The sequence below is a fragment of the Melozone crissalis genome, unplaced genomic scaffold (genome assembly GCF_028551555.1).
Source record: "Melozone crissalis strain CALT ecotype California unplaced genomic scaffold, PUWL_Pcris_2 ptg000231l_1, whole genome shotgun sequence".
NCBI lineage: Eukaryota > Metazoa > Chordata > Aves > Passeriformes > Passerellidae > Melozone > Melozone crissalis.
In genome coordinates this window covers 1,729,049-1,863,885 of record NW_026535993.1, presented here as the reverse complement: position 1 = coordinate 1,863,885, position 134,837 = coordinate 1,729,049, and the positions used below count along the sequence as shown (strand labels likewise).

The following is a 134,837-nucleotide window of genomic DNA, read 5'->3' as shown; positions in this document are numbered from 1 at the left end:
TTACCTGGCAAGGCCCCACACTCTTCTCCCAGATCCCCCAATTTTACCTCTGGCCTCTCCATCCCCAGAATCAGCAGCCGCTCCGATCCCATTACCACCTCCGATTAACACTCCTATGGTTATTACTCCTACCCTAACCTCAACTCTCTTACCTGCTCCAAACACTACTCTCCCACCTCCCTCTAATCCAGTTATTTCTCCAGTCTCCCCCTCAGCCTCTTCAACTGTTTCTCCAGCCCCACCTCCAGTGTCCCTTTCTACAGGTTCAGTCTCTTTCCCCCTACCTACTGCTATAGCGTTACTCCCTCCTAACTGGGAGGTGAGCACCTCCATCTCTAACCCAGTTAGTATAAGTCAACTAGCCCCACTCCTCCTGTTTCTTCCCACAGGGGTAACCTCACGGAGGGACCTTACTGTAACACAAGATCTAAAACATCTAAAGTGGAGAAGCTTTTTCCTCTTAGAGAATTCCCCTTGAGTGGGATACGTGGGGGACTTGGGTTTGTGGATGCCCCACTAACAGCCACTGAAATTCGAGGCTTTGAAAAGGAGTTAAGGAACTTAGTGGAGGATCTGGTAGGTATATCGAACCAAGAAGACCATTTTCTAGGCCCCAACATTTACACCTGGGGGGAGCTGAACTTCTTTTTTAAAATTTTGTTCAGCGCTGAAGAAGTGAGGATGATTAGGGCTGCAGGAATGCAGATCTGGGAGTGAGAAAATCATTCAGGAGATCCCAGTGACCAAAAATTACCCTTACAGGACCCTGAGTGGGACCCTAATGAAGAGGAAGATAGAAGGAACATGGAAGAGTATAGGTCCCTGATGGTTAGAGGAATAAAGAAATCAGTTCCCTGAAGTAATAACACAAAACTAGCTTTTGATAACATGCAAGAAAAGGATGAAACCCCAGCTACTTGGCTTAACAGATTAAAGAGGAACTTCCAATTATAATCCAATATAGATCCTGATAGCTCTTAAGGCTAAGTACTTCTAAAAGTGCAATTTGGTACAAAATCATGGCTGGACATACGGAGAAAGTTAGAGAAAATGGATGACTGGCAGGAGAAGGGAATAAATGAACTGTTAAAGGAAGCTTTAAGGATATATTTAAGGAGAGAAGAAGAGAAAACTAAAGCTAAAGCTAGAATAATTGTAGATGTAGTCAGGGAAAGTCTAGGGGTAACCAGAGATCAGCGGGGACAACCATTGAGAATCAGTGAAAATGGACGAAAGTCCTCCTTTGAAACACCCAAAGATAAACCTATACTACCTCCATGGGTGGATACAAACAAGAGACCAGGGGCACCACTGAGTGACAGGAAATGTTATTACTGTGGAGAGATAGGACACATAAGAAGGGATTGCAATAAACTCTCTTTGGATGAGACAATGGTAAAAGAACAAGAAGCTCTTGAGAGACTCCTGAGGGATGACAACAAGGGGTGTCAGGGGGACCCAATGTACCATCAAGAAGAGCCTCTGGTAAACTTTGAAGTTGGTCCCCAAAGTGAGGAATTTGAAATTTTAGTTGATACCGGAGCAGATAGATCAAGTATAATGGAATTACCCGCAGGAGCGATGACTGGGAGAAAGGTCTGTGAGGTGATGGGAGCAGAGGGAAAACCATTTAGAGCCTCCATAGCTGAAAACGTAGAAATTAAAGGAAACGGAAGGCAGTGTGTGGCTGACTTGATCTATTTACCTAATCTAGAAAGTAATTTACTACAAAGGGACCTACAAGTCTCATTAGGAGTGGGGATTATCCCAAAGGATGGGAGAATGATAGTCCAGATCATGAAATTGACATCAGGAGATACAGAGCAAATAAACCCAGAGGTTTGGGCAGGAGAAGGAAAGAGGGGCTATCTAGACATCCCACCAATAAGAATTGAAATGCAAAAAGGAATTCCTCCCGTTCAAGTAAAGCAATACCGAAGGTCTATTGAGGGAAAAAAGGGACTGGCCCCTGTGATTGAGCAGCAGAGGAAGGTATCCTGGAGCCGTGTATGTCTCCCCACAACACCCCTATTTTAGCAATCAAGAAGGCAGATGGAAAATACCAATTGGTTCAAGACTTTAGGAAAAAAAATAAGAGAACTATAACCAGGCATCCAGTGGTCCCAAATCCCTACACCCTCTTGAGTCAGATCCCAAGGGAGCATGCCTCGTTTACTATTATAGATTTAAAAGATGCATTTTGGGCATGTCCTCTTGCTGAGGAATGTAGGGATTGATTCGTGTTTGAGTGGGAACATCCAGAGAAGAGGAGGAAACAACAATTAAGGTGGACGTGCCTACCCCAAGGATTTACCGAGTCCCCAGATCTCTCCGGGCAGGCCTTAGAAGGGCTTTTAGAACAATTCACCCCAGAGAGTAAAGTACAAATTCTACAATATGTAGATGACTTATTAGTATCTGGAGAGGAACAGAATAATGTCAGGGCAACAAGTATACGCCTTTTAAATTTCCTAAGAGCAAAGGGTTTAAAAGTATCTCAGAATAAATTGCCATTTGTGGAAGCGGAAGTTACTTATCTGGGACACATAATTGGGAAAGGATATAAGAAATTAAGTCCTGAAAGAATTTCAGGCATACTATCCATACCAGCACCAAAAACTAAGAGAGATGTCAGAAAACTATTAGGCTTATTTGGGTACTGTAAGTTATGGTTAGACCAATATACCCAAAGTGTAAAATTTTTATATGACAGATTAGTAAACCCTAACCCAATAGAATGGAGAATTGAGGATGATGAAAAACTAAATAATTTGAAAGATAAACAATCCTCAGCACCTGTCCTAAGTTTGCCCAATCTGGAAAAAGAATTTGACCTATTTGTAAATACCGAAAAAGGAATTGCATATGGGGTGGTAGCCAAAGGTGGGGAGGGTGTAAGAAACCAATAGCTTACATCTCCAAACTGCTAGACCAAGTAGCTAGGAGGTGGCCCACCTGTATTCAAGCAGTTGCTGCAGCAACCACCTTAATTGAAGAGACTCAAAAACTGACCCTGCGATGTAAAATAAGAATCCATATACCACATGATCTAAAAACAATTTTAAGGCCAAAGAGCCCAGAAGTGGCTTACTGACTCCAGAGTATTAAAGTATGAAAAAATCTTAATAGATGCTGATAACCTAGAGCTGGAAACCTCTAAAACTCTAAATCCAGTGCAGTTTCTCTCTGGAGAGCCATTATTAGAACTAGAGCATAACTGCTTGGAACTAGTGGACTTTCAGACAAAAGTTAGGGAAGATCTAGAAAAGATACCACTACCTTATGGAATAAAATTATTTATTGATGGTTCTTCGAGAGTAGCGGAGGGAAAAAGGATGTCTGGATATGCAATAATTGAAACTACAGAAAAGGAAGTCATGAGATTTACCAAGAAGGGCAAACTGCCTTCTAATTGGTCAGCTCAGTGTTGTGAAATCTATGCCTTAAAGAAAGGGACTTGACTTATTGGAAGGGGGCCAAGGAACAATTTACACTGACTCATGGTACGCCTTTGGAATCGTTCATACATTTGGAAAGATTTGGGAGGAACGTGGGTATCTGAACTCCAAAGGAAAAAACTTAGTGCACACAGAACTGATAAGATCAATATTAGAATCTCTACCTAAACCTGCAGAGATCGCAGTGGTACATGTTAAAAGACATCAGAAAGGGGATACCATCAAGGAAAAAGGGAATCAGTTAGCTGACCAAGTGGCTAAGGAGGCAGCATTAGACCCAGGGGAGTCAGTGAAATTACTCAGGTTAAACAAAGTGTTAGGCGCAGAAAGGAAAGGAAAACTAGTATTCAGTGAGAAAGAACTAAAAGCAATAAAAGAATTAAAAATGCATCGGGGGAACCAAGGAGAGTGGTTGACACCAGATGGGCATAAATTTTTAAATAAAGCCCTAGCCCAGAAAATGTTAGCAGAGATACATGAATTAACCCATTGGGGGAGTCCAAGGGTTATGTGATCACTATTTAAGAGAAAACTTATGTATCGGAATACATGAGTTAGCAAAAGCAGTAACTGAGGGATGCTTAATTTGCCAAAAACTAAATAAAAAAGTGTGAGGAAGACCATACGAGGGGGAAGAGAATTAGCCCAAAGACCATTCCAAAACATTCAAACAGACTTTACTGAAATGCCCCCTGTACAGAGTTGCAAACACTTATTGGTAATAGTTGCCCACCTCAGTCATTGGGTAGAAGCCTTTCCAACTAGAATAGAGACCGGAAAAGCGGAAATAGTAGCCAAGATTATCTTAGAATTCTAACATCAATCCCTGATACGGGTTGGTGAACAATATTGATTCAGATAGGGGACCATACTTTATCGCACAAGTATTACATAAAATAATTGAGGCTTTAGGAATAAAATGGAGATTACATACCCCATGGCATCCCCAGAGCTCTGGGAGGGTAGAAAGAATGAATATAATCCTCACAAATATATTAACAAAATTATTTGCAGAAGCGTAGATGAACTGGCTCACATGTCTACCCCTTGCCCTTTTAAGGATCAGGACAGGACCCTGATCAGATATTGGGGTTCCGCCCTATGAAATGATGTTTGGACTCCCATTTTTAATGACTCCATATAGTAGTAGGGACTATTTAGAAGGGGAAACAGCTACCTGAAAGTAAATAGAAACCATTGGAAAGACCCTAGAGAGTCTGAGAAAAAGAGGATATCTTCCCCAAACTTCCCCCCTTGATACAGATGTGCACCAAATAAGTCCGGGAGATTGGGTACTAATGAAGTCATGGAGCAATACGCCATTAACTCCAAAATTTGAAGGATCCTTCCAGGTATTACTCATGACGCACACTGCAGGAAGGACATGAGAAAGAGGCTGGACTCACATCACTCCAGTCAAAGGACCGGGACAACCCCCCCAAACAGCAGACTGGATCCAACAGCACCAGCTACAGACCCTTCCACGTGGGTTGCAATCCCGAACTCGGACAATCTCAAAGTCACCTTTAGAAAGAGACCAAAGGTTGCTTAGAAAGACTGATAAAAGTACAAGAGACTAATATATTAAAATTGTTGTACTTTTTATTCAAGTCATTATTATTTATTGTATTTGTTGTTGACTTATGAATGTAGAATTTTTAGTTTGTGTTGGAGCCTTCGTTTGTTCTGGAGTATATTATGATATTATTAGATTAGAGATTAGTGTGAACATTTTGTTAACTGTTTGGTGTAAAGATTTCATATATTATCTTGAATATAGAGAATGGGTTCCTCCATCTCTTTTAAACTGTTCAAGGTTACAAGCTGAGGAGTTATAAGAATTAAATGTTAGTATGTGTCGTGGTTTGACCGGAAATGGGACATCTGGGATATGTTGTTTTGCTGTGGTTACCAATGGGTAGTTGGAATTTAAGATGAGCACCTGGTTTGACCAATACAGCATTTGGATCTGCCTCTTGAGACTACGAACCCAAGGGGTTAAAAGCAGGGCTCTTGTCCTTCAGAGTCCTCTTGGGATTTCCGGCGTGAAGGTGCTGCGTCTCCCTCCCCCGGCCCAGTTGCTGGCTGGGCTGGGGGAGGGGAAAGCCACGTGGCCCATCTACGGTAGGCCCGGGTTCGGAGGAAGGGTGGCGGACCCTTGAGCGACCTGTTTATTCCCCCCCCTCCCCCCCCCTTTTGGAGATAGAGAGAATGCAGCCCGTGCTTGAACTGAACTGTTACCTTGAAACTTGATATCATGTGCTGGCAGGCAGCATGGCTGGGAGGAGAAAGGGGGGGGCAGCGGGCAGTCCGGTCGCCTGGGAGAGCTGAAAGCCTCACAGAACATTGCCTTTCCTAGGAAAGGAATAGGAGTGGAAGATGAAGGAAGAAACCAGGCCAGTAAGGGGGGTCTGGCAAAGGGAGAAGAGAGATGTTGAAGGAATGGAGGAAGATGGAGTGGCAGTTTTTGCTGGACTCTTTTTTGTTGTATATCCATGGACTCTTTCCTGGTGATGCAGAGGCTGTATTGCAGGGGGAAGCGGAGGCTCGGCGTCAAGAGAGTTTGGTTTTGAGACCCCTCGGCCCCAGGGAGTATAGAAGACATGGGGGGGACAAAGGTCCCAGGGATGTGACTGTGCTCTGCTTGGAACGAGACGAGGCATTCTTAAAAGGCCCTGAAGGCAGGCCCCTGCCCCATCCCATGCCTGGTGGTGAGAGCACCTTGGCATGGAAAGGAGATGTCACGAGATAGCAAGACTCCGGGCGGATTGCTGATTGTGACAAGAAGTCCGTGGCACAAGGAAGGACTCCGTCTATCCCTTATGAGCTGAAGATTTGATTTTTCCTAAAGGGTGGTGCCAGACCGAGTGTGGATAATTTTTTGGAAATGTAAATGTGTTTGGGAATTTGGTGGGAGGAGGATAAGGAAGTGTTTCTGTGTAGTTTTCATTCTCTTTGTGTGTGTAGTTTAGTAATTGTGTGTGTAGTCTAGTAATTGTGTGTGTAGTTCAGTTAATAAACTTCTCTTTATGTTTAAGTTGGACCCTGCTTTGCTTATTTCCTGGCCACATCTCACAGCAGATATCAGGTAAAAGGTATATTTATGGGGGCTCTGGCTTTGCCAGGCCTAAACCATAATAGTATGATAGTTAAGTTCAAAAGGTTATATCACCAATAGAGTTCTAATAATCTATTTTTCTCCAAGGAAAACCCTGGGGGTTTCAAACCTACTGTCCTACAGAACATTCCTCGGGAGCTATTAAAATGATAGGAAGGGGGAGGAAAGAGAAGGGAGAAAGTTCCCCAATCCTAAGAGGCAAGGCCGGGTGAGATCATGGCAATGGTTCATACTGGACTCCTAGGAGGACTGGTGTTATTCCTGTTTATGGAAAGTATAGGGAGTAAGGAAAATCCATGTACTATCACCCCTACATGATGGGGGGAACCTTGGGTCACTGATAAGGGTTCACACCAATGTAAATCCTTATTTTTTAACTACCCCCAGTTATTTACCTGTCAAGAGGATGGGAAAGTCTATTGGATTGCGAGAAGCACTGCCTCATTGAGGCAACGCCTACTTGGAGAATGCCCTGTAGGAAAAACTTGGTTTTGTTTTGAGCATGAAAGTAATCAGGAAGGACTGAAAGATCCAATAAAGGAAAGACAATTAACAGTAACCACCAAAAAGGATGAAATAGAAATGCCCTTAGGGAAGAACCTATTCCTAGACCTAGTTGAAAGAATTAGTAAGGAACTAAATCTAACCAACTGCTGGATCTGTGGGAGTACTAAAATGACAGAAATTTGGCCATGGGAGGGAATTAGTTTAGGACCATTAGAAATTCTAAGGTGGGAACAATCAGGACAGAAACCTCACATTTTAGGACAAAGAAGGAAAGAACAATGGGAATTAAAATCTAAAGTAATTGGGGAAGAATGCATAATAAGGGCAGGGAAGAGATATAATAGCCCAGTGGGAAAGATGGCAAGCAAGAGGTATCTAAAGATTGAAGACTTAAATGCTAGATGGATTCCCCAAGAGCCAAATCAATAATGGTCCACTGGGAAAAAGGAAAAGGGGTGCATTTATCCTGAAGGCTATAGGCTGCACAAATGTGCAGAAAAAGGGGTAAACCCCTTTTGGGGAATAAGACAAATATGTAAATATTGAGAATACCCTTGGGAAGTCCGAGACATCTTTTGGAAAGCCCCCGATCATCTATTTTGGATTTGTGGCAACACAGCCTATACTATTCTTCCAGGAGACTGGATGGGAAGCTGCACTATAGGTGTCTTCAAACCTGCTTTCTTTCTATTGCCAAAGGAATCAGGGTCAAGTTTAGGGGTTCCATTGTATGACAATTTGAGAAAGACTAACTGGAAAAAGAGGAATATAATTGACCTGGGGGGAAAACAAACCTGGGAGGGAACAATCTGGACAGCAGAAGAGATAATTAACACATATGGACCTGCAACTTGGGCCCAGGATGGATCCTGGGGATATCGTACTCCAATTTACATGCTCAGTAGGATCATTCGACTCCAGGCAGTACTAGAAGTAGTGCCCAACAGAACATCACTTGTCCTTGACCATATTAATTACCAATTGGCCCAAACTAGAACTGTCATCTACCAAATTCGACTTGCTGTTGATTACTTAGTAGCCGATGAAAGAGGAATATGTGTAAAATTTAATTCATCAGAGTGCTGCGTGAAAATCGATGATAGAAGTGAGGTAATAAGAAACATCTCAACAGAAATACGAAAAATAGCATATGTGGGAAATCAGGAGTGGACTCCCCTAATAGGCACCAGTTGGTGGGATGATTTTTGGTCTTTTAAAGGGAAATGGTGGAAGAAAGTAATCTTTATAGTAGTGGCAGCATTAATAAGTTTAATAGTTTTACCTTTCCTACTCCCATGTTTAATTAAGTTTATATCATGTACAATTCAGGCTAGTACACAGTTTTCAGAAACAATTGCTCAAGCCAAAACCAAAATAATGATGATTGAAAGTCAAGAAGGAGAACATAAAACAGCTAAAAGAGTTTATGATCAGTATCAGAAGTTAAGGAAGTTTTATATCCACGAAACAGAAATTACATATTGATGTGGGCTTAAACTGAATTAAAAAGAAAGAGGGGGCATACTGTGTGGAATGAAAATCCTGGAGATGAGAGGTCTTTTTCAGAGTAGTAATTGGTAGTTGATGTTAATGAAGTTGATAAGGTCTTAATTTGAAGTGTTTGGTCTGTTGTTAAACATTGAATGTTAGAGTTCTAGGACTTGCCTTTAGTTGCTGTTGTTAAATGTTGCTATTTTACCCTGTATATGTATATCTCCTCGTCATACTCTCTATTTGCACCCCGTGTAGTCTGTTGTGAAACACTGAATGTTAGAATTCTAAGACTTGCCTTTAGTTGCCTGTGGAGAGCCTGGTTCAAACATGGCTTAAAGAAAGAGGCCATGAAGGTATACAGCTGATGGAAAACTAAAAGGCAGCTGTAAAGCAGCAGTTCCCAGGCTTGATTCTGTAAATAATTAGGTTCTCAAGCACATTTTTATAAACAACAAGATTCTCAGACAGTCTTCTCATAACAGGTAAACATTCTGTCCTTGGCTGCTCTGGGAACAGATAGCTGCTCTGGGAACAGATATGAAGGTTTTGAGAACTTGTTATATCACGGTGAGAACACTGGTCTTGGTTTCAATAAACAAACCACAGGTATTGTAAACAAAAGGAGGGGTTAGATTTTTCTCTGTAGGCTATCGTGAGCTCGAATTTTGCAATATGCATGAAGTTAATTAACACTGTTATAAAAGGTGGCTGATTTGATCAATAAATCGGAGTTGGTGCTCATCAATCGGATGGTCGTCTCCCTTCACTTCAATAGTTGCTGCTGTTAGATGTTACTATTTTACCTTGTATTTGTATCTCTCCCCGTCATACTCTTTATTTGTACCCCTTTCCCTCTCACCCCGGATTTGTATCCATTCCCATCGGGAACCACTTCCCCTGCTCCCTGCTTCCAGGAGGATGTGCACCCGGACTGAATTCAAATGAGAGGCTGTGGGAACTATATGAACCCTCTCAAAACAACAAACCAGCGCATAAACTTTGACTTTAACCCACCAGAACCACACTAAGTCACCCACTCTAGACCAGAGCCGGATTCCATCCTGTCACCATAATTTTGATAGTACCCAGCTTGAAAGATACCCCTGGACTACGAGCCAACATCACCTTCCTAAGGACTCTCGTGAGGACAGAAGCCCCAACTGTGCAGAAAGACAAAGCTGCACTCCTCCTCCTCAGCGTTGTCCAGTGGGAGCAGTGGCGGTGTGCACAACCCCTCGGGTTCCCCACCCAGAGCTGACTTTAATAAAGGCCTTTTAAAGGAGCTGGTCTCCTGGCCCTATTTATCACAGGTGGCAGCGGCTGCAGGTTGATGCCATTTGTCCTTGCTGCCCCTCACATCCCCCTGGCCTACCAAGAGCCCCGAGGCAGCCGTGAGGGACAGGCCCTGCTGGCCCAGGCTGGGCTCAGGGCTTGGCCTTTCTGCTTCCTGCAGCCAAGCCAGGCCTTGCTCAGCATTGCAGTTCCCTGCTCACAGCCTTGGGCTCCCTGCAATCCTGCCCTCAAGGATCTGCTCTCACCAAGCCCTGGGCACTCCCTGCCCTCACTGGGGCCCAGCCATGCTCCAAGGCACTTGGAGTTTTGCTGCTGACTCCTTGAGCAGCTTCTTCATCCCTCTCTGTGTGCCTGAGGCTCCTGGAGCCAGCCCCAAATCCAGCGTGGGGCTGATTAAAATACAGAAAGGCCTCAGGAGCTCTTTGTCTCCCTTCCACTGTCTTTGAGTCTCCAGGGCTTGTGCAGGGATTGGGGTCAGTTTGGACTTCTCTTCAGGAGGGAGATTCCAAAATGCACCTCCTGATTTTTTTTTTAACCAAGGGTGCATTATATTATTGTTCAGTTCATTGAAGAGGCGACGAAAGCGTTCCCCAAGTGATCTTGATGCTGAATGTCTCCTTAGGAGGTCTGGGCATGGAGAAGAATGAGCCCCTTCATGCTGAGCCTGTTTGGACAACCTGGTCCACACCCCCAGCCTCACCATCGCCCCCTTGGACTGAGAACCCAAAACATCCAAAAATGTTCATGAAATTTATTATTTAATTTTTACTCTGTAACATATTATTTACTTTTACTATTTTATTATTTATATATTAATTATATGTATTTATATTTATAACAAGAGTATTGAATTTTATTACCTAGTTTTTATATTTATATAGAAAAAATCGCTACATTTTTAGTAGACAAGAAAATTAATGCTCGATGTTTCTAAGTAAGACAATTCCCTTTGTGAAAAGTGCATATTATATGGCTCCACGCAGATATTTAACATATGTATTTTGATGTATTGATTACTAGTGCTCTATTAACATTTTAACAATAAAAGTAGTCTTGTAATTCAAAGATACCTTTTGTAGTTAAAATAAGAACTATGTCAGTAGGATTTTTTAAGAAAGGAATGAGGTACTAACAGCAGATAGCAGCACAAGGACACCTAAATCTGTCAGAGAAAAAGAATTTTTTGCCTTCTTATCAGAAGAAACTAACATCTTCCTGCCACACAGGCGCTGTAAGGATTAGAAGAAAAAAGTTGCTGATGACCAGACAGAATCCTGTATTTGAATGGAATTTATGCATCATGTAGGAAGTGTATGACTATGCAACAGGCTATTGCTTTTAAGGGTCAATCCTTTGATAACGGGTGTCCTTTTTCGGGCCTGTGCTGCCCAGAAAAAGGTACCTGCATGTCCGTAATTCTTTCTCTTTATTGTCTCATATTATCCTAATTCAAATTGTCCAAATTATTATTACCCAAATTCCATTACTATTTTTATACCCATTATATTAGTATTAAAAGTTTAAAATTTTAAAACCAAGTGATTGGCGTTTTTCACACCTTCATTGATTAATTAAGCTCTAGCAGTTATTTATTTATTCCTCTTTTTGGTAATTAGATACATTTGTATTCTTTTTGTGATATTTTTAAAATTCTCCTTACAATACAGGGGTGGTGGGGGGGGGGGGTGTGAGGGCACTTTGGAGTCCATGGGGACATTTCTGGGGCACATTTGGGGCAGTTTTAGGTCTGGGGAGGGAATTCAGAGAGAACTTGAGGGTCTGGAGGACACTTGGGGGAGCCGGGTGGGCACTTGGAGGAGCACTTAGGGATTCTGAGGGACAGTTCGGGGTCCAGGGAAAGCACTTGAGGGTCCAGGGCGGCCCTTGGCGACCAGGGAGAGGAATTTGGGGCCCTTCGGGGTCCGGGCGGGCCCTTGGGGGGGTCGAACTGGGCTCTCTGGGGCGCGGGGGGTGATGGGAGTTGAAGGCGTGGGTATCATACGGTTTAACGGGGCCACGGAGCATCACGGGTGTTCGAGGCGCAGCTGCAATGGCTCTCGGTGGGGCGCGGGCCATGACGGGAGATAAAGTCCCGGCTGGAATAGCACTGTACAGGCGCTGCGGAGACTTATGGGAGCTGTAGTCCCGGAAGTATTTTGGAACACGATGTTAGGGGTCTGGGAAGGCACTTGGGGGACACTTTTGCATCCGAGCCGCGAGCTGAAGTCCTCGGGGGAACTTAAACGGTTCGGAAGCCCATGGGGGGAGCTCGGGGAGCTCTAACCGGGCTCTTTAGGGCGCGGGGCACGGCAGGAATTTTGGGCCCGGGACTGTGTTCTGAAGGGCTCTGGGGCCGCGGGGGATGAGAGGAGATGAATTCCCAGAAGTGGCTGTACCGGGCATCTGTGGGGTTGGGAGCACTCAGGGGGTCCGGGGACACTTTGGGGGGTCCAGAATGGGCGCAGAGGGAGCACTGAGGAATCCTGGAGGATCTGGGGAACACTTATGGGACAGATGGGGGCGGATGCCGCAGGTTAGTCGCGGCTGCAATGTGGCTGTATCCGGCCGCAGGGCATGATGGGAGATGTAGGCAAAAAAATATGCTGTTTATCTAGGCACCGCCCTCAGACCTGGATCCCTGGTGCTGATTGGTTGCAACTGGTGATGTGCGGGAGCCTCGGCAAATGGGATGTGGTGGAGGCGGGAACAGCAAAATTAGCCTCCTCCAGTCCCTCCCAGTACAGCCCAGTTCATTCCCAGTACAGACTAGTATAACTTCAGTAAAGCCCATTTCATCCCAAGTAGAATCTAGTACAACCCCAGTCCCCCTCCAGTTCCTCCCAGTACAGCCCAGTCCATCCCAATACACCTGAGTTCATTCCCAGTCGTTGCCGGTTCCTCCCAGTGTCATCCACAGGCACCTCAGTGTCCCCAATCTTCTCTGCAATAACCCCAGTGTCCCCAGTTTTTCCCAGTCCTCCCCAATGTCACTCCCAGTATGTCCCAGTGACTCCCAAAGCATTCCCAGTGTTCCCCAGTATTTCCCAGTCCTCCCCAGTGTTTCCAAGGACAGTTTAATTTCTCTCGGTGGCCGTGGCAGCCAAACCCAGCAGTGGGGTCAGTGCAGTGCCCATGGCCACAGCCCCTTGCAGTGGCCCCGTGCAGTCTGGGCTGATGATCCACCCTCACAGCTGGCCCAGGGCAGCTCTGCAGTGGCTTTGGTGGCACCTGGGGCTGGCACACACCTGAGCAGTGTGTCTGTTTGCAGTGGGGAAACTCAGGAGTTTCAGATTGCTTCAAAAAACCCCAAAACGGGAAAACCCCTCTTAGGCTGAGTGCAGCCAGCTCTGCAAGCACAGCAGGTCCTAGGGGAGTGAGGACAGATAGGATGGGGCTGGGCAATGTGGAGCAAGGTTATCCAAACTGGGTCAGAGCTCCAGGCACAGCTTCTGTGAGCAGGCCAGAGCTGCTGAGGAGAGACCCTGGGTCAATATCACTCAAAGAATGCTGCAATCACCTCTGCTGTAATGAGGAATAAAATAAAATACTTCCTTTAAAATAGGAATGCGTATTTTTTACAAGTTCTTTGAAATCTTTCTCCATAACTCGACTAGGAAAACTTTAATGATTCTCACGGGGCTTTGGTGTTGTTTACATCAGACTCAGTCCCTGAGAGTGTCTTCAAAAAACTTCTCAAGAACTCAAAATTAACTTGAAACTCTGAAGTTTCTTGAAGTTTTAATGGGTGCCACTGAGGAAGACGACTGAGAAAGTGTCCCTAGGTTCCAGTTAGAGCAGAACACTGGAGGCAGTGATGACAGCTGGGCACAAACAAGGCCAAGGTGTCTCTGGTGCTGAGCAAAGCTGGATGTGTTTGAGGAATGCAAAGGGCCAAGGCCTGAGCCCCAGCCTCTGCCCAGGCAGATGCTGTCCCTCCGTCCTTGCTCAGGGCTCTTGCCGGGATGGGCACTGGCATGTGGGGATGTGCAATGGCAAGGGCAGGAGCATGGGGCGGCCCCTGCCAGGCTGCTGAGCAGGGACAAGGAGGCAATGAGGCCCCAGGCCTGCAAGGGTCACTTGTCTCCTGCTCCTGCCTCAGGCCCAGGCCCAGCAGCCATGGCCAAAGTGCTGCCCAAGTTGGCTCTGGCAGGGCTGTCTTGCAGCTGCTGCACATGCCTGTGCCCTGTGCAGCCCAGGCTGTGCTACGGTGTCCCTGCCCTGCGCCTCTGGCCCTGCAGTCTGTCGGCATCCCCCGGCTGCCCCACCTGGCTGGCCCCTTCCTTTGCTGACAGCTCTGCCTCCTGCCTGCCTCTGCCTGCCCACACAGAGCCTGGGGCTGATACCAAAAGGGTTCATTGCATGTTTACCCTGCCTGTGAACTTTCAGCACAGGAACAAGGCATGCAGGGGCTGCTTTCCCAGCAAGGATGGTTGGAATAGAAGAAGAAGACATCTGGCTCAAGGGTGCAGGGATAGAGAAAACCAGGAGTGAATCTGGTAATTTCGGGTGGGTTTTATGGAAATGAGTAAATTGTAATTCACATTTAGTGACTGTATATGAGCATCACAGTGGTAGAATTCCATATCCCTGTAAGGTTCGGAGTTATCCCATGCTGGACCTCAGGCCTGAATAAATGATACCCTCTGAAATAGCAAATTAGTGTTAAGGAGCCTTATTCTGCTATTTTGGATATTTAGTGACAGCAGAGGCTGACAGATCCAAGCGCCTCGCTGTGACACTGTGGAACCCCATGGAACAAAGGGTCCACTTTGATGCAGTGGAACCCCCTGGAACCAAAAGTCCATTGTATCAGAGCAAGTCCTCATGGAACCAAGGAGACTATTGCTGACATTGTGGAAGCTCCTGGAGCCATGGTGTCATTGGGACATGGTGGGGCTGCATGGTACCAATGGTGACACTGCAGAACCTTCTAGAATCAAGGGGATCATGTTATGCTCTGGAACCTCATGGAACAAAGGATCCATGGTGACACTGCCATGTTCAGACCATTGTTGACAGTGTGAAAGCTCCTGGAACCCAAAGTCCATTGTGACACAGCAAGGCCTCCTGGAAAAATGGAGACCATTATGACACTTTGAGGCCTAAAAGTGGAATCAAAGGAGCCTCATCATGGAACCAAAGGAGCATTGTGACACAGGCAAAGCCTCATGGAACCAAGGGCACAATAGTGACACTGTGGGACTCCATGGGACCAAGGGGGCATTCTTGAAGTGTAGAATCAAGGAGACCATTGTGACACTATGGGGCATCATGGAACCAAAGGTCCATTGTGACACAGCAGGGCCTTAAGGAACAATAGAGGCCATTTTTATACTTTGAGGGCTTGTGAAACTATTGGGCCATTGTGGCACTTTGTGTCCCCAGGGAACCAAGGAGTCCATTGTGACACTATGAGGCCCTGTTGGGCCAAAGGGCAATTGTGGCACTGTGCGGCACCACGGAACCAAGGGACCATTGTGACACTACAGGGCCCCATGGAACTAAGGATTCATGGAACAATGTGGCACTCATGGAACCAGAGGTCCATTGTGGCCTTGCGGAGCCTCATGGAACTAAGGGGAGGGACAATTGTGACACTGTGGGGCCCAATGGAAGCAAGGGGCCAGTGTGACACAGCTGGGCCTCATGCAGCCAAGGGGCCACTGGGATTGTGAGGAGCCCAAAAGAACCAAGGGGCCATTTTGACACTCTGCAGCTGTGGAGACCCTGAGAGGCATTCCCTGGGTTAGGGAGACACAAGAAGCTTCCCTCAATAGCTGCTTGACCCCATTGGCTCCTTCCCCTTGTTCTGTGTCCCTCAGCCACTCCCTCCCTATTCCCCCATTGGCCTCATCTTTGTACTGCCCCCATGGCACTGATCAGCCTCTACCTCTGGAGATACAGAAACCTGGGACTCCCCCCAGGAGTCCTGCCTTGTGACCCAGATCATCTCACCGCACGGCTGAATTAAACATCTGTGGGTAACATGCAAAGGCCCTTTTTGCTTCCCTACCCTGGGCTTTATTAGCAGCTATTGCAGCTGCAACAATGGTCCATTATGGCACTGTGGATCCAAGGACACCATGGTGACACTGTGGGACCTCATGGATCCAAGGGACCATTGTGACACTGAAGAGCTTCATGCAACCCAGGGCCCATTGTGACACAGCAGGGCCTCATTGGAACAAAGGAACCATTGCTGACAGTACAGAAACTCATGGAACCAAGGTGCCATGGTGACACAGCAGGCCACATGGAACCCAGGACACCACTGACATTTAGGGACCTCATTTCTGCAGGGTCTATTATGACACTGCAGAAACAAGGAGACCATTGTTGATGCTATGGAAGCTCATGGAACCAAGCAGCCATTGTGACACTCCAGGGCCTCATTGAACCAGGCAGACCATTGTGACACCACAGAACCTCATGGCACTGAGGGTTTATTGTGACACAGCAGGGCCCATGGAGCCAATTGTCCATTGTGACAATGTGCATCTGAGGAGACCATAGTTACAGCATGTAAGCTTATGGAACCATGGGTCCATTGTGACAAAACAAGGCCTTGTGGAACCAAGGAGACCATTTTGACATCATGGAACCTTTTGGAACCAAGGAGACCATTGTGACATCATGGAACCTCATGGAACCAAGGGTCCATGGTTAGACTCCAGAACCAAGGAGACCATGGTGACAGTACAGAATCTCACAGGACCAAGATTCCATTGCTATGCAGTGGGGCTTCATGGAACCAAGGAACCACTGTGACACAGCAGGGCCACATGGAACCAATGGTCCATGGAGATACTGCAGATCCAAGGAGACCATGGTGATGCTGTGGAACCTCCTGGAGCCAAGGGGCCATTGTGACACTGGGGGCTCCATGGAGCCAAATATTCATGGTGACACAGCAGGGCTGCTTGTGACCAATTGTCCATTGTGACACTGCAGATCCATGAGACCAGGGTGACACTCTGGCAGTTGATGGAACCAAGGGGCTGTTGTGACACACCAAGGCCTTGTGGAATCAAGGAGAGCATTGTGGCAGTGCAGAACCAAGGAGGCCATTTTGACAGGACAGAACCCAATAGAACTAAGGGTCCATTGTTCTACAGCAGGGCCTCATGGAGCCAAGGGGCCATTGTGAAACTGTGGGGCATAATGGAGTCAAGGACACCACTGATACCGAAACCCTCTGGACAGAATCTTCTGAACAGAGTTTTGAGTATTTGAAAGCAGGTATTCTTTATTACAGCATGGTGGTCACTTGGGCCATCCTTCCTCCATTGGAGTGCATTAAGCATTGAATGAACAGAGTTTTTATCACACACATTCATTCTGTATTGATGAGCTATCCCCACTTCCTTTGAGTTTATTTGACATAGTTGCACCCCTTATCACAAATCCTTTCATGGATCTTTGTGTTTTGTCTTCAACATTCAGTGCCCTTTTTAGGTGGCTGTTCCTTGACCCCTCCTTTTGAGTAATGGCAATATTATTATTTTGTATAACTTCTGTTGTGTTAGCCTTGCAGAGCTGAGCTGGTATCCTGCTTGTATTGTGTGTGACTTCTGTTTGCCAGAGGTGCATCCTCAATCAGTTTCTCCAAGGCTGAGCTGTTCTGTTCTACTGTCCTTGACAAGAGTAAATGTTGTTCTGTTCTCCTGTCCTTGTCTCAGTGCTCGCCCTGCATGAGGCATCTGCAACCCCCTCCAACCTATGGGCCTGGGGTGGGCAAGTGTTCCTGGGGGACAGGGATGGGACAGCTGGGCTGGACTGACCCAAGGGATGTTCCATGCCATGTCACACCATGATCAGTAATCAAATCGGGGGGGGGGGGGAAGGGGCGAGTGGATTAGGAGATTAATTTCTTTTTTCAGATATTTTTCTTTCAAAACAGCACCTACACATACAGAATCCTCTCCTGCCAGAAGTTGGTTAAACATTTTCTGCTCGTAGGACATATCCTGTGAATTTGATTTTTTTCTATTTGTGGCTTTTTCTTTTTGTGGTTGGTTTGTTTGTGGGGATTTTGTGTTGTTGTGGGTGGGTCTTGCTTTGGTTTTTTTGATTTGGTTTGGGTTTGTTTGTTTTTTATTTTTGGGTTTGGGTTTTTCCCTATTGAACTGACTTTCTTCTCATGCATAAGTTTTTTCTGCCTGTTATTGTGGCTTGCTTGGCACCTGATGGCAAGAGAAATTTACCCAACTCAGTCACCTTGCCCAATTACATTTTGCAGTCACCATTAACGAGATTAGTTCAGTCACAGACTCCCTGCAATCTGGCAGCATCCATAAAGGAATTAAAAGTACCTTTCATGCCATTTTAGAGATGATAGAAATGTTCCACAGTGGTGGCCAAGGGCTGGTCAATGAGAGATGTCACCAGTGCATGGCTGCCAAGAGGACTCTGTACCATGGATGACATTTGACCCTCATTGTTCAGCCAAATTCCCACCCAGCCCATGTTCCACTCCTTCAGCCCAGCTCTCTCCAGTCTGGCTCTGAGGAGACCACAGCAGACCCTGTCCCAGGCCTGGTTGAAGTCTGGGCACACAACATCCCCTTCTGTTCCCTCCCATGTGGGTTCTGCAGTCCCTGCCCTGTCCTGCCAGTGCCTGGAATGGCTGCAGGAGGATTTGCCACATCCCCTTCCCTGCTGAGCCTGAGCAGGCTGTGACTCTCCCAGCCCCCCTCCCTGCCCTGTGTGCAGACTGTTCCATGTCTGCCCTTCCCAAGTGCCCAGGACCGTCTGGGATGGCTCTGGCCTTTCCAAGGGGTTTGAGAGAGGTCCCACAGGGACACTGCCCTGCCTTCTCAACAGCCCAGACACCAAAGGCCTTTTCCACCTCCCTCAGTTCCAGGTCAGTGCCCAGAAAACAGCACAGCCCTGTCCAGGTCCCTGGGCTGGTTCAGAAGGGAGGCAGCTCTGATTTCTCCCCACCGACCCTCACTCTATCCAATGTCTCTCTGTGCAGTCCATGGCTGCCCTGAGCATTTTTTCCTGGAGCCTCCCTGCCTGGGATATTTCTCTCTATGCAGTCCTAACCACAACCCAACAAAGAATTCAGGTGTTTTCCCAGAGGACGTTACTCTCAGAGTGAAGCGGCCTCAAGGTCCTGTTTGTGCCACTGGAATTGTGCCAGCCCTGGGTGCTGCTGATGGTGTTTGTGCTCACTGGGGTTCATCTCCCCACACACACACATGATGCACTGCTGAGATCTCCTCAGCACAGAGCAAACATGGCCTGCTGGCCTGGTCACTTGGTGTCCCTCTGTGCAGGGACAAACAACCTCCTGCAGGTGGGGAGAGGCCAGTGCTGGCAATGGTGGTTGCAGGGGCTGGTGTGGGACAATTGCCCTGGGGCACCTTCCCAGGCTGTCCCAGAACAGAGACACAGCCCAGGCCCTACTCTGCTGCTGCCCCAGGTCCATGTCAGGAGCTCTGGCTGTGCCAGGACACTGCTGTGAGCCCCCCCTGCACACTCCCCCCCCCGCCCCAGGCACTGGGCTTTGCTGTGCCAGGGCATTCCTGGAGCACATTGCTGACAGCAGCTCTGGAGGGGAGCAAAGCCTCCCTGCCCTGCCCTCAGGAGATGCCCTTTGCTGCTGGAGCTGCTGTGCTGGAGCCCGGCTGTGTCCCAGCAGTGCCCATGGCCTGGCCCTGCCTGTGGCCACAGCAGGGACACGCAGCAGGACAGTGACCAAGCTGCCAGAGCGCTCCGGCCTTACAGCCACAGCAGGGCTGGCAAGGACAGGGTGCAGTTGGGCCGAGCAGATGTGGGAAGAGCCAGGGCCATTGTCCCTGGCTGTGCTGCTGTGCTGGGAGTCGCTTCCCTCCACCTCTGCTCACAGGCACTGCCCCTGCAGAGACAGGGAAGGGCTGAGGAAATGCCTTGGACAGACAAGTGAGGGCATGCACTTGTTTTTATTTAAATGCCAAGGGAACAAGCCTCTTGCAAGTTTTTGTGTTTCAAAAGAAAGGTAGATATTCATGTAGAAATGCTAAGAGTAATACTACAGTATTTTCTCGGAAGCACTACAGCAATAGGAAAAGTTACCATAGTAAAAAATAGACAAACAGGGGAAAAAAGGCTGAGATGCTAAAGAGTTATATTCTGAAGACTGTGTAGCAGAGAAGAGAATTTATTGCTTCTGAAGTTGCAGTCACCAGTTTTCCCAAGGCATCCTTGAGCTCCTGGTTCCTCAGGCTGTAGATGAGGGGGTTCAGAGCTGGAGGCACCACTGAGTACAGAACTGACAGGGCCAGATCTAGGGATGGGGAGGAGATGGAGGGCGGCTTCAGGTAGGAAAATGTGCCAGTGCTGATAAACAGGGAGACCACAGCCAGGTGAGGGAGGCAGGTGGAAAAGGCTTTGTGCCGTCCCTGCTCAGAGGGGATCCTCAGCACAACCCAGAAGATCTGCACATAGGAGAAAACAATGAACACAAAGCAAGCAAAAAATAGAACAGCACTTAGCACAGTGAGCCAAAGTTCCCTGAGTTTGGAGTGTGAGCAGGAGAGCTTGAGGAGCTGTGGGATTTCACAGAAGAACTGGCCCAGGGCATTGCCATGGCACAGGGGCAGGGAAAATGTATTTGCCGTGAGTAGCAGGGCATTGAGAAAGCCACTGGCCCAGGCAGCTGCTGCCATGTGGGCACAAGCTCTGCTGCCCAGGAGGGTCCCGTAGTGCAGGGGTTTGCAGATGGACACGTAGCGGTCATAGCACATGACTGTGAGAAGGGAAAACTCTGTTGTGATAAAGAAAAGAAAGAAAAACACCTGAGCAGCACATCCTTTGTAGGAGATGTTCCTGGTGTCCCAGAGGGAATTGTTCATGGCTTTGGGGACAGTGGTGCAGATGGAGCCCAGGTCGCTGAGGGCCAGGTTGAGCAGGAAGAAGAACATGGGCGTGTGCAGGTGGTGACTGCAGGCTATAGTGCTGATGATGAGGCCGCTGCCCAGGAGGGCAGCCAGGGAGATGGCCAGCAAGAGGCAGAAGTGCAGGAGCTGCAGCTGCTGCGTGTCTGCCAATGGCAGCAGGAGGAAGTGCCTGGTGGAGCTGCTGTTGGACATTTGTTCATTCTGGGCATTGTAGACTGTTGAAAGAAGACACTGACAAGCTGGGACCAATTTCTTTGAGTCAACGCTATGGGATTGTTTTAGTTATTCCATCAAAACTACTTCTCATTCTGTGGGGCCACTTCACAAAACATTTTTATATTTTAGCTTGGCTTTGTGCTACTGAGTTATTGACTCATCTTCAGCATTGCTCTCAGGCTGATCACTGCGAAGCCAAGAGGGAAAACAGGGCTCCGAGTGCCCCAGCGCAGTCAGGCCTGCTCGTCCCACACAGATGCCCTTTACTCATTTCACCTCCCTCTAGTTCAGGGTGATAACACTTAAAATGTGCTTGAAAAATTACATGGAGCTTTTCAAGACAGCAGTTTCAATTTCTCTAAGCCCTTCTCTCTTTCCCTGTGCAGCTGGACATTGAGGGATACCAAGGGTTGGCCTGGCTCTCTGCTGCCTGGAGTTGTACATACTGGGAGCTGTTTCTCTCTATCCAAGCCTTGTCCCTGCCAGTGCTGCCAGAGCCCAGCCCAGCCCTGGGGGCTCAGCTCTGCCCTGCAGACCCCTCCCAGCACAGGGCACTGCCCAGGGGCATCTCCCTGGCAGCAGGGCCTTAAGGGCAGGCCAGACAAACAGAGATGCTGCAAGCCAAGGAGCTGCTGCTGCTGTCTGTAGGGAGAGGAGGCTGAGGAGGCACTTTCTGAGGGAGATCAGAGGCTCATCTGCTGATGGCCATGGTGACAGTGCAGGAGTCTCAGTGACACAGCCAAAGCTGACAGCCCCTTTCCCTTCCCTTTAGGAGGAAGCTGAGAGCAGCCCTGGCCATGCAGCACCATCTCCAGAGCAGGAGGAATCTGCCCTGATGGGGGTGGCTCCTTCCACCTCCAACTTCTCCCCTGCAGCGTCCATGGGGAGCTGCCAGGCAGGCTGAGAGCTGCCCCTGGCAGGTGGCACATGCCCTGGGCTGGCCAAGAGCCCTGAGGGCTGCAGGAGCTGCTCTGCAGGACAGCCCTGGGCAGCCCTGGCTGCAGCCCCAGCTTCAGCACCTGCAGCCGTCCCTGGCAGCAGGAGCCGTCCTGCCCTGTTCCTCTGACGGTGCCCAGGGCAGCCCCGCTCTGCAGCACATCCTCCTCCTCCTGTTCCTGTGCCCCAGAGAAACTGGGAGAGTCCTCCTGACACATCCCTTAGGCTGTGGGGTGTGCTGGCTTCAGGAGATCCCCCCAGGAGCACAGGGGACATTGCCCTGCACCCACACACTCACCATGCACAGGGCTGTGAAGATCTTCCCCCAAGTGAAGTCTCAGCTCAATGTCTTCCCAATCCTGATTGCCTTCAGCCTGTCTCTGCCTGGCTCCTGTCCCTCAGTGCCTGCAGGCAGAGCCCTCAGCCGGGCTGGGCTGGGAGAGGAGCTGGCCCTGGGAAGAGCTGTTCCTTTAAAGCTCAGCAGCACAGACACAGCACAAGGAATTTAATGAGCCTCTCAGAGATCTGGTGTTGTTTACATCAGACTCAGTCCCTCAGAGAGTGTTCAAAAAAGTTCTCAAGAACTCAAATTTAAAATGAAACTTTGAAGTTTCTTGAAGTTTTAATGGTTCCCACTGAGAGACACAACTGAGAAAGTGTCCCCAGGTTCCAGTTAGAGCAGAACACTGGAGGCAGTGATGACAGCTGGGCACAAACAAGGCCAAGGTGTCTCTGGTGCTGAGCAAAGCTGGATGTGTTTGAGGAATGCAAAGGGCCCAGGCCTGAGCCCCAGCCCCTGGCCAGGCAGATGCTGTCCCTCCCTCCTTGCTCAGGGCTCTTGCCGGGATGGGCACTGGCATGTGGGGATGTGCAATGGCAAGGGCAGGAGCATGGGGCGGCCCCTGCCAGGCTGCTGAGCAGGGACAAGGAGGCAATGAGGCCCCAGGCCTGCAAGGGTCACTTGTCTCCTGCTCCTGCCTCAGGCCCAGGCCCAGCAGCCATGGCCAAAGTGCTGCCCAAGTTGGCTCTGGCAGGGCTGTCTTGCAGCTGCTGCACATGCCTGTGCCCTGTGCAGCCCAGGCTGTCCCACGGTGTCCCTGCCCTGCACAGCCCTCTGTTATAAATGAGAAGCTTGACTAGGCCAATATTCAAGCAGCAATCAATTTATTATTTAACATGGTAAAGTATGAGCAATACAACGCTGGGTACAGTGGGGGAAGTTTTCCCTCCAACTGCACACCGATAGTTGAGGCTTACAGGTATTTATAGGGGTACACATAAGCTTTCTCAGCAGTTTCTATTTCCAATTTGTACTCGTCAGCAGATTCTATTCCCAATTTTTACGTCACATTTCCATACATTATTGGGATTTAGTTTTTCTCAGGATGTATCTGAAAAGGAGTATCCCCAGATGGTGGTGGTCCAGTTTCCGAAAGAAGAAAGATGCATCCCATCTGGTGGAGTCCAGCTCCCCAGATGTGGGTCCAGCTTTTAATTGCAGAGACTATAAATCTTATAATAGTGATGTCCAGCTTTCCTTGGCTGAAACTATAAATCTTTGAGTTGATGTTCATCTTCCTTTCTCAAGCTGTTTTTCTCTGCTTTATTAAAGTGTGAGATAAGCATATTTCCTTTTTATATATTCCAAAGCTATAGTTTCAAGGATACAAACAACAGTCTAAAATTATACTTCAAAAGGTTAATATTGCAGAACTCTTTAAGGCTTAACTAGAAGCAAAGAGCAACATCCTTAATGCTTTAATTCAAATGCTCCTCAATCAACCAAGGTTTATTGCAAACAAAAGATAGGTTCAAAGGCCTTCTTCCATGCTTTACTTTCCTCAGTTATTATTAGAATTTGCAACTGTCCCATTGTTGGTCTCCATATTGCAATCACAAATACTCACATTGCCTGTATGTACCTGACACGAAACACAGCTTTGTATCTCACAGTCCTCCCCCTACTTGTATAAATTTTCATTTATCTTTCTCATTCGTGTCTGGGCTTCAAATCTGGCCAAAACTTTGGAAGCTTTTCCCTTTTGGTCTTCTTTCTTTAATCTCATTATTTTGTATATCTTAGCTGTTGTCTCAAGTTTGCCAACCTCACCTGTAGCCAATTCCGGGTCTACCATAGCAATCTGCATGCTTTGAATGACTGAGTGGATTAGTCAGATAAAACATGGAAAAAGGCAAGGTAGAAAGAATAACCCAGCTAATGAACACAATATCATGAACCCTATTTTCTTCTACCAAGCTCCTGCTCCAAGCATCTGGTCCCACCATGAGGCTTGAAGAATGGAATTCCATTTTTGGACTGGGACATGAGCCAGCCTTTTGATCTCTGCTGCTAAACCTCTGATGATTTCTCCATAATCATTAATCTCAATGCAGCACTCGGACTCATTGAATTTTCCACACACTCCCCCTTCTTCGGCCAGCAAATAGTCCAATGCTATTCTGTTCTGATACACAAAAGCCCGCACCTGAGTCTACTGCCAGCTTAACAAGTCCAGGGCCTCTGAGGAGTTATTTGAGACTATTTCTACCACTGTCTGTAGTCTAATCAATTGGTTCAGTAGGTAAATCGAGGTCATATATCCCCAGCTTCCATCTTGAGCCCAAGTGGCTGGCCCATAATAATCTATTATTCTTTCTGCTAGCCACTCTTCTTCTCCCCGTTTTTGGTCCCCTCCTGCCCTTGGAAACTCAAGTTTCAATTCTCTTTTTTCCCTGTTAAGGTTTTCATATAAGGGTGCTCCTAACAGGTTACTCTTGGACTTTGGTAGTCCAAAGAAGGAGGGTTGTATAATCCCTAAAGTACAGGATCCTTTCCATCTACGGGGCAGTTCACTGTAAGCTTTTTGCCCACAAATCCAATATATACCATTTGGGGCTTTCTATGGTCATTTACAGCCTCAGGTTTTTCCCAGTAAATTCTTAGGGTCTCCAGGGATTGGTAAGGGTTAGCTCCAGGACTTTTATGCCAGGACAACTTTATCTGGTTGTTCCATTTGCAATTTTTCTTCTTAATTAGGCTCCAGTATCCAGCAGGAGGCGTTGGCTGCCAAGTTCTAGTGTTATTCTTTGAATTTACTGCTAAAGTAGATGTGCAGGGAGTATACCCTACCACTTCAGTATATTTTCTCCCCTCTCTGCTGATGCAAAGTGTTCCAATTATTCGATGATTTGAAATGCATTCTTCAGGCTGTTTCAATCTTTTGGAAATTTGAGTATGGTTCTATTTTAGAAATTGCTCTGGAGCTAGACTCTCACCGCTCCATGGCCATTTTTCAGCTGATTTCTATCCCCCACAAATCCAATAATTGGATAACTCTAATTCCGTGGCAATTTCTTGCATTATATCTACAAAAACGTTCCTATTTGAAGTCAGAAAACCCCAATCACTATACTGCTGTTCTAACTGTTTGTACTGTTCACTAAATTTATTTAGCTTTTCTTGTTCTAGTCTTTACATTTTTGCTTCTGATTCTTGCTTTTGTAGTTTTTGAGTAATTTGTTTCATTCTACTCTCTGGGTCTCTTTCTTCTCTGTCCTTTGCTAAACAAAAGAATTTGGCGTATCACAGACAAATTCGTTCATCATCATCTTTGAGAAGGTTGATAAACACAGGCCCATCCTTGGGAGAAACCTTCAGTCCGTGTTTTAAATTCTCTCCAACCCAGTATAATTTGCCACCCATAGTGCACATCTTTAATTGGTTATGGTCATAGCACACTTCACTAACATGGGAATGTGCCATGAACATTGATTCCATTTTTCCCCTGATCCAGACAGTATGATTGCATTTGTCACAGACAGCCAGAGCAATAGGCTCTGATCCTGCAGCTCATGGATTATGTGGAGTTCAGGAGTGAGGCTATTAAGGCCCATTGCCTGGGATGCAATGATCAATGCAGTGAAAATAATCCTCAGAGGGTCTAACTCTCTACCTCTCTCAAGACCCCTTGGGTTGCATCCAAGGGCCGAGATGTAGATCTTCTCAGTAGCAGAGTTTATACCTTGGGATTTAGTCACTGATATCTTTTGTTTCATTTTTGCCTTTTGCCTCATGAGCCTTCAGATCTCTATTTATTTGGTTGTGGCCTGATTCTTTTTAATTTAGGCCAATTGGCCCCTAAGTTCGGGGGATGTGTGACTACAATAGGGTTGGTGTATGTGCCTCCCTTTCTTCCAGCAATACTTGGCTTTCTGCCACTCTTTTGCTGTAATTTGATATTCATAATGTGTCGGAGATTGCGGGGAGAACGACCATCCTATAATGCATCGAACTCCCCGTGGTGTTCGCAATCCCCAAAAGCGTTCGCTATCACGTGCAGGGGTCAACCATTTGTCGGAGATGAAGGGAGAACGACCATCCTATAATGCATCGAACTCAACTTTATTGATCAATCAATCACCTTAAATAACAAAGTTAACGAACTTCATGCATATTCTGTAATCCAATTTCATGATAGGCTAACAGAGAAATTTCTAACCACTCCTCTTGTTTTACAATACCTACAATTGTTTATTAAAAACAGAACCAGAGTTCCCAAAACTTCTTCATCAGTTCTCAGGGTGCCAGCTTTTCCCAGAGACGGTGTTCTTCTTGCTATGGGAAGACAGCCTGAGAACTTTATTGTTTATAAAGAGAGTCTAATTGTTTATAGGAATCAGAAGGCTGAGAATTGTTAGGAACTGCTTTACTTTTCCCTTTTACTTTTCTCTCAATTGTATGTCTCATGGCCTTTTTCTTTAAGCCATTCTTGAACTAAACTCTCCAACAATAATGTATCCAATTGCCCTTGTCACACTCTGTTTCTTCTAATTTGGCCTTTGGTACTTCCTGCAAATCAATTCCTGCTCTTGTTCCATGTACCCAAGTTCTCCACCAATCTTTATCACCTGTTTTAATATATCCTTTCCTTACTACAGCCCACGACGTTCTATCAGTTTCTTTTTCTATTTATTTTGTACAATTACAGCAGAGAGCATTAGGGATCTGTCCCCTTGGTAGGTTTGTATACCAATATTCTTCGCACCCTATACACTTAAAACAACCTCATGGATAACACAGTCTGGAGTAGTACATTCTACCTCTCGTGAGTGCAACTGGTTTTGCAGCTTCAGGTAGGAGCATTTTCCTGACATACATCAGTCCCTTTTTAACTTCATTTTCAGTTCTCTGGGGGTAGATGCAATTCTCCACTGGGATTCCATCTCTGTCTGTGGTTCTGCTGGTCCTTTGACCCACGACGTGTGGGTCCAGCCTTTTTCCACAGTTCGGACAGCTGTATCAGTGGTCAGCAGAGTTAAATAGGGACCTTCCCACCTAGGAGACAAACTTTTTTCTTTCTAGCTTTTAATCAGCACCCAGTCACCCGATTTTATTTGATGCATGCTAAATCCAAGAGGGGCTGATTGAGCAATTACCCCTTTCTCCCTTAGTTCTAGACATGTTGTCCCATCTTCTGGATGTATTTTTGAATAGTCATATCAGCTATGACTACTGATGTTTGGGGTACTTCCTGGGAATAGGGCATTCCATAAAGCATCTCATATGCAGAAAGCCCCGTATATGCATTTGGAAGGGTCTTTATATTAAGTAATCCTAAAGGTAAACATTTTGCCCATGACATTTGGGTCCTAATCATCAATTTTTTTAATTGCTGTTTTATAGTTTGGTTCATTCTTTCCACCCTCCCAGAGCTATGGGGGTGCCAAAGGGTGTGATATTCCCAGGAAATACCCATGGCTTGTGTTACTCCTTTTATGATGCTGGAAGTAAAGTGGGAGCCCTGATCAGAATCAATGGCCCTGATAACCCCAAATCGGGGAATAATTTGTTCCAACAAATTTTAACTATAAACTTTGCCGCGGGTCGGGCAGCTGAGTAGGCCTCCACCCAATGAGTTAGTTGATCTACTAATACTAAAAAGTATTTCCATCTGCCCACCCTTGGTTATTCAGTATAATCCACCTGAACCCTTTCCAATGGTCGGTAGGCTATTTTTCTACCGCCGGTTGAAGCTTGTCTCATTACCTTTTTGCTAGCTTTTTGACAAGTCAAACACCCCTGTGATATTTGTTTTGCTAGCTCAAAAATTCCAATACATCCATAATATTTTAATAAATGATCACATAAGGGTCTTGCTCCCCAATGAGTACGTTGGTGTAACTGGCTTAGAATCCTTCTAACGTAAGCCTTAGGTAAAATCTCTCTCCCATCTGGTAGTACCCATTTTCCCAGCTCTTTCTTAGCTATTAATCTTTTTATAGCTTCCTCCTCTTGAGTACTACAGCTTTTTGGCAGCTCCTCTTGAATTTCCACTATAGTGTTCAGTTGGATAGTTTCTTTTAATTTACATGCTGCCTCCTTTGCAGCTTGGTCAGCTGTGTTGTTTCCTCTCACTAAGCAGCTTGACCCACATTGATGACCTCTTACATGTACTACTGCTATTCTCTTAGGTCTTTTCAGGGCTTCAAGCACTCTGATTATTAACTCCTGATGGATCAGTTTCTTCCCTTGAGTGTTTATCAAACCTCTTTCCATCCAGATTTTTCCAAATGTGTGTATAATTCCAAAAGCATATTTTGAGTCTGTGTAAATAGTCCCCACCTAATCTTTTAAAAGTTCTAAAGCTCAGTATAAAGCAAATAATTCACAAGCATGAGCTGACCACCTAGAACTTATTTTTCCTCCTTCTTTGCAGACATATTTTCTCCTTCTACAATAGTGTATCCTGAATTTCTTTTCCCTTCTATCATCCTTGACGAGCCATCGAAAAAATACTTTTCCCCACTAGAGCTTCATCTCACTTAAATATGGTCTCACTTTTGTTTGTAATTCAATTAATTCCATACAGTGATGAGCAAGCTCTTCAGCTGGCTCCCCATAGAGAAACTGAGCAGGGTTCTGAGCCGGAGTGACTTTAAGTTCCAGTTCAGAGGAATGTGTCCAGATAGCTTCATACTTTAAAATCCGGCTATCAGTGAGCCACTTCTCTGCTTTTTGATGCAATATGCTTCTAACGTTGTGGGGGGGATATATATTAATATTAATAAAGGACCTCCAAATGTAACTTTCTTTGCTTCTTCTACCAGAAGGGCTGTTGCAACTATAGCTTGTAAACATATTGGCCATCCTCGACTAACAGGATCCAGTAACTTTGAATAATACCCCACCGGCTTTTTGTCTCCTCCTCGGTGCTGGGTAAGAACTCCATAAGCAGTTTGCTCAGCAGTATTTACAAATAATTGAAAAGGTTTATCGAAGTTAAGTAGGCGGAGTACTGGGGCTTGAATTAGAGCATCTTTCAAACTCTTAAATTGTTTTTCATCCTCCTGGTTCCATTTCACTGTATTGACTGTTAATTTTTCATACAAAAATTTCACATTGGCTATATCTATCTATCCATTGTCTACAATATCCCAATAACCCTAAGAGTTGTGGCACTTCCCTTTTGATATTAGGGGAAGGCAGACTCAGTATGCCCGATATTCTCTCAGGATCTAATTTCTTTGTTCTTTTACTCAGCCAGTGACCTAGATATTTCACTTCCTCTTCAGCAAATTGTAACTTTGCCCTTGAAACCTTTAGGCCTTTCTTTCCCGAGAAATTCAACAGACTGATTGTTGCTTCTCTCACTTGCTTCTGATTCTCTCCTGCAATTAATAGATCATCTACATATTGTACTAGTTTAGTTCCTTCTGGTCTTTCAAAATCTTGTAAAATTCTTTCTAAAGCCTGGCCGAAATATTCTGGTATTCTGTAAAACCCTGTGGAAGTACCGCCCACCTTAATTGTTGTTTTCTCCCTGTATCTGGATCTTGCCACTCAAAGGCAAAATAGTCCCTGCATCCCTCCTCTAAAGGACAGGACCAAAAGGCATTGTTCAAATCCACTACACCATGCCAGCTATAGTCAGAGGAAATCTGACTTAGTAATGTATACAGGTTAGCTACTACAGGAAACCTTGTGGCTGTTCGTTGACTGACAGCCCTTAGGTCTTGGACTAGACGGTAGCTGCCGTCACTTTTCTTCACAGGGATTATGGGGGTGTTGTGGGGTGACATACATTCTTCTAACTTGCCCTGCCCTGAGAGTTCTTCAATTATTTGCTTTAGCCCTCACCTCCCATCTAGTGGAATAGGGTATTGTTTCACCCTTATAGGAAGCTCAGGGTTTACAATGGCGATTTTTAAGGGCTCTATATCCAATTTACCCATCTCCCCAGGAGTGGACCAGATATCAGGACATATTTTACTCCCATCCTTGTCTGTCAATTTGTACAGCTGTACCATTAGTTGATCATTTTGTGGTTGAATACCAATTTTTAACGAAAGAATCAAGTCTCTCCCCAAAAGATTGCATTCTGCTTCTGAAACTAGTAATAGATCACTAATATCCACTTTTCCCTTTGATTCAATTAGTACTTCTTCAATAATGGGAACCTTAAAGGCCTTCCCTTTTGCTCCAATTACTTGAGCTGTTTTCCCGCTGATTTTGCATCCTTTTGGTAATCTTTGCACTGTTGATCTTTCAGCACCTGTATCTACTAAAAAGGTGACTTCTTCACCTTGGGGACCTACTTTTAATTTTATCAAGGGCTCTTGCGATGGTGTGATCCCTAATAAATAGAGCCCCTGACACCGCTAATCTTCTACAAACAGTTTTTGATCTGCCTCCCGCTTCTTGCAAAACATTTAACATCTCCTTCCATACCAAAAGCTGGTAGGTCTTTTAGAACCCTCACCTGTTATTTTTCTCGTGCTTTTAGCATCCCCTGAAGATGCACCACCATTCTGAACCGCTTTTACTGCAGTCACGAAAACCTTATCTTTAGCTTTCGCCTTTTCTTCATCTCTGCGGACATAAACTCTCTGTGCTTCCCTTAACAATTCTTGCAAACCTCTCTCCTGCCAGCCGTCTAACTTTCTAAGTTTCCTTCTAATATCCTCACAGGATTTAGCCACAAACGGAGTTTTGATTAATGCTTCCCCCACTGCTGTATCAGGATCTAATCCCGAATACATTTGTATACTCTTCCTTATTCTTTCTAACCAATCTATGGATGACTCATCTTTCCCCTGTCGTCATCCAGGGCCTTGTTAATATTTTGCCCTCTGGGGACTGCTTCTCGAATTCCCTGAATATTCCTGAGATCCACCATATTCTGCCTGTCCTGGTTGTTGTTATGGTCCCAGTTAGGGGCTGCTAGGGGCCATTTCATTTCTCCTAAAGGTCCCTGCTGGTGATCTCTATCCTAAATTCTCATGTCAGCCTGTCTTATCAACTGCCTCTCCTTTGATGTAAATAAAATACTTAAAATTGACTGAATCTCTGTCCAGGTGTAAATACTGGATCCTAGAAACTGATCTAACCTTTCAGACACCCCCAGAGGACCTTCAAGTAACCTTCCCATTTCTTTTTTAAAAGCCCTTACATCCCCAGTGTTCAGGGGTGCTGACACATACCCGATCACTGGTCTCCCTTGAGTTCCTACTAATGGTACTTCCCTCAATGGGTACAGCTGCCCCCCCTTCCCTTCTTTATTGCTGTCCCCACTGCTTTCTGCTCGTGCCCTTTCCTGGCTTCTCGTTCTGTGTGCTGGTGGTGAATCAAGTACTGGGAGTGGAGCCACCGGGGCTTGTGGCAGTGGCAGCAGAGCCACCAGGGCTTGTGGCAGCAGCAGTGGAGCCACCGGGGCTTGTGGTGCAGGGGGTGCTGGAATGAGTGCAAAGGGTGCTGGATTAGGTGCTGGATGAGGCACCTCGGCCAGTGTAGCTGGCTGTGGTAGATAAGGGGTGGAGGAAGGTTATCTAAGGGGTCACACTGATCTCTTCTCTTTTTGGTTTTTAATGCATACAGAGGAGTAGGCCAGGACCCATGCCATAAAGCAGCATAATCGCTTTCTTCTTCGTTAATAGGGTCCTTTTTATTTACATAGGCATTCAAGGCCTTACAGATCCACCCTTCGGATGACCCATGCATTGGCCAGTATAAATTATCAGGTCGTATCATTTCCTTAGTCCATTCTACCATACAATATTGTATCATTTTCTCTTTACTTTTTTCTCTCCTGGATTCACATTTGTCCCACAATTTTAACATTACCCCCAGGGGGCAGATATACCCTGGGGTATATCTGGCAAAATGCTCCCTCTTTTTCCAGTACCTTCAGTACCTTTATTTTCCTGCTGGTTTATACCAGCTCCTGGGTTTTTGCTCTGGCATTCACCAGTTTTTTTTTTCCCCAGAACGGGTGTACCCTCATTTGCTCTGATCTCACTCGTTCAGACCTTAGTCCTTTCTTGTCAGGAATTTCCCTAATAACAAGTCCCTTCTAACACCTCCCACCTCTGATTCTCTACCAGGAAAAGAAGACAAATTCCTCTCCGTAATTATTATCTTATCTCACCACCCTCGACCTTTTACATACAGAGAATCCTTTTCCCCAAGCTTCGTTCCTTCACCTGCCGCTCCCCTCACGGAGTAGCAAAACCGAGGTTAGAAGAACGCCTCACTCATGTCATGACTAGGTCACGTCTCATACACACAGGATTCACACTCTTACACACCTACACCCGTTCTTATCCCACCTACCCAAGTGACACTTACAGTCTCCTTTTCTAGCCTGGGTCTTTGTGCACGAGTTTTTACAGGGGAATTTACTGCAGTCTACTCCGGGAGCTCAAAATTCTTTGCTCATAATTTACCTTATGGATTTCCTCTTCCCTGAGAGATTCCCCCATCACTCAGGGCCCCGGAGGCAGAAGCCTCCAAGGTGAGGCGCCTCCCCGAGATCAGGAGTCTCCCTCAATGGATTTGGAAATTCCCGGCCAATGCACAGCCCTCTGTTAAGAATAAGAAGCTTGACGAAGCCAATATTCAAGTAGCAATCAATTTATTATTTAATATGGTAAAGTATGAGCAATACAGCGCTGGGTACAGTGGGGGAAGTTCTCCCTCCAACTGCACACTGATAATTGAGTGTTACAGGTATTTATAGGGATACCTATCAGGGTTTTTCCAGCAGTTTCTATTTCCAATCTTTCACTCATCAGCAATTTTTATTCCAAATTTTTACATCACAATTCTATACACTATTGCTATTTTAATTTCTCAGGATGTATTTTCAAAGGAGTATCTCCAGATGGTGACGGTCCAGTTTCCAAAAGAAGAAAGTCAAATCCCATCTGATGGAGTCCAGCTCCCCAGATGTGGGTCCACCTTTTAATTGCAGAGACTATAAATCTCATAAACAGTGATGTCCAGCTTCCCTTTGTTCGAAACCATAAATCCTTGAGGTGATGTTCATCTTCCTTTCTCAAGCTGTTTTTCTCTGCTTCAAATTTCCTTTATATATATTCCAAAGCTATAGTTTCAAGGATACAAGTAATATTCTAAAATTAGACTTCAAAAGGTTATTATTGCAGAGCTTTTTATGGATCAAATGCGAGCAAAAAGCAACATTTTTAACACCTTAATTCCAATGCTCCTAAATCAACTAGGGTTAATTGCAAACAAAAGATAGGTTCAAAGGCCTTTTTCTATGCTTTATTTTCCTCAGTTATTATTAGAATTCACAACTCTCCCATTGTCGGGGTCCACACATTTCGCATTCACAAATACACACATCACTTGTTTGTACCTGACACGAAACACAGCTTTGCATCTCACAAAGGTTGTCCACACTGGGTCAGAGCTTAAGACACAGCTTCTGTGAGCAGGCCAGAGCTGCTGAGGAGAGACCCTGGGTCAATATCAATCACACAATGCTGCAGTCATCTCTGATCTAAAGAGAAATAAAATAAAATACATCATTTAAAATAGGAATGTGTATTTCTGACAAGTTCTTTGAAATCTTTCTCCATAACTGGACTAGGAAAATTTCAATGACCCTCTCAGGGCTTTGCTGTTGTTTACATCAGACTCAGTCCCTCAGAGAGTGTTCAAAAAACTTCTCAAGAACTCAAACTTAAATTTAGACTCCAAAGTTTCTTGAAGTTTTAATGGGTCCCACTGAGGGACACGACTGAGGAAGTGTCCCCAGGTTCCAGGAACAGCAGAACACTGGAGGCAGTGATGACAGCTGGGGACAAACAAGGCCAAGGTGTCTCTGGTGCTGAGCAATGCTGGATGTGTTTGAGGAATGCCAAGGGCCAAGGGCTGAGCCCCAGCCCCTGGCGAGGCAGATGCTGTCCCTCCCTCCTTGCTCAGGGCTCTTGCCGGGATGGGCACTGGCATGTGGGGATGTGCAATGGCAAGGGCAGGAGCATGGGGCGGCCCCTGCCAGGCTGCTGAGCAGGGACAAGGAGGCAATGAGGCCCCAGGCCTGCAAGGGTCGCTTGTCTCCTGCTCCTGCCTCAGGCCCAGGCCCAGCAGCCATGGCCAAAGTGCTGCCCAAGTTGGCTCTGGCAGGGCTGTCTTGCAGCTGCTGCACATGCCTGTGCCCTGTGCAGCCCAGGCTGTGCTACGGTGTCCCTGCCCTGCGCCTCTGTCCCTGCAGGCTGTCAGCATCCCCCAGCTGCCCCTTCTTTTTACTGACAGCTCTGCCTCCTGCCTGCCTCCTCCTGCCCACACAAAGCCTGGGGTTGACTAAGGCTCCTTCTGGGGATGTGTTGTGCCCCAGCCCTGCCAAAATGGAAATTAATCTCTCCTCATTTCCATTCTGGGTCATTACAGCTGCACTTGGTGACAATATTTCTATCTCAGGCTCATTTCCACTATGAAGGAGAGGTCCATTATATTTGAATCCACCTCTGTAGTCATCACAGGCTGTTCTTGTTCTGTCCTCAGTCTCCACACTTTTGAACCCAGGACTTCCAGCTCCCATATCGTGATCAAGTTCTTGGGGCCTCCAAAGCACATCCTGGGAGATCTCTGGGCCCTCTCAAAGGTGCTCAGCCGTGGAGATGTGATTTAAGTCCAGGAATGGCTTTTTGCCCAGAGATTGTACTGGGGAATATAATACAGAATAATACACTGTATCTTTAAACTGACTGAGGGCAGATTTAGATTTTATGTAAGGTGAAATATTTTATGATGATGATGGCAGGACACTGGCACTGGTTGCCCGTAGAATAGAAGCCCAATCCCTGGAAGTGCTTAAGGTCAGGGGCTTTGTACAACCCAAACAAGGGAAGGTGTCCCTGGGTAATGGAAGGGGAGTTTTACCAGAGACTCTTTTAGGTCTCTTCTAACTCAAACCATTTTACAATTCTTTGATTCTGATTTCCCAACTGCTTCTCCACAGGGCTGCAAGTACCTATGCACACCATGCCAGCATTTTAATCTGGCCTAATTCCCAACATTTCCTTAAAAAGGAAAGAATTGCTATATCAGGGACATGAATTGCCGTGTTTATGGAGGAGCCATTAAAAGCCCCAAAAGTAAAGAAACGGAAAGGAAGAACCAACATCTCAGTGTGAAAGATCACCAAGTGAGACTCTGATGATGAGCTCCCAGCTGAGGATGGGGGTTTCTGGCTTGGGGTCTGAGTATCAGGATGGAAGGTCACTCCCAGGAGGAGTCCCTGTGCATTTCCCTGCCCCATGGCTCTGCCCTTCCTGATCCAGTAGCTGTGGGGCAGCAGAGCTGGGGCAATGCAGGGACAGGGCTGGCTCTGACAGGGCTGTTGTGGTTTAGGAATGGTGCTCTCCAATTTCTTACTCCCACTACAAAGACCACGTGTCTCCCCAGATTTATATTCCCACCATTGTCCCCCACACCACAGGGGCTTTACTTGCCTGCCTGGCCCTGCTTGATCTCAGCCCACGTCTCACGGTCAGGGATAACCTGGAGATGGTGTCCATGGTTAAATCCACCCCTTGCTCATGAGCTCACCTGGAGGTTGCATCTTTTCACTGATAATCTGAGGTGTCCAGAAATAACTCACCCTTGTGTGGCCAGTCCAGACCCCCTTGAGACACTTTAATCCTGGCAGCCCCATCCTCCTGTCCGTTGTTGTGATGCTCTTCAGTGCCCGACTCTTGGGCACATGAGCATCCACACGAGGGACTTTCACAGCCAGGTTCTCCCTCGGACAGAGATGTCTTGCCCCAGTCCAGCAGCCCAACTGGGTTTCCCTCTGCACTGCCAATTGCCCTTTTTCCATGGTTCCAGCCACCCCACAGAGCATTTCCCACCATCCCCGAGTCAGTGCAGAGGTGCAGTGCTGGCCATTTCTCTCACTCAGAGCTCCAGGTACGGTCCCAGTGCTACAGTGACTGCAGGAAAGGGGACCCCACAATGGGACATTTCTTGGTCAAATACAGACAGGAAGAGTGACAAACTGTCTGTGACTCAGGTTTCGGCCTCGCAGCCCCCGCCGTGGTTTGCAGGGAGCTGCAGTGTGGCCCGGCCCTGGCTGTGCCCAGCAGTGCTGGCCTGGGAGAAGGTGTCAGTGCCAGCTGGCCCAGGGAGCTGCAGCGTGTGGGGAACAAATCCCCCCTGGCTTCTTGCCCCAGGGTGACACTGCAGGGCCAATGGAACCAAGGGGCCATTGTAGCACTTCAGGGCCCCATGGAATTAAGGGGACTCTTTGGACATTGTGGGGCCTTGTGGGACTGACGCCATTGTGACACTTCAGAACCAAGGGGCCGCTGTGAAACTACAGGGCCTTGTGGAACTGATACTGAAATCACCCAAATAGAAACTTTCTAACACAGTTTGAGTATTAAAAAGCAGCCATTCTTTATTGCAGCACTGATCACTTGGAGGATCCTTCCTTCATTTGAGTACACCGAGCATCAGGTGAGCAGAGGTTTTATCACACACACTATTTACATATTCATGAGTTGTTCCTCTGTGGTGGCCTACAGCTGGCCTGTATGCCTCACAGTATAAATAATTCCAACTTTATAACTGAAATAAGTGATTTATTATATAATTCCCTTACTTATGTAATTTGACCATTAAGAGCATGCCCAGGCCTTTGGGGACTCAGGCTGCTATTGGCTGGTTAGCTGAATAGTAACTGGCTCAGCCAATGAGGATTAACCTCACGGGCTTTTTCATTTATATAAGGGTGATCTCAATAAAGCTGCCTGTTGCTGCATGAACATGGAGTGTCTAGGCCCCTGTCTCCTGTCACTATAGGGCACAAAAGAACAGAAGTGCACACTGCTGCTCTCAAGGTGAAGAAAAAAGGGAAGATTATTTTCTAACTCCAACATTTATCGTTTTCCAAAAGTGATAGTGGATTGGAGGGTGACAGTGCCACTTCTCCAATGACACTGGATAAACCAACAGTCCATGAAATTTCTCCTCCTCCATAAAAGAATGGAAAAGAAAGTGCATGAGAAAGTTCACTACAAGAATGTCAACATCAGAAGGCTTAGAAAATGTTGAAAAATAAGGGCGACATCTCACCCTTTTCTGTTTAAAAAAAGAAAAAGAGAAAAGAAAATGAACAATGTGAAAAAGAATACATGAACAATAGTCAGTGTTCATTTGTGGAGGAATCATTGGAGTGATCACTCGCGTCGTCTGCATCCGAGTCATCACTCAATGATTCACCCGCTTGATGCCTTTCAGGTTGGTCACAGTTTCCATCTTGCCCGTCAGCTGGATTCTGTCTCTGCGGTCCAGGTCAGGGCGAACACACTTTGAGGTACCCAGTGTACTCCAGTATCTGTGGACCCGCGCCCCAAAGTGATAAGGTCATAGGGACCTTCCCCCTGTTTAGTGACTAAATTCTGCGCCCGAACCTTTGCTCGAGGCTGATGTGCCTCATCCAGAGGCTGCAACGAGAGATGGTGATTCAAAATGAAAGGATTATTTGAGTTCTGCGGCACAGTGAGATGATTGATTGCACACAAAGTTTTTGTTAACTGACTCTGCGGGGTTTCACACTGCATTCCCCTTTTTTGTTTTTGAAGAACCTGCTTCAGAGTACCATGAGTGCTTTCTACAATAGCTTGACCAGTCAGAGAATGAGGGATACCAAACCTGTGAGAGACACCCCACAACTGCAGGAACTGCCGCACCTTTTGCGATGCGTAAGCAGGACCATTGTCAGTTTTCACAGCAGAAGGTATGCCCAGAATGGCAAAGGTCTGCCTCCAGTGGGCAAGGACATCACGGGCCTTCTCCCCAGTGTGAGCAGAAGCCCACATCACAGATGAGAACGTGTCCACAGTGACATGCACATACCTGAGCCAGCCAAACTTGGCAATCTGGGTGACATCGGTCTGCCAAAGCTCCAAGGCCCTAAGGTATCTGGGGTTTGCCCCTACCGGCAAAGGCAGACCAAGTGCGTAGCAGTCATCACATGACTCAACAATGTCACGAGCCTCAGTTGGCGTCAGCTGAAACTGCTTCTGCAGGGTATGTACGTTTTGGTGGAAAAACCCATGCGATGCTTCGGCCTGCGCGAGTGTATAAGGCTGAGGCGCTACCCACGTTGGGTTAGCCAACTTGTCAGCCCTCGCGTTACCTTCCACTATAAAGCCTGGCAAATTGGTGTGACTCCTCACATGCAGAACATAGAATGGATGAACCCGGGCCTGAATGGCACACCACAAGGTCTTCAGTAAATGAAACAAGGCAGGATTACTGACCTCCTTCAAAACCAAATGACCCAACCACTGCGTGATGTCAGCCACATAGGCGGAATCCATGACCAAGTTGAAAGGTTCCTGCGAAAATTTCTCAAATGCCATGACAGCAGCCCTCAATTCAACGAATTGGGCTGACCCATCGTCATGACCACCCAGAACCTGCTACTCTGATCTGTCCCTCCAAGTAACAATGGCCTTTCCTGTTTTCCCTGAACCATCAGTGAAGACAGTGGCTCCTTGCACGGGTTCCTGACTATTTTTGGGCTGCAAAGGGATTTGTGTGAATTTTGCCATATGCAGTAGCCTATGGCTGGGCAGATGATAAGTGATCTGCCCTGAAAAGTTTTCCGGAGCACTCTGCGGGGACACACTGTTTGCAAAGCTCCAGTCAAAATCCTTCCATTGTACTGGGAATATGATCTTTGCGGGATCCACACCCATCAATTGCAAACATTGTTGGCGGCATTTGATTATCAAGCAAGCAATTAGCTCAAACAATGCAGTTGCCGTCTTTTGCAGCTGATGGGCCAGGAAAACCCATTCCAAAATGAGCAAGGAATCGGAACATTTGTCACTCCACTGGTCAATGATGCCTGTGGGATGTGAATCTGGAGTGGTGATGAATACAGTGACATCAACAGAGGGATCAATGTGATGAACTTGGCAAGCTGAAACAGCTTGCTGAACCACCTCCAGCACCTGACGTGCCTCAGGGGTCAATGTGCGAGGTGAGTTTAAATCAGAGTCCCCTTTCAACAAATCATACAGAGGAGACAGCTGTGCATCGGTTAGTCCCAAGTACGGACGTAACCAAGTGATGACACCCACCAATTTCTGAGCATCATTCAGTGTCTTCACACAATGCACAAATTGCACCTCCATGTCAAAATTGTCATTTTGACCCCCAAATATTTCCTAGGAGGTTGCTGTTGAACCTTTCCTGGAGCCACCTGCAGTCCATGAGCATGCAAAGCATGGAGCAACCGAGGCTGAATCCTCTGCAGCTCATCCTGGGTGGACGCAGCCACCAAAATGTCATCCATATAATGATACAGACGTGAATCAGGAAACTGCTTGCAAACTCCACACAAGGCACAGGCCACATACCATTGCCATATGGCAGGGAAGTTCTCCATGCCCTGAGGCAATGTCCTCTATTGGTATCTCTACGTGGGCTCAGCATTGTTAATTGCTGGCATTGAGAAGGCAAATTTTGTTCTGTCATCGGGATGCAAAGGAATCGTAAAGAAACAATCCTTCAGATCCACAATGAGGACTGGCCAGTCGGTGGGAAGTGTGGCAGGCGATGGCATGCCTGCCTGCAATGTTCCCATGCTTTCCATCACGGCATTGACCTTTCGGAGATCTTGTAACAACTGCCATTCCCCAGATTTCTTTTTGATGCAGAAGACAGGAGTGTTCCAGGGACTGGTAGAAGGCTCCAGATGATCCTGGTCCAACTGCTCCTGCACCAGATTCTAAAGGGTGACCAATTTATCTTGAGGGAGGGGCCACTGGTTCTCCCAGACGGGTTTGTCCACCAGCCACCGTATAGGAGGCATAGGACACTCTGCGCCCTTCATCGCAGTGGCCCCCATCAAAAACCCGTCCCGATGCGCACCCCCCAGGCAGACAGAACATCCCTCCCCCAGAGGTTTTCAGAAATGGAAGCAACACGAGGCCTAACCCAAGCCGTCTGTCCATCCGGGTTCGTGATCAGCACGGGCCACTGGCTCACGTGGCACTTCATTCTCCCTCCCACGCCCACGATAAACGTCTCCACCGGATCCAGGGGCCACTCCCAGGGCCAGGCAGCATGGGAGAGAACCGTGATGCCAGCACCACTGTCAAGAAGCCCATGGAGGTGAATCTCTGATGGCGTCGCACCAGGAACGGACAGGGTACGCAGCATCTTGGGAGGGTCCTTGGCCAGGACAGTGGTCCACTTGAGGCGGCCCAGTGGATCCAAAGCCGCCCGCTCCACGTGACCGGTCAGCTGTCCTGGGAACAGAATAGGACTTAAAAGGCACAAGCTGAGCAAGTCGCGTCCCTTTCAGGATCGTGACGGGGAGGGTGGGTGTGGAGACCATGGCACAAATCTGCCCTGTGAAATCTGCACCTATGAGCCCCAGGTGCACAATGATGCCCTGAAGAATGGCACTAGACCTCCCCACCAGGAGAGCACTCATGCCCCCACCCAAGGGACCAAAGGCATCCAGGGGAACCTTGTGTATTTGACAAGATTCTAAAACAACTGTTGCTATGGTGCAGACATCCACACCTGCTGAGCCACGGGTGCTGACTGCAAGCCAGCAAAGCAAACTTCCATCGGCTCTGGGGTCTGGGGAGAAGCTTGTGTCTGCACACGCTCCTCCTGCGTGCTCCGCCTGACATTTCCTGAGCCCAGTAAAGCCTGGCCATTAACATGAACAGTCACCTTGCAGACATTGGACATGGGATTTGGCCTACCGCACTGACCACACAAGAACATGGGAAATCTGACCTTCTGTGCTTTCTTCCCCTGCTTCTTGCCAGCCTGCGCAGTCCCCTGCTGTGGCCGCCTGCCCTGCAGTGATGCCCAGACCAGCTGCACAGTAGCAGCCACAGCAGCTAACTTTCAACCCAGGGGGACGATGTCTGCACAGTCCTCTGCCATCTGGGAGACAGTAGGAAAACCAGGCAGAGCCACTATGACCCTCCTACAAGCATCATTGCAATTGTATCTCACAAGGTTTGCAATCACAATCCTCCTGGCAACAGGATCAGGCACCTGCCTCTCCACAAATGCAGTCAGCCTTGCCGCAAATGCCATGAAAGGCTCATCAACCCCCTGGACAATGGTGGCAAACGGCTTCTTTGGAGCAGCCATTTCCAGGGTCTGAACAATTGCTGCCATGCCCAGCATGTGGCACTGGTCAAGCACAAGGGGATCGAATCCAACCTGCCCCCGAACATCGGCATAAAGCCCCACATCCAACAGCACGTCAGCGACAGCCCCACACCTGGGGTCCTGCGGCGCCAGCGCAGCATTCTGCACCACTGCCTTGGCCGCCAAACAAACCCACTTGGGTCTCAAAAGCATCATATTGCAAAGGGTCAAAAAGAGAATGTGCCACACGACGGAGGTCATGAGGCATCAGCACATCTGTAGCAACCCTCCGGAGAGTCTGCATAACCTCAGTAGACCCCAAACCATGCTGAGCAACCGCATCATGGACTTCTCTCTCCAGCTTATATGAAAGGGGTTGATGGGTGTTATGAGTAACACCCCTGAGCACCGGGAAAGCCTGGGAACCCCCTGGCAAAGCCACAGCACCTGCTGTGTCCGGTCCTTGGGCCCCACAGGAACAAGAGTAGATGATTGACTGGGAGCCAGCTGAACACCACTCGCCCCCGCGCCACCTGCAGCACCAGCAGAGTCAGAGGACCCCACTCCACAACCCTGCAGATGCCGTGAGGAGGCAGGCTCACACACCTCGTCAGACTTAGTTTTGGCTTCTCACCAGAAACACACGGGGTCCCTCAGATGCATGGTCACCTGGCATGAGGGAAGCATCCACAAATTTGACGAGGAGGTGCCACAGCCCCGGACACCCACCAGCCTCCCACTGGCCGTGTCAGCATTTGCGCTAAAGGTGAGCACCTCAGCGCCCTGTCAGGCCACAGCCCCGGCAGGGGGGCACCACGGCAGGCACAGGTGCCAGCACAGCTCGCAAACCTGGTGTGGACTGGGATGAGACCGGTGCGGGGTGCCCGGTCCCTGACATGGGGGAGGGGCGGGGTGCCAAGAGAGGCGTGGCCCGCGGAGCCGAGTCACTGACAGGTGGCACAAGGGAGTCTGGCACAGCCCCTGTGAGCGTCCAACCTGAGATGCTAGACTCTACAGCGGGCACCATCCCCACTGAGCGGAATGGGGTGGACTGCCCACCCACTGGAGTGGGGCCTGACAGAACGCCGACCACCGCCCCACTCCCGGCTGCTTCCACCGACTGCGCATGCCCAGCAGGCTGTGCAGGCCCAGAGACGGGCGAAGTCGCCCCCCCTGCTGTGCTGCCCGACTTGCAGGCAGGTGAACCTGCCCTTGCCGCACTCAGGGGGAATTTCGTGGAAACACGGCAGTTCGGACAAAGAGTCATCACCGAATTAGACTCAATCCGAGGCAGAGGCTGACCCTCAAGCACCGGGAAGGGACAAAGAGAGGGCAGCACGCCCCCCGCCCCACCGCCTGTGCGGGGCAGGGCGAGGCGAGGACGTCCAGCTGACTCCACAGAGTCCCCAGAAGCCCACGGGGCTTCACCTCCCGGACTCAGGACCAGCTGGCCAGGACCCCAATCCACCCCAGGGGAACAATCATCACCCACCAGCACACCGTCCCGGGGTGGGAGGGAGGGCTCCACAGAAATTCAAACTCCCCCTCGTCCACGTCCGAGACTGAAGGGCTCCCCTGGGAACTCCGAGGGCTACAAGAACCAGACTCCCGCCAAATCTCCTCACACTTTTTCCACTACACCAGCACCAATCTCACGTCTACGGTGCAATCATCAAAGAGGGCCTCTATGAAGCGGACCCCCACGAGAGACCACTCCTCCCTGGAGAACGCTTTCGCAGGGTCCAAAAAGAGCCCTCGCTCTCGGGCCCACAGAAACAATCTCTCAAAATCACTCCAGGAAACAGAAACCTGTTTCCACTCCAGGACCTCCATCCAGAGGTTCAAAAAGAGGGAATCCTTCTCGAAACCCACAGAGGTTGCCATCACCATCAGAACAGGCAAAGCACCAAAGAGGGGGGCGGACAACACGACCTCACCACGATCCGGACTCTGTGTCTCAGCCTAGGCTGCAGTTCACTGCAGCGGTCACCAGATGTCGCTATAGGACACGAAACAACACACGCGCACACCGCTGCTCTCAAGGTGAAGAAAAAAGGGAAGTTTATTTTCTGACTCCAACATTTATTGTTTTCCAAGAGTGACAGTGGATTGGAGGGTGACAGTGCCATCTCTCTAATGACACTGGACAAACCAACCATCAACTTTCTCCTTCTCCATAAAGGAATGCAAAACAATGAGTTATTTACAGAAAGTGTGTGAGAAAGTTCGATACAAGAATGTCAACATCAGAAGGCTTAGTTAAAATCCTAAAAAAGCAAACAGAAACCTACTCCCAATGCTACTGCCTGGAACATCATCCTGGGCCTGGGAAAGCAAATCCTGTGAAGACATGGCATCCCTGAGAGAATCGAATTGGAAAACAGGACTCATTTCAAAAACAGCCTTTAAACACCTGGGAACACAGCATTGAGTGGATGTACCATATCCCCTACCATGCACCAGCAGCTATAAAAGCTGAACGGTGCAATGGCCTACTTAAAACCACCTTAAAGATACTGGATGGGGGGACTTTCAATAACTGGGAGATTAATTTAGCAAAGGCCACGTGGTTAGTGAACAGCCAAGGTTCCACTAATCGAGCAGATTCTGCCCAATCTGAGCCCTTGAAAACAACAGATGAAAATAAGGTTCCAGGGGTACATATGAGAGCTATGCTGGGAAAAACTGTTTGGTTAATTCGGCCTCCAGCAAAGACAATCCCATCTGTGGCATTGTCTTTGCCCAGGGACCAGGTTGCACCTGGTGGTTGATGCAAAAGGATGGAGAAACCCAATGTATACCTCAAGGGGACCTTGTATTAGGGTGAACTACCCATGATGCCATGCTTGTATCTGTATCTACATGTATATATGTATATAATTTTTAAAGGTTTAAATTTGATGTAACATGTTGGTATGGGAAAAAATTCGGGGTGGATAATGTTGGGGGCTGAGTTTTGGTTGTTTTCTTTCTTTCCTGTTCTCTCCTTATCACCTGCAGAATTTCTTCCCGTTGAGTGGCTAATGGGAGCTGATGGCTTGAGCTGGGTGGGGAGGGGGAACTCTTGTTTTTTTAGGAGTTTCTCTGGGAGGCGCAGGGGGGATGTGAGACTCTGTCCAAAGTTCCTCTTATCTGCCTCACATCGTCATTGGGCACCACTGAAGAAAAGACCCTCCTCTGAAATTTCTGGCCCTGTTGGAGAAAGTCCCTTTCCGAGAACTCTGAGACCTGAGCATAGCCCCTGACTTGCTGAGCTATTGTTCACAGATGTGTTTGCTGTATGCTACATTAAACCCAATGATAGAAGGAGGAGGCACCTTGCCCTTTTTGCAACAATAGCCTTGGATGTGGTCCCACCTCTTGGCCTGGCTGGACTTCTCCGGAGTTTTGGGTGGTCCCCATAGAAGACCCCTCTCACTCGTTTGTAACCACCATGACAGACAAACTGAGATGTAAGGAGCCTCTCCATAAAAAACCAAGACATGAAACCTGTATGTGAAAAGGGCTCCCCCCCTCACACTTTCCAGGGACTGGGACTGAAATACCCAGCCTGGGGGAGGTGTGTGAGGGGAGGCAAACTGACCAAAGCAAGATGGATGTTGCAGGTGTGAGCAGTGGACCAAGAAGACAATGGCTCTTGCCCACTGCTGAGAACATGGGACTGTGCGTACCCTTCTCTAAACACCATTCTTTCCCCCGAAGATACAATAGACTACCTTTCATTCAGTTTCAAGATTCATCCCCTTCCCCCATCAAAAAAAGAGTATAATTAGAGTCTGGGTGAACTGCACACCTGAGATCTCCCTGGACATGACCTGGTGAACTCCATCGGCTGGACATCAAAGGACTTTGCCACCCTACGTTTGGTAGCTATGTACCTTTCTTTCTCTTCCTCCCTCTTTTCCTTATTTTTCCCTGTTTTCCCCAATTCCTCCCCAACGCATTTTGCTGTGGTTATTCAATAAAGGTGCATTTGTTTTAATTATCACTGCAAACCCCCCTTATACCGTGTTGGTATTTTTTGCACCCTGAGATCAAATCCACGAATGATCATGAAACCATTCATAAGGACGGATCATGACAGGGGGCAGGGATACTGGGAGATTTGGGCTGGGGGCAGTTCCTAGCTTGCTCTCGCTCTCTTGGCACTGGAGGGGACACAGGCTGGGGTGAGAATTTACCACCACTGCGAGACCCTGTCCCTGCTGCCTTCTCCTACCACGATTGTGACCCAGCAAGGAACCTTTCTTCTGCTGCTGGGCTCTGCATCCCCTGCCCTGCAAAGGCATCCCACAGGTTGCAGCTATTTGCCCTGGAGTTTTGGGACATTCTCTTTCACTGTCCCGGAATTTTCTGCTCATCCCTGCCATTCTATCCGGCTGGTTCTGAGAGTCCTGTTGGGGCACCGGGCTCGGCTGCCCCGGGGCTTGTGGAGCAAGGCCTCTCCTCCACCCCTCCCTGTCTGGGCCAAGCCGCCATTGCCGCGCACTCCCCGCGCCGGCCCACAGCGCCTCCTGCAGCCCCACGGGAATCACTGCACCTGCCCCGCCCACCGGGAGCCACCAGCGCCCCTGCTGGCCATCCCCGGAACTGCACCAGAGGGGAAAGTGCCGCAGCCCCAAGGCTGGGACTGGGCTCCTGCTCTATGATCAGTGATGCTGCAGGGGCTGGGGTTCTGTGTGCCTTGTTATACACACTAGGAAAGAACTGTGGGACTGGACTCCTGCTCTGTGATCGGTGATGCTGCAGGGGCTAGGGTTCTGTGTGCCTTGTTATACACACTAGGAAAGAACTGTGGGACTGGGCTCCTGCTCTGTGATCGGTGATGCTGCAGGGGCTGGTGCTCTCTGTGCCTTGTTATACACACTAGGAAAGAACTGTGGGACTGGGCTCCTGCTCTGTGATTGGTGATGCTGCAGGGGCTGGTGCTCTCTGTGCCTTGTTATACACGCTAAGAAAGAACTGTGGGACTGGGCTCCTGCTCTGTGATCGGTGATGCTGCAGGGGCTGGTGCTCTCTGTGCCTTGTTATACGCACTAGGAAAGAACTGTGGGACTGGGCTCCTGCTCTGTGATTGGTGATGCTGCAGGGGCTGGTGCTGTGTGTGCCTTGTTATACATACAGATAAAGAACTCTTACTGCTATTCCCATTCCCATAGTTTTGCCTGAGAGACCCTATTTTCAAAATTATAATAATTCAAAGGGGGGAGGTTTACATTCTCCATTCCAAGGGACGCTTTTCTGCCTTCCCTAGCAGACACCTGTCTTGTAAATCAAGACAAGGTGTTTCAGTGCCATGGTCAACAGAATAGTCCCCATTGAAGGACTGTCCCTCCCCATCCCCTCTAAGGAGCTGAGCAGGAGGAGCTCACAGGGTGGATGGATGTAGAGCAGCTTTTTTTCAGATGGATGAAAGTCTGCTTGGCAATAGCCCTGCTCACCTGGGTTCTTCTTCAGTTACGCTCTGCAAGGCTGAAGCTAATCCTTTGTGGGCTCCAGACTTTGCATTACATCTTCTTCCCAAGTTCAAGTTGGATTTCAGGACCCTTGCAATTTCCACCTCTTTGTTTTGTGTGAAGAAAGAACAAGGCCACAGGGTTACTGCTGTTTCCTCCTTGAGCAGCAGACCAGCTATCTGACACAAGCAGGCCCAAAGGCTCTGATTTAACTTCCCTGACAGAGGGTCTCTCCTCAGGGCTCTTCTGTGGGTGGTTTTTACCTTCCTCATTCCCCCTTAGAAATCCTCACCTCACAGGAATTCCATTTGGTCATGAAGACCCTGCGCTCACACACATGTCCAGGCTCTGCTTAGGGCAGCTCCTCTCCCTGCTGAGCATCCACAGGGAAACAAGGCTGAGCTCACGTGTGCCTCAGCGTGGGACCAGGAGTGGGGCAGCAGGAGAAGGGCAGGGGGAAAGGGAGAGAGATGGGGACAGGACTTCAAGGGGGGACCCTTCGCAAGTATCAGGCAGTGAGAGAACTCCCAGCACACACCCCATGCAAAGGTGAGGGACAGAAGAGGGACTCAGACCACGTGCACCTGCAGAGAACACTTCAGCATGGAGGTGTGTCAGTGCCATGTGTCACAGAAGCTGGGCCCCATGGAAGGACTGTCCCACCCCATCCCCGCTGAGGAGCTGAGCAGAAGGAGCTCACAGGGTGGTTGGCTTGAAGAGCAGCATTTGTCCTCAGATTGTAGAAGGTCTGCTTGGCAATGGCCCTGCTCACCTTTGTTCATCTGCAGGTATGCTCTGAGAAGCCTAAGCTCATCCTTTGTGGCTGCTGGCCATTCCTCTACATCTTCTGCCAGGGTTTGAATTCTTTGGGAGAGTTGCCGGAGGTCCTTCTTCAACATGGATTTCAGGACCCTTGCAATTCCCTGCTCTTTGTTTCCTGTGATGAAAGAACAAGGTCAGAGGGTCACTGGTGTTTCCTCCTTGAGCAGCAGACCAGCTATCTGACACAAGCAGGCCCAAAGGCTCTGATTTAACCTCCATGCTGCTCCCCATGGAAGGACTGTCCCTTCCCCATCCCCTCTGAGGAGCCGAGCAGGAGGAGCTCACAGGGTGGTTGGCCCGTAGAGCAGCTTCTGCCTTCAGAGGGATGAAAGCCTGCTTGGCAAAGGCCCTGCTCACCTGGGATCTTCTCCAGGTCTTTTTTGATCTCCTGTAATTTTTTTAAGTCTTAACGCAGAGCTTCCATTTTATCGTCAAGGTCCTGGAAGGCCTCGTTTATTTTGGATTCCAGGGCCTTGTTGGTCTTCTCCCTCTCCCTCCTTCCTGCAGGAAATGACTGGTGTTAGTGGGAAACTGACATTTCTTCCTTGAGTGGGAGATCACCCATTCTCTCTGAGGATGCTCATATCCTCTTTTCTGAAGTCTCTTCTTGAGGGTCTCTTCTTAGATCTTGCTGTGGGTTGGTTTTTTCTTCCACTCTCTGGAGAAATAATCACTTCAGGGGAATTAAGCATTGTGCTCAATGTGCAATCCAGAAATAGATTCTTTTTTTTTGCTTTATTTCTTTATTCAGAGGACAAACAAAAAGCTCAGACTTAGTTCCCTCATGTCCTGCCTGTTTATCAATTTGTTTTCTCCAGACCTCTTTTTCTTAGATAATCTTTTCTAACTCAGCACCCTTGGAAATGAATTCACTCATCCCTGAGAAAAAGAGATGTGGAATTCACAGGCTGATGCACCTGTGGGCATCACATACCACTATCCTGGCTTTCAAATCCTATTCCAACAGGATGTTGGTGTGGGAAGAACCTGGGCCTCCCTACTGTAGCCCCAGTTTTCTTTCTGACATGGAGACTTTTTCTCTAACAGCTTTTGCCTGTTGAAAGGTGTCTTGGCACCACTGAGAGCCCTTCTAAACTTGGGCTTGGAGCTCCTGTGCAGCTGGTGAGGAATACTGAGAGGAACCTCATGGCCACCTCACTGCCCAAAGGCCTGGACATGGGGGAAAGCCCAGGCCATGCTACATTCCAAGTGTCCCCTGAGGGAATGACATTCCTCTGCCAGCATCCCGTCTGGAAAGGGCAGGGGCAGGAAAACAGCTGGTCTTAGAATCCAGGGGGTGGGATCCAGCAGAGGCCAGGCTGTGCTGGTCTGTGCTGGGAAAAGCCCACTGCAGGGACATCTGTGCACCCTGGGATCCCGGGGTCCTGGGCAGCTGCATGGGGATGGGCAACATAACAAAGGACTGGCTGGAGGCCTTTGGAAATGGGAATTCATGGACAGGTGGGATTGCTCGATCTGACTGCACTGGGCCCTCACCTCTGGATCTCCTTCCTGCTTGGCAGGGTTCAGTTTCCAGGTAGTGTGGGCAAGGACTGGATCACCTGCACGGAAAGGCTTCTCCTTTTGCTCCCTGTAGCTAAACCCACAGTCAGAGTCCTCCTTTCCTGTTCAAAGAAAGGAAAGGATATCCCAGAAGGGATTTGCTATGTCTTTGAAACTGTTACCAATTGCAAGGAACATCCACTGTTAGAGTTGGACATGTCCCTGGTCAAAGAAGGTCACTCCTCTGACCAAACTGATCCCACCCCAAAGGCCAGGCTTCTGCTGTGCTCTGGAAGGGGTTCTGCAGGCAACGTGCTCAGGGGAGAGACCTCCACTGGTCTCACATCTCTCAGGGATAACACTTCCCATCCCATCCCATCCCATCCCATCCCATCCCATCCCATCCCATCCCATTCCATCCCATGGGTTCCCATGGATGGCCACAGAAAAGAGCAATGGGATCCAGCACACTTACTGATTATTTTGATAATCCAGTCTATCCATTCCTTAGCTGTATCCGATGCCAGGGATCATCAGGTACATATGAAAATAAAATCAAAAAGAAAACCAGGACATTTAACAAGGACCCTTCCTCAAAGAACTCCAGGACTGCACTGAGCAGGTTTGGGGCAGAACACATCCCACAGCTGGCCCAGGAGCCGTGAGCTCCTGTGGACCAGGAGCCCCTCAGCAGGGCTGGGGGTTCCTGACCCTCGGGCCCACTGAGGCTCTCCTGGGCCAGGGAGCTGCCTCAGCTGCCACAGCACTCAGGCACCAAACAGGTGCCCTAGTCCCACCACAGCTCAGCCACCCACGAGAGGGTGAGACTCTTCTGCCTCACACCAGGAGTGGAGAGGAACCTCCCAAGCCTCACTGTCCCTTGGCACATTCATTTCAGCCTGACCCTCAAAGCCCTGCTCAGCAACACCTCGTGTGGAATCCTCTGAATCCCCATGCCTCACCAGGAGGGAAGCTAATTAAAAAACATCCAGCTTAAAGACCAAAGACTCCAAACACTGACTGCTCCCCAGCTGGATTTCCTGTGTTCATGCTAGCACATCTATTTCCTCTTCAGAGGACAGTGATACCTCAGATTCAGACAGTGAATTTCAGAATCATTGGGCAAAAGTCCAAAGAGAAGCAGCTTTGGACAGTAATTGGGATTTGGCTCAAAAGCTAATAGTCCTAGCAGCCCCAGCTATATACGAAAGAGGGAGAGTCCCTAAATGGGAATCTATTCCATACAAGAAACTTAAAGAACTGTGCAAAGCATCTAAAGATTATGGACGTAAATCTCCGTATTTTAAATATCTATTACAAGTAACTTTCTCAGCTCATGTGCTCATCGCCCATGGTCTTCGTTATGTTATGTCCCTCCTCCTATCACCTACAGAGCTTTTTCTGTGGGAATCAATTTGGAAAAAATAAGTAAAAGCATTAGTAAAAAATTACAAACTGAGGATGGGCGAGCTTACTTTACAGTAGAGCACTTGAATGGGGAAGGACCATTTGAAAATACGTAAGACCAAGCCTTAAATCTACCCCCAGCTGTTTTAGAGGACATTAAAAATGCTGCCCAGAATGCTTTATTCCAAACATGGGATGGTACCACTCCACAACAAAGTTTCACTGACATTTGTCAGAGCATTGATGAGACATTGAATTCAGACAGACTAAAAGACACTATTGATAAACAAGTCGACTGCCCAAGGGCTAGAGAAGAAGAGCTGCTCAGCAAACTAGCAGTGTCCAACACAAATGAGGAATGCAAAAAAATTATAAGAGCACTCCCTCCAGACCCTGAACCCACCACTCAGCAAATGGTGGAAGCCTGTACCCGTCTCACAACTACAGAACATATGGTAGCCCTGGCAGCCAGCAAAGGAGTAGCTGAAGTCTTTGTGGCACAAAATAAACAAAATATGAGCTGTTATAGGTGTGGGGAACAAGGCCACCTCAAGGTGGAATGTGATAAAGACTTTTTGCAGAGACATCCCTCCACTGGTTGTTCCCTCCGCTGTACGCTTAGACTGTAAAGAACATTTTAATCACCATCCCCAGTTTCAGTATCATGAGCAGATCCAGCATCAGCTGTCTCAACAGCAACACCTGGCCCAGGGAAACTTCCAGCAAAGTGCAGGGTGGCCCTGTGCAATGACACCAAATGCCAAGACATTCCATCCCTCTTTCCCCACCACCCTGGAATGTCAAGGCACCGACAGACTGTGATGACAAGAAAGAGAACCAACCCTCCGAGACCTCCTAATACATTCAGGCAAGGACAGAAAGCACGCTGGTAAGGGCCCTTTCCATCCAGTTTGAGGATGAGGCAAGCTACCAAATTCCAACTGGTGAATTTGGACCTTCTGATGGACCAAGGGACATTTTAATCATAGGGGATTCCATTAACAGACCAGACAGTTTACAAGTACTTCCAGAAGTCCAAACTGTGGGACCAAGGGATAAAATTGCTGTGACTGTCTCATTTGTAGACCCACCCTGGTATTCATCTAAGGGCACACCCATAGCCCAAGGTTTCCTCATACTCAAATAGACTGACATTATGCCAAAAAACCCTAAAGTTTTTTGGGCAGAGATTGTGGGCCAAGACAGACCTCTTATAGAGTGTGGCTTAGTTAACAAAGGGGACAAAGTTTATCTTGCAGGTGCAGCAGATACCAGAAAGGATGTGACCATCATTGCCCACTCCGATGGCCACAGGACTGGGAACTGGTGCCAGCCAATCGAGACATCTCTGGGACTGGAGGAGCTGCCACCTCCATGTGGAGCAAACAGACAATCCTTATTCAAAGACTTGAGGGTCAGGTAGCCACAGTAAGACCTTTTGTGGTAAGGGCACCTTTTACCTTATGGAGCAGAGACCTGTTGTCCCAGTGGGGAGCAAGGCTAGAAATCCCCTCACCACCACAGGATTTCTAGCTGGGGCCACTGTGCAGTGCCCTACCACACCGCTCAGATGGAAAACTGATGAACCAGTGTGGCTTGATCAGTGGCCCCTTTCAGAAGTAAAGTTAAAGGTGCTCGAATCCCTTGTGCAGGAGCAGTTTTCCAAAGGCCACATAGTACCATCCAGTAGCCTTTGGAACACCCCTGTCTTTGTCATTCGTAAACCAGTCAAAGACAAGTGGAGGTTCCTGCAAGACCTTGGGAAGGTCAATGAGGTCATTGAAGACACAGGCCCTCTGCAACCCAGCCTACCCTCAATCTCAATGCTCCCTAGAGATTGGAAATTGGCAGTCATTGATATCAGAGATTGCTTTTTTAACATCCCTCTCCATCCCAGAGATGCCCCAAAGAGTTGCATTTTCCATGCTATCAATTAATAGACAAGCCCCTCTCAAAAGGTATCAAAGGAAAGTTCTTCCCCAAAGAATCAAAAATTCAACAGCTATCTGCCAAATGTTTGTTGGTCGCATTCTCTCACCCATTTAAGAAAAACTTCCTGATGCCATAATTTTTCACTCTATGGATGATATTTTAAATATGCACTGAGACTGACTATTATTTGGAGGCTGTTCTCAAAAAGACTATTCAAGCCATTGAAGGAGCAGGATTTGAAACTGCTGTAGAGAAGATTCAGCGCACGTGCCCATGGACCTACCTAGGACTGTGGATCAGCGAAAGAACCATCGTACCCCAGCAGCTCACCATCGTGGACAACCCGAGAATCCTGAGGGACTTTCATCAGCTATGCGGGAGCATCAAATGGGTTTGTTCACTGCTGGGGATCACAATCAAGGACCTTACACCCCTTTTCAAACTCCTGAGAGGCTGCAATGACCTCAACTCACCACAAACAATCACAATGAAAACCCAGGTAGTGATCCAAAAGGTATCAGAGGCATAGTCCATGAGACAAGCCCTCCACGCTGACTCTACCCTGCCTTACCAATTTGTCATCTTGGGTAAGCCACTCAAGTTTCATGGGCCCTTTTTCCTGTGGGACCTCACTCTGAAGGATCAGCTTTTAATCACAAAGTGGGTGTTCTGATCGCACCAACCACATAAGATTAAGACAATCACTACACCCCAGGCTCAGCTCATTATAAAAGCCAGATCACACCTCAAAACCCTAGCAGGGTGTGAGTTCAATGCATTTACCTCCCAGTGACATCAAGTGAACTGGAAGCTTTTCTTCAGACCAATGAACACCTCCAGTTTGCTCTTGACAGCTACCCAGGTCAAATCTCTATCCGCTTACAGAAACATAAACTATTTAATGATTGTTTTAATTTCGTCCCAAAATCATTAAAGAGTTGTACTCTTTTAAAGGCAGGGACTGTTTTTACTGATGGCTCCAGAAAATCCCATTAAGTCAGTTATGACTTGGAAAAATCCTGACACTCTGTCGAATTTTCGGCTGTTTAGATGGTCTGGGAAGGCCCGAGGTGGCCTTGGGCCGCCCGCGCTCCAAAGGACGAGAAGGGACTTCAGATCTTTTCTCGGTCTCGGTGTTTATTAAATGCTTATCTAAAAGATTTTCTCTGGGCCTGACAGAGTTCTGCTCAGCAGTCAGCCATGGGCACACACTGAGAGCCCCTGGGGCGGCCACCTATCTTTATACTCGGAGTTACGTATACAATATTTATCATTTTTCTCCAATACCTTTCACCCTTATTAACCAGTACACTTTTAGTAAGGTCCAATCCCAAAGTGCCAACATCACCACAGAAGATGGAGGCCAAGAAGAAGAAGAAGAAGGAGAAGGGCACGCCCCAATTCCTCCATCTTACTTCTCTAGACCCCCCTGTACAGAAATCTTAAACCCTGTATCTCACACTCCAATAACTTATCCCTTCACCATTCACCCCAGTGAAATCCTCCTATCCTCATACTGATGTCGTCTCTCCTGTGGGATCAAAGTCCAGCCACCAGACATTTCTGGCAGCATTCCAGGACTCCCGAGCCCCCCAGGGGTGGTCTTGGTCACCCTGCACCCCAGTCCTGAGAGGCTGAGATCCCACAACACTCAGGAGTAGGAGTCTGATGTTCAAATTGTTCAGGGATCCCCACAAATTGCAGAATTAGCAGCTGTTCTCAGAGCCTTTGAGAAGTTCAAACAGCCCTTGAATCTGGTTACTGATTTGGCTTATGTTGCTGGAATAGCTGAAAGAGCAGAACATTCCTTGTTGATGGAAGTGCCAAATCCAGATTTATACAGCTTGCTTTCAAAGTTAACATATCTCCTCTCCCACTGAGAGCAACCATATCACATTAGGCATGTGAGGTCACACACTGATCTCCCAGGACTGATTACAGAAGGCAGTTGGAGAGCAGCTATCTTAGCCATGGCAGTGCAGACCACCCTACCACACATTTTTAATCAGGCTAAATTGAACCAACCATTTTTTTTGCCAAAATGCACCAGCCCTTGTCCATATGTTTAAAACCACAAGGGAACAGGTGAGAGCAATTGTGGGCTCCTGCCCCAATTGCCAGGAGTTTGCTTTGCCTTCCATGGGGGTTGGGATTAACCCCTGAGGCCTCAAAAGTTTACAATTGTGGCAAACAGATATTACACACTATGCACCCTTTGGGAGACAGGAATATATTCATGTGTCCATAGATACATTCTCCAGGGCTATATTCACATCTTCCCACACAGGAGAAAAGGCCAAAGACGTTATCAAACATTTTCTTCCAGTGTCTTCCATCCTAGGCATTCTGCAAGCCATCAAAACAGATAATGGTCCTGTTTACCCCTCCAAAAATTTCCAATAATTCTTAGATCAGTGGAGGGTGAAACACACCACTGGCATATCCCATTCCCCAACGGGGCAATCTGTTGTAGAGAGGGCTCACTGTACACTCAAGAGAGTCCTTTGTCAGCAGCGTAGAGGAGTTGTAACACTACCAAATGTAGAAAGATTATATAAGGCTCTTGATGTCATCAGTTTTCTTAATAATTCATTCATGGAGCCAAACCCTCCCATGGTCCGGCACATCTCAAAGTGCCTTGAGCTCAGCTCACAGAGAAACCCCCTGTGCTGACCAAAGACCCCGAATCCAAGAGAATAATGGGCCCATTCCCATTAGTAACTTGGGGCAGAGGCTGTGCCTACATGTGCATAGAATCTGGCCCAAGGTGGATTCACGGCAAGAATGTCATGCTGTTCATCGAATCACCAAGTGCAGCTCCCAGAGACACTTCCCTGGAACTCCAGAAACAGCATAGAGATCAAGCCTGGGAGGCGTGGAGGAGAAGAAGGAAAAAGACTGTAAACACAGATGTTTGTCACAGAGGAAGATGACTCTCCACTACTCCAGAAGATCATAAGACTCTCTGTTGCATTTTATTTGCTCTTTGTTTTGGACTGTTACCCCTCTTTAGCTGGTTTTACTGCTATCTTTCTTGAGTTTGTTGCACCGTTACCCCCTCTTGTTTTCCCACCTCTTTTCTACTCATTAAAAACTGAGGGGATAAGAAGAGAAGATTTGAGGGACTGTTAAAATTATGTAAGTCTAAAAATCCATTTTTTCAAACTCACAGATCAACTCATCACCCCCAAGCATCCTACCATGTTTCTGGCAACAGGGAATCCCCAACTATTCCAGACAGGATTTTGGATGCTCCTCGCCTTTCCATCAGCTGGTGCGTGGACTGTCCTTTAGCCCAGTCAGAACATCTGGGTCACACTAGCCAAGACTTTACAGCAAGACAATCTGTGCCTGTCCATGGGTAGTGTGGACAACCCCCTGTCGACGTGCCTGGTAGGGGTTCCTTTAGCAGCAAATGAAAACCCATATACAGATAAGAAACCCAATCTGGCAGACACTTGGGATGGGTGGACCAAGACCCTACCTCGAGCACCAGAGGAACCCCAAGAATTAGAGCTGTTGGGGTCCTCTAAAGCTCATTACTGTGTCCAATTTCAGTCTCAAGCTCCCAACCAACACTTGACCCGCCTTGAACTTATTAAGTCTACCCACAGGAAAGGGGTAACCCCATTTAATAAAAATTATACCCCTCCAAATTGGTGCCATTACACCAGTCCCACACTTTCTTCATCCTCACTCCATCCCAAAGTGCTGCTCCGGGGAGTGTTCCTTATCTCTGGAGACCAACTATGGGCCAGGATCCCCTCATGCCTTCAAGGGAGTCCCTGCATCCTTAGCCAGCTCACTACCCTCACCCCAAATGTAACTTTCCTCCAAAACTGGAAACAAAAAGGGAAATTGGCACGCCAAAAGAGATCATATATGAATTTGATGAAAATTGCCACAGCCAAGTTTACAACTGGAACAAAGTAAAGAGAGCCATGGTCTCACCTTTTTTACCTTGCGAGGCCACAGCTGAGGCTGTCAGTGAGCTTTCTCACCTAGAGTGTTGGCTTAGTAAGCCGGCAAACGCTACCTCCACTGCAGTCAGTGACCTGCCTAGTGACACTGAGACTACGAGGCGCACAACATTGCAAAATCAAGCAGCAGTAGACTTTTTACTGCTTGTCCATGGAGACAGCTGCCAAGATTTTGAAGGGATGTGCGGCCTCAACCTTTCTTCATACTCAAAATCTACCCATGCAAGCATCCAGAAGCCGAGGGAACAAATAAAGGACTTACAGGTGGAAAAGAATCCAGACTGGATCAATGAATTTTTCTGACAATGGGGGTTGACGAGATGGGTTTCATCTTTTGTTAAAGGAACTTTTTAGATTGTAATAATTGTTTTTATCATTTTACACGTTTCCCTGTTTATTTAAGTGTCTGCAGAAGTCCATTGGGGAAGTCTTCATATTAAGAAAAACAGGGGAGTTGTGGAATCCTCTGAATCCTTCTACCTTAGGGAAATCCCCACAGCATTGCCTTGGAGAGACTTACCATAGAGTTTTCCTCACCTGGGAAAGAAAGGACAGAAAGGACTTCCCCATGGACTCTTGCTTAACACTGATGCTTCCCACTTCCCAGTATGTCCCAACTTCCCCTGTTTCTCCTTTCCCTGTTTCCTCATTGGTTTGGTACCCCTGGTGGCTGGCCCCGTCTTCCCTTAAGGCCAATGCCCTTTGCCCTGCCCTTTGTACCACCCCCGTGCCCCCCCATACTTAAGAGTGTGCACAGCACAGGGCCAGGTCTTTTTGCCCCTGGTTTCCCTTCAGTGTGCCACAATAAACCTCGCTGGAACTGACCATACAAAAAGGCCCTTCTGCCTTTCTTTGCTGAGCTAGTGGTGGTGAGTGTGGTGTGTGGACTTGACTGCTTTCCCTGAATGCCAACCCAAGTGGCCTTTCCACAGGAGATGCTTATTGGGAATAGATATAGGTAGAAGCAACCACCATCTAAACCTGTGCCGCTACACCCATGCTAGAGTAGGATGTGTCTCTGGTAAAATAAGGTCACCCCTCTGACCAAACTGATCCCAGCCCAAAGGCCAGGCCTTCTGCTGTGCTTTGGAAGGGGTTCTGCAGGCAACGTGCTCAGGGGAGAGACCTCCACTGGCCTCACATCTCTCAGGGATAACACTTCCCATCCCATCCCACCCCATCCCATCCCATCGGTTCCAAAGGATGGCCACAGACAAGAGCAATGGGATCCAGCACACTTACCGATTGCATTGAATATCACTTCTATGTGCTCCTCAGCTATATCCCATGCTGTTTCTGGACATCAGATACATATGAAAATAAAAAAGAAAATCAGGACATTTAACAAGGACCTTTCCCCAAGGAACTCCAGGACTGCACTGAGCAGGTTCTGGGGCAGAACACATCCCACAGCTGGCCCAGGAGCTGTGAGCTCCTGTGGACCAGGAACCCCTCAGCAGTGCTGGAAGGTTCCTGACCCTCGGGCCCACTGAGGCTCTCCTGGGCCAGGGAGCTGCCTCAGCTGCCACAGCACTCAGGCACCACACAGGTGCCCCAGTCCCACCACAGCTCAGCCACCTACGAGAGGGTGGGTGAGACTCTTCTGCCTCACACCAGGAGTGGAGAGAGACCTCTCAGGCCCCTTCACTGTCCCTTGGCACATTCATTTCAGCCTGACCCTCAAAGCCCTTCTCAGCAACACCCCCTGCTAGCGTAGGACATGTCTCTGGTTAAAGGAGGTCACCCCCCTGACCAAACTGATCCCACTCCAGAGGCCAGGCCTTCTGCTGTGCTCTGGAAGGGGTTCTGCAGGCAACGTGTTCAGGGGGGAGACCTCCACTGGCCTCACTTCTCTCAGGGATAACACTTCCCATCCCATCCCTCCCATGGGTTCCCAAGGATGGCCACAGACAAGAGCAATGGGATCCATGAGTCCACTCTTACTTATGGACTCAAATTGGCTTCCTTGGACATGCTGCTATGAATTCTTTTTTTTGTTTTTTTGGGTTTTGTTTGTTTGTTTGGTTGGTTTTTTGTTTTGTTTTGGTTTGGTTTTGGGTTTTTTGGTTTTTTTTGGTTTGGTTTTTTTTTTTTTTTTGTGGCCAGTAGGTTCACATGAGAAGAAAAAGAAAAATGAAAAAGATGAATATAGGAAAATATCACTTTGATATTTCCCTAAGGATTTAAAAAATGCATTGAAGAGCTTTTTTGGGACACATATATCTTTTATACTACTCAAACCTCTGATCTACTAAGGGTTTTAATTTACTGGTTTTCCCTTCCATCACTGTCTAAACAGAATACAGCTCTTACCAAGAAATTCAGCCATGTCCTTGTTTCTTGTCTCCCACCATCCTGTTCTCAAGGTTCACTCTGCAATGCAGGGGAAAATAGGGGCAAAAACCTCTGTGGTGGGCACAGCACTGGAGAAGATAATGCAGTTGGTAAGATGTTCTGTTGTATTCCCAGCTGGTCCCTAGCCAATCTTGTCTGCCTTGGAGCTCTGAGAATTCTCACAGACACATACATCATCTTCCAAAATTAAGGCCTTCTGCTTTTGCAGAGTGCAGAACCTGCTGTTCAACCCCAGCCACAATTTTCCACAAAGGAAAGGGACCATTTTCCATTCCTTCAGACTCAAATCCTGGAGGGTATCCTAACCAGCTATGAAGAAATCTATGGAGAAAGGACAAGTGACCTTGGATGGCTGCCACTTGCCCACCAAACTTCTCTCACTCCCCCTCCTCAACTGGACAGGAGGAAAAAATACAACTGAAGAGCTCACATAAAGCCTGGGACTTCCCTCTGCAGCTGCCACCATGGGCAAACCGACTCGACTTTGGGACAATTGCTTTGCCTTCTCAGCAATTCCCAGTACAGCAGCAAGCCGGGTAACAAAGACAAAACTGAAACCACCTCACTCCCACTCTCCCCTCTCCTGGCTGTGAACACACCTGGTGCAGGTGCCTGGGGCAGTTGCAGTGCCTGATGCAAGCCGAGCTCCAGGTGGGAGCCCCAGACAAGAGCTCGTGAATGGCCAACAGAGCCCAACAAAGGGCAGCAAGAGTGGTGGCACTTCTGGGGAAGGGACACCAAGAGACCCAGCAGGAGCTGAGGGCCCGGGAGGAAGAGCCAGACTCGAACCTTGGGCATGCAGACTGTGAGGGGATAAAACTGAGGGGCTCCCTTGCTGGGGGAACAGCTCAGGCTGTTCCTGTGTCACTGCACTGGGAATAAATGGCTTTATGGAATCAAACAGCTGAGACTGCTCTGGGAAACCTGGGCTGGAACCAGGGAGGACACAGGGGCAGGGTGTGGGGAGTCCAGCAGGGCCCATTGGGGCACTGCAGCCACTGCTGTGGAGGGGCTCCTCCCAACACTGAACACCTCTGGTGGCTGGAGTGTGACAGCCAGAGAGCCTTGGGAAGGGTCAGACTGGGAAGTTTCCCAAATATCCTCTTCTGTAAGCTGGCTGCAGAAAGCAGGGTCCTGCTGACCCTTCCAACAAAGCCACCTGTCCCTCCTGAGCACATCCATCAGAGCAGCAGGGATGAGGTGAAGGCAGAAACAGGGACTGCTCAGGAGTGAGGAAAGGCCTGCTCAGGGCACCTCTCCCTCTTTCTTGCACTCCGTTTCCCTGGGCTGTCTGCTCCTTGTGACTTTCTGTTTTCTTTGGCCGTGTTCCAGAGAAGGAGGAGGACCTGGACTGAATTAAGGAGCCCCTTGCCAAAGCTGCTGCATGTCAAGAAAGCTTTCCTGGTGTTCAAGGGGAGGATAGACCTGGGTGAGGAAAAGAGCTCCACTGAGGATTAGAAATAGAGAAATGCCAGCAGGAACCCAAGAGAAGTCACAGCCCCAGGGTGCCTGTGGCTGTCCCACAGGTCGATCTGAAAGCATCAGACAGGAAATGCAAGGGGTGCTTTCCCAGGATTGAACCCTGCTCCATCTCCTCCTTTTTGCTCTGGTCTGAAAGGAGGGAAAGCATAGAAATGGCATAAAATGCTCAGAGTTTGAGGGGTTTTCTCCTGAAAGCAGAGTAATAGCAAGATGGCTTCTGAAACAGTAACACTGAGGAGATGATGTGCACATGGAGCTGTCCTGTCATTGATAACTGATGAACACAGACATTAGCTCAGACCACCTCTCATGGAAAGATGGTTGTGCTTCCAGGAATGGGTCACCCCACTTCTCACAGTCAGAGACAATTTGTTCTCTCTGTCTCTGTCTCATATTTAGAATGAGCCCTGAGAACTGCTTTAGACAGAAAAAATATTTTATACAGGGCCATAGCTGCAATCCTGAGCTAAAGTTGGAGCTTGGAGGGGGAAAAATTAAGGGGGAAAGACAGGAGAGGGGAGGAGAAGGAAAAACAAAATGAAGGGGAGGGAGAGAGGAGAAAGAAAAAGTATGGCCAGAAAAAAAAAAAAAAAGAGAAAAGGAAGAAACTTTCACTTCTGCATTGCCAGTGATGGCTCTGTCACCCAGAGACCAACAGAGTCTGGTCTGCCAACAGAGGCCCAATAAATTAGACTTTTTGAATTATGCATTGAATCAAATACAACATTAGTACCAGTATTTGAGCTAAAGCCTGGAGGATTGTACAAGTGGTGGTGAAATCTCATTATGCGTTGTCTGGGGTGCTAAGGTGAGCTACTGTTTTCATTTTTATAATTTGTAGTATTAAGTTATACTCACTCCATGAAATAATTATTCATTATATATTCAGACTAAAAATTTTTCTAATCAGCCAAGATGAAAGAAACAAACAAATCTTCCATAATGTATTCATGGCATTCAGGCTGTGCCTAATCAATATGCTACTTACTTTTTACTTTTCTCCCATTTAATGTGTAGCAAAAGTCACAGCAACAATTTTTGGTGTCAGACAAAATAACTATTAAATAAATAAGTAAGGCCTGAATTGATGATTTTTTCTCTTTGTCTGTAGACAGTGGGTGGGAAGGGACAATGGACTTTGAATGGGAGTTCTATGAAATATTAACTTTGTGGTCTCCCTCCAACCCTTCCTGACTTCCCCCACTCTCTGCAGCACAGCAGGGCCTTGATGAGACAAAGACACTGAAAGCCCTGGGGGCCCTGGAGGGCAGCAGGGCTCCTTCAGGCCTCAGCAAAGCCCAGTGAAGGCCCCAAGATGGTCCAGGGAGCTTTTCACACTCAATCCCCTGTGGCAGAACTGGACTCAGCACTTGAGGGCCCTCAGCAGTGCCCAGCCCAGGGATGGTCACTGCCCGGGAAGCCTTGAGAGGAGGGGGTGGCACTGCTGTGCATGGCCAACAGTGATTGCACTGGCCTTGCCCACAGGGGCGGCTGCAGATTGCTGATTGCTCTGCTGCAGACAGCTCTGTTTGGGCAGGGTCACACTTTTGTTGTTGGCTTTGTTGCTGCAGACGCCGATATTCTTAAGGAAATCCCACCAGGACTGAAGGACAGCTGGAGGAGGATTGCCACCCCAGTGACCCCAGGGCAGTGGTTCCTGAGTGCCACAGGCCCCTGTGGCTGGGCAGGTGTGGTGTGAATGTGCTGGGCCGGGGGGTCAGCCCTTCCCCTGGCTGGGCTCCTGCTCACACAGCCGCGGGTGCTGCTGCCTTGCTTGGCTGCTGGCCCGTGTGCTCAACTTCCCAGTGCTGCCTTTTCACCCTGGAGCTCGCTCAGTTCAGCCGAGAGCCTCAGGAGAGGCGTGCTTTACTCCTGGCTCTTGGAGAGACCATTCCTGCCCCCTCTCAGATTTCCTGACAGGCATTTACGGGAAATCAGCGTCAAACCGAGAAAGGAGCCGCTGGGGGAGAGGGAGGAGCCCGTGGGGCGGGAAACCTCTGGAGCTGCTGCCCCGGCCACCACCTGGTTCAGCCCATCAAAGCCGCCTCCTCTGGAGCTCTGTGCTCTGGTGCCGGCCTCAGTTCCTGCCCCTCGGTGCCTGGACCCCGCTATTTCCCGGCTGTGACAGCCCAGGCTGGCACTGAGGAGCTCATCCCTGGCCAGCCCTTCCCTGTGGGGCAGGAGCAGCTCCCCGTGAGCACCCCACATTCACCCGCCACGCAGCTCTGCTGAGCCATCGCTCCCGGATCCCCGCGCTGCTGGAGCCCTTTGCTTTGCCTGGCCATGGATGCCAGGGCAGCTGCCATTCCCATGGGAACCTGCTCACTGGCCTGAGACCCTCCAGGCTGCCCCCAGAGCTCTTCCGCCCACTCTCCCTGATGATCAGGGGGTTTCTGAGCTGCCAAGGCAGCGTCCCCCCTTTCTAACCCTCCACTGCTCACTCACACAATTCAGCCTCTGCCCATCCTGTCGAGGCTCTCCAGGTATCCCAACTGCCCTTCACACCTCCCATCCTCATCCTCCCTGACCCTCCTCTGGCAGAGCCTCTCCAGTTCCACTGCATTCCACCAGCACTCAGGCACAGCCTTCCAAACCACCTAGGGATGGGTTTGGCTCCGAAAAATAGATGTAGGCAGCTTCTGAGATCAAAACAAGGAATTTTGGGTTCTCAGGGGTTCAGAAACTCCCATTAAGGAGCATTTGGGCTAAGAAACTGCAAGTTTGGGATCCCTGGGACTCAGTGATTTAGAGAGCTTTGGAGTCCCAAACACTGATTTAGAGAGATTTTGGGCTCTGAACAAACCCAAACTTCAGGCAGCACTGGGGTTGAGAAACACCAATTTAGGGACTTGCTGGCCTACAAAATCCTGATTTGGGGAGTTCAAGCCTGAGAAAAAAACACATCGGGAGATCTGGAAATCAGGGAGATTGATTTGGGGATATTTTCAGATCAGCAAGAACAATTTAGAGAGCTTTTGGGCTCTAAAGAACCAATTTAAACCGATTTTGGGCTCTGTAGTCCCCATTTAGGAAGCTTTGGAGCTCCAAAGCAGCGACTTCAGGAACTTTTGGGCTGAGAAGCATCAATTTCAGGAGCAGAAGGAGAAGCCCTGGGTGTCGGATTTTCGGCTGTTTAGATGGTCTGGGAAGGCCCGAGGTGGCCTTGGGCCGCCCGCGCTCCAAAGGATGAGAAGGGACTTCAGATCTTTTCTCGGTCTCAGTGTTTATTAAATGCTTATCTAAAAGATTTTCTCTGGGCCTGACAGAGTTCTGCTCAGCAGTCAGCCATGGGCACACACTGAGAGCCCCTGGGGCGGTCACTTATCTTTATACTTGGAGTTACGTATACAATATTTATCATTTTTCTCCAATACCTTTCACCCTTATTAACCAGTACACTTTTAGTAAGGTCCAATCCCAAAGTGCCAGCATCACCACAGAAGATGGAGGCCAAGAAGAAGAAGAAGAAGGAGAAGGGCACGCCCCAATTCCTCCATCTTACTTCTCTAGACCCCCCTGTACAGAAATCTTAAACCCTGTATCTCACACTCCAATTAACTTATCCCTTCACCATTCACCCCAGTGAAATCCTCCTATCCTCATACTGATGTCATCTCCCATGTGGGATCAAAGTCCAGCCACCAGACATTTCTGGCAGCATTCCAGGACTCCCGAGCCCCCCAGGGGTGGTCTTGGTCACCCTGCACCCCAGTCCTGAGAGCTGAGATCCCACACCTGGGGAAACACGGGAGGGGCTGGCACCTACCTGGGACAAGGCCGGGCAGAAGCAGCTCCGTGCTGGGGTGTGAGTACCGGGGGCTCCTCATCCCGGTTATATCTCACCCTGCCTACCCCCGTTCCCACCCCCACGGGCTCCTCCCTCTCCCCCCACAGTTCCTTTCTCGGTTTTACACTAATTTCTTGTAAATCAGTTCTCAGCCTGGAAAGGGAAAGTGAAAATGCCCCGATCGGGGGCGGCTCCTTGGCTGGGGTGGGAAATGTGCGCAGCCAGCGGCCCCTCCGTGCTCCTGGAGCCTCCGAGGGCACCGGGAATGCCCCGGGAGGGCACCGGGAGCGCTGGGATGAACCCCAGGGGCTGATGGCAGACAGGGCACAGGGCTTGAGTTAGTGGCGTCAGAGCTCTGGAACACTGATTTTGGGAACTTTGTGGCTTAGAAATCTAATCTATTTCAGCAGCTTCGGGGCCATAACGGCGATTTCAGGAGCTTTGGAACCGAGAAAATGCAATTTTGGGGGCTTTGGGGCTCCAAAACACCGATTTTGGGAGGTTTCTAGCTCTGGAAAAATAAAAATTTAAAAAATAGGGAGCATCAAGTCTCAAAGAAAGCAATTTAGGGATATTTTGAGCTCAGAAACAACAATTTAGACAGATTTTGGGCTTAGAAACACCCATTTAAGGATATTTTGGTGTTTGAAACACCTATTTAGGGAGCTGAGAAACACTCATTAAGGGAGGATTTGAGCTCACAAATATCAAATTAAAGAGTTTTTGATCTCCCAAAACAAAAACCTATTTAGGGCATTTCTCACAGGGAGTGTTTTGCTCACGAGGGCTGGAATACAAGTATGGGGAGGTCTGGCAGACTGACTATATGCCAAACCCACCCCGGCAAGTGCCACGTGCCTGTGGTGGTGAGAACAACCACTGGATGACTGCGGACAGACCCTGTGTCCAATGTCACTGCCTGGGACACTGTCCTGGGATTCGAAACGAGTGCTATGGGCACACCGTGCCCCATGAAAGAATTTAATGAGACAATGGTACTCACTGCCAAAACAACCTTACAGACACCTGGCCAAGAAGGCGGCACTGAGTAGATTTATGACATCCACTGTGATGGACCAGCCTCTGGAATGATGGAGTAGGCTGGTGACGATGACAGCGAGCAATGGGTCCTTTCGGGACTACAGCGCCCATCATGCACCGCGGCACCCACTGAGCGCCATTGCAGCCGAGACTTCATCTCCCGTGACGCTCTGCGCACCGTAGAGCGTCTTTATAGCCGGGCCACCCTCTCCAACATGCCCCGCGACCCCAGAGCTCCAGCATAACCCAGTTCCACCCCTACTAGTCCCGTCATGTTCTGTGCCCCAAGGGGACCCATAATGGCTCCCCATATGCCCCCCAAGGGCTTTCCAGCACCAGAGAATCCCTGCAAGTGTCACCTTCTCCTTCTTCTTTATGGGGTCCATCTCAAAACAGCGCCAGATCCGCAGTGTTTCATCAGCAGCTGCTGAGGCCACTGCTGTACCATCAGGGCTCATGGTCAGGTTCAAGATTCTATCAGTATGACCTGAGGAGGAGAAGGAATGTGCAATCAGGGCTGAGCTGATCAGCACATGCACATTTACTCCTGTATGTTCCCATGAGCCCTGCCAGCTTGCATAGCTGTCTCCCCACTGGCTGTGGCAGCATGATTTCAGACCCCAAGCATACACTTGGATCAATGGTATCTCTTCCACAGCCCCGTGGGCATGCCTTACTCCTAGCAGCATGGCCCCGGATACTGTCCTGTATCAGTGATGTTGCAGGCTCAAACCAAGGAGTGCAGCTGTCTTCAACCTCTAACAGCCCCCCCCCCCCACCCAGGCCCTGTCCACCTACCTTGCAGCTCTGCAACCTTGGTCATTGTTGGATACTTCCATATAACCAGCTGGTTCTGTGCAAAGCCATGGCCTGAAATGAACTCCTTGTAGTTTGTTGACCATAGGATAGAAGAGACCTGCAAAGAGGCAGTAACACAGGTGAGACAAGGTGCATGTGCTGATGCTCACCACTCGGAGGCGAGCATGGTCCCCCTCCTTCCCTGTGCCTCTGGGCCTGAGGAGCCAGCAGCTCTGTGTAGGTGTGCTGCCAGAAGGTGTTTGTCTCCAAGCTGATGTTCATCTCTCACCTGGGAACGGGTATCAACAGCACTGAGGCAGGCGCCAGAACACACGTTCCAGATGCGGATATGTCTGTCACTAGCGCCACCTCCAGTGGCTAGAACATTCATCTGCCATGGGCACCACACCATAGCCTGAGAGAGGAGAGTTCATTTTAAAACATACAAGAGGCAACCTGCACCCAGCCAGGGCTGCATGCCTGCCTTGCACACACATATCCGCCCTCTGGCAGCTCTGTGCTCACCTTGACAGCACCCTGGTGCTGAGTGAAGGTCTGTACAGGAGAAAAGTCGCCATCCCCACCTTGGGTGCATGGCCAGACGTTCGCCAGACTGTCATTGCCACCACTGGCCAGGTAGCGGCCATCCAGAGACCATTTGAGTCCGCACACCTCGTGTGTGTGGCCAGCAAGGGTGGCCACGTGATGCTCAGCCACTCGGACATCGTGGTGATGGATGTGCCCAGTCCGTGCACCACTGCAGAGAGAAGAGAAGGCTTGCAGGGTCAGGCTGCACATTTTCACCCAAATCCATTTTTGTTGTTGCAAGACTGCTATACCTGCCACTGGGTTTCAACCAGTGTTACCAGCAACACAGGTCTGTTGGTGTGAGTGAAACACCCACACAAGCTCTTTACAACTTCAGCACAAATTGCAATACAGGAAAGAGGCCTTCTCCTCACAGCCCCAACAGATAAGGCTGAGTAAGAATCCCAAGCCAGGACAAACTTCTCTCTGCCATCCCTAACCCATGCCACACATAGATTGAGGGATAGAAGTTTGCAACAGCTGGAAACTGCCCTTGACCCACTGCTTTACCTGGAGAGGATGTAGCTGTTCCAGCTGAGGGTTCCCACACGGACACAATGGCTGGTAATGGTTCGGAAACGTTTCTGCTGCTCAACGTCCCATAGCTGGAGAGGCAAAGCAAAAAGTTCTTCAGAAGAAACCCAATCCTGTTTCTATGCCCTAGGAACCTCACTGCACAGGCTCTGGCATTCAGCTTTCTCAGTAAGGGAACAGAGAAAGTGTGTCTCTCATGACTATAGCACAGAAGGTAACGCTACTTATCAGAAAACCCCCAACCCAAACCCTGCCTTGCACACTGGGCAGTTCCACCCCACACCAGGGAAGACAAGTCAGGTGCATGGCATCCTTCCTCTGTCAGCCAAGGTTTTGTCCCCAGTTCTGTCAATCCCTACAAAACACCTCTAGTTTTACTCCTGCATTCACCTGAACCTCAGCACTACTTGTGCCAACAGCAAGGTAGTCTCCATCTTTAATCCATGACACAGAGGAAATGTAAACATCTGGATGCTCCATCTGCAGCAGGGGGATAATCTCCCTAGTAGCGTGATTCCACAGATAAACAGTGTTGTCCAGAGCCACTGCCAGGAAGTTCTGGGAGCTCCAGTCTATGAGATTCAGATCTACAATTTGAAAGAGCAATGCAGGTCACACCATGCTTGGCTAGAGAGCCCTGCCCTTCACCGGTGCTGCTGCAGCAGGTGTGGGTGCACATGTGCACATACACACGTACGGGCGAGGGGCAGCCTTCTGAGTGTCACTGTGCCCAGCTGCTGGGGCCAGGTACCCTGCTCCAAGGCATCTGCACAGTGCCCTAGACCACTGTCCCTGTAAGGCCACACAGGGACACTCCAGAAGTGGTCTGTGCTAGCCTGGGTACACAAAATAATACAGACAGCCCAGTTACACTGTCCTAGGAACAGCAATCCAGTGCAGAATGTTCTGGATGCCCAGCACTCAACCCTGTAGCCTACTTGCAGTAGTTGTCGCAGATCTCTGGTGCATCCAAGACCTGGTCTGACTTTGAGGGAATATATCTGCTCTTCTTCCTGCTGAATCCATTTTCTGACTGTAGAGCACTTTCAGGTTATTCTGATAGCCTGTGTGCAGGGGAACAGGTTTGTTACCCTGAGTTGGTTTCCTCCCAGCTGAGTGCTGCTCACCCAACTAAGAATCCCTTGGAGTGAAAAGAAAGTCCTAAGAGAAACACTCACAAGCCTGCAGTGCACTAAAATCACTGGCAGTATGAACTGCTGAACAGGGATGAGCTACAATTTCCTCATTCATGGAAAAAAATTTAACAAACACTTGGGTTTTTAATCCCATTATATTTAGTTGCAGTTTAAGCTAGAAAGTGCACAGCAGAGAGTTTGATGCTCTTACAGACTTCATGAAGGTTTGGAACCTGCAGTACAGGTGACTGTCACCGACATCTATTCATAAAAAGCCTTTCTTTAGGATTTTTCCCCCTTCTGAGAAGCTGGGGCCTAGCAACAAAATGTAAATAATGGTTATCTGCTGCTGTGGAATGCAGCACGTGGATGTGTGATTGGTCTCCTGTGGATGTTTGGATTTACTGACCACTCACGGCAGCGCTGTGTCTCACTCTCTGCTGAGACACAGCCCTTTGTTTATTCATTCTTTTTCTATTCTTAGCTTAGCTAGCTTCTGAGAACTTTCCTTCTATTTCTTTTAGTATAATAATAATGTAATATATATCATAAAATAATAAATCAAGCCTTCTGAACATGAGGTCAAGATTCTCATCTCTCTCTTCACCCTGAAGACCCTTGCAAGCCCTGTAACAGGTGACCAACTGGCAGTCATAACAATTTTGCTAAATAAATTCACTGTAACTGTTATGCCCTCTCTCGACCTCAGGAACTTTAAGAAAGGAGACTCCAGCCTGTACAGCTCTCAGAAACCAGTTGATTTCTCCTGTGACCACACACAGAGCCTCTGTGTTGCTGTTCCCCTGACCTGATCTCTCCTGCTGCTTCAGCCCATACAGACCCTGTATCATACCTTCTGGAGCATTCTGTGGTTTTCCTCTGAGGTGGAGGATCTTTGCCTCTTATACATCAAAACCATTCAGATTCACTTCCCAGGCTTTCTGTTGCAAAATCACCCTCAGTGCAATGCAATTAAAACAACTCCCACACTGCAATTTAAACAGACACCTAAGTCCCCTTCTCTTAGAATCTGAAGATGTTTGACTGTGCTGCAAGGGTCAGTCACACAGAGGCAGGTCAAAGCAGTTTTTCCTCAGACTTTCATACATCGTCCTCCTCACATTTTCACACAATGGCAAATTCAGTGTCATTGCCAGTGGGAAAAGCCACAGCCACAAAGCGACCAAATACTCCATAAACAGATTTCAGAACACAGTGTAAAACATTCCAGAAGTGTTCCCTGTGGAGACATTGTCCTAGAATAGCTGCCACCAGCAGTTTCACTTTGCATAGGCTCACAGCTTTGTGTTTTTGTTGCCTGCTACATTTTAAAGCCTCATTAGTCAAAAGCTAAATTTTGCTACCAGAAGCAGCATAGGCTTGGAGTGCATGGCAGTCTCTACAGCTTCAATCTCATCCTAGCGTCTTGAAGCCCAGAGCTGCAAGTAGTGATGGCTGGGACTTGTCAGTCCCGTGTGCCCACTTGATAGAACCTATAGTTTACTGCTCTGTAAAGGGGCAGGAAGGAGTAGCGGTTGTTGAAGTAATTGTAACTTAGCAACATGCTCACCTTCTTGGTAGGGGAATCCTCAGCAGGGTCATTCTCTTTGGTTAGGAGGAAATTTGCCGTCTCCATCTGCATAGTGCTGCGGTTGGGAATGTAGCGATCCCCCCCAGCCTTTGTGGGGTAGCTTTGAATTTTGGATCCAGATTTACCTGCATTCACATATGCTAATATTGTCTTACAGCTATTTAACAGCCTGTATTAGAGCTTTCACAGGAGCAAACCCAACACTCTTCCACATCACACCCACCAGACAAGTAGGACTCTGAGGTCTCATGCCACCCAGTCACAACTAACTTATATTTTCCTCCCTGACACCAAGTTGGTTGGGGACTGTGTGGTGCAACTCCTTGGGTCTAGTGAAACAATTCCAGAGTCCAGAGAAAAGGGGAAGATACAAAAATGCTCACAGGATGTAAAGCTGTCAGCTGACAGTCCCGCCCACACTCGTCCTAGCATACAGCTGTGCCAGCAAGGCTCAGCTGGGCGAACAGCAGCTCGCCAGCCCCAGTGCTCAGAGCTCTGCCCCTCATGCTGGCAAGGAGGTGGGTGGCTGTCAGGGGCACAGCCCACCTCCTCCTGCCTGAGCAGCAGCCGGTAGGGCAGCGTAGCAGGGAGCCCAGAGCCCCATGGCTGCGGACAAGCAGCCTGGGCGAGGCTCCCGCACTCAACCTCTGCCGCTGGTGGCCGGCGCTCACCGGGTGTCTTGGACGGCGTCTTGTTGGAGCTTGTGGGAGCGATTGGCCGGCTTCATGGGCGACACGCCGACGGGACTTGGCCCGGGGCCGCTCTCCTTGGCTTTGCGCTGCCATCGCGCAGGCGGCGCGTTCGGGATCAGCGTGTCCAGCTTCAGCAGCCCGTGCACGTCCGCCTCGAACAGGAACTGCGCCATGGTCCTGCGGGCGGGCGGCGTTAGCCGTGCCCACCGGCCGGGCTGAGCCTACTCCGACAGGCCCCGCCGGCCTCCCCACCACCGGACCGGCAACCGCTCCGGCCGCTCCTCCTCACCAACAGACACCCCCACTCTCCCCAGCCGCTCCTCGGGACACTCCATCAGCCGATACGCTCACCCTCCGCTCCTCTGGGGTCCTTGATCAGCCGGCATCCCTTCCAGCCGCTCTTTGGGGCTCCCTCCGATAAGCGACATTCTCCCTTCCCCTTCCCGCCTCACCACAGCCTCCCCGCTCGGGACTGCGCCTCCAGGCTGCCTCTCCGTCCCTGTGGCACACTCACCTCCGCGGCGCCGCCGCCGCTCGCCCGCCCCACAGCATTTTAAACGGCGGGCGGATGGGGCCCCGCTTGGCCGCTTCACACCCAACGGCTGCGCGCTGCCCGGCGACGGCCGCGCGACGCAACGCGATTGGCTGAGCCGCGGGACGGGGCAGGGCGCTCCGCGCGTGCAGTGAGGGGGCGGGACCGGGAGCGGGACCAGGGCGGGGCGTTCTTGCTGGGGCGGGGCGATCCGGACAGGGGGCGGGGCGGCGCAGGAGGGACCAGGCGGGGGCTCGGGGGGAGCAGGAGTTTATGGCGGGGTGCAGGCGGTCGTGGCTGCCCGCGGCTCCCAGCCACTCATGAGCAGGTAGGACTGGCTGGCGATGTCGGTGCTGGACAGGCGGCCCCCGGCGTGCTCCGGCGGCGGGCCCGCCTCACGCCGCGGACCAGGCAGCACCTCCAGCAGGCAGGGCAGGACGGCCTCCTCCGGCGGCTGCTTGTTGAAGGCGCTGGCCTGGGGGGAAACACGGAGTGGACGGGGTAGGGGCTGCCCTTCGAGCTGCCCCCGGGAGCAGCTGAGCCGCCCTGCCCATCCACTCACCTGGCCGTGTTTGCTGCTTTCCTGGAGGAAGCTGCCCAGAGCATGGTGCAGGTCAGAAACGGGCAGCCAGAGTTTCTGCTTCACATTGCTGGGTACGGAGGAAGGGGCATCGAATTTACCCTCAGACTTGAGGTGCCCTAATGCCCCGTGCAAGGTGCCCAGGCTTGGTGCTGGACCTCCCCGCCTGCCCCCCGGTACAGCCCTTTATCTGTAGAGGGAGGGGAAGGTGCAGCGCAGCCCCAGGAGCACTGCTGAGAAGAGCAGCGGCACCACTGTAACACTGGGGATGAGCCAGCCTGCATCGGTGGACGAACGCCGGAACTGTAGCCCTTCCCAGACCCACCATCTCTGAGCCCCTCGCAGCCCCCTGCCCCGTGCTCCCTTCCCCATTTCCAGCACTCTCCGCCTCTTGCCGTCAGCCGTGTGGCTCCTGCGGCCGCAGCCTCCAGCCCTGCCCCTTACCTGCATTGGCCACGGCATCAACCACAACGGGTTTGGACCCGGCGCTCCAGCTGCCCCGGTACCACGGCCCGCTGGGCTGGGCCCGCACCTGCGCAGGGTAGCGGGAGCCTGGCCGCAGGTCCAGGACCTCTTTCCTCGCTGCTCGGGGAACCTGCAGGACCTGCGCGGCAGAGCCGAGCTGAAGCATGGCTGCTGTGGGCTGGCACCAAGGGGCGGGTCCCGCTTGGCCCGACCCCGCACCTGCCATGTATCAGCAGCGGAGGGGGGCAGCGCTGCTCGGGGTATCCTGGGCAGGCCTTACCTTCCAGTCATGGCTGTTCTCCATGGCATAGCGGACCTGGTAGTCCAGCTGCTCTGCCAGCAGCTCCAGGGGCGGCAGCCACTGCAGGCTCAGCCGGCCCAGCGACACTGTTGCCTGCACAAGCTGTGGGGCATCTGTGAGCACTGCTGGTGTTGGGGATAGGCATTTGTCGCTCCTGTGAAACGGGACACGGGACACTGTGTCCCCTGTGAGCCAGGCAGGGGCTGTGGTGGCACTGGGACTCACCGGCCTGGTGCAGCCAAAAGGGCTCCTTGAAGTAGCTGAGTGTGGGCAGCATGTGGGTCCTGGTGACATTCACCAGGACAGAGATGGCACTGCCAGCCTTGGGCTGGAAGGTGCAGGCATAGATGCTCTGTGCCCCCCCGCTCACCTCCTCGCACTGTTGCCATGCATCTCCCCTGTAGGAGGAATTTAGGAAATACAGGGATCAACTTTTAAGGATTATGGAACATAGATAGCTTAGATAATAAAAGATTGTTTAGCTTAGAATAGAGTGTTGTTAATTTAGGGAAGCTTTTAAGTAGAAATGAAAGAACTGTCATAATAAGAATGAAGCTGTGAGAGGAAAAGCTGGGCTGCAGCCCAACTGGAGCCTGCAGGCGCTCCAAGCTGTCAGCCTGAAGAGGCCACCTGCAGGACAGAAGGATGAAGATGGAGAAGTAGTGAGGGGATACTTTGTTTCAGCCCGAGTGCCAATAAAAGTCTAAAATATCCAGAGTGTTGTAAGACTTCCTTCCTTGCCAGGCTGTAGCTGAGTGGACAGTCCCTTTCAGAGGCCCAAAGAACATAGTGAGGTAAGCAGCTTTGCTTACCTGAAGTGTGGAATGTTATAGGTAAAAGTTAAATTAAGTTAAAATAGGATATAGTTCAATTATATTGTATTAATTATGTTATATTATTTGTATTATGTTAAAGGGGGGGGGGCTTATAAGAATGTGCTAGAAGGGTCCAGGGTTTGGTGAAACAGGGGTCTGATGGGGCAAGGAAAGGTCGAAGAGAGATTGGATGAAAGATCTGACCAATCATTCGAAGCCCTGCAGAAACGATTGGTCCAGAATGAGCAGCGGTAAAGACCAATGAGAAGCCTGGAAGTGGACCAATCATCATGAGGATCCAAAATGCACCAATCCTGGACTCAAGGGGAGTATAAATGTGGGGAGTTCATTTGGGTTAGGGTTCTTCTTCTTTTAGGGTACTTGTTGTTTGGGAGAACCCAGTGCACTTGGGGTGAGCGCACTGTTTTCGTTTTTGGCTTGCTGTGTGAGTGCCTGGGCTTATCCTGGGCACTCCGTTCCTTGTAGCTATTTTAATAAACGAGAACCTCTTTCTCTGGAGAAAGTTTGGCCTCGTTCATATCCGTAACATGGAATGCCCGTGGGAAGCTGTGAGGCTTCCGGGTAATGAATGCCAGGAGATGAGCTCACATTCAGGACAACACTAGGAGGCAGATGTGAAGTCCTTTCTGGGCCTCTTGTCTTGAAGATGTCAGGGTGATCAGCAGCAATCACCATTTGGTTCCCACCCTCCTCTCACTATGTCACCTGTGGTATGGAATGGCATTCTCACAGCAGCATCTGGCCCTTCCTCCCTGTTTCTCTTTTCCCCACTTTTCAGCCCAGAGCCCCAGGGCTCATCTGGGCCAGCTTCATCCCCCACGGGTGTATGCAACCACCAGGGCCTCCTGCAGAGCCCCATTCCCACTCTGCTGCCTCCTTGGCCTTTTCCCACATCTGGGCCAGCCTGCTGTTGCCAGCTGTTGGGCACACACCCACAGCATATCACACCTGTCAGGGAGCAATTTAATGGAGGAGCCCCTGCTAACCACGGCTCACCAGCCCGGCACTTTTCCCACCCAGCTGGGGCTCCATTTGGACTCCATCTGCTGGGATAGCCACTGTGAGGGACTGCTCAGGGCCTGGATGCTCCTTGAATGGTGCCCACGGGCCTGATTTCCACGCCTCCCCATTCCTCCTACCCCTAAGGCTGCCTCAGCCTTCTAAACACAATTTTTCTTACTCTAATGGCTTCCTGTGCTTTACTTCATACTGTAAGCAGGAGTACACAGTTTGGATTGTCTTTATTGTAGAATTAATAAAAAGAAGTTGGAAGTGCTGCTAGAGTTTGTCATTTCAAACTTGAAGCAGCTGCAAAAAGTAGAGAAGCTTTCTGTGCAGCTTTTCAGTGAATTTGAAGTCTCCTTCCTCTTCACTCAGTTTCAGCATATCTGTTGATTTTCCTTTGCTGTCATCTTTTAAGCTTCATCACTTGTCTGTCGATCTGTAAAAAACCCTGTAAACCCAACACAAATTTACTATCCTTTGTATTTTTGTATTTTTCCTCTTCTGGAAAAGCTGAGACTCCTGTGATCTTCTCCTGTGATCTAGACTTTGATTCCCACCTTGGCTCTGGCTAAGAACAGAACAAATGGAATTTATTACCTGCTAGTAAGATCTGCTAGCAAAGATCGCAGTTAGAACTAAGCATGATGCTTCTCTCCCTCTGTTGAATACACATCTTTGTGTCTAAGCCTGGGGATTTCCAGGAGCACCTGGGAACTAATGCCAAGGACAAAAGTCTCACTCTTGCTGGTTTGGACATGGATGTTTGGTAGGATTTTGATCTACATCTTCAGTGACCTACAGGAACTGGATCTTTGACACAAAGTGCCTTCAAGCAACATTTCTAAGTATAGTGGGCAATGAAGTCCAGATACTAATGAGTTGTGGTTTGCTTGAACTCTGTGTAACATATGGTACAATATCCCAAAACATGTTATTTTTGAGTGTTTCAGGCATTTAAAACTCAGGCTTATTCTTGTCAACGCTTTTCTTTCCTCCCTTCAGAAATCTGCATGCCCAGGTACTAATTTCTTTCTCAGTTTGTTGACAAGTTACCACTCAGACAATACTTGTTTCTTGACCCAGAGATGGGGCAACTGTCACCATTAGGCCGGACGTGACATACACACGTGATCAGGGTGCAAGAAGAAAAAGGGTTTTTTTATTCTGCGTGTTCTCCCGCTTATACACTCTTACCAAAGCGTGATCTTAAGTCCGCCGCTGGCCTTGGCTCGCAGGTGGCCATCAAGCGAGTGTCCCGGGAGCGCATCTCGGAGTGGGCGCGGCTGGTGAGTGAGCGGGGCCAGCGGGAGGAGCCGGCGGGGTGTGCCGGGCGGGGCTGAGGCGAGGCCCAGCAGGGCGGCAGCCGGAACGCTGTGAGGGCAGCGAGCGTGGAGTGAGCGGGGGCTGCGCAGTGCCCCGGGCCGGGCCATGGCAAGCCGCGGCGGGGCCGGGCAGGGGCTGCCCGAGGCACGGCGCAGCATCGGCCCCGCTGGCGGCATCGCGGTCCCCCCCCGTGCCACTGGCCACTATATACATTCATGAATGAGATGGGGCATCCGAACCAGTGTCGTGAGCTATTTATTCAACACATCAGTCTCAGTACATTGTTAGGACAATGGAGACAGATTATGTTAACAGCTCTCTGATCCAAAGGAAATGCCAAGGGGGTGTTACATTACAGCACAGCATAAAGCCATCTCAGCCTAGGTTTCAGCTAATGACACATAGAGCAAAACATATTGACAAAAATTCTATCCAATCATATGAAACACACGTAATGGTAGTTAACACAATAGCTCATTCATGAGAGACAAAGCACAGAGACTCATTCATACTAACCTTCTAAAGATATCCATTAAATAACCTTGTTGCAATCTATAAAGACAGATTACAGAAGTCTATTGTGCTATTTCTCACGTCTGCTCTACTGCTTAGAAAACTTTTTGCTGTATTAGCAATGTTCACAATTCTACTGTCAAAAGCCTGCCTTTTTAACCACTTTTCTAAAAACCCTCTAATTTTATGAATCCCAGCACCCCCGCAGCGCAAGGGCGCCCTTTTGCCCCTGGAACCGGCGCTGCTGTGGAAGGTGTCGCAGCCTGGCTTCCGCGGCATCGTGCAGCTCCTGGACCAGTTCGAGGTGCCCGAGGGCTTCGTGCTGCTCATGGAGCGTCCGCAGCGCTGTCAGGACCTCTGGTACTTCCTGCACGAGCGGCGGTTCCTGACGGAGCCCGTCGCGTGGGGTCTGCTCCGCCAGGTGCCGGAGGCCGTGCGGCGCTGCAGCAGGTGCGGCGTCCTGCACTGCCACATCAAGGCTGAGAACCTCCTCGTCACCTGGCTACAGGTGAGGCAAAGCTCATCAACTTTGGCTGCAGCACGATCCTCCAGGACACGTTCTACACCTGGATGTCAGGTGAGCCCAAAGCCCCAGCCGGGCAGCAGAGGTTCCCCCTTTGCTGGAAGAGGGAGGGAAGGAGGGAGGGAAGGAGGGGGAATCCTTCTTCAGCCAGCTGCAGCCAAGTTGCTTTTTGGCAGGGCAGGGGCTGGCTATTGTGGAACGGGAGCTGGCTGGGAGGGAGGGAGCAGCATGGGCCTGATGAGCTGCCCCCGTGTCCCATAGGAACGCCGGAGTACAGCCCACCGGAGTGGATCCTTTTTGGCTGCTCCCATGGCCAGCCAGCCACCATCTGGCCCCTGGGTATCCTGCTCTATGAGCTGGTCTGAGGGCACCTTCCTTTCCCCACCAACGAGGACATTGTCCGGGGCCAGCTCTTCTTCCCGCCACGGGTGTCTCAAGGTGGGGATGTGCCTTCAAGGCACGAGGGGAAGAACGGGGTTGGGAGGGGCAGCTGGCACATAAGTGTCCTGCTCTTGCAGCTGGTGAGGAGGTGGATCTCATGGGCTTAGCTGGAGGAGATGGCACCTGTGCCTCTGTGCTGGTGTCCTCCGCAAGAGAGGATCGATAGAAAGCTTTTGGGTGCAGCTCTGAGCACTCCTGGTGTGTCCTGGGCACTGTGGAATGTGGGAGAGCATGGACAGGAGCCTTGTCCCGCTGAGCGGCGGTTTCTGGTTTCTCTCTGCAGAGGGCCAGCACCTCATCAGGTGGTGTATCTGCATGGGCCTCACAGACAGGCCATCACTGGAGGACCTTTTTGAGCATTCTTGGCTGCAGGAGCCCTTCCTGTACCAGGAGACAGCAGAGATGCATCCCTGTGCACAGTAGGATCCAGGAGCCCAGCAAGTAGCAGCGGCACATGACTCATGGCGCTGGAAGAAAACCCCGGAGCGTTTCCCTGCAGCCGCGGCGCGGAGGAGAGAGTGCAGCCAAGGAGATGCTTCCGCTGGTCCCCACGAGCTGTGGAGGGAACTGCTCCGTGCTGCCTGTCCCATTGGAGAAGTGGTGGCAGTGCGGTGAAGGTGCCACGGACTGGGACAGGGGAAACGTTCCCCTGCAGCTCAATGGCATCGTGATGTCCCCGCAAGCTGAGGCACAGCTGGCGTGTTCTTCTAGAGCAGGACGTGGAGCTGGGAACACCATCCTGGAGCTGGGAACACCATCCTGGAGCTGGCCGCTGGAGGGGCAGAGCCCAGTGGCTTTGGCTGCGGCCCCTGCCTGGAGGACATGCTTTGCACCCCGATGCAATCAAGATGAGTCCCCAGCCGGCGCAGGGGCGGGGGGATGCTGGTGCTTCCAGGCAGGGCAGGGCTCGGCCTGGCCACATGCCGGAGGTTCCCTGCTTGGCGGCGCTGGGGAATATTAATTTTCCCACCGGCAGCCAAGCTGCTTTTTGGCGGGACACGGGACCAATATTGTGGAAGGGGAGCCGGCTCCTGGCCTTGTTGACAGCTTCTGCCAGCCAGCCTGGCACGGGCTGAGGCAAGGGCAGCCAGCCTGACAGGAGCATCCATCCATGTGGATGGGGGACGGCACAGGGGACGGGTTCCGAAGCCGTGCCCCAGCTTTATGGGTGGGAAAGGTGGGGATTTTCCCCACCCGTGGACAGATTTAATTCCCCACGGAGTGGTCAGACCACTCAGGCCCGTGAAACAGTGACAGGCTTTGTACTTTTTCTTGTTTCCAGGTCTCGTTTTGAATTGACTTCCAAGCAATTGTTCTTTGTTTTTCCCAGGAGGATTACACCTGGTGCCCAGATGGGGAAGCACCTGCAGCGTCTGTGGAGCGCGTCCAGTGCCAGCGCTGCCCCAGGGGCCATGGTCTGCGGGGACAGCCCCTTCCAGAAGGACGAGAACCTGGTGCGGGATGGGCTCCTCCCCTGGCAGCAGCTCTCCAGAGGTGGGCACCCGGCTCCACAGCTGGGCTGGCAGAAGGGATCCGGGCAGGCGGCAGCGGGCACACGGGCATCCCGCTCCTGCAGCTGCTGAGGAGGTTGCTGTGCCGTGATTAAGCAGAGGAGGTGGAATGTGGCCTGCCCCGCTGCTCTTCTCTAAAAACAGAGAATGGGTCGGGAGGTTTGGGCTCTGAGCACAGCCAGCAGCCTGGCCCAGGCACAGCCATGATGGGACAGGGGCACAGGAGCCTGCTGCGACTGACCGTGGCTCTCTGGTTTCTCTCCGCAGGCTGCCAGCACCTCATGCCATGGGAACGGCCCCGCTCAGCCTGCCAGGCTGGGAGGGCTGGAGGGCAGCCGGTGTTCATTTGCTGTCAAAAATAAATTGGGATTTTTTTGTCATCGTCATCCTCGGAGCATTTCTTTCATCCTTTTCCAAGCTTTGGCCTCCTGTGATAAATGGATGTGATTAGTTCTAACAAAATTGTAATTATTTCAATATTTTTGGAAAATAATTGGAAAGGTATATGTGATTAATGTTATGAAACAAATGAGTTTCTTTGTAGATGATACCTGTGGGAAACAGGATACAGGAGATTGGAATGGCCTTGATGAGCAAAATTTAGGAAGCCTTCCAAGTCAGAATTGGCATCAAGACAAAGTTAAGACAACTCCTAGGACAGGATCGGCCGTGACATGAATAACGCTGGGACAATTCCAGACAGAGAGTCTAAAATAGTGCTCTTATCTATAAAATAATGAGGCTTAATTGGAGCATAGTGCTCACTTGCATAACACAGGATTTGGGGCACAGGCACAACCTGTCAGGTTATTCAGAGGACAGTGAGGAAGACTGTCGGCCTTCCTCCAAGAAGAGCACCAAAGAGCCAGAAGCCCCCTTAGCCCCAGGGGGAGCATGCGCTGTGTGTGTGTGGTGATGCAGATTTCAGGAATTGGAAATAGGAGGAGATTTACAGGAAAATATTGATGAATATGTATTAGCACACAGTATATAAGTTGTGTTTGGATCCTTTTGCCTTTTGCATGTGAGGCAGGGTTGGAAGCCATCCCCATACCCCGATCGATCGGTTTTGCTTATGCTTTATCTGAACCACTGCCAAATTTCTTTTTGTAACTACTGGATTCTATTTGATTGTATTATTTTATCTCAGTAAAACTGCTGCTAAATTTTAAGTTTCTGGTTTATTAAATTAGACATATGGGACCCCATATATAACATCAGGAATATGACTTAATCGTTTACAAAACCAAAATGAATATTATTCATCTAAATTAACAAGGAATAGAAAAGCATTCCAGACCTAATCACAAAGAATAAAGTAACAGAAATTATGATACTTGATGAAATGAATACATTTTTGCTTAGTTAATAGCTCAATCTCCTCTGGCTTTTGATCTCCTTCCTAGAAGGGGTGCAGTTCTTTGATCTCCTCTTCACGAGGGGCACAGTCCTTAGAGTTTGGTCTCCGCTTTGGCATGGCGTGTTGTGTTTTGCATGATGATGACTACCAAAAACACCCCTAAAATCCCCCCCAAAACCCCCAAATCTCTTCAACTCCCACCCCCCCGCCCCAAACCTCCCCCCAACCCCCTCAGGATGAATTTTTGGGTTAATTTCAGGTAATTTTGGGTGATTTTGGTACCTTGTGGATGCCAAAGTGGGCGTAGGATTCAAACCCACCCAAAATTCCCCCTAAAATTGCCCTAAAATCCCTCCAAGTCTTCCCCAAACCTCCTCAGGATAGATTTGGACGTAATTTTGGGTTAATTTCTGGTAATTTTGGGTCGATTCTGGGTGGATTTTGGATGGTTTTGGTACCTTCTGGACAACAAATTTGACGTAGGATTCAAACCCAGCCAAAATCTCCCCAGATTCTCTCAAAACCCCCCTAAAATTCCCCCAGAGCTCCTCAGGATGGGCTCTGAGGTAATTTTGGGTGGATTTGGGATAATTTTGGGTCCTTTTGTGAAGCGGAGAGGGCCCCGGGTGCAGAGCTTGGAGGGGGCTGAGCAGTGGGGCAGGAAGGGGGGGAGGGATGGAGGTGTGAAACCCCCCCGAGCATCCACTGATGGGGACACCCCTAAAAAGTTCTGTGCCAGGACTGAGAAACGAACGGGACTTTTGGTTTTTTTGGTCTTTAGGTTGTTGTTTATTTTTCTCTTATCAACAGTTCAGCATGCCAGCTGCACACCAGACTTAGTGTACAAAGAGAAGGCACCAAAAGTCACAAGACACACAGGTTCAAGGTCTTTTAAAATGATTTTGTCCAATTAAATCTTAGAATGCATTTTATTTCTACCTTTCAGCCAGTAACTAATTCTTTGTCTGCCACTCATCATCTGCATTGCAGCTCTTTCCAACCAATCACTCTGTGCTCCCAACACAGCAGAAAATGGAGTAGATGAAGGACAAGGAGATCAGACAATGCCCAAAATCCTCCATCCTGTCTTCTGTTCACCCTCATACTAAAATCCCAAAGCTCTCGGTTTTTCACCCTGTGATAAACTACACTACTATCTATTTCACACACTCGTAGATTCCAGTTCATCCCAAAGCCTTGGAATTTTTCTCCATGGACAAAGGTCAAAAGCAGTGCTCTCCAGGGAATCAGGGCTTCTCAGGACAGGCAGGGAGACACACATACTAACTTTTAGTGATTGGAGAATAGTAACATCAATATGGTAATTACAGGAGTTATGATAGGCTATAGGTAAAACTAAAGGTATAGATCGATTCTTCTGTGTGAAGATGTTCAGCAAAGAAGAGTATATAATGCACTGTAACCAAAGCTAAAGGGTCTCCAGGCTTGTGTGCAGCTGGAGCTGACAGCTGTAGGCACAGGCACTGCCACCCACAACCCTGGACTGCTGTGACATCTTGGATACAATAAACTGTATTTTGAAGAGCTGCCTCGAGTCCCACATCTCTCATTCAGGTTCTTACAGGAGAGGGACACGGGGTGATGGAGAGACAGCAGCAACTCCGTGCCGTGCTGGCAGTTCCCGCTCCTTGCTGCACTCAGGAGAACCAAAGGGTAAGGAAAGATATGGGCAATGTTAAAGATACATATTAAAACATTCGCTTTTTGCAAATATTAAAATGGATTTTATATGTGTGGTGTTAAAGTAACTTTGTTGTAAAGATACAGTTTTTATTTCTGTTGTTAATTAAGCTCAGTGGAATAGCTGCTTGTGTTAAACTGCCTACTTGGATGGGATCACATCCAATGCACACAGGATGAGGATACCTGTACAGATCTGCCAACTATCAGCACTCCCCATCTGAAGGCAGAGTGGACCAAGGCCCAAAAACTGGCAGTGATAAAGAGAAGGAGCCAAAACCACAGCCAAGAAACACACATGCTCTGAAAAGGCAGACCCAAGAGGGGCCATGTAAAATCTTTCCTGGAATATGTAAAGTAGTTTATGGATATGCATGAGGGTCTGTGAATATGCAACAGGCATATGTAAGGGAAAGGTATTTCAGGGGGATCCCCGAAGGTAACAGGGTGCTCCTGGCTGAGTGCCAAGATGCACCCGGCCATAATAACCTTTGCTCCATGGTCCTGGTCTCCCATTGTCCATTATTAAACTTTGTACATTTTAACAGGAGAGTGAACGTGTTTTTCACTGTAAAAAACGCCAATCATTTGTTTTTACAATTTTAAAGTTTAATAGTAATAAAATGGTTATAAAAATAGTAACACAATTAGAGTAATAACAATTTGGACAAATTGAATTTGGACAATATGAGGCAATAAAAACAAAGACTTACGGACGTCCGGGTACATTTTCTGGGCATCACGAGCCCGAAAAAGGACACCCGTTAACAAAGCATTAACCCTTAAAAACAATAGCCGGTTACATATTCATGCACTTCATACATGATGCATAAATTCTATTCAAACACAGCATTCTGTCTGGTCAGTGTCAACTTCTTCCCTCTAATCCTAATAGCACATTCGAGGCAGGAAGAAGTTCGTTTCTTCTGATAAGAAGGCAATAAATTCTTTTTCTCTGAAAGATCTAGGTGTCCTGTGGCTGCTATCTTGCTGCAAGTCCTTTCTTTTAAACAAAGCATCTTACATGGCATAGTTTCTATTTTAGCAAATTTTATAAACTAAAACTATATTTAACACAGTACTTAAGAAAATTAATACAGCATTGCTTTCTAACACAACATGTATAATATTCATTTTAATATTTGCGAAAAGCCAATCATAAAATATATGCATTTTTCACACGGGGGATGACCCAATGAGACAGCCGGGGGTGGGAGGGATTTTGACATTGGTATCCCGTGCCAGTGGAGGGACTGGATTTTGTGAGCTATCTGAAGGGCATACAGGGAGAAGAGTTACTGGAGAATGGGTTAGGGTAGAATCCAGGCCGATGTGTTCAGTACAGACCTGGGCAGAAGGTAGAGAAGGAGGGGAGATGGCAGAGAGCAGGTGGCTCATCTGTGCTTTGGAGCAGTTTCTGTCTCTCATCCTAATCTTGGTGTCAGTGGGTTCAGGAATGCTGGGGGCAGAGCACAAAATCTGGGTTGAATATTACAACTTTGAACCCTTGAGAAAACTTCATAAATCATGTGAAAAATTGGGAAAAATTTTGTGAATCTTACCACCCCCTGAGTTTGCAAAAGCCAGAGTGTTCCCCTAACTGAGTCCCAAAATGCTCCATGAAGAACTGAATCAACAGAAATGTCTGGGAACTCCTTAAAGAGCCAATGAACAAAAGGCTTCCAACTTCCCTTAGTAAAAGTCTTCCCCTCTGAAAGGAGAACCTCCCTAACTGGAACATATATGCCCCTCTCAGCTTTGGATAATTTGTTACCCATAGCTGCTCCTGATGTACAGGGTCGCTCACCCACAGTACTAAAAGATCACCCAAGGATCCTGCACTGTAGGCAGCTGTTCCCCAACTCACTGCTCTGGCAGCTCTGGATGCAGGTGTTTCAAAATGTCCCATGGGCTTCACCAGTTGAGCCGGCCCTCCTGCCCCTTGAGGGTTCCGACGCTGCCTTCAGCAAGCCCTGATAAAACTCAGGTCCCACTCCAGGGCGGAAGCTGAACCGAGGCATTTTCTGTCCGGTGACGGTAGCGCAGCCGGATCATCACTGGAGTCGCTCTCAGGAATTCTCAAAGATGGTCCCTGTTTGGGCACCACTTGTTGTGGCATGTCCACAGCCAGCCTCTGTGAGAGACCTGCACTTCCAGAGCTGGGAGCAGGCTTGCTTAAACTGCTGATGAATGAGGCAAGAGAGGGGTCTTTCTGTGGAACTCCAAACACTGTGGATTGTGCTGAAGAGGCTCCAGGGCCAGAGACAAAATATGGCTGGGCACACATGGTTTTATATGGGGGATAAGAGGGTCTTATATGCAGCAACCCAGGACCAACAGGGGAAAAGAGAGGGGAGAACATCCTAGGTGGAGTACATAAAAGGAAAAAATGAAGTTCATGATACCAGTAAACACCTTCAAATCCCCATAAGCCTGCAAAAGCCATTGGGCAAGACCATTGCATTCAGAGGAGTGTCTCACTTTAATTCATTGTCTTTGCCCTGAGGTATTGCAGTTCCAGTTGTAGGCCCCTGGACCTCCACAAAACTACTACTTCCTGAGATATCATTGCTGGGTGAGGAGCTCAGTAGTGCTGAAAGCAGAGGCCTGTCCTTTGTGTTCCATTTGGGATGGCAGTGGAATTTCCCTGAGTGCACATTCAGACGCACCTACATGGCTTCTCATGCCAAAACACCAAAACTTAGTGTGCAAGGTGGCTTCTTTGAATGACATTTAGTCCTTTGAAATATCTGCAGCAAGTGGTCTGAAACTGCTTTCTGAGCCTGCTCCTTGGGATCAGCTGTGAGGGGCTGAGGGCTGGCCTGAGCCCTGTGCTGTGTCCAACTGGGAGCAGGACCAGAGCCTCACCTGCAGAGCAGGCACTGCCAGAGGCCCTGGAGATCTTGCCTGCTCTGCACCCACCTTTATAAATGTGCTGTAAACATCAGCTGGTGCTGACATGTTGGAGAGTTTTTCAAGAATGACTTAAAGAAAAGGCCATGAGACATACAATTGAGAGAAAAGTATAGGGGAAAAGTAAAGCAGTTTCTAACAGTTCTCAGCCTTCTGATTTGTATAAACAATTAGACTCTCTCAGGCATCATTCTATAAACAATGGAGTTCTCAGATTGTCTTCCCATAACAAGTAGAACACCGTCTCTGGGAAGGCCTGCCATCCTGAGAGCAGATGTAAAAGTTTTGGGAACACTGGTTTCTGTTTTAGTTTCTGGTTTCTGTTTTGGTTTCTGTTTTTAATAAACAATTGTAGGTATTCTAAAACAAAGGGAGTGGTTAGAAGTTTCTCTGTTAGCCTATCATGACATTGGATTACAGAATATTCATGGCATTCGTTAGCACTGTTATTTAAGGTGATTGATTGATCAATAAAGTTGGAGTTCGATGCATTACCAGGATGGTCGTTCTCCCCTTCACTTCAATACTGACATTCCCCGTGGACACCTTGGTTTTGTCACTGTGGGGAATTTCTTTCCTGAAGCCCGTGGGATTTCCCCCGGGCAGCTGTGATGAGGATGCTTGGGGAGTGTGGGGCTTTGGGGGCAGCTGCCTGGGCAAGGGCTGAGCTCGGAGCCCTGTTGAGCCCATGACCCCCTCCACAGAAGCAGCAGCAGCTACAGGGCCCAAAGCCCCATGCCCCCTGCCCAGCACAGCCTGCCCTGTCCCTGCAGCTGTCATCCGAGTGGGGCCCAGGGGCCAGTGGCCGCTGCCAGCAGCAGGAATGCGGGCATGGCGAGGATGCCCTGGCTTGGCTTTTGTCTCTTGAACAATGCGGGCTCAGGGGAGTGTAGAGCAGGCTGGGAAGCAGAGGCCAGAGCCTTTGGAGGCTGCAAGCCTTAAAGATCAGCCCCTGCAGCAGCCCAGATGCAGGTGGCCCAGTTGCCAAGGCTGTGGTGGCCTTCAGAGCGTGCAGGTGGATTTTGCATGCCTGTGGCCTGCTGCCTGCTCTGGGCCCAGGAGCCCCTGTGGCTCCAGCAGGAAGGGTGGCTGAAGGTTTGCTGCCTGCTTTGGCGGCATGGCTGCAGGGGCCAGTGCTGTGAGAGCCCCCTGGGTGAGGGCTGGGGACAGCTGAGCTCTTGGGGACAGCGCTGTGCACCAAGGCAGGAAGAGCAGTAGTGCCCAGTGCCAGGAGTGGTGTCAGTGGGAGCCCCTGTGCGCAGGACCCCCAGCCCCAGGGTGGCTGTGCCAGCACCCGCAGGGACCTCCAGCCCTGCGAACTCGGATCAAGAGGAACCCACAAGTGTGCAAATGCTGCCTGCGCCAAAAAGAATGACAAAATTAGAGATGTTGTAAAAAGAAACAGTATTTATTTGCTGAAGATCGGCAAAAGCTCAGATTTACAGAACATGTTTCATTTTAAAAATCCTTGTAAAAACAACAATGTACAGAAGATATTTACATGGGATCCGATGGACTAACAATCTTCAAAACATATTTACAGAAATCTTCGAAGGCAGTGAACATATTTACAAGAAACTTGAAGCTTTCAAACATATTTACAAAGGCGTGGCATCTGCACCATCATCTGCATCAATCCTGGAAGAAAGGAAGCAGCAGAGCTGGACTCAGGTGCCAGCCCTGAGGCCAGCAGGGCTGGGAGCTTGGCCCCAGGGGCTGGGCCGGGGCTGGCAGGGCTGGCATGGCCCCAGGTAAGGGCAGGGCAGGCCAGGACTGGTGTTTCTGCCACCACAATCCAGGCCCCCTGCGGGCACCGTGTCCCTTAGTGGGGCCATCCAGCCCAGCCCCAGCCTGGCGCCAGGGGACCCAGTGTGTCTGTGGGCAGGGCGTGGGAAGCAGCTGCCTGTCTTACCTCTGGGGCTCCATGTTCATCCAAGGACCATGGGCTCCTCCTCATCCTCCTCATCGACCTCCATTTCCTCGGTGTTATCCTCCTCATCAGCCTCCATGTCTTCTATGTTGTTCTCCTCCTCTACTTCCATGTCCTCCACAGGATCTTCCTCCTCCACCTCCATCTTCTCCTCCCTCTCCAGCACCATGTCCACTTCCATCTCCTCCTCAGTTTCTCTTGCAGTCTGCAAGGGGAAGCACAATCTCTCAGTGGGCATCCTGTCCCACACCATCCATTCCCACATGGCTGCAGCCTGCCCAAGCCGGGTGCCCCCCTGCCTGGGACGGCACTGTACCCCCACTGGCACAGAAGTGCACATCCTGCTGGGATTGGCGCTCCAGAGCAGGCAGCAGGAAAAGCCCAGTCAGCAGCAACAGCTCAACAGTGAGGGGCAGAGCACACAGCGAGTGGCAACTGACCCTTGGCAGCCAGTGAAGTGCCTGCTCTGCTCGTTTCCAGGCCCTGGACGTTCCACCTGGAACCCTCTGGGAACTGTGATGTCACTGAAATTTCAGGGCTGCTGCGCAGTGGGAGATGGGGATGGCAGAATGATCCAATCCTTGAATGGTTTGGCTTGGAAGGGACCCTAAAGATCATCTGGTTCCAAGCTGAGCAACCTCCCAGCACACCAGCTTGCTGTGGCCCCTGTCCCACCTGGCCTTGGATGTTGCTGGGGATGGGGCATCCACAGCCTCTCTGCACTGGTCCCCGTGTCAGGGACAAGCACCCTGATAATAAAGAACTTCTTCCCATCATCAAATCTCTTCCAGCTCTTGCAGTTTGATCCCATTCCCCCGTGTCCTGTCACTACAGTTCCTGACAAAGAGTCCTCTCCCACTTCCCTGTGGGTCAGGCTGTTCCTGCAGGGTCACACGTGTGGCTGAACCTGCAGACAGGAGAGAGAAGCCAAGCTCCCACTCAGAGAAAATGGGGAAAGTGACAAGAGAGATGAGAGTAGGAGGAAAAAGTAGAGACATGCAAGGCATTGGTTTGGGTGGGCAGTGGGATTCATGCCTTTTATTGGAGGCCAGGTTCCCTGGTGCACTCAGTTCCTGTGTGGTGGCCTGTCCACAGCCAGCCTCTGTGAGTGACCTGCACTCCTAGAGCTGGGAGCACGCTTGCTTAAACTGCTGGTGAATGAGGCTCTAAAGGGATCTTTGTGTGGAACTCCAAACACTGTGGTTTTCCCTGAAGAGGGTCCAGGGAGGGAGACAAAATGGGGCTGGGGACACAGCGTTTTATATGGGGGGGAACGGCAGCAGAGCATTACAGTGAGCCCGGACCAATAGGGTATAAGAGAGTGGGGAACATCCTAGAGGGAGTACATATAAAGAAAAAACAGCAGTTGAACTGAGTGATGCCAACAAAACGTGCGGAATCACCATGAGTCTGCAAATGCCCATGGGTGACACCATTGCATTTAGAGCGGTGTCTCTCTTTTACCTTGGTCACTTTGCCCTGAGGTATTACAGTTCCAATGGTAGGGCCCTGGGCCCTCACCTCTCCCTCCTTTTTGTTTTCTATCAAGAAGGCTTCTGCCACAGAGTTTTGCAGGCATTTAGCAAAAATGGATACAATAACCAGCACAATGAATACAATAAACAAAGCCCACAAAACAGTCTTAACTAGAGATGAGAGCCAGCTTTTGATCCCCCAGTGTTTGAAAAGTGCACTGAACCAGTCGTTGTTGCTTTCCATCTGGATCTTGTTTCCTTGATCTTTTAGCAGCTGGATGCTCTGGTATATTGACTCCCTCTGTGACAGCAGGTTGAAAAAACACATGCCTTCAAATGCCTGACAGCCATGGCCATGGACAAGAAATTGTGGCTTGTCTATGGAAGCACCCAGCTGAAGGCACGCAGCTGAGGGAGGAGCATCCAGATTCCTGCTGCAGCAGCAACAAACGGCAGCATCCTCTGACTTTAGCTCATGTAGTGTCTGGAGGCTTGGGTGGCCTAAAAGTAAACAGATATAGTAGAAGGTGGAATGTAAGTTCTGGTCCCAGTAAACTTTCTCTTCTGTAAGCCAAGGGTGTGAACACAGCTTATCAGAAGAATCATATATCAATGCTAAAATATAGTTTTTACAAACTTTACGTCATACATCATGGTCATGGTTTGAGAGGTAGTGAGGTTTTTGGGATGGTGTGTTCACACCAATGGGTGCTCAGATTTGAGTATTGGCACCTGGTGCGGTCACTGGGGACATGGATACGCCTCTGAGAACACAGGAGTTCAAAGCAGAGAACTCCCAGGGGAAGCTCTCTTGGGTCTGGCAGGGAAAAAAGGTCAGACCTCCCCTGCCATCTGGGCGGGGCAGGGGAAGCCATGCAGCCAGGTGAGGAAGGTCTGGCCCCGAGGATGGAAGGGTGGAAGAGTGGAAGAGCACCGAGAGGCATCGGGCAGCCACCCACCCCCAGGAGAGAGAGGGAGAGAGGGAGAGAGAGAGAGAGAGAGGGAGAGCCAGCCTGTGCCTGTGGCTGTGCTGCCTTGAAACTTGATAATATATGCCTGCAGCATGGATGAGAAGGAGAAGGGGGGGGGGGGCAGCAAGAAGGTCTCCGGCCGCTGTGGGAGTTCTGGGCAGGCAGAGCCCGAGATTTTAACCCTTATTTTGGACAATGAAAACTTTGCAGAACAGTAACCTTCCTGGAAGAGAGATAGAGATGAAACAGAGGAAGAAATGGGCAAGTGTGATGAAAGTTCCTGCAAGTGAAAGATGTCAGAAGAGTGGGGAAGAATCTTAGGTGAGAAAAGATGATGCAGTGGCCTTAGCTGGACTTTTCTTGCATAGCCCTGGACAGAACCATGTTTCTTGTGACACAGAGACTGCATCCAGGGAGAGGCAATGGCTCAAAGCCAAGAGGGTTAAGTGATGAGATACCTTGGCCCCAGGGGGTGAAATTTGGGGGGGCAGGTGTCCCGAAAGTGAGAGACTGTGCTCTTTTTGGACCGGGACAAAGCATCCTTAAAAGGAAAACCCTAGAAGCAGCTCTGGTCCATGTGCAGTGGTGAGAGCACTGGACATGGAAGGAAGAGGTCACGATGGCAGATGTTCTCCAGGTGGTCCCACCAGTGACATGGAAACACATGTGTGGGAATCCATAAAAATCGGAGAGTTTTAGGAAGGTTGTAAAAAGGACAGGCCGCAGAAACAGCAAGAATTGTGAAGTGCTAAAGCAGCAGTAAAAGATATATAAGCTGTTGCGAAGACAACAGGGCTGTGTAATGGGCCTGATAAGTTGCAACAAGTTTATTTAGTATATATCTAGAAGGCTATGCTTATGAATACAGCTTTATTCGTTGTCTCTTACAAACCAGCCGTTGTGTTGGAGAATCGGCCGCTATTGTTTTAAGCAAAGCTACGTGTGTTTAAAATGATTGGATAGAACTACTGTTGGTATGCTTTTGCTCTATGTAATTGGCTGAGACGCATTTATGGTATGTTGTAACATTAAGTTTCTTTGGCCTGCTGCCTGGTCAGCGAGCTGTACGCATCTTTCCATTGTCATAACTATGTAATGAGACTGATGCTGAAAACATAAAAAGCTCTAGACACTGATCAAAGCAGCCCCATCCTGTTTGCGTCTGTATATAAACTGCCAGCATACGAAACACGAGGTTTTGACGGTGTTTCCTGGGGAAACCTATGGCACAAGAAGGACTCCTCTCCTCTTGATGAACAGAGAATTGATTATCTAAAGGGTGGTGATGGACCGAGAGTTGGTGATCTGAGGGATGGATGTATTGGGAATTTGGTGGGGGGAGGAGGAAATGCTTTTGGAAGATTTTTATTTTCCTTGTGTTTTTTTTTTTTACTTGTAGTGTCGTTAATAAAGTTTTCTTTATTTCTAAGTGGGGCTCTGCTTTGCTTATTCCTGGTCACATCTCACAGCAGAAACTAGGGAGAGTGTATTTTCATGGGGGCACTGGCTTTGTGCCAATGTCAAACTATGACATATATATAATAAATTAATAAATCAAGCCTTCTGAAATATGGAGTCAGATTCTCGTCTCTTCCTGCATGCAAAGACCCCTTTGACCACCGTCACATGTGCCCTGGCTGGCTGCAGGCTAGGCACATGTCCTGCCCTCCTGCCCTGTGCCAAAGGCAGCAGGGATGGGCAGCTCTGGGCACCGCTCTGAGCACGGCCAGCACGGCCTGGGCACCACGGGCAGCTGGGACAAGGGCACAGGAGCCCTCAGCTGACGGGCGGTTTCTGCTTTCTCTCCTTGCAGCCGGGCTCTGCGGGTGCTGAGGCTGCTCTGGGCTCTGCCAGAGCTCTGCTCGAGCTCAGCGCTGGGCCAGAATCAGCCAAAGAAGAAATGGTGTGACCTGCAGCACAGACTTGCTTGAGCATTTTGGCAGCACAGCTCAAGTCTGCAGAGTGTACACCTCCAAGGGAAAACATGACACCCCTCAAAAAATAAACTTGTTCAGTAACTTCTGAAATGAAATCAATCTGGGAGGACCCCAAATGACATTTTTCAGCTTGCTGAAGCTGTAGCTCAGCCCTTCTCTGAACAGTTCTCTCCCCCCCACCTCCCTTTTACTTTCCAACTGCTCCCTCTTTTCCCCCAGTGAATTCCCAGCCCATTGCAGTCTCCATCACACTGTTGCCTTCCTTGGTGCCCCTCTCCACGAGGAAGGCTGAGCCCCAGGCTTAGAGACTCATCCTGTCACTGGCTGAAGAGCAGCAATGTCTCAGAGGTCCAGTGGGATTTTAGTGTCATTCAGAGCCACTCTCCAGCCCTCAGCTCTCCTCGCTGCTGAGCTCCCACTCCCTTTTCCTCATCCTTGCAGCAGGATGAGCTCTGTGAATCCCCTTGAGCCTCCCCACTCTTCCCAGCCCATGCACCCCCCTCAGTTAGGGTGAAGCTGAAGCTTCTCTGTCTCCTGTGGCACACCAGTCCAGTGCCCTAAGCAGGGAGCCCCAGCCCCAGAGCACACCACACAACAGTGCAGTCTGGGCTGGAGCAGCTGCCCTGCAGCCCTGGCTTGGCTGTTTGTGGCAAGGCAATGCTCCCTGTTTCCAGCTGTCCCTGCAGGATGGCCCCAGGGCAGAGCCCAGCCGGGCTCCCACTGCAGCCCCTGGAGCTTGGGGCACACAGTGCTCCCAGAGGTGAGCTTTCTGGGCAGCACCCGGAGCTGTGCCTTGCAGTCTGTGGCCATGTGTCACAGCACAGGCTGGCTCGTACTGTGTGAATGTACCAGCCCTGGTTTGACTGCCAGGGGCCTTGCCCAGTCACATCTCTCCCAGGGCTGCAGCATTTCACTGGCCAGAATCTGACAAGGCATAGAGATCAGAGCAATGAAATTCTCCAGACTGGGTTTTTCAAAAGCCCTTTAGAAGGAAGGGCTTGAGAATAAACGCTCTCTGTTTGCCACATGAACAATGGGGTGAGTGCTCTCTCTGTCTCCAACCCACTCCCCCCCAGCCAATGTTACAGCCACCCACTTCCTCACACATCCCCCCCGTACCTTCCCTCTGCCGTGTCCTGTCAGGGCTTCCCAGCCCCTCGTCCCTTCCTGGCCCCGTCCCCTCAGGCTCTGCCCCAGCCCGGCCAAGCTGCCCGGCAGCAGCGCCGCAGCCCCACAGCAGCTCCAGAGCAGCCCCATCCAGAGGCACCTGGGAGCCCTCAGCAATCCAGCCAGCAGCACACGGGCAGGAGGACACGGATGGCGCTTCCTGCCTGGCACAGGGCTTGTGGCCATCTCCAGGCACTGCGCTCACAGGGATCCCCACAGCCCCGGCCCCTGCCCAGCCACTCTGTCACCAGCACAAAGGCTTCAGCAGAACCACCACAGGCTAAGGGGCTTCTGGCCATTTTCCCTGCAACACTGCACGCCTGGGCAGCTTTCTGAGCACAAGCACCCTTTTCCCCCTCTTCCCCTATGCCCTGCAGACCCTGGGCAGCAAAAGAAAGCTCCTGGGAGTCTGTGTATTATAACACACTCTATATTCATATACTAAAGAAAAAACAAATAGAAGAAAACAAAAAGAAAAATCTTTAAGAAATGGAAAATTCCCGCTGGCTCAGGTGGCCTCAGCAGACAGAGGTATCAGCTCTCTGCAGAGCTCCAGCAGCGCAGCCAGCCGAGCCCGCACAGACGAGGCCGTGTCCTCCATGCACAGCAGAGCTGATCTTGCACCCTCTGGAAGATGGAATAACGCTCACTCTGCAGTGCCTGGAGGACATACAATGTTTCAAGTGCCAGATCTGACACGGCACTGCTGATGTCCTCTGTCAGGTGTTCAAGGGCTGAAAGAGAAAGGAACAGAGCCATTGTCAGATCCCGGATCTGTGCGGAGCCGAGGACAGCCCCCTGCCAGGGCCATCCCAGCCGGCTCTAGCAATGGCGAGGAGGGAGCAGGGACCAACGGGAGCAGCCCGAAGCTGCTGGCCATGAATCGCCCAGGTGGCCCTGAGATCTCTGTGTGCTCTGCCCACGCCGCCCCTGGTCCGCACAGGGAGCAGAGCCCTCCGCAGCCGGGGCAGGGCTTGCAGCTCCCCCGGCAGCCCCAGCTGCCAGCCCGCTGCCCTCACTCACCATTGCAGATGAGCCAGAGCTCTTCCTTCTTCCCCCTCAGGTGCTGCGCAGCCATCCCTGTGAACACAGAGCCTGTCACGGCGCCAGCGGCACAGCTCCCTGCCAGCGGCGCTGCCGGCGCTGTGACCACACGGGCTGCTGGCCCGGTAGGGCTCAGCCCGGCCCTTGCCGCACGCTGCCGCCCCAGGGCACGGCTGCCAGAGGGCAGAAGCAGCAATGCCCAGGCCAGGCGGGGCTCCACGGCGCCGGGCCCGGCTGGTGCTGCCGGGGCAGCAGGCGGGGCTGGGGCCGAGCTGCGGCGGGCCGGGGAGGGAGCCCGGGCTCGTTGCTCACCGATGAACCTGATGGCCGCCGCTCGCAGGGGCTCCTGTGGGCTCTGCAGGTAGGGCAGGGCCCGGTGCAGGTGCTCGGCCGCTCTGCTCCTGTCCTCTGCCAGCTGGAGAGAGCGGCAGGAGGGAAGGGTTGGCGCGGGCTCAGCTCCTAGGCCGGGCGCTGCCTGCATCCAGCCCCGGCCTCCCCTGCCCGCACAGCCCTGAGGCGCGGCCAGCAGCCGCCGGCGCCGGGCTCCCGAAAGGGAGGGGCAGAAGGCCGGCTGCTGCCCGGGGAGCCGCGGTGCCGGCCCGCAGCCCCGCAGCCCCGCCGGGCCGGGGCTCCATCGGGAGCCTGGAGAAGAGTCCGCGGGGCCTCTGGGTGCAGGGGCACAGCTGCCCGGCCCGCACACTGAGCACCGCGCTCAGGAAGCTTCTCTGGGCTGAGGCTGGGGCTTGCAGGCCGTCCTTACCAGGCACTCGCTGAACTTCCACAGATTCTGGTTCTTCACCAGTCTTTCAAGATCCCTACTCTTCAGGAACTCGGCCACACATAGCAGCGTTTCCTGAGAAGCCTGGAGAAGAGCAGAAAGGCAGAGATGGCCCCACAGCCCATGGCGCAGGACCTGTGTCCCTGTGCCAAGGCCTGGAGGAGGCTGCAGCCCGGCAGGTGCCAGGGCAGGAGGCAGCCGAGCCTCCTGCCATGGGGACAGCAGCAGCCCACGAATCCTCACCTGTGCCACAAGCCGATTCTCATCATGGCAGTGGAAGAAGAGGGGCAGCAGGCTCTTGCGCAGGAGTGTCATCAGGGCCTTTTTTTCCTTTTCCCTTTCTGGAAGAGTCACCAGTGTTCGGAAGAGCAGTATGGAGAGCAGCTGCACCTGGCTATTGTTCTGTATGGAAGGAAGAAAAAAAGACCTCAGCATTGAGGCTGCACGGGGCTCAGCTTGGCGCAGGCCTGCAAATCCACAGGGCACAAAGTGTCCAGGCAACACCCAGTGGCCGTGGCTGGGAGCAGTGAGCCTTACATGGTCAAAGAGTGGCAGGAGGGCCTCAAGCAGCTGCAGTGTGATGGGGCTGGGCATCAGCATGTCATTGTCCAAGATGATAAAGCTGAGTAGCATGACTGTCATGAAAACTATCTCTCCATCTGCATCCCACAGGAACTCCACAAGACCTTCAGTCAGGCTCCACATTTTTTCGGTCTGTGTGGAACACAAGTTTGAGAAACGCCATTCTGCTGCCGCAGGGCCCAGAGGCCAAAGGCCTGTCCCGAAGCACTCGGGCAGCTGAACTGGAAGCCAGGAGAGCTGGGAGCAGCTGCCCCAGCACTCAAAGCCCTGCCAAGCCTAAGCGACTGCATTCCCCAGCTCAGCCTCAGCCGCTGCCCCCTTCTCACCATGGAGGGCTCCTCAATGAGCTCGAGAAGGGCCCTGAGCGCCAGGCGACGCCTCTCCCTGCACTCACTCTGCAGCTGCCTTGACAAGATTTGCAGGACTTTGTTAGCACCATGTTCACTCAAGTCCAGGAACTCGAGGACCTGAAAGGCACAGGGCAGTGACAGGGACCCGGCCGGCAGGAGCCCAGAGCCACACGGGGCTGGGCCCAGGCAGCAGCACAGGGCGCGGGCACCGAGAGGGCAGAGAGCTGGGAGGCAGCTCAGCCAGGCAGCGCTGGCCATCAGGCTCACCTCCACAAGGAACGCCAGGGCGGGCAGCTCCCAGCGTGGCTCCTGTGTGCTGAGCAGCCGGAGCAGGTAGCGAGCAATCCGGGAACACAAGGGGATGGAGACACAGCACATCTCCCTGGCAGGAGGAAAAGGAACCAAGACTGTGGGCCAGAGGGACAAGCCTCTGCCAGGACTGATACAGAGAGGTCTGGCCTTTCCCCAGCATCCTGCAAGGGGCCCTGGGCTATTTGGGAGGCAGCTCCTGGTGGGCACCCTCCTCTCCCAGCCTTTTCCAGTCTGCTTGGCCATCCCTCGGTGACAAGGCCCTCTGGCCCACAACCTTGGGGACTGTGTGGAGCTCCCTGGGCACGGAGCACAAATGTCAGAGGCAGTGGGGAGAAGGGGGTCTCACCTGGCCAGCAGAGCCACGGCATAGTGGTGGGTGTCAGCACACAGCAGCGTGTCCCAGCCACAATTGCGTTCCATTGCCACCACCACATCCTCGTGCTGCATTCGGCAGAGCAGGGACTTCAGGGTCCTCACTGCAAATCTGCGTGCACAGCAAAGCCCAGGTCATGCTGGGAGAACTGGCTCTTGGCCAGGGACATGGCAGAGACAGGAGGAGTGGGATGGAGCACCTGTTGGGGCTGGTGGCAAGGCCGTATTCCTCCTGGCATTCCTTCCAGAATGCATCAACCTCCTCTGGCATATCCAGAGTGCTCAAGAACACTTGGGAGAGCAGATGTACAAAGAAGCGAGGGAAATACACCATCACCATATGTGGGACACAGGGCACCTGGAGGATCTTCCACATCACCACAGTTGCCTGCAAAGGACAAAGACCCCGAGACAGGGCTCAGTGCCGAGGTGTCCGTGTGGCAAGGCCTGAGCAGGGGAGGGAGAGGCCCAGAGACATGCAGGGGGAGCACGGGGCCTGGTGGGCCTGAAGCTGCCCCTGGGCCAGGTTTCAACCCAGCGCCTGAGGCAGGGAGATGCACTGGGGGAAGGAGGATGGAGAGCTGCTGGAGAGGCAGCCTTGGGGCCAGCAAAGGCCGTTACAGAAACTCACAGCCAGGACAAAGACACGCATTTTGTCCCCATCGGAGGTGCACGTGCTGTGCTCTGGCCAGCTCCCCAGGACATCCAGGAGTATGAGCAGTGCCGGCTCTGCAGTCCTGGGCGAGCACATGATGCTCTTCCACATGGTCAAAGCAGCTCTGTGGGGTTAGAGCTCTGTCTCAGGGGGGTCTCAGACATAGCACCATGGCCTGGGCAGCAGTGGGGACCTGAGCTGGCTGCCAGCTCTGCCTCTGCCCATTGCCACTCACCAGCAGCACCCAGGCAGCCCAGCCCTGTGGGGACAAGCCCCTGAGGGGCAGCAAGGGAGCACGGCAGCAGGCTCAGGGGCTGACGTGCTAGGGCTGGCTAAAGGAGCAGCCAGAGGGCCCTGGAACTCTCTGTTGGTCAGACACCTGGGCCAGGCGGTACAGGGTGATGGGCTGGGGAGCCCTGAGCCCTCTGGGCAGGTGGGGCCCATACCTGTCACAGGACGGGGCCACACGCAGGAGCGTCATGACCACGTCAGCGGGCTGTGCTTCCGTGAGATCCAGCAGGGTCCTGTTCAGCCTGTGCTCAGCAAACTGATTGGCCAGGAGCCACTGGTGGATGTACCTGACCAGGGCAGGAACCTGGAGAAGGCACGGGGAGACTTGGAAAGCTGCCAGAGGGAGGAATGTCCCCAGCGAAATGCTTCCCTTCCCACCACACTGCCATGGCCTCAAAGGCTTCCAGTAACCAGCAGGTGTGGTCAAGCAATTCCTGGGAGGATCAAACCCTGGCCACAGGTGGCTTACTTGCTTTGGATTGGTAAAGCCCTCCTCTACGAGCATATCCAGCAGGGCAGCACTGGTCTTGGTTTTGAAGATGTGCGAATATGCTCTGAGCCCAGTGCCCATGGGGCTGGCCTCTTCCTCCCGAATTCTCCTCATTAATTGGCAAACCAGCTGTAGGAGAAGAGCAAGAAGCCATGGATGTTGCAGGGAATGCTCCAAGCGCGGTGCCAGCAGGCCCAGCCCATGTGAGAATGGCTGCAGGTACCTGGGCTGTTCTGCGGAAGAGGCCGCGGGCGGGGTCCTGCTCTTGTGTGCGCTGCAGGGCTGCACCTGGCAAAGAGCGAGTGCAGCCAGAGCTGAGGGGCTGCAGGAGAGGCCAGAGAACACGGCCCAGCCCTGCGCTCCCCAGGCAGGGACAGCCCCTGGATGGCTCAGGGGATGGAGCAAGGCCCCTGTGGGGTGTCTGCCCGGCCCCTCTTCTGTCCTGTCCATGGGCATGTCCCCAGGGAATGGGATGGGATGGGATGGGATGGGATGGGATGGGATGCGATGGGATGGGATTCAAAGGCGCCAAGCTGGCTGCAGGCACCAACCCTGTGGCCCAGCTCTGGCACTCACCCTCCTGCGGCAGCTCAAGTGGCACCACCTCTTTGGTTTGATGTGCTGGGGCAACTCCAGGGCCTTCTTCCTCCTCTTCCAGCCAGGCCAGCTTGGGCACTCTTGGGGGTCTTTGCTCCATGTCAGTGACTGGATTTGTGGCTACTTGCAGGAGAGATGCTACGGAAAAGCTCCAAGTTAGCAAGTCCTGCAGTCCTGCCTGGAAGGCACCTTCAAGACAGAAGCCTCGGGAAGGCTACAGGACAGAAAGTCCTGCACTGTGGTCTCGAGGGCTCCTGCCACAAGGACAGGAAACTCCTGTCAAGGATTGTGGTCTGGCCTCGAGGGCACCGGAGGCAGGGATGGGAGATGCCTCTGGGGCACCAAGTTCTGTGGTCTGTCCTCAAGGTCAGCTGCAGGAATAACGCCTCGGAAAGGCTCCGGGTCAGACAGGAACGAGTGTGCTGTGCGGGGGCTCCTCACGGCACCGCTCTGTCCCGTTCTGCCCCGTCGCGTGATCCAAGCGCTGTGGCGTGGTCTTGTCACCACCAGCTCCTATGTGTCACAAAGGGCCCTTGGACACCCGTTCCATGCCACAGTGACCGTGCTGCACCATGTCACAAAGGGCCCCTGCACACACCCTGCCCTGCCCTGGGGCTGCCCCCAGCCAACCCAAAATGGCCCAGCTTGGAAGGAATCTCTCACACCAAGTGTCTAAGACAGCCCAACAGGGTCTTTAGGAATGGCTCAGTCCATCAGCAAATGCTGCCCTGCTCTGTGGGCTCAGTGCAGCAGAAGGAGCCCCAGGGTTGCCGACGCAGCCGCGCTGGGAAGGGCACAGGACCTTCCACAGAAGCTGGCATGGCCTCCTTGGGACACGTCCCAGCTGTTGAACATCCTAAACCCACGGGTGTGACACAGGCAAGGAACGTGTGGGCCAGGGCACCAATGGTGCTCTGACCCTTTGGGGCCTGGGGAGCACTGACATCAGCAGGTGTGGCAGAGTCCCTGCCCAAGCAGAGCGGCCACCCCCGAGCCCTGGCAACGCTGGTGCCCATCTCCTGCCCCAGAGGCCTGTGCCCCCAGGGGGCTTCTGTGCCACAGGGAGCCAAAGCCCATGTGAATTGGGGGCTGTGCTCCTTCCTGCAGGGGCTGTTGGCAGCAGCACCTGGAGCAACTGCTGGCAACACTTGGTTTCTGTCAGAAGCTCTTACTCCATGCTGAAATTATTTTCTCATTGAAGTAATTTCCTGCAGCACAAAAACACCTTAGTTGCAAAGGCACAGAAGGACCTGTCATTTAACACTCCTCAATTCAGGAAAGTTTTACTTCCCATTGGTCAACTCACATAGTTCCAAAAAGTTGCAAACTTCCCAAATTCATTGGGATGGGGAAGGTGAAGAGTTGGAATTTTGCTTCCCTTCTCATTGCAGCAACTCATTTGCCTTAATGTCATCCTCTGAGAGTCACTTTACAGAACATAACACTGCACAGAGGCAAGAAAAGGCCATTCTTTGGTTTGCAAATGGTTTTCTGTGAAGGGATGATAATATCCTAATTCTCTTAAGGATAAAAGCTCTCAAGAAATGAAAGTCCACTCAGTGTTACAAAAGTAGCCCAAACAAATGAGTAGATGGCAAAGGGGCTAATCCTCCCCCTGGTACAGATATCCAAGTGGCCAGTAAAGTACAGCTCTCCTCTCTTATGACCTTTAGAAGAATCAGGACCATGAACAGGAAAAATCACAGATATTCTTTCTGCCCTCCGTAATCAAAGCTGTGCCAAACCACAGATGCTGCCTTCAAACTGACTCAAATTCCAGCCTAGAACTCTCACCTTCCAGACAACTCCTCCTCCAACACCCCACCAACACCAACGTCCCCAAACTCCCCCACAGAAGCCCTCAACACCCCACCAGGACCCCCAGCTGTCCCTGTCCCTCCGCAGAGCTTTCCCCCCTCCAGCAGATGCCCTGGTTCCCTGCACGTGCCATGGGATGGCACTCAGGAGGATCTGCTCCAAGGCCTTCCCCGGGGGCAGCTCAGGCTGCCAGGCCTGTGGTTCCTGGATCACCCTTCCCACTGAGCCTTCCTGGGCACGGCGGTTCCATTAGCACCTCTGCGCTCAGCTCGGACTGCTCCACTCAGCCAGGGCTGCTGGTAAAGGATCCAGAGCAGCCTGGCCAGCTCTTTCTCCAGCTCCCTCTTTACTCTCCGGGCAGGTAGAACATCCCACAGGAAAGCAACTGGTGCCACAAGGAGCAGGGGGCCTCAGGCACCTTTGGCAGTGGAACAAGGCCTTTGTTTTACATTAGTAAGCACAAGCAATTCACAATAGTACGCAAGTGCTTAGTGCAGACAGACATAAGTGCTAAGCACCAGTTAGCATAAGAAAAACCTGGCTGGCCTAACTTGACATGACAGTGACTTGACAAAAACCTTTAGATATAGTCTGCCAGAAGAACTAAGGGCAAGCAGGGAATCAGCCCAGTGCAGGGAAGCCCTGAGGAAGACTTTGTGATGCTTTAGGGCATGGAGACCGCTCCTGACCAGTGCCTGGACATCAGCTTCAAGTCTAGGAATCTGACACAATGTATTTCTAACCCCCTGCCTATCGAATCACCTCAGCAGAGTAAAGATAGATGGTATTTTTGATACAATTCCTACATTAACCCACTGAAATGTATACATGGTGGAAAAACATTTTAGTGGGGTGCAGACTCCTGCACTCCTGCCAGGTCAATAAAAGGGCTTCTGGCAGACAATGCATTTGTCTGCTGATTTCTTTGAATAAGGGAGAGCCCTCAGGACTGCTGTATCCTGAGGGAACACCCTTGGCCTTGACCTGTAGGCACCTGCACAAACTTAAAATCAGCTGCCTCAGCTACCAGGACCTCTCTTGGCCAGCATCCTGACGTGGATGCAGGGCTGCTGCGAGGCACTGCTGGGACCCAGAGGGACAGGACCGGCTGTCTCGTGTCCATGTAGCACCCCTGACACAGCCAGGGCCATCCCAAAACCAGACAAACACTCACGTGTCAGCAAAGGGGAGCAAGGAGCACTGGGTTCCTGTCAGGGTATCTCAGCTGGCCTTGCTACACAACACGCCCCCATTTGAAGGCCTGCTGATGCCCAGCTGCCAGAAATGCCCACCTTGTTCTCTCCAAGATGCACAGGGACAGCCAATGAGCAGGATGCCTTGGGAGGCAAACCTTCCAAGCCTTTTTTGAGGCCAGGAACACACCGAGATAAGCCAAGGCTCTCCACGCTGCCTGGCCCACACAGCCTGGCTCTGTGCTGGCCCTGGGCCACAGCAGCTTCCACCAGGTAGGAGGCAAATGCATATTGCCAAGAGTTGAAGCACAACAGACAGGGAAAATGTGAAAAGTGTGTGTGTAAAGGCCTTTTAATTCACAGCTCTCAAGGAGAGCTTTGGGGCTCGTGGCTGGACAGAGATGTTCCTGCTAACACCTCTGTCCAAAGGGGGAACACACCCTACTGCAGGTGCTTGGGTTGGTCTCTGCAGGTCCAGGTGGATGCCAAACCTGCTCTTCACAGCCTTCTCCCTTGCCCTGCCCCTCTGCCAAGTGCAACAGGCCTCAAGGACTGAAAGGAGCACAGCGAGCCAAAGGGGGACACTTGCACCTACCTCACTGGAGCTCCCTGTGGAGCACTTTCCTTGAGAAGCAAGCCCCTTTCCTCCAAAGGCATTTCCCCCAATGTGTGGCTTTCCAGGGAAACACCAACACACCCTTAAGAAAACCTGGCAAGGCTGAATGACTCCAGGTCCTTTCAGGACAGGCACTCCAGCTCCAGCTCATATTCCCCCAATTGTGTTTCCAGGTGGAGGTTCAGGGGTGCAGCCACAGGCCCTCTACAAACACAAGCTGCCCGCTGCCTCTTCAGCTGCCTCAACTCCTGCCTGCGCTCACAGCAGCAAAACCAGGCTGTTCCCAGCCAGAGCCCAGAGCCCTGTCCCCACAGGACACTCTTGCCAGCGCCTTCCAGGACTCTGCTGTGCACTCAGAGCTTTTCATGCCCGCTGCCAACAGGCTTTGTGACAACCTGGCTGGCTCTGCCACCAGCACAGCCCAAACACAGGCAGAGGAAGAAGCAGCAGGGGCTGTTTTGCGGCCATGCCCAAGAGAAACTGGAAGGGTGCCCTCCCTCTGGTCTCACTTGGCTTTCTGGCTGGGTCTGAGCCTGGGGCTGCCATTCCTCACTTGTGGGGACCAGAAGCACAGCCGGCATCCCGGCACTGCCTGACAGCGCTCCGGGCACCGGCACGGTCGCGCATCTGAGTCTCGGGCACAATGCTGCTGCTTCATTTGCTCTTAGGCACAGCCAAAGCTCTCTGTTAAACCAGAATGTTCTCTGGTTCTGCCCTCTTCCTGATCCTGTGCAGGGATGGAGCACTGCTGTGCTTTCAGGACGCTGTTGTTGAATTCTTCCAGCATTCCAAGCTCCTTTGCCCTCCATGGATGCTTGCCATGGAATCCCTCACAGCTGGGTTCAGAGCATCCATTCTCAGCTTGGCTCTTCCAATGTCCAGGGGCTCCAGAGTGCTCAGCAAGATCTGTAACTGCACAGTGTTGTGGAACTGGACCTTCAGCACAGCGACCTTTCCAGCCTGATCTGTCCTCATTCCTCTGTGTCTGTGCACAAAACACGGCGTGGAAGAGAACAGCAGGAGGGGCCTGAGTGTCCCAGGGCCGCGGATTTGCATCGCTCCAGCTCCACAGAGATGCAGGTAAAGTGAAGAAGCCAAACAGTTTATTAATGGAAGGCAAAGCAAAGGGATAAGTTGGAAGGGAAGAAAGGGGATGGGCAGGTGTGGAAATGCTCTGCAGCCACGGAATGGAGTTTCTCTGGTTGGCACACCCTTGGTGGCCGAGGGCACACATGAGAGTGGCCGCGCCCTGATCTCGGCAGAGGTGTCTAGGGTGGCGGTAATCGCTACGGCGTGGGTGACACAGCAGGAGCACAGCACGAGAAATCAGAGGTCAAGGAAACAAGGAAGGATCACTTGTCTGAGTTTCCAAGGAGATTGTCTGAGTTTCCAAGGAGGCTTTATTCCTGAAAGGGGTCAGGTGCAAGTCACAAAGAAAATTGGTCTGACTAGCATTTTTAAAGAGGGGATGGGCCAAGGGGTGGATACAACTCTCACCCAATGAGGGGATCTTAGGGGAGGAACAGATCACATAGCAACTCCAATAAGGATCATTCAGGGGAGGGAAGAAGCCTCACAAAGCAATCAACCATCGAGACATAGCTAACTGACACAGAACATTCGAGAATACAAGGGGAGTGACTACAGAGACTGACGAGAGTAAGGGGTAGTACAACTGAGATTGACAAGGCTTATAAGGGAATGAGGGGAGGAGCAGGGAGACTGACACACTGATGGGCAGACAAGTGGTGGGAAAACTTTGTGGTAAACAAGTTGGGACTGAACCATTAAGGGGAACAAAATGGGGTACATGGGAGAAACCATTGGGGTACAAGAGAGAAACCATTATAACTGACTAACATAGGAAATCTAACTTTTATGTTAAAATACCTGTAGAACACCAACTACCACAGGTAGGGTCTGAGGGCTGGAGGGAGGGAGTTGTCAACAGGCAGGGAGAAGGCAGGAGCTATGGGAGCTTCCCACAGGCTCAGCTGTTCCAATCATCAGCTGTGCCTGGAGCTCCAGCGGGTCTCCTCTGGTCTCCAGGTGGTCTCACCTTCCAATGGATTTGGAGAGACCTCTGAAGCCAGGCTGTGGAACTTGCAGTTTATTGCAAAGGGTGTGGGTGCTGGGCCCTGCTTGGAGCTGCCAGATGCAGCTGGAGCAGGCCTGAGAGAAGTAAAGAGAGTGGTAAAGAGAGAGAAGGCAAGAGCGTGGTAAAGAGATAAGAGAGAGAGAGAGAGAGAGGATGAGAGGGCGAGGTTCTCGTTACAATACAATAAATCATCTTCTGTGTTGAATATTCTAATTCTCACTAACCAATCTAGTACAAGATACAAATCCTATAGCATTTACATACAGCCTATAAGAATCATTACATCACCATACTGTGTTACATTTTAAACCCTAAAAACTCCTCTTTGGACCCCTTATGCCAAGCTAGTGGGGTCTGCTCTGACCCTTGGAGCTGTCTGCAAGCAGGGGGAATTGTTTTATCAAAAGGGGATTACCTTCAGTTGGCCATACCATTGTTTTCCAGTTGTTCAGTAACTGTGGTATCTCATAGCTTGCTTTCATTTCAATCTTGCTTATAGTTTCTATATCCTCAAAATCTTTGGCCAGGCAATCATATTTATAAGGCTTTCCTGTTTCATCTTCCCCAGCAATCCAGTTTGTTTTATGGCTTAATAATGTTATAAATAATAAATGATAACCCAAATCAATAATCAATAAAAAAGTTGTTTTGTTTTTGGATTCGCAACCAAGATTCGGTCTCCAATAGCCACAATCAAAGGGACAGCTTCGAGCCCAGGATTGGTGCTGGGTGAACACTGATCTAAACTCTATCGCTTTGGATCCCCTCTGCTCACAAATGTTCTCCTTCGGGTTGCTTTTATATAGCTTTTTCCACCTGGGACAGAGTTTCTCCTATTCTTCTTGTCACTTCACATATTTATATAGATTCCTTTTCTGTGTGCTGGGCTAGACAGAACTGTTTCTGGGAAGTGATGAATGCTGATCGTCAAGTTACAGGAACGTGGCATTGGGATTCACACCCTTGAAGACTCTGACTATCTTGATCATAGATACTTACTGAGTATTCATTGCTTGGGTGTCTCTGGACTGTCCTGGGAAAGGGCCCATCTCTGCACAGAGCCATGTCTTTTTGTTTGCTAATTAGTTTTTTCTCTCCACTGCCATCTGTGATTTCTCAATTTGTGAAGCAATCTTGTCCCCGGCTGCAGCTTGTGGTTTTAGATCTTTAAGAATTTTTTTGTACAAGCACAACTTGTTTCACGTATATTTTACACAGGCACAAATTATTCCATAACATATATCACAATAAGGTGAGGAATTAATGGATCTTTAACTTCCGCTGGAAGGCAGGCACATGGATTCAGAGCTATCACACACTACCTGTGTGGTTTTGGGCTTACTTTAATAATGGTACTTGCTGTGAGGAAATGACACTGGGGAACTTTTCTCCCAACCCTTCACCCAGCTCTTTGGGTCTGCCCCACCAGTTTTCAAAGGGTTCAGACCCACTCTAAATGCTAATCATATCATAGAGTCGTTGGTGTTGCTGATAGGCCTGTTCTATTTAGCATTCAGAGATAAGGGAAGATTAACCTGGATAAAACCACGCTGACACCTGCCCCAGAGACAAGGGATGCTGCTGCCCCAGAGCCTGACCCTGCCCCACAGCCCACCTCAGAAATTAACCACCCAGACTGGGTGGGGGTTCTGGTGAAGGAGATGGGCCAGATGCTGAAGGAGCACATTTCCCCAGCTGGTGAGAAACCCTCCCCCTGCCCCAAAGAGGGAGAGTCTGATGGTGCAGCAGTGGAACCCACAGATGTTACAACTGTCCAAGTTCCAGCTGAACTGCAAGGGCAGTCACAGCCAGCAGCAGTCACTCCTGTGGAAACAAGGAGGTCTAAGATGAAACCAGAGCACCAAGATAAGGATGAAAAAGGAGGGCCCCATAACCCACAGGGGAGCGAATGGTTGAGATCATCACTGAGTCCCTAATGTACAAAAGTCTGTGTAATCTGCACAAAGACATTGTACGATGGGGACGTGAGGCTTATACAACCTGGTTACTCTGGGTCTGGGATCTTATGGGTACAGGTGTGCACCAGGATGGTGATGAGGCAAGGAATTTGGGACCCTTGACCCAGGACTCGAGTATGAATCAGATTTTTGTAAGTGAGTCAGGGTCCCCGTCTCTCTCGGAGCGGCTTTTAATGAGTGTCAGAGAGAGGTTTGTCCACAGGGAGAGAATGCAGGAGCACCACCATAGAATATGCTGGAAGACCCTCAAGGAAGGGGTCCAAGAGCTGAGAGAAGTGGCAATATTGGAGGTACTCTTTGGGAAGGATGGACAGCAGGATAATGACCCAGACAAAGTCAGGTGCACAGGGCAAATGCTGTGGAGTCTGGCAAATCTGGGGCCATCCCAATACACCACCTTCATTGCAATGATTAATGCTGATAGCAACCGAGAGACAGTCGATTCTGTCACCAACAAGCTTAGATATTGTGAGAGTGTGATCAATGGCCCAATGCAGGCTCATATCTCTGCTGTGATTAAGAGCCTACAAGAAGAGATGAGGGTGGAGGGAGGAAGAACAGTTCCCATATGGCATCAGTGTGAGTCACAGGCCCCAGAGTCAGAGCCCAAGGTCCCCCACCCAGAGAGAGAGGGTACGTACACCCCATGGGCTGACCTGTGGTTCTTCTGGCATGACCATGGGGAAGACATGGGAAGGTGGGGTGGGAAACCCACTTCTGTCCTGGCAGCATGGGTGCATCAACTCAAGGAGGGAAACACTAACTGAGGGAGTTCCTCTAAAGTGAAAGTAGCCTCAACCTCCCGTGACCGAGCTGCCAGGTGTGATCTGTCAGATCGCCTTGAAGGAACCTCTACCATGTATGCCCAGGAAAGAAATAATAACAAGGGCTAGGGGTGTCCTGCCTCTAGCTGTGGAAGGGGCTAACAGCAGGCCTGTTAGCTAAAGGAGCGAGAAGAAGCTGAGAAGCAAGAAGAAGCTGATAAGGAGCTCTCTCCAAGGCTGTAACCAAGGAGACCAAGAGAAGTCAGGAACTGAAGAAAGATAAGAGAACTTTGCAGCTGGACAAAGTATTTTTAGAAAGTTAGTTGAAATCACTGTAACTTTTCACCAATAGTGTTATGTTGACTTATTGTGGCCAATAGTTAGAATAGAATAAGCATAAACAATTGGAAAGTGTATAAAAGATCAGCCCTGTTCAATAATAAAGAGTTCCCACCTGAGACTGCTTGTGGTCTCTGCTTGGTGTTGTGACTGCCTCGACAGCGACATCTAGTCAGAAAGAGGCACAGGAAAACCAGATTTTCTGGACAATGTGGATCCAATGGCCTGGCACATCAGAGCCACAAAAACACAACACCTTTGTTGATACAGGTGTGCAGTGTACCCTGATACCATCGGGACATGTGGGGGCAGAACCTGTTTCCGTTGCTGGGGTGACGGGGCGATCACAGCAATTGACCCTGTTGGGAGCTGAGGGGAGCCTGACTGGGAAGGAGTGGCAGAAACATCCTATTGTGACTGGCCCAGAGGCCCCGTGGATTCTGGGCATAGACTTCCTCTGGAACAACTCTACAAAGACCCAAAGGGACTCAGGTGGGCGTTTGGAATAGCTGCTGTAGAGGCAGAGAACATCAAGCGGTTGAACACCTTGCCTGTACTACCATAAAGCCCATCTGCAGTAGGACTCCTGAGGGTGGAAGAGCAACGAGTGCCAATTGCCACCCTGACCGTGCACCGCCAGCAGTATTGAACAAATTGAGATGCCATGATCCCCATCCACAGAATGATCCATGAGCTGGAGAGCCAAGGGATGGTCAGCAAAACCCACTCACCCTTCAACAGCCCCATCTGGCCTGTGCACAAATCTGACAGAGAATGGAGATTGACTGTGGGCAATCGTGCATTGAATGAAGTGACTCCACTGCTGAGCACTGCCATTCCAGACATGCTGGAACGCCAGTACGAGCTGGAGTCCAAGGCAGCAACGTGCTTTACCACTATAGATATTGCCAATGCATTTTTCTCCATTCCTTTGGCAGCAGAATGCAGGCCTCAGTTTGCCTTCACCTGGAGGGGTGTGCAGTCCACCTGGAACCAACTGCCCCAGGGGTGGAAGCACAGCCCCACCATCTGCCATGGACTGACCCAGGCTGCACTGGAAAAGGGTGAGGCTCCAGAGCACTTGCAGTGCATTGAGGACATCATTGTGTGAGGGAACACAGCAATGGAAGTGTTTGAGAAAGGAGAGAAAATCATCCAGATTCTACTGGAAGCTGGCTTCACCATCAAGAAAGCAAAATCACAGGACCTTCCCGAAAGATCCAGTTCCTGGGTGTAACGTGGCAAGACAGATAGCATCAGATTCCCACTGAGGTCATCAACAGGAACACCGCAAAGTCTCCACCAACAAACAAGAAGGAAACACAAGCTTTCCTGGGTGCCATAGGTTTTTGGAGAATGCACATTCATGCGTACAGCCAGATTGTGAGCCCTCTCCACCTGGTCACCTGCAAAAAGAACAATTTCCAGTGGGGCCCTGAGCAGAAACAAGCCTTTGCCCAGATCAAGCAGGAGATCACTCATGCAGTAGCCCTTGGCCCAGTCAGGACAGGACCAGAGGTGAAGAACGTGCTCTACTCTGCAGCCGGGAACCATGGCTTGTTCTGGAGCCTTTGGCAGAAGGTGCCTGGGGAGACTCGAGGCTGACCACTGGGATTCTGGAGCCGAAGCTACAGAGGGTCCGAAGCCAACTACACTCCCACAGAGGAGGAAATCTTGGCCACCTCTGAAGTAGTTCAAGGGGCCTCAGAGTGACTGGCATGGAGGCACAACTCCTGGCACCCTGAATACCGGTGCTGGGGTGGATGTTTAAAGCAAAGGTTCCCTCTGCCCACCACGCCACTGACGCTACATGGAGTAAATGAATTGCCATCATCACACAGCATGCCTATATTGGAAACCTGAATCACCCTGGGATTTTGGAGATAATTACAAACAGGCCAGAAGTTGAGAACTTTGGTCTCACTGACAAAGAGGAGCAAGAACAAGTGACAAGGGCTAAAGAACCTCCACTGTACAACCAACTACGAGCAGAAGCACACCATGCTCTTTTCAAGTTCCTGTCACATTGTAGGGATGAACTGAAAGTGGAAAGCAGCTGTATGGAGCCCCGCATGACAGGCTGCACAAACTACCAAAGGAGAAGGTGGATCAAGTCAACTTGAGGAACTCAAGGCCGTTCAGCTACCCCTGGACATTGCTGAAAGAGAGAAGTGGCCAAAGCTCTACCTTTATACTGATTTGTGGATGGTAGCCAATGCTCTGTCAGGTTGGCTGAAAAGGCCAACTGGCAGCGTAGAGAAAAATCAATCTGGGCTGCTGATGGATGGAAAGACATTGCCTCTTGGGTAGAAAATCTGTCTGTGCATGTCTGCCATGTAGATGCCCATGTCCCCAAGAGTTGGGCCAGTGAGGAACACCAAAACAATGAGCAGGTAGGTCAGGCTGCAAAAATATCGGTGTCAAAGATAGACTTAGATTGGCAACATAAGGGGGAGTTGTTCCCAGCTTGATGGGCCCATGATGCCTCAGGCCATCAGGGCAGGGATGCCACCTATAAGTGAGCACGAGACCGAGGGGTGGATTTAACCATGGACAGTATTTCTCAGGTTATCCATGACTGTGAGACGTGTGCTGCCATCAAGCAGGCCAAGCGAGTGAAGCCCCTCTGGTACAGTGGGCGGTGGCCCAAGTAGAAGTATGGGGAGGCCTGGCAAATTGACTCCATCACACTGCCCCAGACATTTCAAGTAAAGCGCTATGTGCTGACCATGGTAGAAGCCACCACTGGATGGCTGGAGACCTACCCTGTGCCTCACACCACTGCCCCTAACACCATCCAGGGCCTGGAAAAGCAAATCCTGTGGAGACATGGTGTGGAAGGATCGTCGTCCATTTGTCCCAGGTGCCCACAGGGTTGGGTTTCTTACCTAGGTATGGGTACTCATTTGGTGATAGGGGCACTTCCACCAGGCATGTTGAGACTAGATCATCCACGCTTCCCATGGCCATGCAAAGATTGTCTGGCTTTAATGATTTTGCCAAAGTGACCCAGATGTTTTGTTTTGGCTGAGGGATGATCCACCCGGTGGTCATTTGGATACGGATGAGGGCGCTGATAAAGACGATGGCAACGGTGGCACTGGTACTGCTGCGGGGTGCCCTGGAGGGTATCGCAGGAAGAATCATACTTCTTCTTTCCCAGTGGGTAGTTTTCACTTGTGGATGGTAAAACCACACATTAGTTGACTTATTTTAAGACATTCTTAAATATTCTTAAGTTCCCCCTATACCAACTCCTTCCAATCACTCCCTTCACTTTTTTAAGGGAAGTTTGAGGCAGGGAAAAAGGAGTAGTTTCAAGAGGGGAAAGAGGGAAGGGTAGGGATAAAGGGTCACTGGTAGAGGGATGGAAAAGGGAGGGGTGTTTGAGGCATTTGAGGTTGACATGGACATTATCAGTGGGATATATCTACGTGTGATGAGTGTCCTTGCCACAATGTTTGGATATGTGAATTGCTTTTTTTCTTCATCTCCAAGAGAAAGCTGCTTCTGTGGCATGGTGGGAGAGGGAGCTGACTTTGTGTTCATTCGAGGGGTCGTCTTCAGATCTGTGTTCTACGTAGGGACTGATAAATCTTCTGGGAATCCACCGGGGTCCTGTATCTGTAGAAACACAAGCATATTCTGTCACCCACATAATGAGAGGCTATGGCCCTTCAACAATTTTAGATTCATGATTCTGGTCAAGTACTGGAGGTCTTTCTTTGAGGTGTGTGTACATGTTGTTATGAAAGTGCCTTAAGACAGGGGGGGTTGGTTCTTTTTGAGAGCAATTCGTGAAATATATATGACATTAGAATTAATGAAATTCGAATAATGTAAAGTACTTTGCACAGTCTCTCTTGTATAGAGAGAGCCGGGGGCTATGTACAAATCACAAACGGGAAAGACACTGCTGTGGAACGTGCCTTGAGCTGTTTTATTTTTCAGCATCAGTTTCATTACATGGTTGTGACATTGCGAAGATGCCAGCAGCTCACATCCCAAGCAGCAGACCAAGAAATTAATAGTACAACTTACTTTATAAGTTTTTTGACCAACCTCACAAAGCAGAAGCATATTGACAGTGTTAGTGTTCAAAAACACATAATCACGGGGGATTATATGCGGTGCTTTTTATAAAGAGCTCTGGGAATCGGGGTACATTCAACCCAAATCTGATTCTGACCATACATCCAAAATGATCATGTTTTATACTCTATCGCTACATAACTTTCACGTTAATTATTAAACTTATACTGTTCTATTGTATACATAAATTTAGCCCCTCTCTGAATTTCCAACATAGTTTCTCACTATTCTTCTTATGGTTATATAATAATTACATTTATTATTAAACAATCATCACATCTAACAATTATATAATTTATCATACTGGCAGTTGATCTGGGAAAGCACAAAGCCTAACATTTTAGATTCTATCTTTAACTTTTTCCAGGGCTCCATTATCACTGGCAGTCTGTGTATCATAACACATTCTAGAATTTATTTATTTACAGCAACCTATAATATATAATAATAGGTAGAATTTGATATACGCTGTAATTTATTTATTACAATAGAGATAAAAAATGGAAAAGAAGAAAAGAAAAATCTTAAAGAAACAGAAAATTCCACTGGCTCAGGTGGCCACAGCAGACAGAGCCTCTGGCATCAGCTCTCTGTACAGCTCTAGCAGCACAGCCAGCTGAGCCCCCACACATGAGGCTGAGTCTCCATGCCCTGTGCAGCTGATCTTGCAGCCTTTAGATGGTGGAATATCACCCATGCTGTATTGCTCAGGGGACATGCAGTGTTTCAAGTGCCAGCTGTGACATGTGTGAAATACAAAGCTGTGTTTCCTGTCAGGTACAAACAGGCAATGTGTGTATTTGTGATTGCGATACGTGTGGAGACCAACAATGGGAGGGTTGCAAATTCTAATAATAACTGAGAAAAATAAAGCATGGAAGAAGGCCTTTGAACCTATCTTTTGTTTGCAATTAACCTTGGTTGATTAAGGAGCATTTGAATTAAAGCGTTAAGGATGTTGCTCTTAGCTTGTAGTTAATCGATAAAGAGCTCCGCAATAATAACCTTTTGAAGTGTAATTTTAGAATATTGCTTGTATCCTTGAAACTATAGCTTTGGAATATATATAAAGGAAACCTGCTTATCTCACACCTTAACAAAACAGAGAAAAGCAGCTTGAGAAAGGAAGATGAACATAAACTCGAGGATTTACATTTTTGACCAAGGGAAGCTTGACATCACTGTTAGATTTATAGTCTCTGTAATCAAAAGGTGGAGCCACATCTGGGGAACTGGACTCGACCAGAAGGGATCCGTCTTTCTTCTTTCAGAAACTGGACCACTACCATTTGGGCATACTCCTTTTTGGGATACATACTGAGAAAAATTTAATCACAATAGTGTATAGAATTGCGACAGCAAAATTGGGAATAGAAAGTGCTGATGAGTAAAAATTGGAAAAGAAACTGCTGAGAAAGCTGATGAATAGCCCTATAAATACCTGTAAGCCTCAACTGTTGGGGTGCAGTTGGAGGGAAAATTTCCCCCATTGTACCCAGTGCTGTATTGCTCATATTTACCATATTAAATAATTAATTGATTGCTGTTGTAGTGTGTTTTTAAGTTTCTTGTTTTGTTCCCCCATTTTATGTATTATTCCCCCCCTGTTCTTTGTAAGACGGTTCTTCCCCCTCCAGCTTTCCCGCCACAGTGTCTTTGGCAGTTATGTTACCACGGTTACCCCTGCCCCCGTTATTTGTCAATCTCCCAAGTTACATAACTGCTCCTCCCTTATCCCACCATATAAGTAAAGTTTTCCTCCTCCCTGGGCCCAGTCAATCACCCCCCACTCCTCCCTGCTTTCGAGAACATTCTTCTCTCTGGGGGTCATAGTTGGCTGACGTCCCAGGGCCCCTCCTTTGTTCTATGTTTATTGGATAAGTTCTTGTGTCAGTTTTCTTATGTACCTCCCCACATGTTCCCCTATTGGTTAGCTGGGCTTCCCCTCCCGTCTCCACCCCTTCCCTGTAAAACTTTGTCTCCCCCTGTGTTCGGGGCCATTTTGCTGTGGGTTTTCCACCTGTTGGTTTGCCCTGTGCTGCATGTGGGCTCTTCAATAAACCGACGTTTTACCCCCAGCAAGTGGTCGCCTCCTCTCTCGTCTCGTCCAGCGCAAACCCAAGTCCGCAATCCAGCCCAGCCCGAGGCCAGGACGCCAAGGGGGGCTGGCCTCAGACGCGCAGGGGCGTCGGCCGCTTTACCCTTTCAGCTAGCCGGACTTAGGGCCGTGAACGCCCTCGCGCAGATTGCTGCTTGAATATTGGCCAAGTCAAGCTTCTCATTTATAACAGGTGCAGGGCAGAGACACCGTAGCCCAGCCTGGGCTGCACAGGGCACAGGCATGTGCAGCAGCTGAAAGACAGCCCTGCCAGAGCCAACTTGGGCAGCACTTTGGCCATGGCTGCTGGGCCTAGGCCTGAGGCTGGAGCAGGAGACAAGTGACCCTTGCAGGCCTGGGGCCTCATTGCCTCTTTGTCCCTGCTCAGCAGCCTGGCAGGGGCCGCCCCATGCTCCTGCCCTTGCCATTGCACATCCCCACATGCCAGTGCCCATCCCGGCAAGAGCCCTGAGCAAGGAGGGAGGGACAGCATCTGCCTGGCCAGGGGCTGGGGCTCAGGCCTTGGCCCTTGGCATTCCTCAAACACATCCAGCTTTGCTCAGCACCAGAGACACCTTAGCCTTGTTTGTCCCCAAGCTGTCATCATTGCCTCCAGTGTTCTGCTCTAACTGGAACCTGGGGACACTTTCTCAGTGGGACCCATTAAAACTTCAAAAAGTTCAGAGTTTCAATTTAATTTTGAGTTCTTGAGAAGTTTTTGAAGCCACTCTCAGGGACTGGATCTGATGTAAACAACACCAAATCCCCAAGAGGCTCATTAACATCCTTGTGCTGTGTCTGTGCTGCTGAGCTTTAAAGGAACAGCTCTTCCCAGGGCCAGCTCCTCTCCCAGCCCAGCCCGGCTGAGGGCTCTGCCTGCAGGCACTGAGGGACAGGAGCCAGGCAGAGACAGGCTAAAGGCAATTAGGATTGGGAAGACATTGAGCTGAGACTTCGCTTGGGGAAAGATCTTCACAGCCCTGTGCATGGCAATGTCCCCTGTGCTCCTGGAGGGATCTCCTGAAGCCAGCACAACTCACAGCCTGGGGGATGTGTCAGGACGACTTCCCAGTTTCTCTGGGGCACAGGAACAGGAGGAGGAGGATGTGCTGCAGAGCGGGGCTGCCCTGGGCACCGTCAGAGGGACAGGGCAGGACGGCTCCTGCTGCCAGGGATGGCTGCAGGTGCTGAAGCTGGGGCTGCAGCCAGGGCTGCCCAGGGCTGTCCTGCAGAGCAGCTCCTGCAGCCCTCAGGGCTCTTGGCCAGCCCAGGGCATGGGCTACCTGCCAGGGGCAGCTCTCAGCCTGCCTGGCAGCTCCCCATGGACGCTGCAGGGGAGAAGGTGGAGGTGGAAGGAGCCACCCCCATCAGGGCAGATTCCTCCTGCTCTGGAGATGGTGCTGCATGGCCAGGGCTGCTCTCAGCTTTCTCCTCAAGGGAAGAGAAAAGGGGCTGTCAGCTTTGGTTGTGTCACTGAGACTCCTGCACTGTCACCCTGGGCACCAGCAGATGGGTCTCAGATCTCCCTCAGAAAGTGCCTCCTCAGCCTCCTCTCCCTACAGACAGCAGCAGCAGCACCTTGGCTTGCAGCATCTCTGTTTGTCTGGCCTGCTCTTAAGGCCCTGCTGCCAGGGAGATGCCCCTGGGCAGTGCCCTGTGCTGGGAGGGGTCTGCAGGGCAGAGCTGAGCCCCCAGGGCTGGGCTGGGCTCTGGCAGCACTGGCAGGCACAAGGCTTGGATAGAGAGAAACAGCTCCCCCGTAGGCACAGCTCCAGGCTGCAGAGAGCCAGAAAAACCCTTGGTATCCCATCTTGTCCAGCTGCACAGGGAGAGGGAAAAGGGCTTAGAGAAATTTACTTTTAAACTGGAGTCTTTAAAAACTCGACTTAATTTTTCAAGCTTGATCACCCTGAACTACAGGTAGGTGGAATGTGCAAAGGGCACCTGTGTGGGGACCAGCAGGTCTGACTGCAATGGGGCAGAGGGAGCCCTGTTTTCCCTGTGGCCTTCCACGGGGTTCAGGCTGAGAGCAGTGCTTAAGATGAATCAGTAACTCAGAAGCATAAACCCAAGATCAAGAATAAAATATTGACAGAAGCTTCCCCACAGGAAGAGAAATAGTTTTGAGGGAATTTCTAAAATAACCCCATAGGATTGTTTCCAAGAGCTTGGTCTCCGGTTGTCAATATCTTGTTTCAACGGTCCACCATGCCCAGAGTGAAGGAATGTCCAACAGCAGCTCCATCAGGCACTTCCTCCTGCTGGCATTGGCAGACACACCACAGCTGCAGCTCCTGCACTTCTGCCTCTTGCTGGGCATCTCCCTGGCTGCCCTCCTGGGCAACGGCCTCATCATCAGCACCGTAGCCTGTGGCCACCACCTGCACACGCCCATGTTCTTCTTCCTGCTCAATCTGGCCCTCAGCGACCTGGGCATGATCTGCACCACTGTCCCCAAAGCCATGCACAATTCCCTCTGGGACACCAGGAACATCTCCTACTCAGGATGTGCTGCTCAGCTATTTATGCTTGTTTTCTTGATTGGAACAGAGTTTTCTCTCCTGACCATCATGTGCTATGACCGTTATGTGTCCATCTGCAAACCCCTGCACTACGGGACCCTCCTGGGCAGCAGAGCTTGTGCCCACATGGCAGCAGCTGCCTGGGCCAGTGCCTTTCTCAATGCCCTGTTGCACACAGCCAATACGTTTTCCCTGCCCCTGTGCCATGGCAATGCCCTGGGCCAGTTCTTCTGTGAGGTGCCCCAGATCCTCAAGCTCTCCTGCTCACACTCACATTACCTCAGGGAACTTGGACTTATTGTGGTTAGTGGTTTTCTGTTGTTTGGCTGTTTCGTGTTCATTGTTTTCTCCTATGTGCAGATTTTGAGGGCTGTGCTGAGGATCCCCTCTGAGCAGGGACGGCACAAAGCCTTTTCCACCTGCCTCCCTCACCTGGCTGTGGTCTCGCTGTTTGTCAGCACCTCATTTTTTGCCTACCTGAAGCCCCCCTCCATCTCTTCCCGATCCCTGGATCTGGCAGTGTCAGTTCTGTACTCAGTGGTGACTCCAGCCCTGAGCCCCCTAATCTACAGCCTGAGGAACCAGGAGCTCAAGGCTGCAGTGTGGACACTGATGACTGGATGGTTTCAGAAGCATTATATTGCTGGCCAGTTTCTGCAAATCACTTGTAAAAAAAGTCATCTTTGATAGTTCTTTTTTTTTTTGGTTGAGGCATTTTTTTTTACTTTTGTTTTAGTCTATTAATCTTGTCCACAAAATAATTGTTGATGCCACTTCTGATTTTTGGTTTCTCTCCATCATTGCTGTAGCCCTAGACAGTGTCAATAAGGAGCTGTGCTCTCAGTGGCTTTAAATGATCTCCCAGCAGTTTTCCTTGGAAATCCCTCTTTTCTTCCTTTCTCTGTACCTGCAGCAGCAATGTCTGGAGGAGAGCTGGGGGCAGGTAAGGGGCAGTACCGCAGCTCTGCTCCTGCTGGCCACACCATTCCTGATCCAGGCCAGGAGCCATTGGCCTTCTTGCCCACCTGGGCACACTGCTGGCTCATGTCCAGCCTGCTGTCCATCAGTGCCCCAGGTCCCTTTCTGGCTTGCTGCTGTCCAGCTGTTAGCGTTCAAAAACACATAAGCACGGAGCAATTATATGCGGTGCTTTTTATTAAGAGCTCTGGGAATCGGGGTATATTCAACCCAAATCTGACTCCGACCATACATCCGAAATGATCATGTTTTATACTCTATCATTACATAACTTTCATGTTAATTATTAAACTTATATTGTTCTATTGTATACATAAATTTAGCCCCTCTCTGAATTTCCAACATAGTTTCTCACTATTCTTCTTATGGTTATATAATAATTACATTTAATTACTAAACAATCATCACATCTAACAATTATATAATTTATCATACTGCTTACGCAGGTGCAGTTGATCTGGGAAAGCACAAAGCCTAACATTTTAGATTCTATCTTTAACTTTTTCCAGGTTTCCACTATCACAGCCACTCTGTCCCCAGCCTGTAGCAATGCAGGGGTTGTTGTGGCCAAAGTGCAGGACCCGGCACTTGGTCTTGTTCAACCTCATCTTGTTGGAGTTGGGCCCTGGATCCAGCCTGTCCAGGTCCCTCTGCAGAGCCCTCCTACCCTCCAGCAGATCCACACTCACACCCAGCTTGGTGTCATCTGCAAATTTGCTGATGCTGGACTCAGTCCCCTCATGCAGATCATCAGTGCAGATATTGAAATCCACGCTGGCTGGCTCTGATCCCTCGGCCATCCTGTGGGTGCCCTGGGATGGCACTCAAGGTGATCTGTTCCATAACCTTGCCGGGCACTCAGGTCAGGCTGACAGGCCTGGAGTTGCCCAGCTCCTCCTTCCAGCCCTTCTTGGGGATGGGCTCACATTGGCACCTCCAGTCCTCTGGAACCTCCCTGCTGAGCCAGGACAGGTGGTAAATGATGGGTAACAATATCCCCCCCAACAAGGAATGGAGGTTTCCTTACCCCTCCTTTTGCCATTAATGTATTTATAAAATCATTTTTATTAACCTTCACAGAAGTGGCCACGTTAAGTCCTAATTGAGCTTTCACCTCTCCAGTTTTCTTTCTGCATTACCTAGGAACATCCTCAAACATTTCTTGAGTTGCCTGCCTGTCCTGCATTTGGCTACATAATGATTTTGTCATTTAAGGGGTATAATTTAATTTGCTCCCTACCCAGCCAGACCACTCATTTTCCTTGGCATATCACTTTTGGGATGCTTCTGTTCCTTCAAAATTTCTTTCTTGAAAGGTGTCCATCCTTCCTGGACACGTTTGTTTTTAAGGGCTGCTATGTTTTTAAGGGCTGATTTTAAAAATCAGTACCTGAGGTCGTACTCCCCAAACCAGTCCTGAATAGGCCAAAGTCTGCTCTCTGTAACTCCAACGTACAAGATTCTTTGATGCCCCTCCTTTCTCAGAATGTTTAAAAAATCAATAAATTCATGGTCACTGTGCCCCAAACAGCGTCTGACAACCACATCTCCCACCAGCCCTTCTCTGTTTGTGACCAGCAAGAGACAGAGCTTTCCTTGGCAGTGGGAATTGCAGGAAACCTCCCCAAAGTGCACCTTGGAAGGTTCAGCCTGGTACTGAGAAGAAAGCAAAGTCCCTCGCAGGGCAGCATGTTGGTGCTGGAGGTGTGGCAGCGTGAGGCTGGGCCATGGCCGGGCTCTGTGTGCCAAGAGCCAGCAGCACTGGGTGCAGGGAGCCCAGAGAGGGCACAGCAACACTGGGTGAGAAATGCTGGGGCACAGCGAGATGGGCGAGTGCAGCCGGCCAGGGCAGAGGAGCAGCACGCCCAGGGGGCACAGCCTGCAGGACAGATGGCCAAGGGCTGGGCAGGGCTGGCAGGGCCACAGGCACCCAGGCCTTTGTGCCCTGGCCTCGGGCAGCGCCTCTGGAGGCCCCACAGGAGGAACTTTCCTGGCAGGGGCTGCACTTTGCTTCTCCCTCGGCCTCCCTGCAGAGGCTGGCAGGGTCTGCAGGTTGATGCATTTTGTCCTTGCTGCCCCTCACATACCCCTGGCCCACCAAGAGCCCCGAGGCAGCCGTGAGGGACAGGCCCTGCTGGCCCAGGCTGGGCTCAGGGCTTGGCCTTTCTGCTTCCTGCAGCCAAGCCAGGCCTTGCTCAGCATTGCAGTTCCCTGCTCACAGCCTTGGGCTCCCTGCAATCCTGCCCTCAAGGATCTGCTCTCACCAGGCCCTGGGCAGCCTTGGGCACTCCCTGCCCTCACTGGGGCCCAGCCATGCTCCAAGGCACTTGCAGTTTTGCTGCTGACTCCTTCAGCAGCTTCTCCATCCTTCTCTGCGTGCCTGAGGCTCCTGGACCCAGCCCCAAATCCAGCGTGGTGCTGATTAAAATACAGAAAGCGCTCAGGAGCTCTTTGTCTCCCTTCCATTGTCTTTGAGTCTCCAGGGCTTGTAGAGTGATTGGAGTCAGTTTGGAGTTATCTTCAGGAGGAAGATGTCAAAATGCACCTCATGATTTTTGTTTTTTTAATCACATCAGAATTTTTTTATTTTTTAGTTATGAGAAGAGGGGATAGAAGCATTCCCTAGGTGATCTGGATGCTGAATGTCTCCTTAGGATGTCTGGGCATGGATAAGAATGAGCCCCTTGCAGGCTGAGCCTGTTTGGACAATCGGCTCCTCACCCCCAGTCTCACCATGTCTGACAACGCCCACCTGGGACTGACATCCCAAAAAAAAAGAAAAATTTAAGCATTTTTCCTTATAAATAAAATTTATTAATAACAAAATTAGAGTTATATTATTTTTATTTGGGATAGTCTTAGACAATATTTTTATTACCTAATTTGTATATTTATATTAAAACTGGATACATTTCTAGCAACCAAGAAAATTATTCATCATTGGTTCCAAGTAACACAATTCCCTTCATGAATTAATTAATTAATTTCTATTGGCTATTTATTTCTTTCTCTTTACGTTAATTAGGTATATTTGTAGTCTTTTTGTCATCTTTTTTATCATCTTTTTCTCAGACAGGGTTGGGGGGGCAGTGCACTTCGAGGTTCCCGGAGACATTTCTGGGGCACATTTGGGGCAGTTTTGGGTCTGGGGAGGGAATTCAGAGAGAACTTGAGGGTCTGGAGGATACTTGGGGAAGCCGGGTGGGCACTTGGAGGGGCACTCAGGGATTCTGAGGGACAATTCAGGGTCCGGGGCAGCACTTGGGGGTCCAGGGGGACCCTTGGAGGTCACGGAGGGGAATTTGGGGCCCTTCAGGATCCGGGCGGGCCCTTAGGGGCCTCGAACGGGGCTGTCTGGGGTGCGGGGGGTGATGGGAGTTGTAAGCGCGGGTATCATACGGTTTAACGGAGCCGCGGAGCATCACGGGAGTTCTGGGCGCAGCTGCAATGGCTCTCGGTGTGGCACAGGGCATGAGAGGAGATGAAGTCCCGGCTGGAATGGCGCTGGTCGTGCGCCGCGGAGCATGATGGGAGCTGTAGTCCTGGAAGTGGTTGGAACGAAATGTTTGGGAGTCCGGGACGGCTCTTGGGGGACACCTTTGTGTCCGAGCCCCGACTTGAGATCTTCTGGGGGAACGTAAACAGCACGGGAGCCCTTGGGAGAAGCTCGGAGAGCTCCAACCAGGCTCTTTAGGGCGCGGGTTGCGGCCGGAGTTTTAGGCGCGGGACTGTGTTCTGAGGGGCTCTGGGGCCGCGGGGGACGAGAGGAGATGAATTCCCAGAAGTGGCTGTACCGGCCATCTGTGGGGGTGGGAGCACTCAGGGGTTCGGGGGTGCTTATGGGAGTCCCGAATGGGCGCTCAGGGGGCACTGTGGGATCCTGGAGGTTCTGTGGAGCGCGGGACATGATGGGCGTTGTTGTTTTGGCTGCAATTGGGCTCAATCGGCCCGCGGGGCATGATGGGAGTTGTAGGCAAAACCAGAAAATACGGCACCTACCCTAGGCACCCCTCTCGAGGCCCCGACCTCTGGCGCTGAATGGCTGCAGGCTGTGATGGGCGGGAGCCTCGGCAAATGGGAGGCGGTGGAGGCGGGAGCAGCCAATGCACCCTCTCCTGTCCCTCCCAGTACAGACCAGTCCCTCCCAATACACCTGAGTTCATTCCCGGTCCCTTTCCAATTCCCCCCAGTCTTCCCCACCTCCTCTCAGTGACTTTGCGATTCCAAACCTAGACACTGGGGCTGCTGGCTGTCCCAGGGAAGGAGCTGGACAAGATGTCCTTCGCCCAGGAGCTGTAATTTGGATTGTCACTTGCCGCTGTTCTTCTGAACTCTTCTCTGTTACGCAGATTGGCCCTTAATGAGCTGGTGGCTCTCCAGTAAATGGTCCTGGGAGCAGCCAGGGCAGAGAATGAACTGAGTTTCTCCTCTTGCCATTGTCGGTGCCATGTCTGGGTGTGCAGATGAGTCTCTTATCTCTTGACCTGAGGCAGCCCTGTTTGGAGGCTGCACTCACAGGCACTGCTATTGTGTAACAGATGACACCAGATTCTTGGGATGGCTTTCCAGAAATGCACCATGGTTAGGGGAAAAGCTTTGTTCTTGCCCTTGCAATGGATTTGCTCAGGGCCAGGATCACAGGTTTGTTCCGAAGGCTGTAGATGAATGGGTTTAAGAATGGGTACAGGACTGTATTCAGCAGAGCTACAATTCTGTTGGTGCTCAAGGAAACAGATTCTGCAGGACGTGTGTAGAGATCAATGCAGCTCCCGTAGGCAATGGATTAGGTGATGAGATGGGAAGAACACGCAGTCAAAGCTTTCTTCCTCCCAGAGGCTGCTGGAAGATGCAGAACACAGAAAAGGATGCAGATGTAAAATGCCAGAGTCAAACACAAGGAACCCAGCACAACACAGGATATGAAGACAGAGTCTATTTTCCAGAGCAGGCTGGTGTCAGAGCAGGACAGTTTGAACAAGGGAGAGTTGTCACAAAAGAAATGGGGGATCTTGGAGCCACAGAAGGACAGCTCAGAGAGGAAGAGCAGCCGGTAGCTCAGCAGGGCAAAGCTGAGGATCCAAGCAGCAACAACCAGGCGGACACAGAGCTGAGGCTTCATGATGGCAGCATAGAGCAAAGGTTGGCAGATGGCAACATAGCGGTCAAAGGACATGACAACGAGCAGCATGAACTCTGTGCAGCCCATAGCAAAATAGAAATAGTTTTGGGCAAAGCAGCTGCTAAGTGAGAGAGTGTTCTGACCAGAACTCAGCATCACAAACAGTTTGATGCTTGTGGAGGATGTAAACCAGATTTCCAGGAAGGCCAGGTTGCTGATGAAAAAGTACATGGGAGTTTGCAGGTGGTGATCCACACACACGAGGAAAATGATGGTTGCATTCCCCATCACTGTTGTCAGGTACGTGAGCAGAAGGACCAGAGAGAAAAATACCTGCAGCCTTGGATCCAGCTCTGGAAAACCCTCTAGGATGAACTCAGTAACTGCTGTTTCATTTTCTGGTCCCATGCTGAATTCCAGCTCATCCTGCTGAGACAGGAACATGGCAAAAACAAGTGGGAAAATTTCACAGTCTGGACAAACATTTCTATCCTTCCTTCTCTGTTTTTTTCTTTTCCTGCAGTCTTGCTATAGAGCACAGAGATCGTGCTTCAAACAATTCTCACACCCTGATTGTTCTGTTTACCATTTCAGGTAGAGATGCCAGGGGTTTATTGTGTTCTTTCTACCTTTTCCAAACACACCCAAAAAGTTCTTTCACCAGAACAGAGGATTCTAAAGAGTTCTTGGCTATTTCCCCCCTTTCGTGGGAAATTCCCAGCTCACTCAGACCTACTGCAAAATCTGTCACACCCATGTGCCAAACACCTCTCATCTACAGCGCAAACACTAAACTGTGAAATTACATCCAATCTGTACATTGAAGTTCCTTGTTTCTACTTTTCAGTACCTGCCTTTGGACAGGAGTCCCTGAGGATCTGTTGATTCCAAAATAAGCAATCCCAAGTATCTCTTTTGCAACCCTCTGCTTTCTTCCACAGCTTTTCCCTCTCTGGCTCGTCAGGAAAGGAGTGGGGAGGGCAGAATAGGGACCAATTATAACTTGGTTTTTGAGTGCTCCAAATGAGGACTGGAATTTATTATGGATCCACACAGTGTCACAATCTGAGCTGTCTCCTGTCTGCACCAAAATGCACCTGTTCCCATGCAGTCCTTCATTGCCATTGATAGCAAATAACCCAAGTGCAGAGTGAGAGATTTGTAATTTTTGCTTTGTGTGCCAGATGGGAGCACCCAGCCTCCAAATGTTCTCTTGTCTCTACTGGTTACAGAGGGAGCCTCAAGACAACAAATTCTCCTGGGTGCCTGCAGGGAATAGATTAAACTCACTTTTCAAGTCTCAAATGCTGGATTAATTAAGTAATTAAGTTACTCTGTTTTGACATCAAAATGCACAGCTAAGGAAAGATACATGAGAAAAATATATGCAATAAAGACTGTATTTTCTAATAAAGTCTAAAATAAAGCTATGTCTAAGAAAAAGGTATTTTCCCTTTCAGGTTTTTTGGTTTGCTTTTAGACATGAAGAGCAGAGCAGGTGACTTTGAAAATAGGATTATTTAAAATGCCGGGGAGAAGAGGAGAGGGAGGGTCTGAAGCAGTGAAACAAAGCTCTGTTGATGACAACCAGAGCACCGAAGTCACTGGACCCCTGGGTGGCCCAAGGACTCTCCCATCTCATTGTCCACACAGAGCAGAGCAGAGGCTGGTCTGAGACAGGCCATCAACTTGAAACCAAGTGACTGAGCTCAGTCAAGAGCCCTCAAAATGAACCAGCTCCAAAATGAACAAATTAACTTCGAAATTAACTGTGGGACTGAAATGTTTGGGAGCTCTCCAGGTGGGGCCTCGGGGCAGCCCTCGAGATGAGCAGATCCTGCTGTGCCCGGGCCGATTCTTGTGCAGAAATGCAGTGACCACCAGCCTGGCTGGAGGCTCTGATGCTTCAGAGACTCCTGTAGCGCGGCTATCATACGGTTTAACGGGGCCGCGGAGCATCACGGGAGTTCTGGGCGCAGCTGCAATGGCTCTCAGTGGGGCGAGGGGCATGACGGGAGATAAAGTCCCGGCTGGAATAACGCTGGACTTGCGCCGCGGAGCATGATGGGAGCTGTAGTCCCGAGAGTGGCTCGAACACAATGTTTGGGGGTCCGGGAAGACGCTTGGAGGACACTTTTGCGTCCGAGCCGCGACTTGAGGTCCTCGGTGGAACTTAAATGGTTCGAGAGCCCTTAGGGGGAGCTCGGGGAGCTCTAACCAGGTTCTTAAGAGCGCGGGGCACGGCAGGAGTTTTAGGCGCCTGACTGTGTTCTGAGGGGCTCTGGGGCCGCGGGGGATGGGAGGAGATGAATTCCCAGAAGTGGCTGTACCAGGCATCTGTGGGGTTGGGATCACTCAAGGGTCCGGGGACGCTTTTGGGGGGTCCCAAATGAGCGCTGAGGGGGCACTGCGGGATCCTGGAAGGCGTGGGGGACACTTATGGAACAGATGGGGGCGGATCCCGGTGTTCTGTGGAGCGTCGGGCATGACGGGAGTTGTAATTCCGGCTCTAATTGGGCTCAATCGGGCCGTGGGGCATGATGGGAGTTGTAGGCAAAAAGGAAAGGCGCCAATCTAGGCACCACCCCCAAAACCGGGTCCCTTGTGCTGATTAGCTGCGGTAGGTGATTTGCGGGAGCCTCGGCAAATGGGATGTGGTGGAGGCGGGAACAGCCCATTCTCCGTCCTCCAGCCCCTCCCGGTACTGCCCAGTCCCTCCGAATACGCCTCAGTTTATTCCCAGTCCCTTCCAGTTCACCTCAATTTCATCCAGAGGATGCCCCAGTGTCCCCAGTCTTCCCCGCAATGTCCCCAGTGTCCCCAGTTTGCCCCAGTATCACTCCCAGTATGTCCCAGTGTACCCCCACAGTCCATCCCCCTCCACCCAGATTCCCCCTCAGTATTCCCCGTATTCCCAGGTTGTCCCACTCCTCCTCAGTATCACTCCCAGTATGTCCCAGTGTCTCCCACAGCCTTCCCAGTGTTCCCCAGTATGTCCCAGTCCTCCCCAGTGTTTCCAAGGACAGTTGAATTTCTGTCGGCGGCCGTGGCAGCCAAACCCAGCAGTGGGGTCAGTGCAGTGCCCATGGCCACAGCCCCTTGCAGTGGCCCCGTGCAGCTTGGGCTGATGATCCACCCTCACAGCTGGCCCAGGGCAGCTCTGCAGTGGCTTTGCTGGCACCTGGGGCCGGCACACACCTGAGCAGTGTGTCTGTTTGCAGTGGGGAAACTCAGGAGTTTCAGATTGCTTCAAAAAATCCCAAAAAGGGCAAACTCCTCTTAGGCTGAGTGCAGCCAGCTCTGCAAGCATAGCAGGTCCCAGGGGAGTGAGGACAGACAGGATGGGGCTGGGCAATGTGGAGCAAGGTTGTCCACACTGGGTCAGAGCTCCAGGCACAGCTTCTGTGAGCAGGCCAGAGCTGCTGAGGAGAGACCCTGGGTCAATATCAATCACAGAATGCTGCAATTACCTCTGCTTTGAAGAGAAATAAAATAAAATACATCCTTTAAAATACGAATGCGTATTTTTTACAAGTTCTTTGAAATCTTTCTCCATAAGTGGACTAGGAAAACTTTAATGACCCTCTCAGGGCTTTGGTGTTGTTTACATCAGATTCAGTACCTGAGAGTGTCTTCAAAAAACTTCTCAAGAACTCAAAGTTAAATTTAGACTCCAAATTTTCTTAAAGTTTTAATGGGTCCCACTAAGGGACATGACCAAGAAGGTGTCCCCAGGTTCCAGTTAGAGCAGAACACTGGAGGCCGTGATGACAGCTGGCATAAACAAGGCCAAGGTATCTCTGGTGCTGAGCAAAGCTGGATGTGTTTGAGGAATGCCAAGGGCCAAGGCCTGAGCCCCAGCCCCTGGCCAGGCAGATGCTGTCCCTCCCTCCTTGCTCAGGGCTCTTGCCGGGATGGGCACTGGCATGTGGGGATGTGCAATGGCAAGGGCAGGAGCATGGGGCGGCCCCTGCCAGGATGCTGAGCAGGGAGAAGGAGGCAATGAGGCCCCAGGCCTGCAAGGGTCACTTGTCTCCTGCTCCAGCCTCAGGCCCAGGCCCAGCAGCCATGGCCAAAGTGCTGCCCAAGGTGGCTCTGGCAGGGCTGTCTTGCAGCTGCTGCACATGCCTGTGCCCTGTGCAGCCCAGGCTGTGCTACGGTGTCCCTGCCCTGCGCCTCTGTCCCTGCAGGCTGTTGGCATCCCCCAGCTGCCCCACCTGGCTGGCCCCTTCCTTTGCTGACAGCTCTGCCTCCTGCCTGCCTCTGCCTGCCCACACAAAGCCTGGGGCTGATACCAAAAGGGTTCATTCCACTTTTACCCTGCCTGTGAACTTTCAGCACAGGAACAAGACATGCAGGGGCCGCTTTCACAGCAAGGATGGTTGGAAGAAAAGAAGAAGACATCTGGCTCAAGGGGGCAGGGATAGAGAAAACAAGGAGGGAATCTGGGATCTTGAGGTGGATTTTATGGAAGTGGGTAAATTCTAAGTGGCATTCACTAACTGTTTATAGGCAACACAGTGGTAGAATTACATGTCCAAGTAAGATTAGGATTTATCCCTCACTAGAGCTCAGTCCTGAATGTATGACACTCTCTGAAATAGCAAATGAGTGTTCAGGACCCTTTTTCTGATATTTCAGAGAGTTGGTGACAGTGGTTCCTCGCAGAACCAAGGAGTCAGCTGTGATACTGTGCAAACTCATGGAACAAAGGGTCCATTGTGACACAGCAGAACCCCATGGAACCATAATCCATTTTGGCACATTGGGGCCACATTGAACCAATGGTCCATTGTGATACTGCGGATCCAAGAAGACCATTGTGACCCTGAGAAACCTCTTGGAACCAAGGGGCCATTGTGACACAGCAAGGCCTGGTGGAACCATGGGTCCATTGTGGCACTGCAGAACCTCACGGAACCATAGTGACCGTGTTCTACTGCGGGACATCATGAAACAAAGGGTCCATGGTGACACTGCAGAACCAAGGAGACTGCTGCTGGCAGTGTGAGAGCTCATGGAAGCACAAGTCCATTGTGACACAGCAAGGCCTGATGGAACCAAGGGTCCTTTTTTAAACTGTGTAGCCTCATGGAACCATGAGCCGTTGTGACACAGAGTGGCCACACAGAGCCAAGGGGCAATTGTGACACTGCGGATCCAAGGAGACCATTGGGACTGAGGAACCTCATGGAACCAAGAGTCCATTGTTCCACTGTGGGGCCCTGTGGAACCAAGGGGAGCACAGTGACATTGCGGGGCCTTATGGAACAATGGAGACTGTTCTGACACTTTGGGACCCAGTGGAACCAAGGGGCCATTAGAGCATGGCAGGGCCTGGTGGAATCAAGGGGACTGCAGTGAACACTGTGGGTGTCCATGGGATGAAGGGTCCATTCTGACACTGTGGAACCAAGATACCATTGTGACACTCTGGGACATCATGGAACCAAAGGTCTATTGTGACACAGCGTGGCCACATGGAACCATGGAGGCCATTTTTACACTTGGAGGCCTTGTGGAACCAAAGGGCCATTGTGGCACTTCAGAGCCTTGTGGAATCAAGGGGACCATAGTGACACTCTGGGGCTCCATGAAACCAAAGGTCTGTTGTGACACTGCAAGGCCTTGTGGGATCATGGAGACCATTGTGACACTAGAAGGCCTCATGCAAGCAAGGAACCATTGTGACACTCTGGAGTCTTGGCAGACCAAGGGGAAGTTGTCACACTGTGTGGCACCTTGGAACCAAGGAGGCCATTGTGACACTGCAGGAACTAAGGATCCATGAACATTGCAGGACCCCATGGAACCAACGGTCCATTGGGACATTGTGGGGCCTCATGGAATCCTGGAGGCCATTCTGACAATTTGATGCTTCATTGAAACAAGGGGCTCTGCAGGGCCTCATGGGTCCAGGAGACCCCTGTGACACTGCAAGTCTTCATGGAAACAAGGGTCCATTGTGACACTGCAGCACCAAGGAAACCCCTGTGACACTGCCAGGCCTCATGGAAGCAAGGGACCATTGTGACACTGGAGCCCCATGGAAACAAGAGGCCAGTGTGACACATCTGGGCCTCATGGAACCAAGGATCCAATATGACACCTCCACTGGGACACTGCAGGGCCTCATGGAAACAAGGGAACAGGGAACTGGTCTGGTTGGCTTGGTCTGACTGGTCCAACTGCCCTTGGCATGTTGAAGGTCTCCTCTCTTGTACCCCTGAAACCCTGGTGCTCTGGGCTTTCCTTCAATTGGAAAAGAACTGCCCTTCTCATTCAAGCATCCATGGCCAAAAAAGGATTCCATCTCCAAAATTCCCAATATCCAGGGATTGTTCCCAAACAAAATCTGCCATTGCCAGCAAGTCTGGCTGACCTGGTCTTCCTGAAATTTCAGTCTCACCTGCCTTCAAACACTGAGGCTCCACCCTTTCCTTCCTATGGAAAAGAACTATGTTTTTGCAAGTGCTCATGGCTGAAATTGGGATTCCACCTGCAAAAGTCCTATATCCATTGATTGCTTCTACACAAAAGCTGCCTGTCCAGCCAGGTCTGGCTGGCCTTGGCCTCCTGAGGGCTGGCTCTCACCTGTCTTCCAAGCACAGGGGCTCCATTCTTTCCTTTCTGTGGAAAAGAACTGGCTTTCTCCTCCAGGGAGAAATGGCTGAAATTGGGATTCCACATTCAAAATTTCCAATATCCAAGAGCTCCTCCAAGACAAAGCTGCCAGGACAGACAGACAGGCCTGGCCTTGGCCTCTGGTGACTGCAGTTCATCAGCTCCTGAAACACTGGGGCTGTGTGGTTTCCTTCCTGTGGGGATCATGGTGACACTGTGGGGCCTCGTGGTACCAAGGCCATCACTGTGGCTCTGCTGGGCCGTATGGTCCCAAGGGGCCAGTGTGAAGCAGCAGGGCTTTGTGGAACCAAGAGGCCATTGCTGCATTTCAGGGCCTCGTGGAACCAAAGGTCCGTTGTGATCCTGCAGGGCACCGTGGATCCATGGAGAGCATTGTGGAATTGCAAGGCCCCATGGAATCATGGAGAGCATTGTGACACTGTGGGGCCCCACGGAACCAAAGGGCCACTGTGACCCTGCACGGTCTCATGGAAGCACGGGGCCACACTGCAGAAGCAAGGAGAACATTGTGACACTGCAGGGCCTCATGGAACCAAGGGGAGATGGAACAGGTTTGGCTGGTTTGGCCTCCCAGGGGCCACTGAAAAGGTCCAGCTGATCTTAGAATGCTGAGGGCTGCCTCTCATCAGCCCCTGGAGAACTGGGACTCTGTGCTTTCCTTAATGTGGAAAAGAACCATCTGTCTTCCCAGGTTCTCACAGTCAAAACTGATGCTCCCTCTGAAAAATTCCCTATATGCAAGGGAATCTGTCGGATTTTGGTGCTGTTTAGATGGTCTGGGAAAAGCCCAAAGATGGCCTTGGGCCCCCGGGGTTCGAAAGGACGAGAGGAAGCTTCAGAATTGTTCTCGGTCTCGGTGTTTATTAATTGCTTATCTAAAAGATTTTCTCTTGGCCTGACAGAGTTCTGCTCAGCAGTCAGCCATGGGCACACACTGAGAGCCCCTGGGGCGGTCGTCTATCTTTATACCCGGAGTTACGTATACAATATTTATCATTTTTCTCCAATACCCTCTACCCTTATTAACCAGTGTTCCCCTAGTAAGGTCCAATCCCAGAGTGCCAACTCCACCACAGAAGATGGAGGCCTAGAGGAAGAAGAAGAAGGAGAAGGGCACGCCCCAATTCCTCCATCTTACCTCTCTAGACCCCCCTGTACAGGGATCTTAAACCCTGTATCTCACACTCCAATTAACTTGTCCCTTCACCATTCACCCCAGTGAAATCCTCCCGTCCTCATACTGATGTCATCTCCCATGTGGGATCAAAGTCCAGCCACCAGACATTTCTGGCAACATTCCAGGACTCCCGAGCCCCCCCAGGGGTAGTCTGGTTCACCCTGCGCCCCAGTTCTGAGAGACTGAGATCCCACATCTCCCCCTTCTGTTTGCACCAAAAGACCTTTTTTTGCTTTTATGTGAAAACCCCCCAAAGTCCTTAGTTTCTTTTTATTTCTCTTCTGGGTCGTTTTTCGCAGTCTGAGTCTCGACTTCTGTCTGAGTACTCGTCTCTTTGCTTCTTGGATCAGCATTCTCGTGTTCTCGCGTTCGGAATGGCTTCACGTGTCGTGCCGACACCCACTTCAGACCTCGATCTGTGGAGATACAAGCGAAACCCTTTCCCCAAGTGATTAGTTTGAAAGGACCCTCTATTTGTCCGGTCTCTGGGTTTCTGATCAAAACTAAAGGATTCTCCCTTAGCTTTGCCTGTGTGTTGTTTAGAAAATGTCTCACGATCGGTGGATCAGGTTTCGAGGATGAGCTATTTAGGAAATTCAGCACATACAATGCCTTATTTAATTTCATGTGAGGTGTTGCCTCTGGCTCACCCCTTCTCTGTCTGTCCAGAAGGGATTTTAGGGTGTGATGTGTTCTCTCAATGATTGCCTGACCTGTGGGTGAATGCGGAATACCAAACGTGTGTCTGACACCCCACCTTTTCAGGAATCTGTCAAGCACCCTGCCTGTGTATGTTGGACCATTATCTGTTTTTATCTCCTGAGGCACACCTAATGCTGCAAATGCCTGCAGAAAGTGTCGGCAAGCATGGTCTGCTGTTTCCCCAGCATGTGCTGAAGCAAAGACTGCACCTGAGAATGTATCTACAGAAACATGAACATTTTTGAGCTTCCCAAAAGATGGGTATTTTGTGACATCAGCTTGCCACAACTGAAGACTTTGCAGCCCCCGCGGATTGATGGCCCCGGTAGAAGAAGGTGGCTGCACAAGCTGACAGTCTGGACAAGCACTAATGATCTCCCTCGCCTGACTCTTTGTGAGACGAAAGGACTCCATCAGTGCTTGCGCATTCTGATGAAAGAACGCATGACTTAACCTTGCCTGCTCAAAAATGTCCGGCAGTGTTTGCAAAATGGGCATTGTCAACCTGTCCGCCCGAGCATTCCCTTCCGCTAAAAACCCCGGAAGTGTTGTGTGCGCTCTAATGTGTGTGATAAAATACTCTCTTTCCCTGCTCTCTAGCAGTGTTTTCAAGCTTGTCAGGTATGAGTATAAAACCTCATTACTGACTTCTTTCAAGAGCGAACCCTCCAATCTCTTGACCACACCCGCAATATATGCGGAATCTGTCACCAGATTGAGAGGCTGTTTGAACAACTGAAATGCTCGGACAACGGCTGCCAACTCCACAATTTGTGGAGAGCCCTGAACCATCCTCACGTCTGATTCCCAATCCCCTGTCATTGAGTCTCTCCACGTGATCACTGACTTGTGTGTCTTCCCCGAGCCATCCATGAACACGGTGATCCCGTCCAAAGGTTCTTCACTTATCTGTGGTTTTGCTCTATAGCATATTTGCGATTGCAGTATTCTGTGTTGGGGAAAGTGGATTGTGCAAGCTCCTGGGAACGCTAACAATGCGATTAATAGGTCTTTCGATTGTTGCATTGCCCAATCAAAGTAGTCTCGTTTCAGAGGTAACCTGATGACTGAGAATTCTCTTCCTGCCATTGTCAGCAGCCTTGTTCTCGCCTTTATGATGATTTGTGCTGCCATCTCCAGATCTGTGAGAATCGTTTTCGCGGGCCTGTGCGGTAGGAAAATCCACTCTATGATTATCAAAGAGTCCTTTTGTGATTCATCCCATTGGAAGATCAAACCATGGAACTGTGTTTTCTTCCCCAGCACTGCCAACTGAAAAGGCAACGATGGAACAAATCGGTGTGCCTGCCTTTTCTGTATCGCGTCCGAGATTTTCTCCAACTCTTTTCTTGCTTCTGGTGTGAGTGTCCTGGGAGAACGAATGTCTGTGTCTCCTCTCAAGAGATCAAGCAGTGCTGGAATGTCACTATTTGTGATTCCCAAAACTGGTCTCATCCAGTTGATTTCTCCCAAAAGCTGTTGCAAATCATGCAAATTGTTGACCTTTGTGCTGATCTCCACCTTTTGAGGCTTTATTGTTTTCTCTGAGATTTTCCACCCTAGATATTTCCAAGGTGCAACCTCTTGAATCTTTGAAATGCTGATTTCCAGACCTGCCTTTTGCACCTCTGCAATCACACAGTCACGAGCTTCTTGCAGCTCCTGTCGTGTTGATGCTGCAATGAGCAAATCATCCATGTAATGAATGATCTTTGCCTTCGGAAATTTCTTTCGTGCTGGTGCCAAAGCTCGTGCCACGTACCATTGACAGATCGTCGGAGAATTTTTCAGGCCTTGTGGAAGACAGACCCAATGGTACCGCTGCAGAGGCGTTTCCCTGTTGATACTCGGGACTGAAAAGGCAAATCTCGGAGCATCATCTGGATGGAGTGGGATACTGAAAAAGCAATCCTTGAGGTCAATGACCACAAGCTGCCAATCTCTGGGAATCATCGAGACAGATGGAAGTCCCAACTGAAGTGGCCCCATGTCTTCTATGACTTCGTTGATCTTCCTGAGGTCGTGTAACAACCTCCATTTGCCCGACAGCTTTTTCTTGATGACAAACACGGGAGAATTCCAAGGGCTGTCTGTTGGCTTGATGTGTCCCTTCTGCAATTGTTCTTGGACCAGGTCTTTCAAAGCACTCAATTTTTTCCGCTCAAGGGGCCACTGATCCACCCAAACTGGATCATCTGTTTTCCATGTCAGCTTCAGTGTGGCGAGTGCTGCAGTGACCCCTATTAAAAATCCATTTCGATCTTCGCGCCCCATTGTGCCAAAAGGTCCCGACCCCAGACTGTGATCGGCTTTTGAACGACAAAAGGACGAATGATCGCCGTCTTATCTCCTGGTCCCGTGACAACGACGGAATTCTCACTTTGCAGACACAGAGATGCTCCCCCGATGCCTGAGAGAGAGCCCAATGGCGCGACCAAGCTCCAATTGCGTGGCCAAAAGATGTACGATATTACTGTTACATCCGCCCCTGTGTCGAGCATACCTCTGATCGATATTGTCCTGTCCCCACATGTCAATTGGCACGTGAGCGTGGGTCGGTCTCGACCTATGTGCTTCACCCATGTTGTATGTACTTCAACATGCTCTTTCATAGGGAGACCTTCTTCGTCGAAGATTGACATGACCTCTCCAACTGCGTGTGGTGGCAATGCAAAGGCTCTCGCAACCACAGTATTTTCCGGCACAGTCAATGGTGGACGAAGCGCTCTTGCCAAAACTGTTAACTCTGTATTTTTGTCTGCTGAGACAACTGTTGGATAGACAATGAGCCCAAGAATACTGCACTTATCTTGTCCAATTATCAAGAAATCTTGTTTCTTGTATGAGTCCCCGCGGATACCTGTTGGTATCTCCGCATGACTTTCATCTAGAAAGCATACTAGTTTTGAAGCTGCCAATGCACACTGTGCCCCTGGTGGGAGGAGGTCTGGGTCACTGTGGAATCGACTGAGGGTTTTGCTGAGGGCATCTGCTTGTCGCTCACTGATGACTGCCCTGTCTTTTCTTGTGACACCGCCAGTACTTGTGTCGGAGCGCGCTGGGGATTTCCCGCGCTCAATTTCCCGTTTCCCGGATGCGGCAACGGATTTCCTTCCACATCTGTCCGGGAATAACATTCTTTCACAGAGTGTCTTCCTCTTCCGCACCGTGCGCAAATTGGTCTTTCCACTCTCTGGGCTGGCGTTGGTATATGTGTCCGTGGGCAATTCCTTTTCATGTGCCCAGATTCCCCACATCCGTAGCACTGTCCTCCTTGGGGTCTGTTCCTTTTCTGCATTGCTGCAAGAACTTTGTTGACATTTTCGTCCTGTTGATGGAGTAATTTCTCAAACATCTTCTCCAATGTCTTGTCCTCTGATTGCCCTTCTGAGCGTTCCTTTAGCTGTTTCTCCCATTCCTCTTTTAAGTCATTCTTTACAATCGCTGCGACGTGCTGAGGCGTCCCCACCTTGCTGCATGCCTCCACCATCTCTGCCAAGGATGGCCGTCCTGGCATGGTGCTAATCACCCGTTGACAATCCGGGTTGGCATTGCCAAAAGCTAAATTCTCCAAGAGAGGCCTCTTCACTTCTTCTGTTGTCACCTGTCGATCCACGGCTTGCGTGAGTCGGTCGATGAATGACATGAATGGCTCTGTGGGACCTTGCCTGATGCAAGAGAACGGGACATCCGGAGCTCCTGTCGGCGTAATTTGCATGATTGCCAATCGCGCTGCTTCTTTGATGTCGCTTAACACTCTTCGTGGAAGCCGCGCTGCTTGTTCCCCTGGATAGTCATCTGGAGGATCCCCTGCTAATTGCCCTTCTGTGAGGTTCGCATTCGGCCCACCTTGGTATCTGTTCCGCAACTCAGCAAGATATTTTCTCCACCTTTTTTCCCAGACAAGACTCTGTGTGTCAGTGAGGATCATTGCCACAATACTTCGAATGTCATATGGTGTGAGATCATACATAGAGAATGTCCCTCTTAATAGCTGTTTGAAGTATTGTGAGTTCAGCCCAAAAGTCTGAGCTGCCTTCCCTAAGTCTTTGAGTGTCTCATGACCCATCCTTTCCCACCTTGGATTCTGTCCCTGGGCATCATATGTCACTGGCATTGTCAAATCCCCTGATCCCGGGAATAAATGCTTTTCCTTTTCCAATGCTTCTCTGATTTGCCTCCAATCCATTGTCTTCACCGTCTCTTGAAACCCCTCTTCATCAGATTCCATTGGGATTTGCATGAATAATGGTGTTGTAGATGTCATCGGTGATTCATGGTGTCTCATTTTTCGCCTTGAGGTTTTTGGCCTTGCTCCTAAATCCGAAAAGGAAACTCGAGGATCCTGTTGATATTTCTTCTTTACTGCATCGAATGAATGCAAGAAGCTTTTTGCTGCTTCTGCTGCTGATAGCATCCATGTTGGGACACCTTCCGATGCTGTGATCCTTATGACATCTTCCCCTTGTAGCTGTTCTTCATCTGAGCTTTCATCATCTTCATGAAATCCCAAAGTGGATGGATAATCCCTTTGTCCTGTTAACATTGTCTTCTTCGAGGTGCTTTTCTTTTTATATATTGTTGGAAAAAATTGCTGCATTGTTGCAGTCTCGCCACGAGATGGCGCTGTGGCTCCGCCGAGCCGACCCGGCATGTCGTGCACTTCTGCCCTCCTGCCACTAGGTGGCGCTGTCACCGGCCTCCCTGGCTCGGATGACGGAGCAATCTCGACTGCCCCACTTCCTCTTCCTGCTCGGCGTCCCCCGTGAGGGGAAGGGACTGGGACTCCGAGGCTCTGAACCAAAGGCACCAGATCTGGAGACGGTGTGGAGCCCCGGGATGTAGAATCCCTAACACGGCCCCTCCTCACCCGCGACGTCACAGGGGACTGGGCTCGGGTCCGCCCGCGTCTTACTTTCTGCGCATACGTACTCTCCGAGCTGCTTCCTGTGTCCCCCAAGCTGACGTCATCGTCTCCCCCCTGTCCCACCTCCGAGGTTCCCGCCCCTCGGTCTGTCCCAGAGTCCAACCCCTCCTCCTCTGACGTTGTGTTCGCCTCTCCCGCCGGCACTCCGGCTCTCCCCGCGATTCGAGCTGACCGTCGCACCGGGTCTGACGTCACAACCGCGCGCCTCCTGCGTCTCACCGCGGCGGCTCTTTGAGCCTGCACATTTTCCCTCAGCCCGCCTTCCGCGCTCGCCGCCCCCGCGCCGGTATGTGGGTCTACACCCCGGTTTTTGCGAGTTTCGCCCTCCGCGCGCGTCTCCTCATCTTCACCCGCGCTGCCCGCCGCCG

General features: G+C 50.2%; 3 protein-coding genes and 1 pseudogene across 3 annotated transcripts; 1 reads left to right on the top strand and 3 right to left on the bottom strand.

The window, feature by feature from the left end:
• Nucleotides 1-19,979: 19,979 nt before the first annotated feature.
• On the bottom strand, nt 19,980-64,107 carry LOC128949404 (olfactory receptor 14A16-like). Its single transcript, XM_054294266.1, has 4 exons — nt 64,047-64,107; nt 40,162-40,475; nt 38,500-38,552; nt 19,980-20,826 (listed from the first exon to the last, which is right to left on the bottom strand). Exons 1-4 carry the CDS (start codon nt 64,105-64,107, stop codon nt 19,980-19,982), a joined length of 1,275 nt encoding a protein of 424 aa, XP_054150241.1.
• Nucleotides 64,108-65,298: 1,191 nt separating this feature from the next.
• Nucleotides 65,299-70,620, bottom strand: LOC128949403 (cell division cycle protein 20 homolog; annotated as a pseudogene).
• A 3,725-nt stretch (nt 70,621-74,345) lies between these two features.
• Nucleotides 74,346-79,358, top strand: LOC128949402 (serine/threonine-protein kinase pim-1-like). The gene is given in 8 exon segments (XM_054294265.1): nt 74,346-74,372; nt 75,366-75,452; nt 76,211-76,496; nt 76,499-76,579; nt 76,787-76,963; nt 77,250-77,385; nt 78,297-78,420; nt 79,293-79,358. Coding segments are annotated over 8 exon segments (984 nt in total).
• A 41,123-nt stretch (nt 79,359-120,481) lies between these two features.
• On the bottom strand, nt 120,482-121,426 carry LOC128949433 (olfactory receptor 49-like). The gene is given in 1 exon segment (XM_054294294.1): nt 120,482-121,426. A coding segment is annotated over 1 exon segment (945 nt).
• Nucleotides 121,427-134,837: the final 13,411 nt, after the last annotated feature.

What these genes read in the sequence shown, in the direction of transcription:
- LOC128949404 (XM_054294266.1), bottom strand. Translation starts at nt 64,107, where the DNA reads ATGAGGAGCCCCCGGTACTCACACCCCAGCACGGAGCTGCTTCTGCCC. An exon ending in TCTGCCCGGCCTTGTCCCAG is followed by an intron (nt 40,476 to 64,046) that starts GTAGGTGCCAGC and finishes TTCTGTTCCCAG; the next exon opens with GACAGCTGACCGGTCACGTG. An exon ending in GTGGCTGACATCACGCAGTG is followed by an intron (nt 20,827 to 38,499) that starts GTTGGGTCATTT and finishes CCTCCTGGGCAG; the next exon opens with CGGCCTCATCATCAGCACTA.